Consider the following 144,179-nt stretch of genomic DNA (forward strand, 5'->3'; position numbering starts at 1 on the left):
AACAGTAAGATAGAAATTTCTTTTACGTAATATAACATTCTCTTTTTTTTTTTTCATATCGCAGTTGGTTTCTCAATTATTCCATAGCTTGTAAGTGTGAAGCTCTCACAACTCTTTAATAATTCTTACAAGCTGACAGTTTATATTCAGAATGTTTGGTGTTAGATTTGTGCCTTAGAAGTCAATTGTTGGTTGATACATTATGTACTTACATGGTCTAAACTTGTACTTGTAATCTTTTTATCAATAAAGAGTTTTTTCTTTCTAATCATGTATATATGTCCATGATTTATCCTATAAATTAACAAAGATGATTTTTGTATATTCTTAAAGAGTCAAGAATTTGAGATATATATTAATTAGTGATTAATTTTTAAATACTCTCGATCAATAGATCATCACGGAGAACAGTGATCAATTCATTTGAGATCGGTGTATGGTTCACCTCCCTTATGGGTAGATGAGTCTTGGATCTGTGGTGCAGAGACACTGGGGTGAAGGTGTGGGTGGTTGTTAGAGAATAATTTGCACTGAGCGTGACCAACACGAGAACCACATGGATGTCTACTCACTCATCAATGATTTTCTCAATGTTGCAGTGGTGTGAGTGATCCTTTGACCTGCAGTATCATTGACTATTCGCAGTGAGGCTACTAGATTTGACTGCACGTTCTTTTAGTCCCTAGCCATTTGAATTTTTGCTGTGTATGTTGGCTTCAGTAGGTTCAGGTTTGCTGAGTAGAATACACCTAAATAGAATCTATTGATTTTGGTAGAAAAAGAGAAGTTCTATGTGATTTGCGAGACTGAGTTCAGAAAGTCTTTGGCCAAAATAAGTGTGAATACCGAAAAAGAGTTTTCACGAAATTCATTAATAAACTCGAGTCGAGCCAATTTTGCATATGACTGATGATGGGATCTGATGAATTCTCCATGACTTCCATCAAGTCAGGACTCATGATAGAAGGACTGAATTATATGATAACTGCACATAAGGGTTCGTACTTTCATTCTACTAGGTTGTCACTACATACTGCTAGATGTCACTGATAGATTATGAGACTCATTGGACGTCATCTTGATAATCGATGGTCCTCGAAGGATAGAATTAGAAATGTTCCATTCCATCGAAAAGAGTTTCGATGATATTGTGACAGAGATCACAATATATTTCATTATCAGATAGAATGGAACCTATGAGATCATACATTAAGGGATTTAATCTCAAGTTTGCCAATTGGGCTTATAAAGTTTCAATTGGATTAGGATTTATTGAAATCCTATTTGGTTTATGAAAACCATGCTAGCATACGATTAAACCTAATTCTTCTCGGTACTTCGATTTGATTAAGTTCATAGCCTTGAACCTAACTTAAATCCATTTGAATTTAATTGAGCTCTTAATTGTGAGCCCAAAAAAATTTGATTAAGTCAATTAGTTGGCATAATTATCCTAATATTATCTCTTTTTTATCTCTTGATTATCTCTAAGTGTATATGTGGAATAGATGGAAGATTGGGTGGCGCATCCTTTTCTTTTTAAAAAATTTTGAACGCCAAATCCTTGAGGAGCCCACCCCCTCTTATGTGTCATGGCATGGTGGAGAGAGAGTGGGGTCCACGCCCTATCTCTTTTGGCTAGAGATCCATTTGTGGGGTGCCAACTCCATTTGTGGGGTACCCAGAGTTGGCACCCCAACTACCCGACAAATATTCCATGATGCCTCTTGTACATGCTTTAAGAGATTGATTAATTACTATTTATATTTGATTTTATTTGACATAAATTAGATTGAAAAAGGTAAAAAATTCTTATAAGATAAGGATCTATCTTTTTAAGTTGATTGAATTCCTCATATGTGTCGGGGTAGTGTCTATTTAAAAGGAGGACTTTAGGGTTTCTTAAGTGGTTGAATTTTTTATCAAGAAAAATTCTTTCTTCCTTCTCCATGCCTCCTCTCCTCCCTCTCTTCCTTTCCATGCCCAAAAGATGGGTGCCTCTCTTCCACACGTCTAAAAGCAGTGTTGGTGACTTAAAGATTGTAGATCAAAGAGAAGAAGAAGAAGGCTGCAGATCAAGGAGTTGATCTCGCAGTTAAGATTAAAGATGTTGATCAAAGTTCAAAGATTGAGATTTTTTTTTAAAAAAAAATTTCTATGAGGAGAAAGAAGTTCGAGATCGATCCCGGTAGATAATCGTAGAGGTTGGACATGTGTGCGGCTCAACTTTCTACGAATCCAAGATCATCAAAAGCGATGAATTTCTATCCGCATAAAGGTAATGAGATTTGATCTCATAATTATTTTTAAATTCTAGATTATTGATATGTGTTTTCTCTTGGGCTAGAGTAGGTTTAGATTTGATATCTTACATGTGGGGTTAAAGGGTTTAACCCATTTATTTTTCTGCTGCCTGTTTTCAAAATTTTGAAATCTATATATGCTGCCTTTCCGATTTTCTAACAGTGGTACCAGAGCCACAGATTTTGAAAACATATGTAATATAATTTTTAGATTAGTTTTGAAAGTATTAATAATTTAAAATTAATTTTATACTGATATAAGGTCGTCCTGGTACAAAGTTTATCCTTTATATTGCAAAGATTGTCCTAGCACAAGATTGATCAATTTTGAAAACTGTTTATGAAATAATTAAATCAAATCTTTTAGATTTGAGAATTAGCATATGTGATATGTTTATTTTGAGTTTAGATCTAAAATTAGAATGATTAAAAGTTTACATCAAACTGATATAAGGTTGTTCTGATATAGGGTTTACCCCCTATATTGTAAAGATTGTCCTAGTTTAATATGAATTAATTTTTGAAAAAGTATTTTTAAAATATTTTGATCATTATTTCAGATTTGATTTTATACATATTGGATATGTGTAAATTTAGTTTTAGATCTAAAATTAATATATATGTGATGCATATTTGATTTAGATCTGAAGCTACATATATTTGATATATGAAACTGAATTTAGATTTGAAACAGATTCAGGATCATTAGCCATTAATTGCATGTAATGAAACATAATCTAAAAATTATTTTTAGATCTGAAATTATGTTGTTGTATGTGGGTGTGGATTGAACAAATTAGGTCTAAATGGACAAACTACAATTAGGATCTAATTGATTAGATCAAGCTAGAATTTATTTTCGATTTTGAGCAGTTGATTGAACCTAATCGATGGATGATTAGGATTAGACCAAAGGAGCTCAAAGTCGACTTTAGTTGTAGTTGATCGCATCGATTCACATTTTGATGTGAGTTGATTGACTCAAGATCGAATTTAGTTCAATAGTTTGGATCCGTTTTAATAGGTTAATCTTATCAATTCTAATCGACCAATTTGATATCTAAGGTAAGTATTTGGATGATGGTTATTTAATTGATTCTGTTGTCTGATCTGATTAATTTTGATTGGTGTCTAAAGAAAGCAACGGGGGGACTCCCATGCATCTTAACTTATCTGGCCATTTTAGGAGATTCAGTTTCGTGTTAGGTTACTATTGATGTACTGACCTAATTTAATCAGTTGGATGTCAGATCTGTTGATTTAGAAGAGACCTAAATCCAAATCTCCTAATTAAATATTAAGTCTAAAGGTCTTCCATCATTGTACAGATGCGGATGCCTTTCCGGCGTTGATCGTTCTCGATCGGTTACAGTGATTCGGTTGCATCGGGAAGGTACAATCACTCTATTGACATATGATGTTCCGAGATAGAGATGGGGTTGGATCCAATAATTGTTAGGTGAGGGTCTCAATGACGGCTTTACATCTGCTGGTGAACGATGGGTCTGACTTAACTAAGAAATGTATCAATAACTGTTAGGTGAAGCCACAGGACTTGGAGATCAAGCCCACTGCATCTTGCTTAAAGAAGCAATGGACAAAGTGTTGTCCACTTATCGGTTTGCACTCATCAATAACTGTTAGGTAAGGTATGTGTTGCGTATAAAATACCTCCCAGCCGAAGTTCATGTTAGGAGTGACCACTCGGGGATTCTACCGACGTCCAACCAGCAGGGCGACTTCTCTCCTGCGGCTGAGTCTCCGCAGCATTCCCGAGTTCTGCCGACGGATAAACCCCCACCAGCATCGACCAGATTCTTCACGGCCACAGGTAGACTCCATTCAGACTCCTACGGGAGTCGGACTACGTCCCCAACTTCAACTGCAGAAAGACTCCATCCGGACTCCTACGGGAGCCGGACTTCGTCTCCGACTTCAACTATAGGTAGACTCCGTCCGGACTCCTACGGGAGCCGGACTTCATCCCCAACTTCAACTGCAGGAAGACTCCATCCGGACTCCTACGGAAGCCGGACTTCATCCCCGACCTCAACTGCAGGAAGACTCCGTCCGGACTCCTATGGGAGCCGGACTTCATCCCCAACTTCAACTACAGGTAGACTCCGTCCGGACTCCTACGGGAGCCGGACTTCGCCCCCGACTTCAACTACAGGTAGACTCCATCCGGACTCGTACGGGAGCCGGACTTCGTCCCCGACCTCAACTGCAGGAAAACTCCGTCCGGACTCCTACGGGAGCCGGACTTCGTCCCCGACTTCAACTATAGGTAGACTCCGTCTGGACTCCTACAGGAGCCAGACTTCGTCCCCGACTTCAACTACAGGTAGACTCCATCCGGACTCCTACGGGAGCCGGACTTCGTCTCCGACTTCAACTATAGGTAGACTCCATCCGGACTCCTATGGGAGTCGGACTTCGTCCCCAACTTCAACTGCAGGAAAACTCCGTCCGGACTCCTACGGGAGCCGAACTTCATCTACAGAAAGCCTCTGACTGGACTCCTACAGCAAATGGCCCTCACCTATAGTGCTAACGCTCAAGGCGCCCCAACGGTAGACGGCCCACCAGCAACATCCGAGCTCCTTTCAGATGGATAACCACCTCTCTCCACCGGGTGCTTCAACCAAACTTCAGTCGACGGGCCTAGACTCCCTGACAGGCCACAGTAACGGCCACGACTCTGCTCCACCTCCTACGATGGATTCTGTGCGGCTCCATCATTCCCCGTAATGGGCTCCACACGGTGGGCCGCAGTAATGACCATGATTCTGCTCCACTTCTCGCGACGGATACTGCATGGCTCTATCCCTCCCTGGCGAGTCGCGACAACGGACGCCGCTCCACTCTCCGCAACAGACTCCACGTGGCAAGCTGTGGTGACAGCCATGACTCCGCCCCATTATTCTTCATAATAAATTCCTCCTGGCCCCGGGCGGCCCACGACTAGGCGGTTACAAATGTCGCTATCAATTCGTTGCTCCCTCCGCTTATAAAAAGGAGGGGCCCCAGATATGTGACTCTCTAAGCTCTCATTCTTTACCTAAAAACTCTGCTAAAATTTTCGTTCGAGCACTCCATTCTTGTTGAGGCAGAGAACTGACTTGAGCGTCGGAGGATCTTGCCGGAGCAACCCCAACTCTGGTTTAGACTTCTTTTGCAGGTCCCGATGGCGACCGCGACTCCCTCAACTCCAGCTTCTCCGATGCAGGTGGATTTTTGCACCAACAGGATTGGCGCTAGAGGAAGGACTGTGTCTTCGTAGTACCCTTATTCTTAAAGGAGCGCTCAACGGGACCACCTCCGATCATCTTCTCCGACGTCCTCTCCTTCTTCCCCCGCTAGATCTTCGCCCGATGCCACCCCGCAGAGCATCCACACGGTGATCCACGGCCTCTGCGGCCAGATCTCAGGCTCCGACCTCGCCCCCAGTTTCCCAGCCTCCTCCTCCTCCTTCGGCAACGGCCGCCGACATGGAGCGGTCAGACAATCGGCCTCCGATGGATTTTGCCAACACCATCTCGGAAGAATCCCGACGGGGAGTGACCGGCGTATTGGCCGGACCTCCCAAGCGGTGAAAGATTGAGGAATCCATAACTTTCACTGAAGAAGATGCTTGGGGAGTTCAATTTTCTCATAACGACGCGGTTGTAGTTTCCTTGAATATAGCTAATTACGACGTTCGCCGCATTCTTATCGATAATGAAAGTTCGACCGACATTTTGTTCTACGACGCCTTCTCAAGAATGTCCATCATTGACGGCCATTTGGGGCCGATTAGCTCCCCTCTGGTAGGGTTTACCGACGATGCTGTCCCAGTGGAGGGAGTAATAACTTTGACTGTAGCTGCGGATCGATATCCAAGACAACCCAGAGCTCTGGTGAACTTCCTGGTGGTGAAGGTGCCGTCAGTCTACAACGCGATCCTCGACCGACCTGGCCTCAATGCTCTCTGGGCCGTCATGTCAACCTACCATTTGAAATTAAAATTTCCTACCAACCAGGGGGTCGGAGAAGTCAGGGGAGACCAAGCCCTGGCCAGACACTGCTATAACATAGCCTTGCAAAGAAGTGACCAATCCGACCTCTGTCCAGTTGATGGGCTGGACGTCCGCGATGACCTCGCTGAGGAGAGGGGCAGCCCAATCGAAGATCTGGTTTCGATCCCTTTGAACGACGAAAATGCGGAGCATGTGGTGAAGATCGGCTCTAACCTGGGGGAGGAGGTGCGGACGCATCTCATTGATTTTCTATGAAAGAATGCGGATATTTTTGCTTGGGTTCCAGCAAACATGCCGGGGATTGACACAGAAGTCATGGAACACCGTCTGGCCGTCGATCCAAAGCATTGACCGACGACAGAAAAAATTCGAGGTCACGCACCGGAGAGGCAGAAAGTGATAGCCGAGGAAGTGGACAAACTCCTGAAAGCCGGATTCATTAGAGAAGTCAACTATCCTGACTGGATTTTCAACGTTGTCCTAGTCAAAAAGGCAAACGGCAAGTGGAGGATGTGTATAGACTTCAAAAAGCTGAATAAAGCCTGCCCAAAGGACAGCTACCCTCTGCCCAGAATTGATCAACTGGTGGACGCAACCTCGGGCCATGAGCTTCTCACCTTTATGGACGCATTCTCCGGCTATAACCAAATCAGGATGGCGTCGGAAGACGAAGAAAAGACTGCTTTCATTACTAACCGTGGCCTTTACTGTTACAGGGTCATGCCTTTTGGCCTCAAAAATGCAGGTGCGACCTATCAGCGGCTGGTGAACAAAATCTTTAAGGAGCAGATCGGCCGCAACATGGAGGTCTACGTGGACGACATACTCGTGAAAAGTAAATCTTCCATGAACCACGTCGCCGACCTCGAGGAGACCTTCGACGTCCTCTGGAAATATAAGATGAAGCTGAACCCGACTAAATGTGCTTTCGGAGTGACCTCGGGGAAGTTCCTGGGCTTCATGGTGTCGGAGCGTGAGATTGAAGCCAATCCAGAGAAAATTCGCACCATCCAGGAGATGGCCGCCCCGAAGTCGATAAAAAAAGTTCAACGCCTTACAGGGAGGGTAGCAGCCCTGAATCGCTTCATCGCGAGGTCGGCCGAACGGTGCTTACCCTTCTTCCAAACCCTCAAGTGGCCGAAGGACTTCTGTTGGACCCCTGAGTGCCAACAGGCATTCGAAGAGCTAAGAAGCTACCTTGGCTCACCCCCGTTGTTGGCGAAGCCCGATCCTGGAGAGGAGCTTTTTTGTACCTGGCGGTCTTCTCTATGGCTCTCGCAGCAATCCTTGTTAAGGAAGAGGCGAAAATTCAATGGCCGATCTACTACGTCAGTCGCACGTTGAGAGACGCCGAAACCAGATATACTAAATTAGAGAAACTAACTTACGCCCTGTTGATTGCAGCCCGGAGGCTCCGACCCTACTTTCAAGGGCACGCCGTAATGCTACTCACCGACCAGCCGATCAAGGCTATTCTGCACTGGACAGATGCCTCTGGGAGGATGGCGAAATGGACGATCGAGCTCACCAAATTCGACATCAACTATCGATCCAGACCGACGGTAAAAGCCCAGATATTGGCAGATTTTATAGTGGAGTGCACAATCTCGGAGGAGGCCGAACCAGAACAGGGTGAAATGGACGACCTTGAGCCCCGACCGAACTCCCCTGAAGAAGAAGCTGGCCTCCCTGGTTGCTTTTGGACCCTCTACGTGGATGGGTCTTCCAACATGTCGGACGCAGGCGCGGGCCTGATCTTGATCAGTCCAGAGAGAATCGTCGTGGAGTACGCTCTGTGCTTCGAGTTCTCCGCAACAAACAATGGAGCGGAATATGAAGCTCTGATTGCAGGATTGAAGATCGCCAAAGAATTGGGAGCAGATAGGCTCCAAGTTCACAGCGACTCCCAACTGGTGGTGGGACACGTCAGCGGAAACTACGAAGCACGGGAGGACAGCATGGCTAAGTATCTTGAAAAGGTAAAGGAGCTCATCCCCGCCTTTAGTAGCTTCCACATTAGGCAGATTCCAAGAATGAAAAATACCAGGGCCGATCTTCTCTCCAAGCTGGCTACGCTGGCCCCGGCTGAATTGCCCAAGGATGTTCTCTTTGAAGTTCTGAAATACCCAAGTACGGAAGAATCGCGGCCCGTGATGGAAATTGATCATGAGCCCAGTTGGATCGACCCATTGATGGCATATCTCAGGGATGGAGTTCTCCCTCATGATGCAAAAGAAGCTCAGAAGCTCAGAAATCAAGCCTCCCGGTACATCCTCTATGAGGATAAGCTGTATAAGAGATCATACTCTTTGCCCCTCTTAAAATGTCTCCGACCTTCGAAAGCTGACTATACCTTGTGGGAGGTAGATGAAAGAATCTACGGAAGTCATCTGGGGGCTAGATCCTTATCCCACAATTTACTCCGCCAAGGACACTACTGGCCGGCTATGCATCGTGACTCAATTGAGTACGTCAGAAAGTGCGACCGATGTCAGAGATATGCCAACATCCAGAGACAGCTCGCCACCGAGCTCACACCCTTGAGTGCCCCATGGCCATTTGCGCAATGGGGGATGGATATCCTTGGACCCTTTTCCGTAGCGTCGGGGCAGATAAAATTTCTCCTGGTACCGATTGACTACTTCACCAAGTGGGTCGAAGCCGAACCACTGGCAAAAATCACAGAGGCTAAAGTGCAAGACTTCGTCTGGAAGTTAATCGTTTGCAGGTTCGGTCTGAAAGTTAATCGTTTGCGGGAGCGAGATTCACCGAATTCTGTGAAGACCTAAACATCTCACACAACTTCACATCCGTAGTCCATCCTCAGGCGAACGGTGAAGCTGAGGTGACCAACAGAACTCTGCTGCAAGGGATCAAGACAAGGCTCGAAAAAGCAAAGGAAACTTGGGCAGACGAATTTTATCATGTGTTGTGGGCGTACCGAACTACCCAAAGACTGCCCACGGGGGAGACCCCCTTCGCTCTAGCCTTCGGAACGGAGGCTGTTATCCCAATTGAGCTCAAGCTCCCATCGGCACGGGTCGTGGCATTCAACGAGCATCACAATTCGCAAGGTCTTAAGGCCAACCTCGACTTGCTGGAAGAAAAATGGGAGGTAGCTCAAGTTTGGATGGTGACCTATAGATAGAAAGTCGCCCGCTATTATAATTCCTGGGTCAAGAATAAAGTCTTTAGGGCAGGAGATCTAGTGCTTCGACGAGCTGCCGTCTCACAATCTCAGGATCGAGGGAAGCTCGCCCCAAATTGGGAAGGCCCATACGAGGTCAAAGAAGTGGTCTGGCCCGTAACTTATTACCTCAAGGAGCTCGGAGGAGCAGACCTCCCGCGGCCATGGAGCTCGAAAAACCTACGAATGTATTACCAATAACTTTATTTTAAATAAAAATTTCATATCCATATGTCTTCTCTCTTGGCGCGAGCCTATATCGACAGGATAGTCAAAACAAACCGTGTCGGGAGCAGGGAGAGAACTTCGTCTCGACGAAACTGAAGGCCCGGTTCTCCTTAGACCGGATGGGGAGAGAGGCCCTGCAACGCCCCTATGTGCCCCCATAGCCCTGTTAGGGACAGGAGGAGAACCTCGCCCTAACTTGAGAAAGGTCGAAGGCCCGGTTCTCCTTAGATCGGACGGGGGGAGAGGCCCTACAATGCCCATATGTGCCCCCACAGCCCTGTTAGGGACAGAAGGAGAACCTCGCCCTAACTTGAGCAAGCTCGAAGGCCCGATTCTCCTTAGATCGGATGGGGGGAGAGGCCCTGCAACGCCCGTATGTGCCCCTACAGCCCTGTTAGGGACAGGAGGAGAACCTCGCCCTAACATGAGCAAGGTCGAAGGCCCGATTATACTTAGACCAGATGGGAGGAGAGGCTCCGCAACACCCATATGTGCCCCCATAGCCCTGTTAGCGACAAGAGGAGGACCTCGTCCTAACCTGAGCTGAAACCTATTACGACAGAAATAGGAGAAGAACCTCATCCCGACACCAATTAAGGTCTGGTTATTCAAGATCGGATGGGAAAAAGGGGATCTTCCCAGTGGCCCCTTCGCTCCCACGACCCCACCAAGAGCAGAGGGAAAACCCTAACTCAAAAAAGAAAAAGGAGAAAGGAGAGGGGAGTTAAAAAGGAAAGCGACGGACTGCGTCAGCGACGAATGAAAAACAAACAGCATCAAAGATGCAGGGAACCTCGTCCCAGCAAAGATTGGGGTTCTTATCAAAAACCCTAGCCTTCAAGAAAGCTCTCAACGCAAGCCCGAGATAAGATGACTTCCTCAAGGTAACGAGAAGCTCGGACCTCCGAGCTCGAACTCTGAAAGGGGGCGTCAAACCCGAGCGGCCCCGGGCAAATCTGCGGCCATGGACGAAAGGATGGATCAATGCGACGGCAATCGGGTACCTCCGAACGGCATCGATTTCAAGCAAGGCAAAAGCCGAAAGAAGCTCGACAAGCGATAATTCAACACATGAGTAAAAGAGGTAGCGAAAAATTTCTTTCTCATGTTATTTATTAAATATGCATTACAGAGCCATTAAGGCTGAAGAAGAAGGATGACTAGAATAGCGAGCCGACGCGGCAACTACCAGTGACCTCCGGACAATGTCAAAAAAAAAAAGGAGAAAAAGAAAAAGAAGAAAATGCAACAATAACAATGGTAAATGAAAGAAGTTCGACAGGCAGGCAGTAATTCGACGCAAAGTGCGGACGAAGTTACAAAATCTCCTTCTCATTCTTGATTAACAAAGGTGTACGTTACAAGGCCCTGGGGGCCGAAAAAAAAAAATTGCTACAAGACTCAAAAGGAATGCGTTGGAGACCACTTCAAGCTCCCAACTTCTCCTTCCGGTCCCGTCCTTCTCGGCAGTATTTTTCTATGCGTGTGATAAATTCCTCAGCTCTCGCCCCCCACCTCGTTTCGCTCCATCATCGAAACCCCAGTCCTAGGGAGAAAAGGAGGGGATAGAATTCAAGGGGCAGCGACGGCAACGGCAACGGCGATGACGACCTGCATCAAGAAGAACCGGAGGCACCCCGGAGGCCGCGATGGCGCCGGTGGCATGCACCACCGCCGTGTGCTCCACGACAACCACCGTCCCAGGTACTTCGGCAAGGTCGGTATGCGCTACTTCTACCGTCTTCGTAACAAGTTCTACTGCCCCACTGTCGGTGCTGACCGCTTCTGGTCCCTCGGCCCCGACGACATCAAGAATCCTGCCACAGCTTGTGACGACAGCTCTGCCCCCTTGACCGGTGTCACTCCGTTCAACTACTCCGAAATTCTCGAGCGGAACGCGCTCACCGGTTGTTCCCGTTATTAAATCCCTGTTGTTGAAGAAATTCTCCCTCGAGCCCCCTTTAAGGTGGTGGGAACCCTCAGCGACAGTTCGACAGTCGGAGAATTCGCAGGCTGCTGTTTTCCCCCTCATACTCCTCTTGGTCCGTGGCATCCTCTCGAGGTTGGCCTCCGAGGCAGCGGCCCAGTTGGGAGAACCCCTCGGAGGGACTTGGAAGACCGAAGATGGCGGGATGCCGGCGGAGATGGCGAGGACTGGTGCGAAAAGGGTGCCGAGGGAGTGACTAAACTCTCAGGCAGAAGAAAGGTGTCGACTCTCAGGCGGAGTGAAGCCCCTGGAGGGAAGGAGGGGGGCTTAAATAAGCGATGGGGCCTGGCGCAGTTATGGTGGCAGATATCCCTAGATCAACCGGTGCCCGCCACGTGTCTCACTCGCCGCGGCATAGGGCTGACCGCTGACGGAACCATTATGGTGTGGCGCTTGGGATTACGCTCCAGTGAAAATTCCGAAAGGACCCTTCGGATCATCCTAATTGGAAAAAAGCTCCGGCACGCGCGCAATAAATGCCAAAATATCTGAGGGCAATCGTGCACAGGATTCAAGGGGACAACTTCGGCTGTGAAGATTTCTCTGTACTTTCTTCGTTCGAAACTCGAACTCGAAAGTAGGAGGACTGGTGTTAGGTATAAAATACCTCCTAGCCGAAGTTCGTGTCAGGAGTGACCACTCGGGGATTCTACCGGCGTCCAACCAGCAGGGCAACTTTTCTCCTGCGGCTGAGTCTCCGCAGCATTTTCGAGTTCTACCGATGGATAAACCCCCACCAGCGTCGACCAGATTCTTCACGGCCACAGGTAGACTCCGTCCGGACTCCTACGGGAGCCAGACTTCGTCCCCAACTTCAACTGCAGGAAGACTCCATCCGGACTCCTATGGGAGCCGGACTTCGTCCTCGACTTCAACTACAAGTAGACTCCGTCCGGACTCCTACAGGAGTCGGACTTCATCCCCAACTTCAACAGCAGGAAGACTTCATCTGGACTGCTATGGGAGCCGGACTTCATCCTCAACCTCAACTGCAGGAAGACTCCGTCCGAACTCCTACGGGAGCAGGACTTCGTCCCCGACTTCAACTACAGGTAGACTCCGTCCGGACTCCTACGGGAGCCGGACTTCATCCCCGACTTCAACTACAGGTAGACTCCATCCGGACTCTTATGGGAGCTGGACTTCATCCCCGACCTCAACTGCAGGAAGACTCCATCCGGACTCCTACGGGAGCCAGACTTCATCCTCGACTTCAACTACAGGTAGACTCCGTCCGGACTCCTACGGGAGCCGGACTTCATCTCCGACTTCAACTACAGGTAGACTCCGTCCGGACTCCTATGGGAGCCGGACTTCATCCCCGACTTCAACTACAGGTAGACTCCATCCGGACTCCTATGGGAGTCGGACTTCGTCCCCAATTTCAACTGCAGAAAAACTCCGTCCGGACTCCTACGGGAGCCGGACTTCGTCTACAGAATGCCTCTGACTGGGCTCCTACAGCAAATGGCCCTCGTCTATAGTGCTAACGCTCAAGGCGCCCCAACGGTAGATGACCCGCCAGCAACATTCAAACTCCTTTCAGATGGATAACCACCTCTCTCCACCGGGCGCTTCAACCGAACTTCGGTCGGCAGGCCTAGACTCCCTGACAGGCCACAGTAACAGCCACGACTCTGCTCCACCTCCTGCGATGGATTCTGCGCGGCTCCATCATTCCCCGTAATGGGCTCCATATGGCGGGCCGCAGTAATGGCCATGATTCTGCTCCACTTCCTGCAACGGATACTGCACGGCTCTACCCCTCCCTGGCTAGTCGCGACAACGGACGCCGCTCCACTCTCCGCAACAGACTCCACGTGGTGAGCCATGGTGACAGCCATGACTCCGCCCCATTATTCTTCATAATAAATTCTTCCTGGCCCCGGGTGGCTCACGACTAGGCGGTTACAAACGTCGCTATCAATTCGTTGCTCCCTCCGCTTATAAAAAGGGGGGGCCCCAGATATGTGACTCTCTAAGCTCTCATTTTTTACCTAAAAATTCTGCTAAAATTTTCGTTCGAGCACTCCATTCTTGTTGAGGCAGAGAACTGACTTGAGCATCGGAGGGTCTTGTCGGAGTAACCCCAACTCTGGTTTAGACTTCTTTTGCAGGTTCCGACGGTGACCGCGACTCCCTCAACTCCAGCTTCTCTGACGCAGGTAGATTTTTGCACCAACAGTATGTATAGATTAATAAGACTGTAATACCTACTTGAAATCGATCATGTATAGATTTTTATTTCTCCACCTGAGGAGTGTGGGAGATTCGAAAAGATGGTGGGAGCTTTTGTTTGTTTTTAAAATTCTTAGAATAAATATTTGTATAAGTACAAAATCTAACTAAAAATTATTCTTTCTACAGATAACCATGTCGAGTTCAAACTCCTTAGCCCGAATCTTTGATATAAATAGGTTCACCGGTATCAATTATAAAGATTGACTTCAAAATTTAAGAATTATTCTCAATTCTAAAAAACTCATCCATATCCTCGACCAGGAAGCACCTGCGTTATCTGCTCGCCCATCTGCTGATCAACGAGCTACATTTAAGAAGTGGATGGACGAAGATAATAAGACGAAGTGCTATGTCTTAACATCCATATCCAATGATCTTCTGTAGTAGCATAAAGATATGAAGACTGTTAGGGAGATGCTGGTTCACCTGCAAGAGTTGTATAGTGAATAGAATCGCACAGCTCGCTTTGAGATCTTCAGGAGATTTTTTAGAGCAAAAATGCGTGATGGGCAATCTGTCAATGATCATTGTTTGATAATGATCAAGGACATAGAGGAGCTTCAGAAGCTCAGAATGAACATAGACAAGGAACTGCAAGTGGATCTGATCCTCTAGTCTCTTCCTGATTTATATGGACAGTTCATCATGAACTATCATATGAATAAGTATGAATAAGATTGATGCCACTTTGTCAGAGTTATTGAATATGCTGGTGACTGCAGAGGGCACCTTGAAGAGTTCAAAGGTCACAATTTTGGCTGTCGAGCGGGCTTCCTCCAAAAGGAAGTCTTCTTTCAAGAAGAAAAAAAAGTTCGTAAAGAAGTAGAAGAACAAAGCCAAGCCCAAAAAGTACATTCCGAAGAAGACCGACGAAAAAAAAAATATTTCTATTGCAATATCGAAGGCCACTAGAGAAGAAACTATCTGACGTACCTGGCTACTGTCAAGAGCAGAAAGAAGGATGGGCCTTTTGAAGGTACATCTGAGTTATTCGTTATTGAAACTAATCTAACGATTTCTTCTTCTTTTAGTTGGTTTCTTGATTCTGGTTCAAGTGCCCATTTGTGCACTTCAATGCAGGATCTTGAAGAAGTTAAGGGGCTGAGGAAAGGCGAGATCACTTTTCGGATTGGCAATGGAGTAAGGGTTGCTGGCCGTCGGGATCTACCCTCTGTGAATACCGTTAGGATTTAGTTTGCTTTTGAAAGACTGTTTCTATATACCTGTAGCCAGTAAAAATTTGATTTCTATCTCTGTGCTAGCACAGGATAATTATAATTTTTATTTCAATAAAGACGTGTTCTATTTATTTTGAAAATAAACTTGTGACATGTACTTTCTTGATTGATGGTATTTACCATTTACATACAAATGTAAGTGTAAATATTAATGAACAAATAATGAATGCCATAGGGTCTAAGAGATCTAGAGATAGGATCAGCCAAAAGTATCTGTGGCACCTAAGGTTAGGCCATATTGGAGAAGACAGACTCAACAAATTGGAGAAAGATGATCTTCTTGGACCATTGACTTTTGATTCTTATCCAGTTTGTGAATCATGTTTTCAAAAAAAAATAGCCAAGCTACCCTTTATGGGACAAGAGGAAAGGGCCACTGAGATATTAGTCCTAGTACATACTGACGTGTGTGGTCCATTTGATGTACAAGCCAAGGATGGCAATATCTACTTCATAACTTTTATTGATGATTATTCACGATAAGGGTTGTGTATCTGATGCACCAAAAGTCTAAAGTTTTTGAAAAGTTCATACAATTCAGACATGATCGAAAAATTCATAAAGATTCTTCGATCAAATCAAAGAGAGGAATATCTTAGTAGAGATTTTGGATCTATCTCAAAGATAATGGCATAGTTGATGTATTGCATTTTTATAGTAATTATTATTATTAGTTTTTAATGATTTTGATAAAATTGGTATAATAATTAACTAAATAAATATAAGAACCTGATATGTTTTATGTCAATTGCAGGTAATTGAGCCAGGTCACACCTAATTGGGCTTAACCATGTTTTAAAGGTCAAATTAAGTGAAATTGGTTGAGTCCGATTCAGCAGGGTTTGTCATCCGGAGTCATCAGGTCTTGCATCAAAATCAGAGTCCACCTCAAAGCAGAATAATCAAATCAAGATATCAATGGACCCCACACCTTATCCTTTTTGGCATCATCAGCCAGAAAAGAAATTAGAGATGCAGAAAATAAATCAAGCAGTTAATCTCTCCCATCTAGTCAACCAATCTAAATTCTAGATATTTTGGTATGAGGACCCCTAAAAGGTAAGCTACAGGACTCCAAATTGAGCAAGATTAGATCCTACAGAATTTTGAGAGAAGCAAGAAAGGAACATAATTTACAGAATTGAACTTGGATTCCAAATGAGGTAGCTACAATAGGTTGAAGTTGGTAACAATGTTGGACACAACAAGAAATACCCGATACACCCAGATTCTTCTTAGTGTTTTTTGGCACAAAGATCTGATATGGCAACCAATTTTGAGTGGCAAAGAGCTATCTTGGAAAGAATTAAATGGAAGAAAATCAGAGTCCAAACTAATTCTGCATGAGGAGCAAACTGAGAAAGAATTGAAACTAATTCTTGAAAAACTTGATTTGGGCAGTCGAAACCTTACCTTATTTTGCAGATTTTGTGGACCCAGAAAGGAAGAAATTCTTCTCCTCTAATTAACCATGCCTCCTTTCCTTCTTTTACTATGGAAATCATAATAAAATCAGAAAATTTGGGCAGCATAAGGAGTAGATGGCTGGTGGTTGCTTAAAGCCTATCCAAAGGAGGAGAGATTCTATACTAAATAAAAAGAATGATATATAGAATAAAATCATGAGAAAAATACCACCTTAACCCTAGCCCTAGCCCTATTTAAGGATCCTAAAACACCAGCAGGAAGGGAGGAGAATCATCTTTGAAAGCTAGAAATCAAGCAAGGAGAGTTTGGAGTATCTGGAAGATTTGAAGAGAAGATTCATTCGGCTCTGCAATTCCTTCAGAGTTTTTTCTTTCTCTTGTTTACTTTGAATTTATTTTCTAGAACTCATTGTTAGGATGATTTTAGAGTTTTATTCAAGTAAACTTGAGTTTGATTTTGTTATGATGAAAAGCTAAATTTCTAGCTAGGGTACCTGATGTAGCTTGAATTAAATTTCAATTCCAGAATATTGTATTAATTTTCTTTGTTAATGCAATTGTTTGTTATTTGTGCTTAATGCTTTTAAGTATTATTATCTTTGGTACTTGATTGATTTCGATTTATAATTGGTACTGGGAAGGAAGATTATAAATTGGAGTTAATAACAAACATCATAGGAATAATAATTGGAGCGGGAGCAGAAGATTTGACCTGTGGGATCTTGAAAATAATCACTGTGCTTGTTGAACTAATTGAAATCTATTTTACTATTGGAAGATAGATTATAGGTTTTAATTAGTATATTTAATAAGACTCGGGAGAGATTATTAAATAATTTAAGATTATTTATCCTTGCATTAATAATTAAATTTAGATTATTAATCGGAATAGCTGGAATTGATAATTGGTCCAAGTGAAATCAGATATACCCTAGTGCTTTATCAATCGAATTTTGATTCAGCTTTCATTGAGTTCTTTAGAGTTAATTTTATTTTTCATTATCATTCAGTTTCGATCGTTTAGATATTAGTAAAATCAGCGTTCATTTTTGATAATTAAACTCAGTCCTCGTGGGAACGATCTCTTATTTATCATTATATTACTTGAGCGATTTCGTGCACTTGCGAAATAGGCTATCAATAGTCATATAGTGGACACCTCTAGGGATGCCTCAGCTCAACAGAGTATCTAAAAGGAGGAATCAGACCCTATTAGATATAGTTCGATCCATGATGAGCTTCATAAATCTTTCTAACTTTCTCTGGAGACATGCTTTGCTTTCTACGATTCATCTCTTGAATCGGATTCTCTCTAAATCTGTTTCTACCACATCATATGAATTATGATATGGTAAGAAGCCAACTCTTGGATACCTCAAGATTTATGGATGTCCGGCCCATGTCAAGCGATAGCAGGCGGACAAGTTAGAGGTTAGGCCCTTTAGGACTCGTTTTATAAGATATCCTAAGAAAATCATGGGATACTACTTTTATCTTCCTGAGGATCACAATGTGATTGTGAGCCGCCATGCTGTCTTTTTAGAAAAAGAGTTTATCCAAGATGGAGGTGGTGGGAGGAAGATTGAGCTTGAAAAGAAAATCTCTGAAGAGCATCGAGTCCAAGGACCTGAACTCAATAATGAGCCAGTAGATATGATACCTCCTCCACCTCGTAAATCAAGTAGAGTCTTCCATCCTTCTAAAAGATACTTAGGTATTCTTATAGAGAATTTAGAGGAAGCGTTCCTTGTGGGAGATAGGGATATTATGAATGATCTCAAAATCTACGGTGAGGCAATGTTAGATGTAGACTCCAAGAAATGGATGGATGCGATGAAGTCAGAAATTGACTCCATACATTCCAACCAGGTTTGGTCCTTAGTAGATCCACCTGAAGGTATTATACCTATTGGGTGTAAATGAATTTACAAAAGAAAGATTGGATCAGATAATAAGATAGAGACCTATAAGGCAAGGCTAGTCGCAAAAAGTTATAGTCAACGCGAAGGCATCGACTATCATAAAATTTTTTTGCTCGTAGCCATACTGAAATTCATCCATACTCTGCTTGCCGTAGCAGCATTTCATGATTATGAAATCTGACAGATGGATGTGAAGACTGTCTTTCTAAATGGATATCTTGAGGAAGATATCTATATGGAGCAGCCTCTGGATTTCACATCCAGTGATAGTGATCACATGGTCTACAAGCTGTAAAGATCTATATATGGACTCAAGCAAGCATCTCAGAGTTGGAACACTCGCTTCAATAATGTGATCAAAATGTTTGATTTCATCAAAAATGAGAAAGAGCCGTGTGTGTACAAAAAGGTCAGTAGGAGTGCTGTCAGATTTTTTGTATTGTACGTGGATGATATTTTTCTAATTGAAAATGATATTTTCATATTGATGTTGGTCAAACTATGGTTGTCGAAAGAGTTCGCCATAAAAGACCTAAGAGAAGCTTCCTACATTCTTGGTGTAAAGGTCTATAGAGATGGATCCAAGAGAATGATAGGACTCTCACAGCATATGTACATAGAGGAGGTGTTGAAAAGGTTCAGCATGAAAAACTCTAAGAGGGATCTTTTATCCCTTAGACATGGCATCATCTCTACAAGAAGATGTGTCCTGACACACCTGAGGAGATCCAGCACATGAGTAAGATCTCTTATGCTTTGGCAATAAGGAGTCTCATATATGTCATGTTATGTACATGCCCTAATATAGCACTTGCCGTGAGTGTCATGAGTAGATATTAGACAAATCCAGGTGATAAATACTGAATTGCTGTTAAAAATATTCTTAAGTACTTGAGAAGGACTAAAGATTTGATGTCGATCTTTGGTAGAAAATTGAAGCTGAAAATTGAGGGATATATCGATTCAGACTTTACGGCTGATGTCGATGATAAAAAGTCTACATCATGATGTATTTTCTTGTATAATGATGGTACGGTTAGCTGGAAGAATTTTGAACAGCTGATCATTGCAGATTCGACCATAAAAGTCGAATGCATCGCCGCCTTTGAAGCTGCTAAGAAAGTTTTTTAGCTTAAGAAGTTCGTTGCGGAGCTGGATGTGATGCCATCAGATGCCATTGCACTATACTGCGAAATCAATAACGTCATAGCTCTCACTAAGGAGCTCAGGTCTCACCAGAAGTCCAAATATATAGAACGATGATTTCACATCATACGTAAATACCTCGAGAAGAAGTTCGTTGAGATGCAGAGAGTTGACTCCACGCTGAACGTGACGGATCCGTTGACCAAGCCTCTCAGCCAGCAGAAAATCGAAGCACATCTTGAGAAGATGAGTCTTAGGTACATGGCCAATTGACTTTAGGTCAAGTGGAAATTTGTTAGATTTGTGCCCTAGAAGTCAATTGTTGGCTGATACATTATATACTCACAGGATCTAAACTTGTACTTATAATTTTTTTATCAATAAAGGATTTTTTCTTTTCAATCATGTATATGTGTCCATGATTCGTTCTAAAAATTAATAAAGATGATTTTTGTATATTTTAAAGAGTTAAGAATTTGAGATATACATTAATTAGTGATTAATTTCTAAATGCTCTCCATCAACAGATCGTCATGGAGGACAGTAATCAATCCATTTGAGATTGGTGCACGATTCACCTTCCTTATGAGTAGATGAGTCTTGGGTCTGCTGTGTAGAGACACTAGGGTGAAGGTGCGGATGATTGTTAGAGAACAACTTGCATTGAGCGTGACCAACATGAAAATTATATGGATGTCTATTCACTCGTCAGTAGTTTTTTCGATATTGTGGTGGTGTGAGTGATTCTTTGACCTGCGGTGTCATTGACTATTTGCAGTGAGGCTATTGGATTTGACTGCACGTTCTCTTGATCTTGAGCCATTTGGGTCCTTGCTGTTTATATTAGCTTCAGTAGGTTCAGATTTGCTGTTTTGGAGTAGGATGCACCTAAATGAAATCTATCGACCTTGGTAGAAAAGGAGAAATCCTATGCGATTTACGAGATTGAGTTCAGCAAGTCTTTGGCCAAAGTAAGTGTGAATACTGAAAAAGAGTTTTCACAAGATTCACTAATGAACTTGAGTCGAGTCAATTTTGTATATGACTGACGATGGGATCTGATGAGTTCTCTATGACCTCTGTCAAGTAGAGACTCATGATAGAAGGACTAAATCATATTATAACTACATCTAGAGTTTCATACTTTCATTTTACTGGATTGCTACTACATACTGCTAGGTGTCATTGATGGATTATAAGATCTATTAGGCATCATCTTGATGATCGATAGTCCTGGAAGGGTAGAATTGAAAATATTCCAATCCATCGAAAAGAGTTTCGATGATATTATGATAGAGATCATAATATATCTCACTACCAGATAGAATAAAATCTATGGGGTCACACATTAAGAGATTTAATCTCGAATTTTCCAATTGAACTTATGAAGTTTCAATTGGATTAGGGTTTATTGAAATCCTATTAGATTTATGAGAACCATGCTAGCACACGGTTAAACCTAATTCTTCTCGAAACTTCGATTTGGTCAAGTCCATAGCCTTAAACCTAATCTAAAATCTATTTGGATTTAATTGGGTTCTTAATTGTGAGCCCAAAAAGATTTGATTAAGTCAATTAGTTGGCATAATTATCCTAACATTATCTTTTCTTTATCTCCTGATTATCTCTAAGTGTGCATGTAGAATAGATGGAAGATTGGGTGGTGCATCTTTTTCTTTTTGAAAAATTTTGGACACCAAATCCTTGAGGGGCCCACCCCCTCTTATGTGTCATGGCATCATGGAGAGAGAGTGGGGTCCACGCCCCATTTTTTTTGGCTAGTGATCCATTTGTGGGGCGCCAAGAGTCCAAATCCTTAAGGGGCCCACCCCCGCTTATATGTCATGGTGTGGTGGAGAGAGAGTGAGGTCCACATCCCATTTCTTTTGGCTAGAGATCCATTTATGGTTGGCGCCCCAACTACTTGACAAATATTTCATGATGCCACTTGTATATGCTTTAAGAGGCTGATTAATTACCATTTATATTTAATTTTATTTGGCATAAATCAGATTGAAAAAAGTAAAGGATTCTTATGAGATAAGAATCTATCTTTTTAAGTTGATTGGATTCCTCATATGTGTCAGGACAGTGTCTATTTAAAGGGAGGACTCTAAGATTTCTTAAGTGGTTGAATTTTTTATCAAGAAAAAATCTCTCTTCCTTCTCCATGCCTCCTCTCCTCCCTCTCATCCTTTCCACACCCAAAAGTTGGTGCCTCTCTTTCACACGCCCAAAAGCAGTGCTGGTGACTTGGAGATTGTAGATCGAGGAGAAGAAGAAGAAGGCTGCAGATCAAAAAGTTGATCTCGCAGTTAAGATCAAAGTAGTTGATCAAAGTTCAAAAGCTGAGATTTTTTTTGAAAAAAAAATCTTTTACGAGGAGAAAGAAGTTTGAGGTCGATCTCGGTGGATATCCGTAGAGGCCGGACACGTATGTGGCTCAACCTTCTACAAATTTGAGATCATCAAAAACAGTAAATTTTTACTCGCGCAAAGATAATGAGATCTGATCTCATAATTATTTTTAAATTTTAGATTATTGATATGTGTTTTCTTCTAGACTGGAGTAGGTTTAGATTTAATATCTTGCATGTGGGGTTAAAAGGTTTAATCCGTTTATTTTTCTGCTGTCTGTTTTCAAAGTTTTGAAATCTACACATGCTGCCTACCTGATTTTCTAACATTTGGAAGATGGATTTTTCAAATTTATATTATGATATCCTAGAAGTTATATTTTAAGTCCATATTATGAAATCCATATTATGTTTGAAAGATGGATTTTCTTGCTTGCAAGGATAAGCCAGACTATTGGGACTTCACACAAAATGATATCAGTCAATATCGGTGACAACTTAGAGCAAAAATCTTGAAGGAAGGCCTCAATCAGAATATAAAAGTTCTTAAAAATTAGAATGAAAAAATTAGATATTTGTTATGATATTTTCTGTTCAGTTCTTTGACTTTTGTAATTGGATCATAAATTTCTAATTCAATGGATGTTATCCCTTCAACATTAATAAAAAGAGTAATTATGTGTCATTTTTTTAAACTGAAATGTTGTAACTTTATTTATTTCAATTCGTGTAGTTTTTTGAATATAAGATGTTATGTTCTGTATCTGGATGTCATAAATTTTTGAGTGGATATCATAATATTATATAGGGATATTATAATATCATAAATTTCTGAATGGATGATAGAAAGACTTAAGAGGGATTAATAACTTCTAGTTTAGCTTTGTTTGCAAGGATATCATAATTTTTATGAAAGAATGTTATAATTTTTAAGAAGGAGTGTCATAATACAGTTTTCCTATATATTCATTATCTTTTTTCTTTCATGTTGTATTATGACATTTTGAGAGTCATAATATAGGCAAAAGATGATAGAAAGACCTGGAAGGAGGGGTTAATAACTTCAGTTTAGCACTTTATTCAGAGGCATCCTAATTTTTATGGAGTATCATAATTTTTATAAAAAGATATCATAATATTATTTTTGCATATATTTATTATCTTTTTTTCTCCATGCCATATTATGACATCCTGAGAGTCATAATATATGTAAAGGATTATAGGAAGATCTGGAAGGAGAGGTTAATAACTTTAGTTTAGCATTTTCTGTAAAGGTGACATAATTTTTGTGAATGGATGTCATAATTTCTAAGAAAAAATATCATAATTCTGTTTCTGCATATATTTATCATCTTTTTTTCTCTGTTAGTATTGGATGTCGTAACTTAATTTCTAAAATCGCATGTTAAAATAACGTACCATAATTTTACCACATGTTATAAGTTGATATATTAGTTTAGCTCATATTTTAGAGCAATATTAGAGCTCCTTCAGCACAACATTAGAGCTCCTATCAGCTCATATTTTAGAGCTTCAGCAAAACATGCTCAGCAATATTCAGCATGTTCAACAAGAGTAATATTTGTTGTTTAGTAAGTTCAGTAAAAGTTTTATGGGCAATGTTCCGCATGTTCAGCTTTGTTATATAAATTCAAGTTCTGCACAAATAGACTGAAACATTCAAGTTCAGCTGATATAATGGATAACAACCTTAAATTAAACACTGATAACATCTGAACATTGATAATATTGATAATATCTGATAACATCTGAACACTGATAACACTGTTAACATCGTTAAATTAAACATAACATAGTTTTGAAAGCTGATTAGGAAGGTTATATCATTAATTACAAAACTGATTACAAAATATTCATTACATACATGATTTTCAAAATTATATCTATTCTTCCTTCAGTCAAAAAGAAAAAAACTGCTAGCATTGTCCATGAAACCATCATGCAATCAAATAAAACTTCTCCCTTGTGGTACATTTTGCAAGCTCCTTCTTCAACCTAGCACATTCAGCTTTCATCTTTGTTACTTTCTTTTTTTATGTCAAAAACCTCTATTTTTAAGACATCTACCTCTACTAACAGGCCGATTATCTCTCCTTTCAACTCTGACACATGTTCTTTCAAACATGAATTTTCTCCTCTATATCTTCTAATGATTCCAGATAATCTTTTCATCTCAGCTTTCAAATCTCTTACTTCATCTCTCTTTTCAAAAAGAGCTACTTTGGCTCGACCTTTGATTTTTGAATTGATCCATGTGAAATAACTGCAATAGAACTCATTCTGTAAAGATGAACAGCAATGCATAGAGATTATACTCAAATAATTGACACTATATTTACAACATTGATAAAATTTATCTGATAGTTTCGATAACCTCTGAATCTTCTTACAGGATTGTTATCACTCCATGAGGTCCATATTTTAGTTGAGAGACTATACTTGCATTGTCCTACACCATCACTGCTTCCTATTGAGTCCATGCTCCGATTTGAAGACTCATGCATTGATCTTCCAACATTCCTATAAGCCATCACCTTTAAACGAACTTTGAATCAATGCCTTAATATGACACGATAATAACTTGATCTAAAAATATGAGAATTGGACTTACAACATCCTTTCACAAAATTTATGATACTTCTTTAGAAAATTATGATACCTCGAAACAAAATAAAAAATCATCAATTTTGATCCTCCGTACCAGGACTTTTTCACTTTCCATTGGCTAAAATATGATATCCTGAGTACAATAATATGGCTTTGAGATAACTTGAGCTAAAAATATGAGAAATATGAATACCTCGATATAAAATGAAAAAATAAAAATTTGATCCTCCGTATCAAGAATATTCAATTATCCATTGTTATAAATATGACATCCAGAGAGTAATAATATGGTCAGGAGATAAAAAAAAAATAAAAATATGAGATTTGAACTTATGACACTCCTTCACAAAATTATGATATCTTTTCAAAAATTTATGACACCCTGACACAAAAAAAAAAATTGAAGATTTTCATTCTCCTATTAGAACTTTTCATCATCCGTTGGCTAAAATATAATTTTTAAGATATCATAATGCAGATTTGAAAAACCCATCTTTCAAATATTCTGAATATAAACTACGGCTTGCAAGAATTCTTAAAGAGTTGTGAGGGCTTTACACTTACAAGTTGTGGAATAATTAGAAAACCAACTGCAACATGAAAAAAAAAGAATGTCATATTATGTAAAAAAAAGTTCTATCTTACTGTTATAATAAATCATCATACTTTCTATCATCTGTTAGGATTTGACGTCTCGAGATTCAGCCCATATTGAGCTCACAGCGAGGTTCGCGGTGAAAAACAGAGTCCAACAAGACTAAGATCACCTGAATCGAAGCTCGGATGGAGGAGATACGAATTTTTGAAGTCGGTACGAGATTCGAGGTGGTGGAGGACCGCCGGCAACCGGCGGTGGGCGGCAGCGGCGCGGCCGCAGGCGGCGGCGCGCAGGATGCGCAACTCAGGCCCGCGTGGGATGCGCGACCCACACGGGCGGATGGCCCAGGCGGGCGCGCGGTGATGCGTAGTCGTTGATAGCACCAAAAATAACTCTACTCACTACGTAGGTAGGATGAGTCGAGATCGTATCCTCAGAGACTTTAGGCTAAGTTGAGATTGCAAAATAAAAGAAAGAAGTATTATTTTTGATTTAAAAAATAAATTATCTTAAAATTGATGTAATTAGAAAATAAAGAGCTCGAAAGTTTTGAATTAATTTTGCACTAGTAGAGTTGTATCTCTTTTTTTTTTAATTAAATAGATGTGATTAATCTTAGAAAAAATATCTATCTTTCTTCGGCACGCTCCGTACCTGTAGATCACAGCATATCTCCGAAAAGTACTAGGTAAACAACTCTTCTTTCCTCGGCACGCCCCGTATCCGTAGATCACGGCGCGTCTCCGAAAAGTAAAAGTTGTTCCTAATATTAATCTAACAAGAAAGCATAAATAAAAGCATATGAAAGAGAGCAAATAAAGAACTCATGATGATTTAAATAAAAAGTATAATCTTTATTGCATATAAAGAAATACAAGAAAGTTTAGAACAATGAACCATCTCTGTGTCCTTACAAAATTTTTTCTCCACTCCCGAGACTGCTAGTCTAGCTGCTCATGAAGTAGTCCCTTTCTATTCCTCTATGCAAGGCTCTAGAAGAATTTCTGGGCTCCCCCTCCAATGAAAGTACAAAAGTCTTTTTATAGGTGTTAGGAGGGAGGAGTTTTACATGATTTTTCGATGTGGGACTAAAGAAAATATAAATCTTTCCTCTCAAAATATTTCTAAATATTAATTTTTTTCCTTTAATAAGCATCTGTTCGTCTGCCATCAAAAACTCCCTGCGAACTCGCTCGCCACGCGCCCACACCCGCGCGATGCCGCACCCGTGCCCGCGCTCGCGTCCATGCTGCGTCCGCCCCGCATCCACGCGCTCACGCGCGCACTCGCGCGCCCACTCGCGCACCCAGGAATATTCCACGTGAAACAATTTTTTCGTATTCCAAAAAGAAACTTTTATTTCTTCACAATGACATCTATATCCTTTTGGATTCCTTGCATAGTGTCTTCATTTTTTATAATACCATATGCATCCTTCTTTTATTTTAATTTTATTTTAAGTCCAAATTTCTTCAAACTTGAGTCTTTTTTATCTATGAATCGGACTCTTTGTATCGACGATCATCTTTCCTGTAAAACATAAAAAGAAGCATCAAATTTTTAATAAATAAAATAAATTAAATATAATTTTTTACTTTAAATGACTTAAATTAAGTGTTTATCACACCCCCCAACTTGAATTTTGCTCGTCCTCGAGTAAAATAGATATATCAGCATTGTGTACCGACTCGGTCTTGAATCAAAAATTAGGTTAGGCATCCCAAAAGGTAGATGATACTTGGTCAGACCATTAAAGAGATATTTCATTGGATTATCAATTTGACCCAATTAGTGGCTGAGTATTAACTAAAAAAATTTCAAGAGCTTTTCTTTCACCAACTCCCCACTTTACTCTTTAAATCCTCTAACTTAATGGGAAAGAGGTTTATTATCTTCTTGCAATTTAATCCCCTTAATATTTTTTTTTTTAACATTGCCTACCTTTTTACGTGAACCACAATGCTTACTTAAGCGAAAGGGCCCGATTATTCAGTAGGAAACCAATGTTGTTGTTGTTGTTGTTTTTTTTTTTTAAAGTAAATTTTAAGGAGAATTTTTTTTTGCATACCTCGACCTTTCCATCCAATTTCTCATGAAGCAGATTCTTTATTGAGATCAGTAAGAAGAGGGTTGTAGAATCACTCCTAAAATTTGGTCTAGTCTAAACCCTACCATTCATTGGGTTTTCTTAATAATTTATTCTTCAGTATCTCTAAAACTATCTTGACTATTAATCATTCATTGTTTAGGATGCCTAATTGACTCTTAATCAAAATAAAATTTGGATACACAAAACTAATTATTTTTGACCATACTCGAAGATTTGATTAATTTCCTCCCCCCCCCAACTTAATCTATATTGTCCTCAATGGAGTAGGAAAGCAAAGAAAATAAAAGGAGAGAGTGCACCTGGGATAATTTTGCTTCGGAAGTTGAAGATAGCTTCATTGATTAATAGGCTCTTGTTCTAAATTTCTGCAGCTGTGGTAAAGTAAAAAATATGAAATCGTTGGGTTGCCTCCCAACAAGCACTAAGTTTTACGTCTTCAGCCAGACTGAATTGAGTATTATGGCGGTTTTGGATCCACTAAATCAATAAATTCAATTAATTCTCCATCACTAATTCCATCTATGTAAGGTTTCAATCGCTGACCGTTCACTTTAAAAGTGTTCCCCTGTTTAGGATTTTTGAGTTCTATAGCTCCATGAGGAAATATCTGAGTTACAATGAAAGGTCCGTCCCAACGTGAGCGAAGTTTTTCAGGAAACAGACGCAACCTAGAATTGAAGAGCCAAACTTTTTGATTGGGCTCGAACATTTTTTGTGCAATAAATTTATCGTGGTATGCTTTAGTTCGAGCCTTATAAATTTTGACACTCTCATATGCTTCATTGCGTAGCTCTTCAAGTTCATTTAATTGGAGTCTCCTATTAGAACCTGTATTTTTCATATCAAAGTTAAATTACCGTATGGCCCAAAATGCACGATGTTCCAATTCCATCGGCAAATGACAAGCTTTTCCGAACACAAGTCGATAAGGAGACATTCTTATGGGTGTTTTAAAAGCAGTACGGTAAACCCATAATGCATCGTCTAAGCGAAGAGACCAATCCTATCTATCGGGCCTAACCATCTTTTCTAGGATATGTTTAATCTCCCTATTTGACACCTCTATCTGACCATTAGTTTGGGGGTGATATGGTATGATCACTTTGTGTGAAATATTATATTTTTTCATAAGTGCTTCAAAATATTTATTCGTAAAATGAGTCCCCCCATCACTAATGATCACCCTTGGGAAGCCAAATCGACTAATGATGTTTCGTTGGATAAAACTAATTATAATTTTATTATCATTAGTCCGTGTAGCTATTGCCTCCATCCATTTTGATACGTAATCAACTACCACCAGAATATATTCAAATCCAAATGAGGCTGGAAAAGATCCCATGAAATCAATCCCCCAAACATCGAAGATTTCTACTACTAAAATGGGGGTCAGCAACATCATATCCTTCTTGGATAAATTACTTGTTTGCTGACATCGCAGACAACTTCGGCCAAATTCATGTGCATCCTTGAAAAGCGTTGGCCAATAAAATTCACTCTGCAGTACTTTTGCTGCAGTTTTTCTTCCACTAAAATGTCCCCCACATGCCAAAGAATGGCAAAAAGTGAGAATGCTTTGGAATTCACTCTCGGGGACACAACGACGAATAACTTGATCAGGACAGTATTTGAATAGTTCAGGTTCTTCCCAGAAATAATGTTTAATTTGCAAGAAAAATCGATCCTTTTCTTGTTTTGTCCAGTGAGAAGGTACTTGTCCTGTTGACAAGTAATTGACAATATGGGCAAACCATGGAGGACGGCTAGAGGAGATTGTAAAAAGTTGTTCGTCAGAAAATTTTTCTTTGACCTCATCTATGCCTATCGTGTGTTCAACTAAGATCCTGGAGATGTGATCAGCTACCACATTCTCAGAACCCTTCTTATCTCAGATTTTCAGATCAAATTCTTATAAAAGAAGGATCCATCTGATCAAACGCGGTTTAGTATCTTTCTTTGAGAGGAGATGTTTCAGAGCCGCATGATCAGAGTAAACTAGAACCTTAGACCCTAACAGATATGAGCAAAATTTTTTAAGGGCGAACACTACTGCTAGTAGCTCTTTTTCTGTTGTGGTGTAGTTTAATTGGACATCGGAAAGAGTCTTGCTAGCATAATAGATCACATGTGGCTCCTTATTGATTTTTTGTCCTAAGACGGCACCTATTGCAAAGTCAGAGGCATCACACATAATCTCAAATGGAATGGACCAGTCAGGAGTTTTTATTATGGGTGCTGTTGTCAGGGCTGTTCATAATGTGTTGAACGCTTTCAAACAGTCTTCATCAAAGACAAATGGTGTATCCTTGGCCAACAGATTGCATAAGAGTCTTGAAATCTTGCTAAAGTCTTTAATGAAGCGTCTATAAAATCCGACATGACCTAAGAAGGATCGTATTTGTCAGATCGAAGTAGGGGGTGGTAGTTTTGAAATGACCTCAACTTTGGCTTTATCTACCTCGATCCCTCTTTCAGAAATAATATGTCCTAATACAATTCCTTTCCGCACCATGAAATGGCTCTTTTCCCAACTTAGGACAAGATTTGTCTCCATACACCATTTAAAAACTTTGGAAAGATTATGGAGATAATCCTCAAAAGTGGTTCCAAACACAGAAAAATCATCCATAAAAACTTCAAGACATTTATCCACCATATCCAAAAAAATGGTCAGTATGCACCGTTGAAATGTAGCGGGTGCATTGCAAAGCCCGAACGGTATACGTCGAAAAGTGAAGGTGCCATAGGGGCAGGTGAAGGTAGTCTTTCCTTGGTCATCCGAAAATACAGGTACTTGATTGTACCCTGAATAACCATCAAAAAAATAGTAGAAACTTTGTCCTGCTAATCGTTCTAGGATTTGGTCGATGAAGGGCAATGAAAAATGGTCCTTCCTAGTAACGGCATTCAGTTTTCTATAATCTATGCATACTCGCCATCCAGATGATATGCGAGTGGGACGTAGTTCACCTTCTTCGTTCTCAACCACAGTAATACCAGATTTTTTAGGTACTACTTGAGTGGGACTGACCCATTTACTATCGGATATGGGGTAGATGATTCCAGCATCTAACCACTTTACCATCTCTTTCTTTACTACTTCACGCATGTTTGGGTTCAATCTCCTCTGCATATCTCGATGGGGTTTGGCATGTTCCTCAAAATGAATATGGTACATGCAAATGGAGAGGTCAATTCCTTTTAAATTGACAATAGACCAACCGATAGCCTCTTTGTGTTCCTTCAGAATACCAACCAATTGTGCTTCCTGATTAGGGGTCAAGTCTGATGCAATGATTGCCGGGAGGGTGTCATTGAGTCCTAGAAATACATACTTGAGCGTAGCAGGAAGGGGTTTCAATTCTAACGTAGGTGGTGATTCTAAAGATGGAACTATTAGTGTACTGGCTAATGTGGGCAAAGGCTCATACTTGATTGTCCATGGAGGAGTGATTTTATCGTATGGTGTATCCAACAAGATGTTAACTTCTTTCATATATTCCTCAAAGTCACACACTCCAAAGTGAGCCAAGCAAGTCACACACTCCAAAGTGAGCCAAGCAAGTATCTAAGGGGTCTGGTGCTAGAATTATGGGTGTTGCATCTTCTATAATATCTTCTAGTGTATCTACTTCGAAGCAACTATCCATTGATGGTCCTTGGGAAGCACCAAACATATTCAGTCTTAGTTTCTTATACCCAAACGATACGTCCATGACTCCTGTCCTACAATTAATGCATGCATTTGCCGTAGCTAGGAAGGGTCGTCCTAAGATAATGGGAATTTGTCTGGGATTGCCATTTAATTCCATATCGAGAATCAGAAAATCAACTGGAAAGTAAAACTCATCTACTTTGACCAAGACATCCTCAAGCATTCCACATGGTTCCTTAATTGATCTGTCGGCTAACTGCAGTGTGACTGATGTGGATTTCAGTTCTCCGAATCCAAAAAGTTCATACACCGAACTAGGTAAATGATTCACACTTGCCCCTAAATCCAGAAGAGCTTTTTCAATGTGATACTCTCCTATAACACAGGAAATGATGGGGGCTCCTGGGTCCTTAAGCTTTGGAGGAGTGGCATGCTGGAAGACAGAACTAGCCTGTTCAGTGAGACGTACTTTCTTTGGGATTTGTGATCTAGATTTACGTTTTTGGATGCACAAATCCTTCAAAAATTTGGCATAAGCAGGGACCTGTTTGATTACGTCTAGAAGGAGAAGATTAATTTGGACTTGCTTAAACAATTCCAACATCTCATCGAGTTTTTCTCCCTTCTTATCTGCAGGAATAGGGACTTTCAGGGCATCCGAAAATGGGGCTTTAGGCAAGTAAGGTGATTCCGGTGCAGTTGGTTCCTTTTCTATTTTCAGGTCTTCCTTGTTCTTAGATGATTTGGATCGGTTAGAGGTTTAGGATCGGTCTCATTGGTTTTACTAGTGTGTTCAATGACCTTCCCACTTCTCAGAGTCATGATTGATTTGGCATGTTCAGAAAAAGCTTCTGGGGTATTAGAACTCTCAATCACAAATTTCCCTCTTGGGTTGCTCTTGGATTGGCTAGGTAATTTTTTCCCTTCCCTCCTACTGAATGCAGTCGCTAGTTGATCTATTTGGGTCTCTAGCTTAGCAATGGATTGTGTGTGGGAGTTAAGGGTCTGAGTGTTGACTTCTAATCGTTCTAGTGCTTTCAGAACTTTTTCCTCAAAAGCTGAGCTGTGACCAGTAGTAGACGGTTGAGAAACATTTTGAAATTGATGGTATGGTCCATGCCTATATGTTGGGTCTTGATATTGAGGTCGAGGTGTGGCAGGACCATATGGTCTCCAGGAAAAATTTAGATGGTTTCTCCAACCGGGGTTATAAGTGTTCGAATATGGATCGTTTCCTGATCTGCGAGCTTGTTGGACTTGAGCTTGCTGAATCTGCTCATGCACAAACTCAGAAAATTAAGGTGCGGCTGGGCATTCACTAACAAAATGGTTCGGACTTGCACACAATGCACAAACTTCTTGGATTGGGTTAGGTAGAATCGGGGATTGTCCAGTATTTAGAAGATGATCTAATTTTTGGGATAGTTCATCTACCTTATGATGGATATCTATGGCATTTTCTACTTCATATATTCCACCTCTCTTTGGGTTTAACATGGGTTTTTCTCTAATAGAGACAGACATATGATGTAATAAATTTTCACTTAAAATTTCAAACAGTTGCCATGCCTCATCCTCATTTTTCAGCATGAATGTCCCACCGCATGATGCATCGACCATTTGTCGATGTCTTTCAGAGAGCCCATCATAAAAATATTGGATTAACTACCACTTGGGTACAGCATGGTGGGGATATTTTCTAATAAGCTCCTTTAATCTCTCCCATGTTTCATGAAATATTTCTCCATCTAATTGAAAAAAACTAGTTATGGCTTTTCTTATTTGATTAGTTTTTCCTATGAAAAAATATTTCTTGAGAAACTCTCCTTGCAGCTGGTCCCAGGTTGATATAGTCATAGAATCCAAAGTATGTAGCCAGTATTTGGCTTTGTCCTTAAGTGAGAAAGGGAATAATTTTAACCTAAGAGCATCATCGGAGAAGTTGTGAATTTTGACAGTTGAACATATCTCAAGAAATTCTTCAAGATGTTTATAAGGGTCCTCATTACTAAGTCCATAAAATGAAGGTAACATTTCGATTATACTGGATTTAATTTCATATTGAGTGGCCTCCACAGGGGGCACTTGAATACAAGGAGAGTAGGTATATGTGGAAGGAGTAAAGTACTCCTTCAGTTGCTTGGGTGGATCATTCTCCTGATTTCGGTCTATATTTTTACGTCTGTTGGCTCTAAAGGTTCTTTCTATTTCTGGATCAAAAGGTTGGATTTCTGATCGTAACGATATACGGCCAAGCATACACCTTACAATTATACTTTAGAGCAAACACAGAAAATTTTTCTTTTTATAATATATATATTTTTATAATAAAGTGAGAAAAAAATAAAGAAAATCTAAAGAGAAGAACCTAAGAATCTTAAATCTATGAAAAGGAAGAAATTAGTTAATGTTTAGATGTTAATTGCAATCAACTTAAACAAGCATAGACTCTCTATCCTAAGGTTAACTTAGATCTAGACAGCTCCTAACTTTTAATACCGTCTTTGAGCGCTCCAAGCTCAAGACTGACTAACTGACTCGGCCAGGTAAGCATAAGATGTGGGAGGTTCCCTGCTCGTTGCTTTTCTTAGACACCAACTGAGTTGGTCAGGTCAGTCAACGGAACCAATTGAAAACCACTTTCTTTAACCACTTGCCTTAGACACCGAGCAATTAACCAATCCACACTCGGTTCAACTCTAGAGCTTTCTTATCCTATTGAGCTCGAAATTCCTAGGGCTGACGTCTAGTTGATTTTAGATTAAGATCTAGGTTATGCAAATGCAAGGGAGTGATTTGTGGGCCAAGGAAGGGTGATCAAATCCCCACCTTATCTTAGTTAATGGGTTGCGTCCTTAAAGTTAATTATGGAGATGAGATGCAAAGAAACAAGGTGTCCAATCAAGTTAGAAATTTTTATATTTGGGGTTACGCTATTTTAGTTAAGTGTTATGAAATGTCAGTGGCTTTTTTTTTCAACCGTACCAAGGTCCCCGGCAACGGCGCCAAAATTTGATGCGTAGTCGTTGATAGCACCAAAAATAACTCTACTCACTCCGTAGGTAGGATAAATCGAGATCGTATCCTCAGGGACCTTGGGCTAAGTTGAGATTGCAAAATAAAAGAAAGAAGCATTGTTTTTTATTTAGAAAATAAATTATCTTAAAATTGATGTAATTAGAAATTAAAGAGCTCAGGAGTTTTGAATTAATTTTGCACTAGTAGAGTTGTATCTTTTTTTTTAATTAAATAGATGTGATTAATCTTAGAAAAAATAACTCTTCTTTCCTCGACACGCCCCGTATCCGTAGATCACGGCGCATCTCCGGAAAGTAAAAGTTGTTCCTAATATTAATCTAACAAGAAAGCATAAATAAAAGCATATGAAAGGGAGCAAATAAAGAACTCATGATGATTTAAATAAAAAGCATAATCTTTATTGCATATAAAGAAATACAAGAAAGTTTAGAACAATGAACCATCTCTGTGTCGTTACAAAATTTTTTCTCCACTCCCGAGACTGCTAGCCTAGCTGCTCATGAAGTAGTCCCTTTCTATTCCTCTATGCAAGGCTCTAGAAGAATTTCTGGGCTCCCCCTCCAATGAAAGTACAAAAGTCTTTTTATAGGTGTTAGGAGGGAGGAGTTTTACATGATTTTTCGATGTGGGACTAAAGAAAATTCAAATCTTTCCTCTCAAAATATTTCTAAATATTAATTTTTTTCTTTAATAAGCATCTATTTGTCCGTCATCAAAAACTCCCTGCGAACCCGCTCACCGCGTGCCCACACCCGCGCGATGCCGCACCCGTGCCCGCGCTCGCGCCCACGCCGCGTCCGCCCCGCGTCCACGCGCGCGCACTCTGCGCCCAGGAGTATTCCACGTGAAACAACTTTTTCGTATTCCAAAAAAAAACTTTTGTTTCTTCACAATGACATCTATATCCTTTTGGTTCCTTACATAATATCTTCATTTTCTATAATACCATATGCATCTTTTTTTTATTTTAATTTTATTTTAAGTCCAAATTTCTTCAAACTTGAGTCTTTTTGATCTATGAATCGGACTCTTTGTACCGGCGATCATCTTTCCTGTAAAACATAAAAAGAAGCATCAAATTCTTAATAAATAAAATAAATTAAATATAATTTTTTATTTTAAATGACTTAAATTAAGTGTTTATCACGCGGCCCAGGCGGGCGTGCGGCCCAGGCGGGCGTGCAGCCCAGCCCCGCGCGCGGGCGCGGCCCAAGACCGCGTGGGCGGGCCGGCCCAGGCCCAGCGGTCTGCTGGCCCCTTTGCATCGGTCCACCATTGACCGGACGGTCCACGACTGGGCCTGTGGACCGCGTGGGCATTTTTTACGCGTTTCTCGCGGTCCACGGCACTATTCTGTGGACCGAAGCGCGATCGGAGGGCCCAGGTGGCTCTCGATCTTGATCCGACGGTCTGGGACGTGATTTGGGTTGATTAAAGAGTCCTAATCATGATCTAAGTTGTGATTAAAGTCTATAAAAAGCCCTGTGACGAACAGAGGAAGCTGTGGTTGGTTTTCTCGCACCGTACGAACCCGAGAAGAGAGAGAGAGGCAGAAGCGTTGCTGTGAGAGAAGGAGCAGGGCTCCTGGACAGTGGTCGCCAGGTACTTCAGGGGTTCAGGGGGGTCTTCCAAGAGAGAGAGAGCTTTTGTGAGGAAAACTTCTAGTGAGAGAGAATTGGATGTACAAGGGTTGAGGGTGAGGTCTCCTCTTGTAAAATTTCTTTTTCATAGTGAAGTTTGTATGCCCCGTGGAGGCGAGCCCTTTTGTGGCTGATCCACTTGATTGTTTTCCTTTTGTTTTGTTTCTTCTTTCTTGCTGCTGCATCGCGTGGTACTGAAAAGATCTTGGAAGGTGGTGTCCTGGCCAGACATCCACCCAACATCATCCATGGTCTGAATTATGACTCCCAAAATATCATAATATATCATAGAAGAAAAAAATGATGAATATATATGAAAACAGAATTATGATATTTTTTTTAAAAAAAATATGACATCCATTCACAAAAATTATAACACTCTGAGACTAAATAAAAGAAACCAAAGGTATTAACCCTTCCTACCAATACTTTCTGTCATCCATGGCCTGAATTTACGACATGGAGAAAAAAATATGATGAATATATGCGGAAACAGAAATATGACACCTCTTTATAAAAATTATGACAGTCCTTCAAAAAAATTATGACATCCTCGTACTAAATAAAAAATTAAAGGCATTAACCCTTCCTACTAATACTTCCTATCATCCGTGGCCTGAATTATGACTCCCAAAATATCATAATATGTCACGAAGAAAAAAAGATAATAAATATATATAAAAACAGAATTATGACATTCATTCTTAAAACTTATGATATCCGTTCATAAAAATTATAATATTTCGGTACGAAATAAAAAATCAAAGACATTAATCCCTCCTACCAATACTTCCTATCATCCATGGTCTGAATTATGACTCTCAGAATATCATAATACGCCATAGAGAAAAAAAATATGATAAATATATGTGGAAGTAGAAATATGACACTCCTTCATAAAAATTATGACATCTAGCACCAAAAAAAACTGAAGACATTAACCTCTTCTAAACAAAAAATCGAAATCATTTTGTGAATCGATGTCATAAATTTTATAAAAAATATTATGACATCCCTCTTTAGACATGAATTTCAAAATATTTCATGGATATCATATAATTTTAGAATATGTTAACTTATAGTACCATATTATAATTTAAGATGCTCAAAATAGGCTATTATTGAATAAAAATACTTATCTAAAAATACTCCCTCAATAAATAATATATTTTTTGAAAAATGATAAAATACTCATCGTGAAATCTCTCTCGAGAGGAGGGTCTCCATCTAAAGAATGATGCCATCCACGGAGATGGTCCGATCGAGTTGCTTCGATTGTTCGAACAAAGAAAATGAAAAAAAATATTGGTCGCTAGAGGAGAGGGAGAATAAAGTGATATTTTGAGAGAGAAGATGGAAGAAAAAAAAAAAATTAAATGCTGAAGTGAAAGAAAAATGAAGCGGAGGGAAGATGAAAAAATTTTAATCGAATATTTTTCTCCCTCTTTTTTATTATTTTGAAAAGGCTAGAATTGATGATGCTGTAGAGCATTAGGCTACTGTTCGTGAAAAAGCAAGAGCCATCAATGTGGATCAATGTGAAAAAGCAAGAGCATTGATGATGCTGTAGAATGCACCACATGGGTACTTCGTGGATCAACCAAACAATGTGGTGCATTCTACGTTGGAATTTTTACACCGAGGGTGGTGTACAAAGAATTACTCTTTTGTAGATTACAACTTATGGAGAAGCGAGATCGCCTGGGTTGCAGGCCCAATTCTGGTGGGATAGAGATCTAGGCCCTTAAACGCTTGCTCTCTTCCTCCTCTCTCCCGCAGGCTCTTCCTCTCCCAATCTAGTCGGATCCAGTGGATTATTTCCAAACAAGCCCTTAATGTCTGGAAACTGCTTAGGAAAAAATTGATGGGAACTTGAAGTACTAACTGAATGGAAAATACTACCTTGGGAAGCACCTCTCTGTTAAATCCGGGCATAAGGCTTGATCCACTAAAATTGTAGCTAGTGGTGCATCAAATGTGTTTTAGAATTCTAACAATTATAAGCATGTCACATTATGTAATTTGAACATGTTGCTCGCTTGGAACTGCCTAACATATCTTATTTTCTCTTTTTCAATTGCAAATTATATCTTTTTTGGTAGACAAATTATATCTCTACGAAATTTTTAATTTATCATTCATCTCCCTTTTTTTTTTTTTTTTCGCTAAGCATTTATCTCCTTCAAAAGTTTCAGCAGTGACGTAATGGACCAGATGAATCATTTTTTTGATAACTATGATTTAAGCTTAGAGTAATTCTTTGTGCACCATATTTTGTATAGTAAAAATACACGGTCCCACTTTATTGGGTCACAAAGCTCCAACTTTCTAACACACATTTAACACCTACAGTTTTACTTTTTCATTTAAAATTTTGAATGACGAAAGTACCTTTCCTCTTGTGAAAAAATTATGCCATCCCATAACTATGGTATAACATCTTATGGTCAAATTATGGCTTTTTGTACAACAGTAAATTATAATTTGATCATAAGATGTCATAAGAAAGGGAGGGATATTTTTGTTATTTAAAAATTTTATAAATTTTTAATGATGAAAATTTTTTTTTCTCTTCATGACTTTCAAAGAAAATTATGACTTTTTATTGTACAGGAAGTCATAATTTGACTAGGATGTCATACTATAGTCATGAGATATCATAATTTTTTCACAAGAGGAAAGACATTCAAAATTTCGAACGAAAAAATAAAACTGCAGACATTAAATGTGCATTGAAAAATAGAGGCTATGTGGCCCAATGAGATAGGATGGTGTATTTTAATTGCACTGTATGCAGTGCAGAATTTCTCTTTAAGCTTAAGTCTTGCTGATAGGCCTTCCGGGCCATTTTGGGCTTTAGCTGGCGGGTCAGGCAAAAATCTAGGCCTGGGCTTCTATTCAGGAACTATTCGAAACACCATCCGTTGGGCTGCCTAGCTTCTACTCTCTCTCAGATGTGTTCTTTTCTAAATGAATACTTTATGAAGTCTATTTGAGTGAGACAGGTAGAGTTTTTAAAGGAAAAGTAGGGAAGGAGCCCTGCCTGATCTTATCAAGTAGATGGAATCTTTACAAGGATAGGGAGAAAAGAAAACTAAAAATACAAAATAAACCAACAAAAGACAAGTTAAAGTTAAAAGAGAAGCAGGATGGAGAATATATACGTACGTTTCTTCCCTTTTACATGTTATGTCCATCTTCGCAGCACGTGAGATAAGATTGATGATCTGATTTTGATTGCTGCTACTATTGTTACAGATCTGGTTGTTCCTTTCAGTCCAAATTGACCATGGGATGATGGCTAGAACGAACCATATCCGAAGAGAAGTTGGGGCAGTAAGTGTGAAATGATTAAGTTATCCAGCGTACGAGAGGTAGATACAAATGAAGAAAAATTCAATCTCAACAATTTCTTCAAATGGCGTTCTCATCCTCTACCTGATCTTGTTTACAACCTTTCTCCTTGTTCTCTCTATCAGGATGAAAAGGTAATCAAACTCTCTAATTGCCTTGACACAATAATGCTATGATTTTGATCTCCTTGTCTTTATGGATGGATAACCGGCGTTTACTTTTGAAGAGGATAGCTTGGAAGCTATAGGTGCATTGAATTTTAACTTTGGAGCATTCTTGGAGATTGATGTGATTATTAACGAGACAAGCATTTGCACAAGGCAATTAGCTAGTCGGGATATTTTAAAGAATCTTCCTTCTCCTTTTCTTCTCAATTTTTAATCTTTTATTTTTTTTTTATCTCTTTGTACTTTCATTAATTTAATAAATTGACTAGACCCTGCTCTAAAAATAATAATAATAATAATCATACAAAAACCCCGACTAATAGTCGATCGGTTTTGAAGTACGGACCTTCGAAGGGTCAATCTCACTTGTTAGTAAGTGAAATCAAATCCGTCCTCTCTGTGGCATCAAAAAAGTGCCATGCATTTGATTACTGGCGAAATATGGCAGTGAGTCTTACCAAAAAAAAATATATATCAGTGAGGAATCTTATGCATGTCCTCCAAAGAACCAGAGTGAGGAATCTTATGTTCACACCGGTGGATCTCCTCTGAAAGGCTGAAACCATCAAACATGACAAAAATCTTTTAAGAAACTCACTTCTCGTACCGATAACAAAGTCAAAGCATGGATTATAGTACTACCATGCGGACCAATCTAAGGTTCTGTCCGTTTGCTACTGGATTCAGACAGCTTACCGACCAGAGAGGTCAAAACCACAGCTGAAACTTCCACGTGGCAGAAAATTCATCGAAGAGCGAAAAATATTCACGAATTCTCTGATGGCCTGCGACGGATAGAACCCGCCGCTGCTCCCGAATGTATTCTACAACCAAAACTTACTGGGTCTGGGTCCCGTGCCCATTTGTGCACGTGTGCAGCAGCGAGACGGTCATTACCCTGTTTGATATTTGAAGCCCGATCTTCGATCACCTTCGAAGCCGGCGAAGGGCGGCCACGGGTGTTCCCATGATGACCGGAACGCTCAAGGCCGGGTTTAGAAATACAAACATGTTCTCTGTCCTGTCTTCATCTCCTGCACTCCATGACCAAGAGACGAGACACCAGAGACCAAAATTGTGATATAAGCTCTGGTGATCATCAGCGAAGACGACAGTGATCGGTTGTCGAGGGTGGCGATGGGCTCGTCGATGAGCTCCTGCTGTGGTGCCGAGAAGGTAGACCGAAGGTAAGGGGGTGAACTCAAAGTTTCATTGAATTATTACGGTAAATGGTGGCGGTCTCTCAATTGTGCCCAATTTGTCTGGGATTAGTTTTGTAAGTGGAGCAGCTAATAGTTCATGGAGGATGTTCACCTACAAGGAGCTACATGCTGCCACCCATGGATTCAGCGAGAACAATAAGCTCGGCGAGGGTGGGTTTGGAAGCGTTTATTGGGGAAAGACAGCTGATGGGCTTCAGGTAATTTGTGCCTATCACCTTTGCTCATGGTTGTATGTTATGATGGCTACTAGTATAAATATTATCAGGGTAAACTGATCAAACTGTGTCTTCACGGATGGCGCTACGTGCATGCATGTTTCGTCTATCCGGGCAGGTCTCAGTTTTGGGCCTCAACTTGGTCGAGTCAACAAATTAAATTTTTCAGAAGTTGTTTCAAATTTTGACAATCTTCATTGCAATTTTTAAACAAAAAAAATTAAGAAGATTTTTGGTCCCCATTTTTTGATGAATTTGACCTTGTTTTTGAATTGAGGCTATATAGATTGCTGTGAAGAAGTTGAAAGCCATGAATTCAAAAGCTGAGATGGAATTTGCAGTAGAGGTTGAGGTTCTTGCAAGGGTTCGACATAAGAACCTACTTGGTCTAAGAGGTTATTGTGCTGGAGCGGAGCATAGGCTTATTGTCTATGACTACATGCCCAATCTGAGTCTGTTGTCCCACCTCCACGGCCATCTCAAGAGTGAGGGGCGATTGGACTGGAAAACGAGGATGAATATCATACTCGGATCTGCAGAAGGGCTGGTGTAAGTTTCTCTAATACCTTGCTTGCGCAAAGGTTCATACAATAATTTATCAGTGTTGTTCTTGTCAAAACGCCACTATCTTGCATCATAACTGAAACTAAAAGACAAGTTGTTGAGCGAGACCAATTTTAGGAGAACACAGACAAAAAATTCATTTTTATCACTGTATATTTGTACAGTGAGTTACTGCAGCAAACAATTCGAGTGTCTTACCCACAATCTGCACAAAGATTAATTGAGGTTATAGAATGCGAACCACAATACTTCCCGGCTTTAATTTCATCCTCCTTTGACTTTATAAAACCTCTTAGAGCTCTTGACATGATTTCTGTTTGCATGGATAACCTCAACCACTAAGGATCAAATCGAGTGAGTACTCGGAAACCCAGAGAGTTGGGGTTAGGTTTCAGCATGCAATTCAATAACATATTGTACTTGGCTTAGTTTTAGCGCCGTCCAATCCGATCAAAATTACCTTGGACCGGGTCCTGGTCCAATGTTTTAACCAAGTCAGAATTTGCCTAGGCATTGCACGACAGATCAACAATTCTAGACTCGACCAATAGTTTAAGATAGAATCTTGGTTGAGAAATTATTGAGTGGACCGGGTCTAACATGGACCTTCGTATTGCTATTACACATAAAAAAGGAAGAAAGAGGGAGGAAAATGGAATGATTTCATTCTTGATCTATGGTGGACCTCCACCTAACAATCTCTTTCCGGTCAGCCTAGCTGCTTATAGTGCAGTACAACTTGTATACATATGTGGTCGATATCCCAACAGCAAAATTGATGATATTTAATGGGCCAGCCACTTGATTCATTTCTGCTCAATGTTGTTACAAAAGCCAACAATTAATTCAGCTAATTTTGAAAAAATAAATAAATAAAAATAGAAGATCAAACGAATAAAATTTTGATGCAGCGGCTTTGCAAATTCAGGTATTTGCACCATGAGGTGACACCCCACATCATCCACCGAGACATCAAGGCTAGCAACGTTCTCCTGGACTCCGACTTCGAGCCCCTCGTTGCCGACTTCGGCTTCGCCAAGCTCATTCCCGAGGGGGTGAGCCACATGACCACCAGGGTGAAGGGCACCCTGGGTTACCTCGCCCCGGAGTACGCCATGTGGGGCAAAGTCTCCGAGAGCTGCGACGTCTACAGCTTTGGCATCCTCCTCCTCGAGCTCGTCTCCGGCCGCAAGCCCATCGAGAAGCTCCCTGGCGGCGTCAAGCGCACCATCACCGAATGGGCCGAGCCCCTCATATCCAAGGCCCGCTTCCGGGAACTCGTCGACCCGAGGCTCCTCGGGGACTTCGACGAGGCCCAGCTCCGTCGAGTCATCGAGGCTGCCATCCTCTGCGTCCAGGGGGAGCCCGAGCGGAGGCCCGACATGCGTGAGGTGGTGGCGATCATCCAAGGGAGCGATAGCAGGGTGGCGGCCAAGCGGGAGGGAATGAGGATAGAAAGCATCAGGTACGGAGAAGACTTGATGGCCATGGACCAGAACAGCGATGATGATGTGGATGCTCATGATCACGATCACGATGTCGATGATGATAATATGGCAGGAGGGAAGTTTGGAAATGATAGCAGTGTTTATGGCGTGTTTGGGAAGATGGATGTGCAGAAGATGCATGATCCCTACGCGGGCTATGGGGGTAGGAGGAATATGCTACATGGTTGATGCATGCATAGGTGGTGGGCTAGTGGTGGAATGGACGCATCTTAATTTGGGCAAATTCTCTTCTCGATCTCCTTGTTGGCCTTTTCATACATGGGTGTTGGCCGTTGTTCTAAAATTTAAAGGGTTGAACCGTAATTTTGATGTGGAGCGTAGTTTTAGTGGAGCAGCCTTGTCTCTGTGCTGGTATACGGTGAAGGGGATTAATAAAATGTGACATGTCATAACATGCTTCTTATTTTGTCAAATGGAAGGAAATGCTAGTAATTTCACCGGGGTGCTGTATGATGTTTTTTCTTTTCTATAAAATAGCAGGAGTATTCAGTCAGAAAATAGAATAGCAGCAGTATTGCACTTCTTGATAAAAGAGCTAACATGCAAGGAGCTATACAACGAGAACGAGTATAGTCTTTTCAAAATATTCCAAACTCCTGAAACCTTAGTGAAGGTGGGATTCTCCTTTAGGTCACTTACTAGTCTAATTCCAAAGATTTTACCAGCATAATATATTTCCACTATTGCAAGGTTATTGCATTTAAATTCTAGGCCAGTACATCTGTTGCTTCATATGGTGCTTTTTCTTATTGCACATTGTCCAGTGTCATTCAAAATTATAGGCCCTGTTTGGATGTTGGTTGTTGGTTATCCATTAACGACTGAAACTTCAGGTGAGGCAAAGAAGGCGAGGAGTCACATTTAGGGAGAAGATTCAGATCACTGGGAGCTAAGGGATTCATAATCCCTAAATTTTAAAGATAAGGTAACCATCTTTCTATCAGAATTTGTTATTTTAAAAAACAAAAATAATGTACCCTAAAACTTTCTCCCGTCACACACAAACTGTCTCCTCTTTTTGATTCATTGTCTCAGCTTTTTCACCGGCAGGCCAGGTTATTCATGGATAATTTAATAGGATTGAAACAAAATCAGATATGGATCAGATACTACCATATTAATAACCATATTTATTTTATTTGACGAACATAAATTCAAATATTGATATTATTTGGATGTAAAAATTCATATCCGTATTTATTTTAAACGGACATGGATACAATTCGGATTTTAAAAGTATAGATATAATGATGAATATAACTTACGTAATTAAACATTATGATTAAAAAATTAAAAATATTACTAAATACATGATAAATCAAATTAATAACATGTTTATATAGTTATATATTTTTTAAAAAATTAATAAATATTATATAAAATTATATAGGATTATATGTAAATTCAGATATTCGGATGTGGATATGAATACAGATATTAGTTGGATCCTCGAATTTACATTCATATTTGAATTGATTTAGATATGAAAATAGATGCAGACAGATAATATCCATATTATTTTTATCTCAAAAATTTAAGCCTGGCACGTAAACAAGGTTTCAAAATTTTCATACTACCAAGAGTTGGTAACACTTTAAGAAAACTATATATCCATCCTTATCATCAACTCAAAAATATCTTTTGATAATGTTACATAGTGTCAGCATAACAATGGTTAATCGAGGCTAAACATAATTGCTATCAATTCCTTGGGGCGCATCCATCCCTGCCATGTGGGCCATCATGGGCCACTCGTGTGCTTCCATTTGCTTGATATATTGGGCCTTTTCGATCACCAATCATGTTTATATTTTACAAATTATAAAATAAATGAGAAACAAAATGTTTATTTTTTTTATCCAAAATAAAAATGACACCAAACGACGTCTAAGCATGAAAGAAAAATAAAAAAAAAATATTCACTCCGTTGTTGCACATGCTAACCTAGCAAAATTCATAGGAAGAATTTTAGATTTTGTCGTACATGGCAGCTCCACATACTCATAAGGCATAGGTTATACACAAGCCAATAACAATGTCATCATTATTCCTTTTATTTCTCGTGCAATTTAGAAGAATGGCAAGAGGTGGTCGAGAATATACTGTGAAGCCTGATCTTGGACCCATGTTTAGTTGATCTTGAACCCATGTTTAGTTGAAGTCGGCAAATTTTGTTGACATCATCATAATTTTTTTTAAAAAAAAATTGAATCAAAACAATGGAGCCAAACGGCCGCATTAGGCCGACCTTATTTCCAACAAAAAATCCATGATTTATACCTCTTCTCTCCCTGTGATCAAGCCACCACTGAAGTCAAACCATCTTTCTCTCCCTCCTCCCTCACCTCTGACAATTGCCGGGCTCTGCACTGCCCAAAATCCTTCCTTTTTTTTCCCATATACCCTATTTTTAACCCTTGGCCTAAGGTTGATTGGCCTCCTTTGCCATTAGGAATCGACATAGCCAGCCGCCCAACCACCGCTGGCCACCCCTACTACACACTCACCGAACGCCATCCCTCTTCCCCTTCTCTCCATCCTTCTTAAATGCTATGGGACCCGATTTTTGTCAGAGGAGAGTTGAGGAGAGGAGAGGAAGACAGAAAAGAAGAGAGAGAGAGAGGAAGAAAGAGCGGAAAGGAGAGAGAGAGAGGAAAAGAAAAGAGAAGAAGGAAAAAAAATTAAAATAGAGAGGGAGAGGAAAAGAGAAAGTGAGGAAAAAATAGAGAGAAAGAAAATCAAAAGAAACAAAAAAAAAAAAAAAAAAAGTGGAATATGATCTCAGCTCCTTAAATGGAATCCATAATTTAATTAAGTTCGAACTGAGGCCCCTACTGATCAATCTAATCTATTTAGATTAGGACATTGATTAAATCTAAATCAAGTAGATCCAGTCCAAAAATTTTATTGGCCTAGATCGAGCATTTTTCTCTTTCTATATTGATCAAGTTAAACCAAATAGACCGACCTTGATTGAATCCAAATCGAGTCTTTCTTCCCTTATTATCTTTGTTAATTAACCTAGATCGAGACTAATTAGCCTAATTTTTCTTTGATTCTTGAATTAGATCAAATCCAGGATTTTGTTTTAGATTGAGAGAAGTACGGAATTAAGGATCAGGTTGTAAGTTAAAAGCTATGACTTTTAGATCTGACTGACAGTAAATTTTATTTATCTTTAAAATTTTATTTAATATATTTTTATATTTTTAATTTAAAAATTATATAAAAATATATTATTTAGAAAATTAAAAGTTTGAAAAAGTACGTATCTCATGCATAAAATGAAATTCAAAAAGTTATGGATCAATCATATTAATATTCTGGCATGATTATAAAATTTTTAAATAAAATAATTTCTTTATGCTGCATGATATACACTTGCATGAACTTTTGACTAAAAATTATTTTATTATTTTTAATAATAAAACATAAAAATATATTAAAACATATTATGAAAATAAGCACGTTGGTCTTATAGAAATTATGAAAAAAACTCTTTAGTTAGACTATGATTTGGATATATCCAACAGAACTGATCATTGGCCATATGATTAGAAACCAGTTTCTCCTGGACCTACCCAGTCAGGACTAATTGCTAGCAAAGTTAGTCATTTTGGATCTAACTAGTCAGGATTGATCGTTGGTACATGCTGATGTATCGCATATTTATTTTTAGATTTAATCTTTTTACCCTATCACAAGGTTAATCATAGTCGTATGAATCAGAGCTAGCTAGTGGGGTTGATCATTGATACATGCTGATAAATCACGTATTTTGTATTGTAGGGTTAATCTCTTCTGAACTTTATTATCAGATTGATTGTGGTTGTAGCCACCAAAGACAGAGAAGGGATTTTATGTTTTATTATTATATATGGTATATTTTGAAAAAATAATTCATATTATCATGTGTATCAAATTTTATTAAAATTATAATATTTAGTAAAAAATTTAATTTATACTTGATTTTTTCGAGATATTACTAATTTATTGAGTCTGTAAAGTTTTTTTTTTTTTTTTTTAGATCTAGAAAAATATGTGAGACTTGGAACTAAGCAATGAGAAAATAAGATCATAGAGGATATTTGTTTAGTTCTATTTTTGAATAAATAATTTAAATTTTATGTTAATCATTCTTATTAGCATTGGTGAACTTTTTTTTTTTTGAATCAATAATAAATTAGAAATTTATTTTTATTTTCACTGTCGAAGATTGGATTAATATACATTTATATGAATGAGAAGATGAGGGATTAAATTCTAGAGACATGGGCCGTTTGTCGTATGGCTGACCCGGCCCACGAGACAGATTTCGGAGGTATTGTCCACAAATAGGTTATTGGTGATGCGACTATGGACAGCTCCTCATTTGCATCTCCTTAGCAGACATTTAGCTAGATGAATGCTTGTCCTACACCAAACCAGACCAATTGGGGGTTGTATCCTTTAGACGAAAGAATGTTTGGCCATCTTGTACGATATCAACCGTTAGATCGTACAATAACCACCTCCAGAGCTGTGCATCTTAAGGGAACACAGAGGTTTAGTGCTGTGGAAGTGCGATCCAACGGTTGATGTCACGAAAGAGAGGTAAATCATTCTTTCGCATGAAAGATACAACCACCCGACGGAGGAGACGATCCCATGAATAAATAGCCCGACAAACCGCGACCTTCATTTGATCAATCCTCTTTAAATCTTTCCCACAATTTTTAGAAAATTCACGCCCAATTCCCCTCTCTTCTGTAACCCACTGTGATCACAGAAGAGAAGATTTCGAGTTTTCTAGCCGCATCCTTGCCCCACCTTGGCTTTGCCTTTGTTGAGTTGTGAACCTTTCAGTGATGATTTAGGGTTTCAGGATTCCCCCATGGGAGTCCGAGAAAAACCCCTCCTTGAATTGATCTCCGTCTCCTCTCATCTCTAGCGGCAAATTCCTCCCTTTCTCCTCTTTAATGTGAGCTCGGGGCAGTCAACGGCATGGAGGGCGTCGACGAATCGGAGCGGAAGCAGCCGCTGGTCCCTTGCTCTTCGAAGGAAAAGAAGGTATGACCCGAATACATTTCGTGCACTTCTTCTGATGGGTTACGACTAATCTTACAAGACTTCAAGGTAGTTGTGTCGGTTTCGGATGGATTTATGCTATCGATTAGCTTGTGTTGTTTTTTGAGAAAGGTTTAACTTGTGTTATCGGACCAAAGCTAGTAATTTGGTGGTTTGATTCCAGTTCTCGATCGATGGATTGCTTATAATTTGTCTCAATTCTATACTGTGGCTTTCATATGGAGACAATTGTTTTGTTGTCCGGTGCGTCAAACATAGAAGCAATTCTTTTATTTGTTGCATTGATATCATCTGTCCTTGTGAGTTTGACTCGGTGTACGTTAACTGCTATGTTTTGAGTTTTATGAATTTTCCTTTTAATTAGAGAATATAAAATGATGTTGTAAAGGTTTTGGAGCAGTCCTGAATGTTGTTGAAGGAAAAGAAGGATGTGTTTGGAGGATGCGGTTACCCGTTATTGTTCTCAAATCCATGTCTTCCATATGGCGCATGCATTTTATTGCCATGGGAAGCGTATAAAGATAGGATTTACATCCAAAAAACCAAGTTAACAGACATGTTGTCTCTTTCTAAAAACTTGATCAAGCCTAAACACCCAAAGTTATCTGTTGGATTGATTAAGGGAATGACGAAAGTATGCCCCCATTGGAGTCATATCCTGAACTTGAACATTACTTTACGATCTTCTCCTTTAAAAAAAGGTTAGGATGGAACTTTGGGCCTGCAACATGTAATGTTGGCTAGTAAATGGCAGGGCTGTCGAGGAACATTTTATTGGTAGTAGAATTGCAATATCTGGTGGTTTCAAAGGTCCTCACAAGGCATTGCTCGATTGGAAGATCTGATCAGAGGACTGTCGGGGAAACATAAAATGCAGTGAAGTAGCAAGATTTGTTTGCTCTCCTTGATTAGAAAAGCAAGGTAAATGGTTAGCTATCAATTTAATTGGCACCTCCTGAATTCTTACTGGCACTTTTATCTTTTATTCTAACAATGTTTTTTTTTTTTTTAAATTTCTTATGGATGTCATCATTTTACTTTATTGACTTTGATACATTTCTGCCATGTTTGACTCTTTTACTTTATTGAAATTGCTCTGTGTGCCATGGTTTTTCTGGTAACAATCTGTATGCCATGTGGGATTGTACATTTGACAATCTATTTTTCAATATAATTGCTCTTGCATATTCTAGTATCGGTCTTGTTGTGTAGTGCCCACTCCCAAGGCAAAGGATAGTATAAGCTAGCTTATCACTTGAACAGCGAACTGCTTATTTAATTTGTGCTAGTATTGATAATACAAGCTAGCTTATCGCTTGAAGACTGAACTGCTTGTTTAATTTGTGGTAGTGTTGATAGTACAAGCTAGCTTATCACTTGAAGACTGAACTGGTCGTTTAGTTTGTGCTAGTATTACCGTTTCATTCGAACTTAAATAAGATTGGAGAAACATTTTTTTTATCAAATAATCAAACAGTGCTTCTATCAAACATCAAATCAGACATCGAAGTCTTGTTTCTCTATTTTACAAAACTTAATCTTTCAATAATACCAAACATGGATGTCTAGAACTTGGATGTTTGGTTTATCCTGCTACTCTAGTTTCAATATCTGTATTTGTGCTTATTTCTTCTTTTTTTTTTAATGCATTATGTGTTCTTACAAAGAATCAACCATGTCTGCTTATTATCAGTTGTCAGGATGTTTGGGATGATTATCTGTTTTTTTTTTTTTGGGTTGCAATCGACTTCAGCTCAAGCCAATGAAAATATTGTGCTAGAATTGATGCAGTTTAACATTGGAAATTTAATGGTTCAACTGCTTTACTGAAAGAGATTTTCAAGAACGAATTTGTTAAGGCCTAATTTCTATGCCTAATTGTCTCATACACTTTATTGTGAAGGGCAAACAAACATTCAAGGTTCCAATCAGGATTGGTGATCGTGCAACTAGTGATGTAATTGTCAGGCTAAGGACTGATGAAGGGCGTGATAATTGGTTCTACTGTCATTCACAGATTCTCATAGAGAAGAGCAAGTATTTTGCTGATCGCCTTTCTGAGGACTGGCCAACATGCCAGATCCTTGATTCTCGAAATTGTGTTGAAGTATACTGCCGAGAAGTGGAGTTCAACTTTCATGTCAGTGCCCTCCGGCTCTTCTACGTAACAGAGCCACACACTTGGCATGGTGTAAGGAACACACTCGGCATCCTCCAGGTTGCTGACCACCTGGGCTGTCACCAGATGGCTCGTGATTGTATTGACTACTTGGAAGCTGTACCCTGGGAGGAGGCTGAGGAAGAGGAGATATTGAGGACCATCCCTCATCTGGGTTCACAATATGAGCAGATCCTTGCACGCCTTCAGCCTGTCGACCCAACAGCAGTGCTTGGGATTTTCATCTCAGCCATCCGTTTTGCTACATCATCACCCCCTCCATCTATGCGAGAGCTAAAGTCTTCCGCTCAAGACCAGCTTGAGTATATGCTCACTGAGGATGATGATGTCCCTATTCTGGCCTTCGACAATGAGATAATGAAATTCGAAGTCAAAACTTGTGTGAGGGATCTTTTAAACAGATTCAATCACCTGATAGAATCTTTCTTGAGCACATCTCTAGACATGAACAGGATACAGGACCTGCAATCCCTTCTGTCTGACATCTCATGGATTTGTCAGATTTTAAGTAAGATGGAAATGATGAAGGAGCTGATTCATTATTGGGTGGATGCATCTGTCAACATAGTAAAATCTGTTGAGCAAGCGAACGCAAATGATGACATGCTGGACGCTAGATTGAAAGTGGTTGAAGTGGCCTCCAAGGTTTTGGAGGCAGCAGGGTTCGGGAATGTCATACTTCCACCTGCAAAGAGGCTTCATGTGGTGAAGGTTTGGCTTCCATTTGTGCAGAGAACAAGACCTTTGGTGGGGCAAGTTCATCCTGATGACGAGGAGGTGTCATCGGTTAGGATAGACAGTGAAATCTGGCAGAATTTGGAATCAGCGTTTGTTTCAATTGTGCTTACCTTGCCATCACAGGACCAAGCGGAGATCCTGGCAGAATGGCTGAGGTCCGAACATGTCCGATACCCAGACCTGACAGAGGCATTTGAAGTCTGGTGTTATAGGTCTAAGATTGCCAAGAGGAGGCTCGCATCATTAGGTGGTCTTGGCACCATGACTTAACCCTCAGGTTCCTCCATTATTATCCTTTTTTTTTGGTAAGTCCTCCATTATAATATCATACACTTCGTTGTGAAGTTATACCTTCACAGATGAGCTGGACGAGATGTCATGTACATGTGCTCCTTAATATTGTTCATATAAATTTTCCAGTTTATATTAAATTGATTCTCCTGTCAGGATTCCTCAGATAATTAAAATTTCCTTTTCATTCTGTATGTTTCAGTAATGTATTAATTATTCATTGTATTTGTTGTATTGCTATTAAAAAATTGAGCACCTTAAGGATGTTTTAAGTGGTTGGAGGCGGGCATCTATTCTACAATGCCAACCAGTTATGCTGTCATCTTTTCATGTGAGGGAATTTGTTGACATGTCTTCTTCATCCTTTTTTTTTTAGCCCCTTCGTCCACCCCCACCTTTTCCATGCGTATTTGAAACAGGCAATTCATGATTACTAAGATTTGTATAAGTATTTGTTTGTTAATTATAGGATATGTTTGGTCGGGAGGAGATGGATTTTGAAATGAAAATGTGAATAAGTGGCTCTAATTTTGGCCGTTTGGTTGGAGGGAGTAATATTCTCATTCCGATTTCGGGAGAAATGTCCAATTCTTTAAAATTTAATCTCTATTCTTTTTAAATATTTAAATCTCATTTCGATATGGGTCATGAACCAAACATATAGGAGGATATGATTTTCATTTCAATCTATTCTAATTCTAATTCCAATTTTGCTTTAGGTTGCAGAGTAAATATACCTTTAGTTTAATAAACCTTATAAATCATGCATTTTTTTAATGTAATTCTAAATTATGCAACTTATTCAGACTAAGAGCAAAACGGAAACAAAAATATCCGGGGCAAAAGACCAAATTAAAGCACTTCCAAGTCTTGCACGTAATACATATGTTTTCTAGTGAACAAGAAGGTTACGATCAAAGAAATGTCGGAGTGCTTCCCAGATTGTCATGATGCACGTATCTTTATTTTTCGCTCAAAGAAGTCAATTCGGAGCATGTCATTGGACCTTTATCAGCACTGGGTCTACTTCCATCACGTAAAGTTCGATAGGAATAACGAAATCCTAGTAAATGGAGTAGTCATCTCATCATTACCTCTCGAAACTTATTATTGGGCCTAGTCAAATAAAATTTGATATTGACCGACAAGTAGAAGGATATCTTTCCTGAAATCCTTCTATTCCGTTTCTTTTTGCATCCCTCTTGCCACCTTAGTGATATAAATTTATAAAATACCAAAGCCTCTCATTCTGTCTGGAGGTGGAATCCCTACAGTTAAAAGGCTAATCAGTGATTTATGAACCTCGCCATCACCTCCTTGTCCACATGCTTTGGCTTCAACAACAAGATAAGATCAATCTCTGAGTCTTTGCTTCCACAACAAACCACTCACCAACCGATCCATTATACTGTGGAGGCCGAAAACAGGAATGAGAAGGCCATCACTCCCTCCATCTATTAATCAGACAATTCATATCCTCTTCCCTCCCCTCCTATTCTGTAATGCTTCTTAAGCAAGGCAATTTGAATGACAGCAAAGTGTGGTCTCCACTACCCACCTCTTCCCATCTCCATCCATGCGATTCTCTATTCTACATATTTCATACTCCACCGCGACATCATGTCCCTCCTTCGGTCTTAGGAAAGCAACAGGTCTAATCCTCTGCCTCTCAGATGGATTCCACAGAGGAGCGTGCTCTTTCCAGCAAAATACTTGTTGGTATCTCACTTGACGCACGAGCTAGCAGTGAGCTTCTTTCGTGGGCAGTTGGAAATGCAGCTCATCCAAATGACACCATTGTTGCCTTGCATGTTCTCGGTTGGTGTAAATTGATATATTCTGTGAACTCTAAAACTTATGTTGGTGTTTAGATGCTATATATTTTTCTGAGAGAAGTATTCTAGATGCTATGTATCTATTAAATTTTCTAACAATTAGAATGCTTATTCGATAATTAGAACACTACTTCTAATGCCGATTCTAACTTCGGTTTGTAACAGTTGGGAAAGGAGAGAAGAAAATTAACTCTGATATGACTAGATTGCGCCAAGCAAAGGCCTTTGTGATTTCCATGCTTGGAGAGTTCACTGAGATCTGTGAAACTAAGCAGGTGAGCTGTGACAAAATTTTTCTATCCATTAGGTTATGCAGTGGAATCTGGTGAAAATGTTGTAAAATGTTTTGTTTTTTAGGTGAAGTTGGAGGCGAAGGTCAGGAGCAGCTCGAGCATTGGAAGGGGTCTTACTGCTGAGGCAGCTTTGATCGATGCCAACTTTCTTCTCGTTGGCGGTTCAAGGAATTCATCCCAAAGGTGAGGCTACTGCTACCTGAATCTAGAGTAGGTTACATATATTCTTTTTTTTTTTTTTTTTTGTTCTAGCTTTCTCTTTGCATTGGTTTCTCAGTTTATTATGATGTTTCTTTTACATTCACTTTAATTATGCATTAGAAATTCTTATGAAATCACAAAGTATTGCCTCAAGTATGCTCCCGAAGGCTGCTCGGTTATCGCTGTTGGAAAACAAGGTCTGCCTCAAAATGACACTTATTTGGATTCTCTAACATGTGAAGGTAAGAGCATTCTAATGATCTAAATCAAGCCTCAAGTTTTTCATATTAGACTTAACGAAAAGTTTGGTCAATCTACCACAGAAAACCAATCTTTGAGCTCGAGGTGGAACAGCAAAAACCTCCATGTGGGTAAGGCTCTATCCCCTCTGCAAAAGCTTTTTGGGTCAAATTCCAAGATAGAGAAGAGGAATTCATCCCGTCAAAGTATCTGTGAGAAAAGCTCACCTAGAGCTGTTCTAGATGGACCTGAGGGAGAGAACGCTGCTCCAGAGGAATGCTTTAGTCCTTCTAGCAATGAGACTAGCAGTCGCAGCCGCACCGGCATTTGGAGGCGCCTTTCTATTGCCAAGCTATTCTTTCGCTCAACAGAGCACTTGGCTGGAAAGGAGACCGATGGGTGTTCGACCTATACTGAAGACCAGAAGCCTTCTTGGAGATGCTTTAGCTATGAAGAGATTTCTCGTGCTACAAATAACTTCCACCCTGGTAAGAGGATCACCAACTTTTTGACAGCATACATAATTTATTTTTCTATTGTTCTGCATTACATTCTTTTCCAGGCTTTTTTACTTCCTCTGCAACGATTAACAGTGTTTTTTCTTAAAGAAATAATTATCCAGCTTCCTCACCTTTAATCTCAAAGAGAGAGAGAGAGAGAGAGATCCACCTCCATATTTCGATACGTTAAACTATGTTAATACCATCCTGCTATGCTCAAATTTCATATATTTTTGCACCGATTTGAATGTACATCTCTTCCGGTCTCCTACTGAATATTTTGGATAACTCATGTAGTGTTCTTCATATTTAGCTATTAATTTTTTGGATATCAGAAAATATGGTTGGTAGAGGAGGATATGCAGAAGTATTTAAAGGAAAACTCTATAACGGCCAAGCTGTAGCAGTGAAGCGATTGGCTAAAGGCAACACCTGTGAGCAAAAAGAGAAAGAATTCCTTGCAGAACTAGGCATAATTGGGCATGTATGCCATCCAAACACAGCCTTCCTGATAGGCTGCTGCATCGAGAATGGACTTCATCTGATATTTGATTTCTCTCCTAATGGAAGCTTGGCATCAGCTTTGCATGGTGAGGATTGACCCATTTTCCCTTTCCCTTGCTCTTCAAAGTCAAGGTACATGTAGATTTTGTAATATGCTTTCAGGTAAAAATGGCGAGTTTCTCGAGTGGCCAGTGAGATATAAGATAGCCATAGGGACTGCTAGAGGGCTGCACTACCTTCACAAATGCTGCAGAAGGAGAATTATTCACCGTGATATCAAGGCCTCCAATGTTCTCCTTGGGCCAGAATTTGAACCCCAGGTGAAGGTTTGAGTTCAGTCTGATTTAGAATTAGCAGGGTAGCTATGTGTATATGTATTTCTTGGCTTGATTGGTTTTTTTCTTCTTACAGATTTCAGATTTTGGACTGGCAAAATGGCTTCCAAAACAATGGACTCATCACTGTGTCATCCCAATAGAGGGCACTTTTGGGTAAATAATTGCTAGCCTTTACATTGAACAAGTTCATGAAATACAGAATGGGAAAGCCCTGATAGTCTAGCTCTAATGACATTGAAACATCCAAGACAGCTCTTTCAAACAAACGTCAAACAATGCGCTGTGACATCACTAAATCTTTATCTAAAGCCTTCCCTAAATCCATGAAACAATGAGCTCAAGTAATGTAATAAAGACCAGTAATAAAGATCTATAGAACATTCCCAATGAAGCATGCTTCTGAGCAGGTATTTGGCACCGGAGTACTTCATGCATGGGATTGTTGATGAGAAGACTGATGTTTTTGCCTTTGGGGTTCTGTTATTGGAGATTGTTACCGGCAGGAGGCCTGTGGATTCATCAAAGCAAAGCCTACTCCTCTGGGTAAATGAGCTAAAAAAAAAAAAAAAGAACACATCCAGTCTTGAGTCAACCGCTTGCTCTCTTGCTGACAAAATTTAACTTTGTCCAGGCCAAGCCACTTATAGACACTGGGAGAGTAGATGAACTTGCTGACCCAAAGCTCGAAGGTAAATATGACCTGGACCAGTTGCAGAAATTGGTGCTCACTGCTTCCTACTGCGTGAGACAGACATCTATCTGGCGTCCATCCATGAGTGAGGTAAATCACATGTTTGTCAAAAATTCCTATTTGGAAAACAAAGCCCAAAAGAAGTGTATTAATGTCTTCTTTCCTTTTTTTGTTCTTGATATGAAGTCGTGATAAAATCTAATAGGGCTTACCATTCAATTAGAATATAAACAACCCGGTTCCACATTATAGGGACTGATTTTTTTTTTTTTTTTAACGATGAGAAAATAAGCCCGTGTCAAGTGTAATATGAAATTATTTTCGACAAGAATTTACTTGTTTCATCATTGTAGAAGTTTAGATTCCTTAACTAATACACATTAATGCTGAAGCTACAAGTTCAGCAGAAATTTATGTGAAAACCTGAAATATTAGATTATTTGAGTTGATGTTGTCTGTCTAGAATAAACAGAATAACTGCTTAACATTTTTATATTAAACACTAACCAAGGGGCCTTAGACTGGTTTATTCCTCGAAATACATTCTTTAAGACTTGCAATACACAGAAGGTATAAAAAATCTTCTTCTTCACAGATGAAGATTGTTTTTAAATTTGAATATAAAGAACTTGGTTTGATTCTTGCATTCAGGTATTACAGCTCCTAACGGACTGCGACGACTCGAAAGTAGCAGAAAGCTGGAGGATGCCTGAAAGCCAGATTGATGAGATGGATGATTGGAGTTTGGGTACAGACTTCTGTTATCCCTACTAGCCGTCTCTTCCAGAAAATATTGGTAGGTTTAAAGTTCGTTTTTGCTTTTTGCACCGGTTTAGAATATGGTTGACTTATAACTGTGAGAACGATGATGAAGTTATTTGATCTTTGTAATTTATTGCGATACGCATGGATGTCAAAGTTTTAATTTCTCTCTGTTTCAATGCCATGTTATATGATTTTGCGATAAAAAAAGTTTCCATCTGCCGCCCTGGTTGAATTAAGATATCAGCCCGAAGAGAATTGCAGATACGTGTCACATTTTGGAGGTGGCTAAATATATGATTGATATCAGGTAAGTGAAACTGTGCGAGGAATAAATTTGGTACGACCAAAGAAGCAATCGCCATTATTAAGTACAAATCGCAAAGCCAAATGGACCAAACTTAGAGTTGACGAAGATGCTCCAACTTCTGAAGCTTGATCTGACATAGATAGAATATTCATCTTTATTTTATCTAATGAATGTAAATATAAATATAAATATTAATTAGATGAAAAAATTTACATCTATACTCATTTTAAATGTATACAGATATAAATTGGATATTGAAAATCTTAATATAAATACGTCTATAAGTTGGATAATTAAATTTGATGATTATAGAATCAAAAATAGTATTAAGTAGATGATAAATCAACTTAATAACATATTAATATGGTCATATATTTTTTTTTAAAAATTAATGAGTGATATATAAAATTAAATAGGATTATAAGTAAAATTGAATATTCAGATACGGATTGGATAGTTGTTTATCCATATATACATATATCCATTTTTCTCTAATGGATATAGATATGAATATTAATCAAATGTTCAAATTTCTATCCATATACGAGTAGACTTAGATACAAATATGAATCCGAACAAATATCATCCGATCCACTTCCACTCTTACTTCAAAATCTACATTGTAGATGTCTATCTAATTTTTCTTTTCAATTGTTGGATATTTTATTTTTCAATTCTCATGATTATATATATACTAGAATGGTTTAATAAATTTTTATTTATAAAAATTAAAAAAAATACTCCACCTCTTGAAATGTTAAAAGTTAATTTTGATGATCCTGTAAATTTAAATTTTATTATTAAAGATTGTTGCGGCTATCTTCTTATTGCGGGTGGTAAGTGCTTCTTGTGTTGCTCGATTTTTTTTACCGACTCATAATTGAAATTTTTATACGTAATATTTTTTTTAAATTTATTTGGATGATTGAATCCAAAATTTTATAAAATTTATGATCTAATCATCAAAAATATTAAATTATAAATTAAAATAAATCTATATCTATAATTATTTAAAATTATTTTTATGTGGAATGGCCCAGAAGAAAAAAAAAAATTCTGAGATCATTTTTTTTCTTTTTCTCAGCTATAAGATTGGATAGATTTTTTTCTCTCAATAAAATTCAAACTAATTTATATAAAATAATTTTATATAATTATAATTATAGACTTAATATATAATTTAATATTTTTATGTTCATCACTGAATCTTACGAAAGTTTGGATCCAACTTTTCAAACACGTCCTTAGATTTGTGTTGATCCTTCAATATATCGTAGACGAAGCAGACAGCACCATGTACGGACATGAATCCTAAAGCACCACTTGTCACGTCCATGTCCACCTCCATCCACCCCTCACTCCTGAGCTCAGAGAGCAGAGAAGAAAACCAACCACCAATAGCCTTCCAGAATGACATCTCGCAAGCCAAAAAAGACTACCAGCATTAAGTCCAAAAAAAGGGTAAAAAGGTAGAGAGGAAAAGGAAAAAGGCCGTCACTACCCCGAATAAGCCACTCTCTCCTCCAAACCGAGGACACTTAATTTTTCTCGCCATTCAAAAAAAAGGCCTTTAAAAACGCAATAATAATATACATCAAAGAGCGAGACAAGAAGACAAGGAGAGAGTTCATAAAAGCCAAAAACAACAATAAATCTCACAACAGAGCTCCAGGCTCCGGCCCGGAATCGCGGAGATCAGAAGGACGGCACGACGCCGTAACCATGGTCCACCATGAACGCCGCCGCTGCCGCGGCGGAGTAGATACGGTCGACCTCCGCTTCGATCTCCGTTCGCTTGGCGAACCGCCCCTTGATCCTTGGCCGCGTCTCAGCGTAGGCCTTCCGCGACGCGTACCGGATCGTCTTCTCGAACCGCCGGTTCTTTCGCTTCTCTCGGTACCTCATCACCCGCGCCTCCCGGTCCATCTGTGCCGCCGGATTCCCCGCCCTACCCCCGCTGCCGTACGGGTTCGTCACGTCCGCCATCGCGCCGCCGCCGCCGCCGTATCTACCATCCGGCACCACCCCTACCTCCGACGAGGACACCTGCTCAGATTCCAAGAATTTGAGAAACAGGCAAGAGATCGCGAATTAATTCTAAAATTATCTTGGTCACGGTTTTTTTATGAGGGTTCTTACGCTGTGGCTCAGGGAATGGGCCGTGTAGGAACTGTAGGAGGGCTTGGATTGGGTGAAATCGAGATCCAGGCCGCCATCAGGCGCGAGGAGGGGCGGAGGTGGCGGGCCGCCGACGGTCTTGGCCTGGACGGGGACGACGCTGTCGGTCTGGTGGAATCGGGCGTCCATGGAGGAGGCGTAGTCCAGATCCAGGTACGGATCCACATCTGAGAAGAAGTAGTCCGCCGTTTTCAGCTCCGGCGCCTCCAACATCCCCCCTTTGGGGTTAGGGTTCGGGGGAGTAGGACTTGGTAGGAGCCACGACGCGGCCTCCGCTTCCTCCGCCTCGTTCTCCTCCTCGTCGCAGTCGTCGACGCCCTTGAAGAGGAACCCCTCGCCGCCGCCGGCGGACTTGAGGGCGGTGGCGACGGGTTCGAGGAAGGGGACGACGGGGACGCGCTCGTGGCGGCGGGCGAGGGGGTTGGCGGAGTGGATGTCGGCGTCGCAGGTGACGCAGAGCGCGGCGGCGTCTGCCTTGCATGTGACACTGGCCGGCGCCTGCTCGCAGACCTCGCACATCCACACCCGCTCGTGCCGCGACGCCAGCTTGTTCGCCCCGTGCACGCGCGAGTCGCACGTGCCGCAAAGGTACGCCGAGTCCGCCCGGCAGAACAGCAGCGCCGGCGACCCCTTGCACGAGTCGCACCTCCTCGCCGCAAACCCCCAAAACCCTCCCTTCGCTCGTTCCATCTCGCTTGCCATCTCTCTCTCTCTAGTCCTCTTCCTTGCTTCACTGGTACCCTCCCTCTCTCTCTCTGTGTGTGCCTCTTCCAATTTAGTTTTCTTTTCTGCTGAGGTGGGGGTGTTCTGTTGGGGAGAGCTTCTATCTTCTTGTGGTGGGCGGAGGGGTTGGTGACAAGCCTCAGGGGACGCGTGGAGAGCTGGTGGCCATGTAAAATGATTTGAAGTATTATTTTAGGGAAATGGCGGACCTCTGCTATCGTAGCTGCCTTAGGTCTGTGCCGAGGTGGGACCATGGGGAGATAGGGTGGGGCCTCTGGCATAGAAAATTAGTATTCTTAACATGTCACCGTCCCACGATGGCGGGACCCGGCTTCTTACCAGTGTCGCTCCCTCGCGGCCGGTGATGTGATCGCGTCCCCGTTCTCCTTGGTCGTTAAATCCCAATGAAGCTGTTATCCCACAACGACGTGGAGAACTTTTACCGGATATTCCGCTTAAAATGACTTCGGAAGGAGCGTAGAGTAAGACCGGGGTTAATAGCGGTAGAATAACTATGCCATTTGGCAAGTTATTACATGCATATATAAAAGAAACTTCTTTTTTAAAAAATTAGTTTTGAACCTGTGTGCTGGTTCTAAATCATATCATTATATATTTTTTAAAATTAATTATTTTTTAAATTAATAAATTAATATGTTAAAATAATATCCATCTAAAATTTTTGATATCAATCCATATTATCGATTATATATACAAATAAATTTTAATTATAAAAATATAATAATATCATATTTTTAATCACATCATTTAATTCATATATATGAACTTCAATTCAATTATTTAATATTATAATATTTTTTATTTTTATTTAATTTAATAATATTTTATAAATTTTTTTAGATCCACATGACATCATATATGATAAATTGATGCTTATGTGGATAATTTAACTTACTAATATATTTTCTTTTGGTTTCTACTTTATATATATATATAGACATATATAGATAGGCATACATACATATATAGACATACATCTACATATACGTAGATATACATACATCTATATATATATATATATATATATATATATATATATATTAGATTGTTAGTCCATAATCCAATATATGCTCTTATTACTAAACTAAGTGTAAAGCCTCTTGAAACGGCTGTTTCATTTTAACTGCCGTTGTTTTATATCTGACAGTAACCGGGTGTGGAGGATTAATCACGAGGGTAGTTACCTCCTGTCCCTTCTGGTGCCGATGGATGACCTTATCGGTCAGAATGTCGCAATTGCCCCTCCCTCCCTGGTGTTGCAAGTGTAAGCAGCTTTAGAAGGGATCTTATCAGCTTTAAGCTTTCCCGTGTTGCGAAGGAGAACCTTGACGTCGATCGCTTGGACCTTTGTGGCTCGCCGACTCGTAAAATTACGGCCCACGCCCCACGGAAGGCTACAGGCACTTGTCCTTAGTGATGTGACGCGATGAAGGGCAATACCGTACTTTCGATAATCTCATGACGACTGGGCTGCCGTCATCATATGAGCTCGTTATCGTGAAGCACTGAACGGCTTAGACTTCGGCCATCGATAACCACGTGTCATGGATCATAGGGAAATTCGCGTTTATCGGACACGCGTCGGGTGAGGAAAAGTTAATTGGATAGAACGATACTATGAAATCCGTAGCCATCGTGCTTCCTGGTAGGTGCAAAAAGCCGGAAGCAGGAAAGGCGAGAGGCAGAGGCGAACATGTGAGGTGGGACCCGGTGGGTTTTCATGATTCGGGGTGGGAAAAGGAACGGCACGGGAGTGGGATTCGCGGTGTGGACCATCCAATAAATATTACGGACATCCCACGATCCCTCTAGATTTCCTGCTTTCCAAACGAGTTTTCTCCTTATCGGTGGGCTTTTGCGTATTAGGATTACCGATCTGCTACAACCTTCTCTTCACTTACTCTAGGGAAAGACCGCCAGAGTGGTCATCAGACCTTGGATCGTGATCTGATGGCTCTGAGCGGCTGGACTCCCAGCAAGTGGCTGGGATGGTGGCCCGCCAAGGGTCACGTAGCTCCCGCTGGTTGGTGTTGCTTCGCTTGGAGAGATGATTTTGTGGACACAGATCTCACACGCATTAGAAAGATAACGGCCGACTTGTAAGTTTCCGGTTGCTCCGGCAGCCATGCTGAGGAACGATGGGGCATACACACAAGCTGCGTGACATTTTAAGCCACAACTATTGCTCTAGCACTCCCCTTTCAGTATGGTTATTTTTCTTTTTTCAATGCCTTCCCAAACTCTATCAACAAAATAACTCCTCGCAGCGTCTGTATGAAAATAATAGAGGTTAGAGTCAACATGCCCATATCCGAATCAAAATATTATTTTAGAATTTGCACCTGGATCTAAATCTAGATTGAAAGGACTGATCAAACTTTTAATAGATGCATTGATATTTGGATCCCATATTGAATCATAAAGAACTTGTTTCTTTTCTCTTTTGGATAAAGATCAAAGATTCTTTTAATCATCTAATCATATATCTATAGATATGACATATATATAAGTAGAGAGAGTTTATATATAAAAAGATTCAAATTCATTTCTTTCCAATGAGGTAGAAATTAGATTGGATACTAGTAAATTCATATCTATATTTATTTTATTTGATGATATAAATATAAATATAGATATTAATTAGATGTAATAGTTTATTTATATATTTATTTTAAATGGATATGAATATGAATTAGATATTGAAAGTGCATATATAAACATGATATAAGTTGGATAATTAAATTAAATGATTATAATACCAAAAAAATTACTATATGAAAAATAAATCAAGTTAATATTATTTTAATATGATTATTTATTTTTTAAAAAAAATTATATGTAATATATAAAATTAAATAAAATTTAAAATAGAATTGGACATGAGATTTAGGTCAGATGGTTATCTATCTATATTGATATCTATATATAATATAAATATTAATCGAATATTTAAATTTTTATTTAATAGATTCGGATGTTAAAATAGATTTAGATTGATGTTATAAGGTATACTCTCACGTTTAGTTTTCAAAACTAGTAGGTGATGGGATGCTATTTTCTTAAGAACTTTTGTACGGAATATAAAAGAGGTTATTTTTTTATAGCTTTTCCGTCTTTGCTGTATTTTAACTTTCTCTTTTACAGTATCTTTTTATATAAATTAAATTATGTGTTCGAGTTTAACCATGCGCTTGATGCTTCTCTTAATTTTATATTATTACTACTATCATTTGTTATCTGGTTCTGACGGTGATGCCAGATTTACCGTGCGTTTTTTTTATCCCTTCAATGGGTTTAGGCGTGTGTTTGAGGCGTGGTAGGCCGCGCAAATAACGAAAATGCCCTGGAACGAAATGAAAATTTGGGGACGGTGAGTCGGTGATTGGTGGAGCTTTCGACTTTCAATTGCAGAACATCCAAAAAGGCAAGTTGGGTTGGCTTTTGGCCACGTCACTGTCAGACGCAATAAAAGCCGAAAGAGGAAGACGACGGGCGACCTTTCGTGGGATCTCTGGATCCCCATCATGCCCTCAATCACACCTCCAATTTACGACCCCACGCTGCCTTGCCACGCGGAACCCCATCCAATACAGAGCCAATTATAGGAAACGTCGGTGCTGTTCCCATCTACGGTCGCCACGTTTCATCTTGGTTGCTCCAAGATGGGAAGGACCACTTTTGCGATCTTGGCGGTTTTGACAGAGAAGTCATAGCCGAAGCCCCATGTAGATGCCGACATGCAACTAACTTTTGAAATATATGTCAGACGTATCTAGCTGAAGTTTAGGTATTAGAGTGATTAACAATTAAAAAGAAAGATATATGCTTGTCTGTAAATAGTAATATACACCGTAGATGATGAAGTTAGATAGGAGTTCTCACATCTTTGAGGTATGCAAGAAATTTTCATATTTGAGTATCAAAGATTTTCCAATACAAAGCATTGATAATTTTGCCTTTGACGAAGAGGCTGCAGTGCGCGGCTAGGCCTATAAGATTATAGGGTTGGAATAGGACAGGGCCACAGGCCTACTTGGGCCGGATCTAAAATTTTTTCAAGCCTCGAAGTGGGTTCAAACTTGAAGTTTCTTTCTAGATCCTGCCCTTGAACCCTAGTGGATCTGACTTGAATATGCCTGTTTAGGTTGAAAGGTTGTGCCTAACTCGAATTGGCCTGATTAATTAAAAATTGTTGGCTTGGTTGATCCAAAATACTCAAGTTCAACTCAAAAGGTCCATGGCATCTCAATAATGAATCTGGGTTAGGCACAAGTTGGGTTTGGGCTCATGATTTAAGTTGGCCTTGTTGCACCAAGCATCGAACTGAGCCTAGCTTGAAATTTATTTGGACTCTATTTTAGACTCAAGCCTAATTCAGATGGTCATGAGATTGGCCAAAGCTTAAACTGAAGCTGGTTTGGCCTGATGAGTCCTAGACCAGTAGGCGTACTCCAGTCCTAACTATGTCGGTACAAACTAAGGATATGAGGGTAATAAAGTTAGGGTTAACTTTTATTCCATCCAAGGTCATCTAGCTTTTGAAAAGAAAATAATATATAGACAAAGAATTTGCTGATTTGGTTGTGTTACGGTCCATTTTTTATTGCACCCATCATCAGTGAAGAGTATCTGCAAAATAAAGTTCACACTGATCGGAGTTACATTCGACGAAGATTCTTCGATGCTTAAATCAATGAGAATTGGTTGAACAGAAAGTAAAAATGAGAAGTGGCAGAGTATCCGTCCAGAAATGTCCTACCCACGCTGTTCGTTTATCTTTTTTTTTATAAATAATCTGCTAGTAATCATTTGTAACGTTTAGACACGTGAATCCTACTTATTCCAGCATTATGTGATCGTAGAATAAGCGGTTAAGGTTCTTTGATGATCGTGGTACATGACCGTTATGTGCTTTCTGTGCTGGCGGTTTCAGATATATCGATTTTATGTCAATAGTCTGAATGCGTCGACTGTATGTCAGTGATTGTAAAAATCCGAATGACCATCGGTCGGTGACTCTGATATACCGACTGGCCATCGGTTATGAAGTCGGTTGAGTCACTATAGTTGAATGATATTTGTCAGAAAAATTGGTTGAGAATTGCTGACTGTCCGTCGACTTACTGATTGATAGTTAGTGGTCTGTGCCTATTAGGCCGATTGAAAGTCGGATAATGTATTGTAATTGAACCAAAACTCATCTTGCAATATAGCTTTGATGGTCCATTGCCCCAACTGATAGATAGTCGATTGACCGACTATGAATCGAAGAAGCAGATTGAATTACCCCAACAGTTGCCCTCCACTCTCAAGTTCAAGGTGGCCTGACATGTGGATTGACATGTGGCTTGATACGTTGGACGAAGAGAGTTGTCAAGTGTTATCTTGAGCCCTGATTCAGTGGGAAGCATTAATGAATCCTTCGAAAGTCGAAAGATCTCTAGTTGTTTTATCTTTTCGATGATCAGACGGTCAGACAATTTGATTGATTCGATTCTAACTTATCGATTGCCACCACGCATCCAGTTGTTATTGGCTCTTAACTACTCATACGAATAGAGATGACATGGCATGATTTGACGGTTGGTGCATCGAACCATCCAATCAATGATCGGTTTTGATGTAACTACGTGTCAAAGTTTGTGATAATCTTGATTTGAACAAATTCATCTCTACTATTGACGGATCCTATATATATAATGTCATTTTTATTTGGATTTTTCGTTTCTTTACTTGTTATTCTCTCCTGCAATTGAGGACTTTATTTTGGGTGTTAAGAGCTTCAAGGTTCTAGGAGTCTTCCTTTGTATTTTTGTGATCTCTAGATCATCCTTTAGTTTCAGATTAGATTTCTCCTTCTTTTCTTCCTCTTCTAATCTTCTTTGATTTTTTTCTCTACCATTTTCAATGGTTAGTAGGAGTAGGAAGGATAGAGAGAAGGTTGGAGTAGATGAGGCCCCTCGGGATAGTCGATCAGGTGATCTGGTTGATGATTCTTCTTTGGGTCTGAACATGAAAGTTTCTTCCTTATCTGGATCCAATGTCGATCGGCTCCGGAAACAATATCGTATTCCGGAGCAATTTCAGCTCTTTGCATCTGGTTCGGTCGGTCGAGTGAGTTCTCCTCCGGATCAGGTGGCGATTTATGTGGAGGATCTTCGGGCTGGTCTTCATTTTTCGATTCTGGAGTTTGTCCAAAATCTTCTTGATTATTACTGTCTTTGTTCTGCTTAGTTAACTCCGAATTTTATTCGATTGATCATCAGTTTTGCTTTATTGTGTCACATGATTCCGACCAACCCTCGGTCTTCTCTTTTTCGTACTTTTTTCATTCTTCGTTCCCATCCAAAAGCTAAAGACTGGTGGTTCTTCAATCCGAGGAAGGATTTATCTTTTATTTCTGATCTTCCTTCATCCATCCACGGGTGGAAAAATTATTTTTTTTTGTTTCTTCTTCTTCGTCCTAGGGCTTTCCTTCGTCCTGGAGATATCCAAAAATAAGTCCTAATGAACATAGTCAGATCGAAATTATTGATCGGGAGGACTTTTTCTAACTGAAGGATGTAGAAGTCTCTGCACAATGAGAGCTACTGATGGAGCAAGCTCTCTAGATGCCAGACTTAATCCGGTGACTTTCTTAGGTATAGCTTAGTCAATCCTTCACTTTACTTTTCATTTATCTTTGAACTTTGTAACGGAGTCGTTTTGCCTTTTGATTGCAGCTATGCGACCAGCAGTGTGAGTTTCAATGGCTGATATTCGACAATATGCCGCTACAAAAAGAGCAACAACTAGTCCAGACCATCTCGAGTGGCGAAGAAGAGTCGGGTCAATGCGGAGTCAGCATCAATGAGGGAGACCGACATTCCATCGGTAGTCATTTTCGAAGTCGAGCCTGTCATTGTACTTTCTGCTTTGATAGTGCTTCCAACAATCGATGCACCGCCTGTCAGAGGGAATCGACCAGAGATAGTGAGGTCGTGGCCATCATGTTGGTACCGGCCAAGACCACGCCAACCATGATTTCGTTGGCGGAGGGTCTGGTAGAGTCTGCTGCTGTGCCTGAACCAGAACCGTCCACTGTTGTGCCGACGATACCTCGGATACCTTCAACTGGGCCGATGCTGTCTCGGGCACCATCAACACCCGACTAGATGGCGGCTTCGAGTGAGTGACCACCAACCGGAGAGCGGGGAAAAGCATCGGCCATTTTCACTGAAGACGAATCGTCGATAGACTTCACTACACTTTTCAATGTCCGAATTTCTACGGGTGAGTCAACTTTGGCCAATCCGAAATTGGCCAAGTGACTCATCGAAGCTGCACTTCTTCCGACTGTCAGGGAGAACAAGAAAGATCGGACTATGTGCGAAATATTTTTATCCTTCTATCCGATGATGCTCAGCGTAAGTTGATGATGCTTTTCTTCTTTCTCTTCTCCTCTCTTATTTTCTTTTTTTTGATTTAATTTATTTTTTTTTTCTTTTCAGCTAGCATATGATATGCAGGCATTGGAAAGTGAGTTTCAAAAAATCATCGACTTTCGCCGAATGTGGATGGAGAAAGTCACGGCTGCGAACATCGAGAAAGCTACGACCACTGAACAACTTTGAGTGACAGCCGAGCGAGAGGCAAATTATCAAGAGAAGAACTCTCTAATGAAGGCCAAACTGGAGTCGACAAGAGCTAAGTTGGAATCGGTGAGAGGCGAATTGTAGTCAGCTCGTACCGAGCTGAAATCTACATAGTAGACTATCAAATCTCAAGAGTTCTGAATAAAAAAGAAGCATGAAATCAGTCGGCTCTGAAAAGATCGTGATAGTTGCGCTAAAGAGTTAGAGGAAGAAAGAAAAAAGTATCGGGCCACCAAATCAAGATTGGCACTGGCCGATATAGAGTCGGCCTCCACTAAGGAGGAAGCACAGTCGGCCAAAGATGCTCTGAGTCGGGCATGGGAGCAGGCCGTCGAGGATTACAAAGAATCGCAAGACTTCAAAAATGAAATCTTCGAGGGCGGCTACACTTCTTCTTATATTGGCTATGAAGATGGTAGGGATGCGGTCAGAAAGTTGTACTCAAATTTGGATCTGAGCAGCATCACCGCCCCTGGTTCGGAAGAGAAAACTATCGAGGAAATAGTGCTGACTGAAGAAGTTACACCGACTGTACCAGAGTCTGCTCCCATTGTTGAAAAAGCCGTACCAAAATTGGCTGCTATCGAAGGTCATAAGACTGATGCTGCGACGACTGTCGACACAACTGAGGAAGAGGCCGACTGGTGACCAGTATAAAAAATTCTTTCTTTCTTGTAATCGGACAATAGTTCAACTGTTGGGTGGATGTCTGGCTAGGACACCACCTCCCAAGATCCTTTCAGTACCACGCGATGCAGCAGGAAGAAAGAAGAAACAAAACAAAAGAAAAAATAATCAAAATACGTGGATCAGCCACAAAAGGGCTCGCCTCTACGGGGCATGCAAACCCTCAACCTCAATCACTATGAAAAAGAAATTTTACAAGAGGAGACCTCACCCTCAACCCTTGTACACCCAATTCTCTCTCACCTGAAGTTCCCCTCACAAAAGCTCTCTCTCTCTTGGAGACCCCCCTGAACCCCTGAAGAGCCTGGCGACCGCTGTCCAGGAGCCTCCTGCTCCTTCTCTCTCAGCGCTCTCACCTCTTTCTCTTCAATCGGGTTCGTACGGACTTCGTACGGTGAGAAACCCGAACCACACCACTATTTGTTCGTCATAGGCCCTTTTAAAGGCTTAAACGTGGTTTAAAACCTAATTAGATTAGGTTTAGGTCTCCTAAACAAGCCAAATCAACCTCCTGAACCGTCGGATCATCACCGTAATCTTTTTGGGCCGTCCGATCGCGATCGGTCCACGAAATAGTATCGTAGACCGCGTGAAACGCATGAGAAACGCCCATGCGGTCCACAGGCCCCGCCGTGGACCGCCCGGTCCATGGTGGACCGGGGCAGAGGGGCCGCGGGTCTGGGTCGCGCATCCCATGCGGGCCTGGGTTGTCCGTCCCGCACGGGCCTGGGTCGCGCGTCCCGCACGGGCCTGGGTCGCGCGTCCCGCGCACCGCCGCCTGCGGCCGCGCCGCTGCCGCCCGCCGTCGATCGCCAGCGGTCCTCCGCCACCTCGATTCTCGTGCCGACTTCAAAAGCTCGTATCTCCTCCGTCCGAGCTCCGTTTCAGGTGATCTTGGTCTCGTTGGACTCCATTTTTCACCGCGAATCTCGCTGTAGGCTCAATGTGGACTGAATCTCGAGGCGTTAAATCTTAACATCAACTTACTTTTTATAATCAGATTTTGGGTCCAATTTTATAATTCTTTGCTCATGAATGAAAAGAATAGTTTTTTAAGTATTGAAAATTTTCTAAGTGTTGAACTCCTTGTATGTTGCTTTTCATTGTAGATGACTTGCTGTTAATGCAGTCGAATGTTAATCGAATTGTCGATTATCAATCGATGTGTCGAATATCAATCGATAGTCATAGCAGAATAATTTGCCTGCTAGTCGAATATCAGCTGACTTAGCTTTTAGGCATAAATTTTTTTAAGTATTTGATAGACGATGGCAAGCCAAATATCTTTCGATCGAACGAAGTCGAGTCGGTATATTTGATTTAGTCGGGGTCAAATCGGCTTATTCTTTCGCTCAACCATGATTGAGTCGGCATGTTATTCCACTTAGTCATAGCTGAGTCGATATATATAATTGTCCGACCGAAATCGGTATGTAGATTCGACCGACCAAAGTTAGCGTGTAGATCCTCTTGAGACTTATCTCAATCTGGAGATCAATATTTTTCTACTTTGGCCCTTCGGGACTTGAGCCAAAGCTCGTATTTATCGTCGAAGTATATAGTCGTCGGATGTAGATCCCTTAATAAAATAAGAGTTAGCTGAATAATTGAATACATTTGTAGATTGTCAGCATTCTATATCTGAAGGACAGTTGTTCTATTATAGAGGAATATTGTCGTACATTGCGCCACTCAATCGAAATATTGTCGTAGGTCGTTTCGTTATAGAGAAACTATTGTCGTCTGGGAAGAGCTTTTTAAATCATAGATTACGATTGATTTGTCGTTTGAAAAAACTTTTCGAATTGTAGATTACGATCGTCTGCCCCTCAAAGTCTCATCGCTTAGTCATTTTATAGTCTTTTAATTTGATGATCTAGCTCCTGGAGCTTCTGCTCATAGTTGTCCACGTGCTAGAAATCCTCTTGGAAAGAGCACCCAGGAGTAAAATTTTTCTTGGATGAGGGAAAAAAGCACATCATCATTTCCCCTCATCAGCTTTGTGGGGGGAAAATAGGTGGCTATCAGTGCATTGAGAGTGAAAGGATTGAGTGATATGGCCCATCTCACCGATGAAATTGTTGTTGAGGTTGCGTCACCATTTGATTGTTGGCTATATTTACTGCTGCTATTGTTGGAGGCTGTGCATTGCCTCCGTCAGCTCTTTCATTTGCTGCATTAAAGCAGTGAGTTGGACGTCCGTAGTGATAACGAGACGCGAAGAACTGGACTCTGCCATTGAAGGTGGAGGGAGGTCTCCCGGACGGAAAGATTGTCTGGCGAATCCAGTAGAGTTATTTTGAACTCTTGTTTTTGCTATTGTTAGATTCGTTTTCTCCCCTCTACCTGGCACGTTAATCTGTTGCCACTAATTTCCTGTTGCACCCGTCGCTGGTGAAGAGTATCTGCAAAATAAAGTCCACACTGACCGAAGTTGTGTCCGACGAAGACCCTCAGATGCTTAAATCAGTGAGAAGTAGTCGAATAAAAAGTAAAAAATGAAAAGTGGCAGAGTATCTGCCCAAATATGTCCTACCTATGCTGTTCATTTACCTCTCTTTTATAAATAATTCGCTAGTAACCATTTGTAACGGTTCGACACGTGGATCCCGCTTATTCCGGTATTATGTGATTTTGGAATGGACGGTTAAGACCGTCTGATGATCGTGGTACATGACCGTTATGTGCTTTTTGCGCTAGCGATTTCTGATATATCGACTTTATGTCAATAGTCTGAATGCGTCAACTGTATATCAATGATTGTAGAAATCCGAATGGCCATTGGTCGGTGATTCTGATATATCGACTGGTCATCGGTTATAAAGTTAGTTGAGTCGCTATAGTTGAATGATATTTATTAGAAAAGTTGGTTGAGATTACCCCAACAGGTTGCAATACTACAAGTATTATGCAAGATCCAATATTTTGGCCTTTAGAAAAAATGTAGCTGTTTGATAAAGAGTAAAAGTGACATTGGTTAAACTGTACCCTTACTAATTGCAAACATAAACTTGAAACAAAGTATTAGGCATGATATATTAACTCAGCAAAGTAGAGCCGGACGTAAGAAATACAAGATTTTACATTCAAAATAGCTTGTGAGGAACCATTTCAACTGGTTTGCATGCTGAACTTGGGACCTCTCACTGTTCATTTTTATGATGTAGGAAATTCGAAGTATGACAATGATTTCTTACCCGGAACAGATGTAGGGCATGGTTATGTGGTTGAAGAACTGACTGCTAGTAGTATGGCAGTGTTTCCGGCCCTCTCATGGAGTCATTTGGTGACCATATGAAAGGTCCTGTTTTCAATTTGCTTCACTCTAATAATTGAAAACGCATGCGCATTCACGTCCGGGAATGCCCATCTGTGTCTTCTGAAACAAAACATCTCGTTGGAGTCATTTGGTGACCATATGAAAGGTCGTGTTTTCAATTTGCTCCACTCTAATGATTGAAAACACATGCGCATTCACGTGCAGGGATGCCAATCTGTGACTTCTGAAACAAAACATCTCTGAGCTCTGTGCATTCTCTCCTCTTTTACCATGTAGGAGAGGTAGGTTTTTTGTTTGGGGTGGAGAGAGGCATGTTTTGTACCAGTTTTAAAGGGGCAGGAGAGGTCTCGCTCTGTAAGAAAGGAGGATGATAACAGCCAAAAAGGCGTGCCAGTATCGCAGATGACGTCGCCTGCACAGGACCTCTCTCACACAAACATTCTTGGCTACACGTTATCAATTTACATTTTTTTTTTTATAATTTGTATAATTTGTTAAAATATATTCCTATATGGGAGCAGCAACAATGTCCTAATCTTGGGAGTTGCAATAGTTATCTTTATCTTCCGCCTTTTTTCTTTAATTTTTTTCCCCTTTTTCACCCTTTCTTGAATTTGTTTGGAGCAATGGTTATAATAGTGTGCCGAACAATGTTTTTAAGATCCAGTTGGATCGATCAGGTCGACCTGTCCGACTTGTGGCCTGTAGGTTTTGGTTACAAATTATATTTGCTCTCTTTCTCAAAAATTAGAGAATTTAAGAGGTTTGTTTATTGAGTTCTAATACACATTTTTTTTATTAATTCGCCGTAGAATATATTACTACTGCTGGTTCAAGATGATAACAGTGCCTGCTCGTATGCGAGGAACTGGGTCAATTCGGGCTCGGTGAGCCTGCTGATTACACCTTGCAGGTTTGCTGGATGCCCCTCCCTTTTTGATGTGGTGAAGATTAATTTCGATGGCCAAGTGCAAGGTGAAAAAGCAGCTGTCGGTTTCATTTTTCGTAAAAATGTCAGTCAAGTGATACTTTGATGCTTCAAAAACTTTTGCTTCTTACTCCGTTCCATCGGCAGAATCTAGAGCAGCTAATGAATGATTGGTAACGGCTACCGACCGGCTTGATTTCAGCAGGATAAGATTATGAAAGGGCCACTGTGATCCATTGTATTATGCCTATACCTGGTCACGACATTTGATCCAATCATCTGCTCCAATACATTTGACCAATTAAATCTACCTTACAGCAATTTCAGGCTCGTCATGTCTATGAGGAGGTGAATATACCCGTAGATTGGCTTTGTCCTCCTCCTCTCTTCTTGCTAACGGTTCCGGGGGATATGATTGTGGTTGAGACATCGTTTTCCCACAGTACTCAGGAAAAAGAAAATAAAAAAAAAAGTCTCATTCCCATGATATAAATATTGTATATAATAAAATTAACTGTATTTTTTTTTTCCATTTTCACATTTTATTTTTTTTACTTTTCACTATTTTTATTATTTATTTCATTTATTTATTCATGTTATGCGCGTGCTTGACCCGGGGTCGCCAGTGTTCCAGACGCGTCGACATGCCAGCTGGGTTATAGCGAACGGGTTGGAGACAACTGACATGAACGCAGTGTCACTAAATGTTAAGATCATCAGAGACAAACTTTGGATTTGCATCAGGCAAATGGTGCAGCTAGACGAAAATTACAGACATCGAGTATTGTACATTAGAATCTGGGAGAAGATCACATTGGAAGATAACAAGCAGCAGAGATGCCCACAAGGGACGCATTAAAACTGATGTCATATGCAATAAGATGCTGAAATTTGAAAATCATGCGCCCCCCAACCACACCCCCCCCGACCCCACCGAAAGAAAGAAAGGAAAAAAAAAAAAGAGGAGTTCCTGCAAATTCAACAGGCTTTTACCATTAAGGTGTCTCGCCATCTTGGGTTAGGCATCGTCATCTCTCTCTTGTCGAAGCTCATGCTTGTCAATAGATCCCTTATTCTATTCTTCTCATTGGAAAAGCACGTGATAATCTAAATTATACTGCCGTCTCCTACATTTTTTTTTTTCCTGATAAAACTGGATTGTTTATACAATTTTAATATGAATATATTCAAAAAGATCAATATATATATATATATATATATATATATATATATATATATATATATATATATATATATATATATATATATATATATATATATATATATATATATATATATATATATATATATCCCTAAAGGCTAAGGTTTCCTGTATCAGTCTACACAGCCCCTCCGACGTGCTCTATCATATAAAAGATCATCTAGTTAGCAATACTGTTGGCTCCACTATAGCGGGATCCCCCTCAATCACTAACCTCTCCGCTTCTAGCCTCAACCTGGCAAAAGTAATGCTTGCCCAAGCTATTTGCAACTCAGCTTTCGGAATCATGCTACCATTAGGTGACATCCGTACCCCCTACTGCGATTGATGCTGTCATTGAAGTTGACCTTGAGATAACTTGGAGGTGGAAGCTCCCATGTAATGAACACCAATCAGGTCGCTGTCGGAGAGTTTTAAATGTCCCAAGTGGCCTGAGTCGAACCAGTCGATAGCCAACACTAGGGGTGTAAATGGATTGGATTAGATTATACCTAATAAATCCAACTCCAATCCGAAATATTTTGGATTTGAAAACTTGGCTCCAAAACCAAACCAAATACTCTACTAGTCTAATCTAATCCAGTCCGAAAAGTTTGGATTGGATTGGACTGAATTTTTAGATTTTTACATACGTTAGACTGCAATTTGAATCATAATTCAAAAGCAAGTTATATGAATTCGAAACATATACTACTTATAGGTACTTTATAATATCGTCCTACATCTAACAATTAATATTATAATAGCAATAGATAAGAAATAAAAAATATAAATTTTAATACCAAGGATCTCAACAAATCGTGCTATAATAGCATCATGTCGAAAACATAAATTCTAAATTTAAGAAAAACTACATCACCAAAATATAATAAATTCCATAACATTAAAAAAAATTAAATTTGAAAAAAAAAACACACACACATATATATGTGTGTGTGTACATACATACATACATGTATGTATGTATATATATCTTGCTTCATGGTAGCCGCCCGCAGAGTCCTGGATAAAGCATCATCATAGAATATAAAAAGGTAAGAAAAAAGAAACAACCTTGGCAGAGACCAACTGTAGATGGAAAGTAGTCCTTTTAGGGGTACCATTGATCAGAATTTCAAAAAAAGATGACCTAACATAGCCCATGATCCATGTGATCCACTACCCATAAAATCTGAAGCTCTTCAGTGTATATACAAGAAACTGCCAGCTGATGCAGTCATAAGCTCTTCTATGTCGAGCTTGATGGCTATGAGACAGCAGTGAGTCGGATTCATCTGTAAGTTATGCATGAACTCTTATGCTACCATCAAATTGTCAGAAATGTTACGATCTCTGACAAAGATATCCTACTTTAGACTGAATAGCCTGGGGAGAATTAGCTTTCTCTATCCAATCATAATCTTCGCATAGGCCTTATACAACGTAGTATAGAGACTGATGGGTCTAAAGTGGATAGGCTCCAAAGCATCTTTTCTTTTTGGAAGAAGGATAATGAAGGTTCTCTTCTAGGCTTCCAGCATAGATTCAGATGCGAAAAACTATTGCACAACCTCCACCACCTCGCTTCGAATGATCATCCAATATTATCTAAAAAAGAGGAATGGAAACCCATCAGGTCTAGGAGCTTTGTCCTCTACCATAGCATAAAAGGATCTATGGACCTCATCCGCCATCATTGGATTAACCAACATCTCATTATCCTACATTAAAACCCAGTCAATGGGAGAAGAAATAACAAAAAGCTCACCTCTACCAAGGCACTCGATCCACCTCATCCAAAAGAACTGGAGGACCTCCTATCTGATGCCCTCCTCGCCCTCCAACCAGTGTCTCCTATCATCCCTCAGCATCCAAATCCAGTTCCTCTAGCTCCTGATAATAGACGATTGGTTGGATTCTTAATACTTCTATTGCTCCATCCCTGTAGGGGTAGAGAATCCGTTGCTGTCTCAGCTGTGCTACCAAAGCTCTGAAAAAGTCAGAATAGGAGAGCAGGAAGAACTTGATGTTTCTATCACATTCTCTAATCTATTGGATCCTATATTTCTTTTTCCAGAACACCTCCTGTTGACTCAAAAGGGGGTGGTGTATGATGAGTCTCCTTCGCAACTCCATGAGGTCAGCCTCAGTCAATCCCCCATCCTAGTCTTCCTTCCTCTGAAGCTCAATAATGATAGCCTCAGTATCATCCAGCCTTCAAAAGATGTCATTGACCACCTCTCAATTCCACTGATGAAATTTGCATCTTGTCAGCTCCAATCTTCGGGTGATGCAGTATATTGCATCACCCTATACTGGAGGCCACCATACCTCTTGCACAATATCCCAGGAATGGGGTTAGAATAGTCGAAACTTCTCAAATCAAAATGGACTCTGATACGAGAGATGCAAGTCCATAATATCAATACCAGGCAATGATCCGATGAATCCTAGAGAAATGACGGATTTGATAACTCGCGAACATCTAGATCTAGATGGCTATGCCAAAGGCTCTACCAATACGCTCCCAGACTCTCGCACTATCCTAATAGTTATTGCATCAAGTAAATTTAGGGCTAGAGAAGCCTAAGTCTACCAGGCCATTCATCCGAATGAAATCACAGAACTCTCTTGTCTTAATGCTATCAATGAAAGACCTGCCTCCCTTCTTCTCTTGGGAGATATCAATTTGAAGTCCCCTACCATCAATGAAGGAATATCCTGCTCAATCAGTCTTGTCACCTCACTCCAAAACACATGCCTCTCCCAATAATCTGTGCTTGCATAAATACTAGATAAAAGCTAAAAGGGATTATTATTCTCAGAGAGCATAATGATCACATGCTGGTCACAATTATGGAAGACATCCACATTAACCCCTCCTCCCCATTCCTCCAGGGCACGATGATACCCCCAAACAACCCACGAGACTTGATTGCATAGATCCCCCAGATTCTCGAGAATCTCCGCCTGGTTCGGGTGAGGTTGCTACCAGACAAGCGGGTTTCAAGTAGTATACGAAGATCAAGACTACGAAGATACATAAGTCTCCTAAACATCAACATGGAGGATTATCTGACCTCTCGGGTGTTTCACATTAGCACCTTCATGGAAATCAATCAATCATGAGATGCCGAGTTCTTGCTCCCCTATCACAATCATCGAAGTCTGCATCCAACTCTTTCACAGAACAAGCATTAAAACCCAGCCTGTCTTTCTCCAAGGTGGCCTTCAATTTGGCCACAACAAGCTCCTCGCCTAGTTTCAGTTGACACCCCGGCCCATCACCCACCATGCCCTCACCCTTAGGCTTCTTCCTCAGCTAACCACCCCAGCCGAGGGTTCCTCCTTGGAAGGTTCCCTCCCACCAACCTCCACCCAAGAGGATGCTCATTGGGCCCCAGAGTCATCGTCGGCAACACCATTGGCACCACCCGTTGGTGGTGGGAACAAGGTCGGCTGCGGGTCCAAAGCAGCAAAGGTTGAACCTTCCGATAGTCATTGGAGATAGCGCCCATCGCTAGTTCACCTCCCTCCGATGGCAGCCAATCACTGCCCTTCTCCTCCCCCTCTGATCTCGTTGCACACCGACTGCACCCCGATGCCATCGCCGCATCCTTGCCCTCCACAATCAATGCGGTCCTCGATTTGAGCCCATATGCCACACAGTCCAGGTCGTTGACTAGCCCAAACACCCCCAAGTCTAGATCACGCTCAGGCCCAACATCCCCCTTGGCCTTATGGGCTTTTGTTGGGATTCTAGCCCATTTAAGTTTGGAGGAGCCTGCTTCACTCATCACAGCATCGCATGGGCTTGGGCCCCCCTTTTAGCTCAAGCCAACCCCCTCCTTTGATGGGTCGAGGTCCATAAGGGCTGAAAAAGCCAACCCAACCCCTAGTTTCAACTCGATTAAGCCCACTCACCCGAGTTCTGACCTAGTCAACCTTTTGTGCCACATTAGTTGGCTTCTGCCACCCGTCCAAGTCAGGTGATGATTCAATGGAACCTGACATCTCCTTCGACGAACTCGGTTAGGAGGACAAATTAAGGCCTAATGACTCGACCTCCTTCCTCGACTTCGATCTGGCTCTGGGGGCCCATGACTATCGGATCCAGGCAGTGACGATCTAAGGACCCAACTACAGTCGATCGTCAGTCGCCGAAGCAATGATGTCGGCATCCACAGCTTGGACCTCTGGTTCCTTTTCGATCATAGGCTCAACCCTCGACCTCCAGCCCATCACATCAACGTCCATGAAATTGATAGACTGTAGAGGGTAGTCGCTACCATCCGAGCTCGACTTCGTTTGGGCAAACAGATAGCCATCCATGTGCCCCAACCGACCGCAAAGATATCAAACAACCAAGATATTTTCGTAAATGAAGGTTTGCCAAAAAATCCCTTTTTGCCCTCTAATCAAAATTCTATGCTTCAATGGCTCCACGACATCCATGGTGACTTGCACTCAAACATAACCAATCTTTCGAAGCTGAGGCTTAAGCCATCGGTGGCAAACGATTCTCTCACTTCGATGCGATGCCCAAAATCCTTGATTCCCTCTAGTATTCAATCGACAACTCCGATAGTCGGAGCCACACCACCATACGGCTAATAACCCTAGCCCCATGACCTAAGATTCCATCACTAACACTAACAGCTGGCCAACAATGAATCAGGGTCCATAAGAGAGGACAGCCTTACAGTCTGCTGCAGACCAGAAGTAAAGGAGATGGTAGTTCCATACCAATGCAAATACCTCCAGATCATATTCTAGCTTCCTTTTCTCCTTCACCTCCTTCGCCACCCACCCGAGAGGCACTTGCTGGCCTAAGCTCCAGACGATGACAGCAACAACCATTCCTTCTCCAAAGCCTCCATCTCCTCCTCCAAAAATTCCAAGACCTTGGTGAAGATTGAAACCTCTCCACCTCCTTAGAGATCTTGTGAGATGTCTAAGTTGGCTGCTGCAGACCGTCCTGCTTCACCTTTGACCAGGACCGGTTCTCTTTGTCGAAATCGGTAGATGGCTGGCCTCCTTCACCACCACTCGCATTCCTGCCTTCCACCACCAGCCACCAGCCGCCTGTGAGTCGTTTGATAGAATGCCACAAAGATAGTATGAAGATTGAACCACAACCACACAAGCGATCTTGAGAGAGCAATAACTCTGACATCCAGTTCAGCAGCATGTCCACAATGCACAGGGTGCCTGATACGAAGAGGGAAAACCGCAACCCCAAAAAAAAAAAAAAATCACATGCAAGCATATCGGGTGACATAAAGTTCCACTTAAAATTCATCACCATGATGCCCATTTTGGGATGATTGGGCATTTTACTATTCCTCATACCACGTCTCTGCCATGCCAAAACCTCAATGTATTATCAAACCCTTCTAAAATGGCAAAAATAAATGACGCGTACCTGATGAGGTTCTCTCATCCACGCGAATGTTTGGATACACTAACTAAGATACGGAATCACCATCAGTTGTCTAAGCGATAGATAAGTAGAACATTAATAATGTGTGATCAATGGCAATCCTGTAAAAAATTTTATACCCTCAAACATTATTTGCTCCAATTCTACTGCTGCTGAAAGTTCCTAGCGTCCAAATGACATATATTCCAACTCAACCAACATTTTACAAGCAAACATGTGTGAGAAAAAAACACTGGTTATAAGACATCTCAGCAAGATTTACCATCGTGGCATGAAAAAACCAAGATCATCTTCTTGCGTCCTTTCACAAGATTTATAGCTCTGTGTCCAGCTCCACTTTTAGGTCTGAGAGAAATGTACACCCTTGTACCACAAATTAACCTCCGGACTTGAGAGTGTTACTGAGCCTGCATCAATGAGCATTTCTTCTCGCTAAGCATCAGCATGCCATGAAATTTCCATCTTGTTTCTAAATCAACTTTCACTAGAGCATCCCTATGTGAAAAAAAATTAACTATATCTAGGTAATACCCTGGATAAATAAGCTTTACAGAATGCTTGAAGAGTTCAACAATCAAATCATCAGATGGGATAAAGATCTATGGCTTGCACACTTGGAAATCCAAACAGATTGATGAGGTGGAAGAAGAATGATGACTCAAAATTAAATGCTATATGGAGTTTGTTGAGTTTAATGATCTACGGAATAAATACCAATTCATGTAACTTGCCTAGCTTTTCACCACAAGCTGCAAGACATGAATATCAACCATACAACTATGTTACTGCACTTGATGTATTCTACTTTGCCATCTGCATAATATTCTTCTGCACTAATTTCTTCACCCTCTACACGAAAACAAATGAAGTTCAAAACCACCGCACTGGAAGAGTTTCTTCTGGGAGGGTAGTTTTGCAGTCAGCATATAGTTAAGGACTGAGTGGAAGCCAGATAAAAGATGACGGATATGAAAATCCAAGTATTCCATGATAAGGTTTCATAAGATTACAACAGCTAAATCAGATAAGGTTACAAGCCAACTATGCCTTAGAGTTTCTTGTTGGACCATGTTAGCCACCATTAAATTGTCATAAAGGTTGCACATGCTCAGCAGAAAGCATGGCCAATATCATTGAATAGAACTAGTCAGGCTCTTCTTTGAAAGTTCACTATACGAGTTTTGCGCCTTTCAATTTCTTTCAAGAATCTATGGCACTTAGTTTCTCTTTACTAGTAATGTGCACTTTGATTTCTTCAAAGAAATTACAGCACTTTCTAGAACAGGAAACAAATTACCAGATCACAGAGAGGCACAAGCTTAAGTGAATAAACATTATCATCTCTTCATTTTCACTTCATTAATTAGACGAAAACTGAAATGGTCAATTAAGCTTACCAATCTAAGCCCTCAAATAGCCCTTCTCCTTTTATAGCTGAAGTTTTAAAGATGGACCACTGACGGTTTTTTATCTTATGAAGTTCCAAGGCTTCAGTTATTGCAGCATCATCAAGTGCACCTGGTAGATCCTGAACAGCAAGACAAATAACTATACCACTGAGACAGATCAAGATGCTTTAAGATTTTCTACAAGTGAATGACACGCAACATGGGCAAACCAAATAGTTATTTAATCTGATTAAATAAGGTAACCTATGACCTCAGCAATAAGGTAGGCCATGACCAAATAGCTCGAAGACCTTGAGGCATTCTATACTTATTATCCACAATAAATAGGCCATGGTTAAAAAATATATAGAATAATAGCAATCTTGAAGGAATCATATTCTAAGGTATGAACATGGAAAGCAAAGAAAGCAAAACATCAAGTATGTCAAAAGGTGTAAAAGCTTGCCAGAGCAAGAGCAGAGCATACTGCGTTCACGAGAGACAGCAAGATGAAATATTCACTCAGATACTGAAGGGACATCCATTCAGGCAAGCAATAGAAAAAATAGAGGAAAAAGGAAAATTGGAGCAGATAAGCTGTCACCAAAAAACAACTGCTTATAAAGGATGCACAAAACAGAAAGTATAGATCTCAGAAAAAAGACGGTCATCATGATGCTGACAAGATGTTTACATTGATTTCCTACCAACATTTCAGCTGTTGGCTGAAACCTATCTGTTTTGGCTGAAACTAAAACAAAACTAACACCTGATATTGAATTTCAGTCAATTTCAGTAGTTTGGGTCAGTCTGAGCGCAAAATTGGTCAATTTCAGTGGTTTCAGCTGAAACATGCCCCAACCAGCCATAGATACTTTTGTCAGTTTTATTTAATGTTTACAATGATATCGTAGTCATTTCTTTATTTATTTTAAGCACATAGGCTGTAAGTATCAATTTAATGGTTTTTCTTGCTCTTTCTTTAGCTAGAAGAGGGAGATAATAAAGTTAAACCTTCATAGGCAAAGAATTTTTTGGAAAACACTTGCTGCAATACTTTGTAGTGTGAACAACCAGACACAGGACATTCTACAAATGCATGCAATTTACTAAATAGTGAAACTCAGAAATATAAGAAAAATGCACAAACACACTATATCTGTGAGTTGACAATGAATTTTGGAATTGAAGCTTAAAAAGTAACCAACATACACATACATATACACTTATATCGCATGACTAGATACCCATTAATTAATTTTACACATGCAATATTAACTTCAGCCTTAAATTATCGATACAACTGCAATAAAGAACCAATTTAACACAAAAAATACTCTAAATTGTTGTATAATAATTTTCTTGGTTTCATTCATTTTTCTCTTGTTTGAAAATCTTCTAGATCCTTTTTTCCACCAGAACTTCAAACTTGGAGTGAGACTCTGAAAATCATCATAACTACCCATATAAAAACTTCACAAACTTAGATAAAACTGATACCAAAATTAAGTTTTCAAACCCTAGTACCAACGAGACTTGAGCAAATCTAGCTCGGCCCGCCTGGCCCAGCTTAACTTGTGCCCCAGCTTGGCCTGGTTTTTTAGGCCCAATGGAACATTAGGCTGGGATTGGGATTGGTTTTCTTAACCCAGCTTCATCCATCCTGATATACATATACAATACCAAGTTTATATTTTATACCGTATATTCATACTATGAATCAAAACTTATATATTATATTATTAGATATTTTCTTTTTAAAGAATGATTTTTGAGTTAAAACATACAAGTAAAAGCTGATGGGAGAACCCCATGGCCTAAACCTTCCTCATCTTCTCTAGCTGCAGCCACCATCCCATTCCGTATCTCCTTTGACAACAGCAGCACCTCAACCACCGGTGGTTTTTAGTGTGCTTTCTTCCCTCCCCCTTCCCTCATTCCCTCCACCCCTCCTCCCTATCTCTGGTCGTCAAAGTTAAGCCACCTCAACCATCTCCTCAACCTCATTTTCCTCCCTCTCTCTCTCTCGCGTGCGCGCACGTGCACGCGTGCTCTCTCATATCCCCAGCCCCCCTCCATCTCTCATTCCCTCACAGTTCAGCACCTTATCCATGATTCCTGCCTCTCTTCACCCCCCCCCCCCCCCATCCCCCTCTCCCTGGATCATCACGGCCGGCATGCCTTAGATGGTAGGCTCATGCCATGTCAAGTTAGGATACACCGTCCTAAACAGCGGTTCAGGCTCGGGCTAAAACAATGAGGCCAAGGATGGGCTAGGCCAGGCTCAGGCTGGGACCTGGAGCCTTCATATCTTGCCCAAGCCCAGCTTGGACACGATGCAGCAGAGGATGTGCAAGTCTAGCACAACCACAGGACTGTGTTACAGCTATGTCTAAGGCAGCACCATGCGAAACAAATATTAACCAAGAAAGCTTAAATAATAGAAGGAACTATCATGAAGCCCATGGGGCATAATTCCATATATTAGGATGACCGTGTTGAAGGAAGCACACTAAGTGCCATTTTTCAGCATATAATTCCTAAAGGTTAGCAAAAAGAAGAGAGGAAAAAACATATGAACATCCAAACAAAAAGGACTAGTCTGGAAATACAATAAGATAGCATGCTAATACTGTTTGCAGTTATGAAGCATCATCACTTCCCTCTCCTAAGTCTCTCACTCTTTCTGCTTTTTGTCAAGATGTTTCTTGTCACATTAGCAAGCCAACATACACAACATATCAACAAATTATGCATCGTATAGTTGGGAAGGAAATAGCTTATAACAAATAGAAAACCCTTAATGCTAGAGCTTCAAGAGTTGTACTTTATTTCTGACCCTACATTTGATGGAAAAAGGCTCAAAAAACAATGACGAATTATGATGATTGATAGGTAAATGTCAGGATAGAATATTTTCATCTTTTGTTTATTTCCGTATATAAGTTTTTGAGGCAGTTGCATTATGGAAATATTTATCATGGTGCATAAGTTTTACTTATTTATCTGAAAGTAGCTTTTCACAAAATCACGCAAGCATATACCAAGATACCTGTATGGCAACATGAATCATCTGCTAATTTGCCACAAACTGAGGATGCTATTCACCCTCAGAATAACCAAAGAAAATTTCAACATTTTGGTATGCACACTGCATATATTACTGATAAAGTGCCAAATAATCCATCAGCACAAGCTTCTGAGACCTTGTCACAGCTTCCATGCTTTTTTAAGGGTCTCTTTTTTAAAATCTGCAAAAAGTCAAGCCTTCTGCCATATAAGCACACATCTATTAAACAATATTTTCATACAAACCAAGGGTTGAAAAACCAATTATATGGCAGTACGATATATCCCCTGCTTAGGAGAATCGAGGGCATATCAAGACCATACCATTGACATAATTAGACTTATTAATAAAACATGAATAGATATGGAGGACCACTGCAATACATACTGTACTGAGTTGTGACCAGTATGCCCCATTACTGCAGTATTTCAAACCCTAAGGCAAACCAAAAAAACATATTCCAACATATCCTGTACAGACACAAACAGAAGGCTCTACAAATGTACTTATTTCTACTGATATTATGTCATACTTTTCTTGCAAATTTCACCCTGCAATACATCCCCCACAACACTTGACTCAATATGGAGTCTCAATATGAGCTAGTGGTCTAACCATACTCATACCTTACTATTATCTCATAATGATTAGCTTCAACTCTTGCAGCCAAAGGCAATAATGGCATAACAATATCTAAGGCCTAAGCATTACCATACTTCATTCATCTTGCCTTATTGCTATATCAGAAATCCTTTCCATTTATTTCTTCAATACTTTGTCAAATAAATAAAGGTCAAAAAGTGGCCATACAATAGCTTCTGTGAATATAAATCCTAGGTAGTCTAATTTTTAATTAGCCATCTATCATCTTTGCTTTTCTTTAGTCCATCTACTTGTCATAATGATTCTTATCTGATTAATTTTTTGAACCATATGCAGATGAAGCACATCATAAAGCCCCTTCAAGTAAACTAGTTAAGAAAATTAGAACCTTGCTTGCAAGAACCTACTTTGACTGTCATACCAACCAAGGTCTCATGTTTTGACAGGAAGTGGGGCATCCAAGCTGTCTCGTCATGTTCCTATAAGAAAAACAAGACCAGGATGGGGTCTGAAACCAATCATGCAGGGAGAGAAGAAGAAAGAGGAAAGAAAGGAAGATGAAGAAAGGGAAAATGTGAAAAGAAAGACAAAAATTGAAAGAAACAAAGGAAGCGAGAGAAGAAGAGGAAAGGATGGAGGAAAAAAAGAAAGGAAAGAGAAAGGAAAAAAAAAGAAAAAAGAAAGGAAGAGATAAGAAAAAAGAAAAAAATAAAGGAAAGAAAGATAGAAGAACAAAAAGAAAAATAGGATAGAAGGAAAAAAAGAAAGAAAGGAAAAAAGCAAAAGAGAGAGACAGAGGATGTCTACACGGATGCATGACCGGGACCACTGCCAGGATGGGACAAGACAGTGAGGCATGCCATTTCATGGAGATATGGGAACACCTCCATCCCATGATATTTAAAACCTCGATACCAACTTCACAAATTGGTTTCCTCTCTCAAAATTCTAAAGAAAAAATGACAAAGGTACAAGTTGGGTTGACTTTTAACCTAGGCAAGACATAGTTGCAACAATTTAAATGACTGTAATATGATGGGAAGGGTATACATGCAAGCATCAAACTTTTGGAAGGGCCATATATGCACTTTCTACTTTTTGAAGGGTAAATATACAAATAAAAGAATTTTGAGGGATATATATGCCCAACTTCTATAAATAAGATAGATGCCGGTGCAACTTCTTCCATGGCTTAAAATAGTGCACTACTTACCAAAGATTTCTTTAACAGACCAAAATATAAAACAAATGAATCAATTAAAAGAAATGCTAAAAGAATAGTTCACATATGCATGCACAACAAAAAGAAAGAAAATAGAGGAACTTAAGAGGCTAAATTGAATGGTATTCACCTGCTTGTTTGCATATACGAGGACAACTGCACCTTTTAGCTCTTCCTCCTGGCAAAGAAAAGGAAGCAATTATTTCAAGCCATTTTAGTTGCTGGAAGAACAGAATATGCAATTGTTTCGATCATCTTCTGTAGAGGTGTGTATTAACCTCATTGTTGGCAATATCATGGTCTATGAAAACTGTTAAAGTCACTATTGAATCTTGATCGATGTCAACCTAAACTTAGGATATCAAAAGACTTGGCTACTAAACTAACAAGTGAATGGAAACCAAAAAAAAAAATGACAGCAACAATAGTTGAATGAAAAGGGATTAAATGAGTCCTAGATGTAACCTTTAAAACAGCAAGGGGGAAATACACAAAATAAATACCACAGAAATATGTCAAGCCTATTATTATCGGTTGTGTCTCCTTTATTTTATCTTTTTTGAGGGGAATCATTTTTACTTCATCTAATTTGTCAAATAGCCACCATGATAAGATTTTGTAGGCATCAAGATTGGTATGGTTGTAATACCTTGAAGGCAAAGTTATTAACATAAAAATAAGAAAATAGAGGGATCTTTGCCGTTGCAAGTCTCCAGAAAACAACATTAACATAATAATACATGCAATATTATGATATCACGGTGCAACAATATAATCAGTAAATGACTGCTAACACTTAAACAATCATTTGAAATTCAATGAAGAATTTTATGCACATGCACAATAAAAAAGCATGTTCTTGCAAAATCTCTTTGATCTTATGTTCTCACTGCAGGTAAACTATCAGAGCCTATTACTTATGCTGTCTTAACCATAAGAGCAGTACAGGATGTAGCCCAGTTTAATTAACAAAGTAAAAGGAGGTGATGTATTGAAAAAATTGTACATAGACTGATGCTTAAGGCATTGCTGTCCACATATAGTTTATGATACAAAAGTATATAATTTTACAAAGAGACATGCCATTTAACTGTGATTACGGGTTAAGAGCCACCTCACTTTGTGTAAAATAACCGATATTACAATAACACTGAAAATAAATTAGCTCGGTAAGCCAATGGTATTAACAGGTCTTGGCAGCATCTTTAGCCTGTTGCAATCTAAGATACTAACACTGCAGTAACACCAATTAATATTTTCTGATGGATGCCCCTCTGTCGCATTTAAATTACTTTTGCCCATTTCAGCAGCATCCTTTACCATTGTCTAGTGACAATTCCAATATTGGTGCCTAAAAGCAAGACCATGTTTCCATTTGAGCTCAAGGAAACAAAAATGGTATGAGAACTTTTGTTGCCTCTCATATTATAATACACACAACTTACAAAGTGAGCCAAAAATTTTAAGCTCCTCCCATCCATGTAGCAAGACATCCATGGACACCCATGGCATGGATCATAATATGCAGCTCACGGTTGTCAAATGGCCTAGCCAAACCCAGGCATGGACTTAGCTTATTGACCAGGTGGTCAAAAGTCTAGTTCAAGTGCAGCTATCAGCAGTAGACTTTGTTCCAGTCTAGTACAAGCCACTAAATAATTCATGATTAAAGTACATTCTCATAATTTCATACTACTTCAATAAAATAACATTTTAGCATGCTTCAATGAATGTAAAAATTTAAAAAATAAGAAATTTACTTTGTAAAATTTAAACTGAACTTATGAGTAAAATATAAGTAATGATATCATTGTTTCTTTGGTTCAAGTGGTAGAGATTGCTGGGCTTCCTCATTTGTTCATCATATTGGAGGCTGGAGCTCAAGTCAAAGCTTTTGATTAGGGGCCTTTTCTGCCCACTCATACATGCATAAGGTTTTTTCTTTTAACAATCTGGTTTTTCTGAGATCAAGTTTGATGTACCTTAGTCCTTTGTAACCATCCTATGTCATTTATAAAGACATTACAAGAAATAATTTATGTAGATATCATTAAAAAAGAAATACATGCAAGAAAATATTATCAAAGAATAATCAAAACAGATGAACACAGAAATAAGCACTCATGAAGTAACATTCTTCATAGCATTCTCCATTCTTAGAATAGTATTGCTGAAAGAATATATAATCAAACAAATGACGAAATAATCTTCAGTATGCTGCACCTCTAGGATAGCATGAAATTCGTCCTTAGCTGTCACCAGTCTATCAGTGTCACTTGAATCAACAACATATATAATGGCTTGAGTGTTTGGAAAGTAGCATCTCCAATAGGGCCTGTATGTGTTCAAGTGCACGCACGAACACCACACATGAACATGCACACACATAAAAAAGGAAAGAGTAAAGGGAGTTATTTATGGGATCTTTCAATGGCTCATTTTGCAAGCATACAAGCGTATGCTTATTAAAATTATACAATATAAACAATAATAGACAAAAATTTCCTTCATAAAACAATAACTTGACCTTTATAAGTATACTAAAATTCTTGCCACTCATGCAAATATTTCACCAGCCTCCCCTTCCTATCCAACAGTTTAAAGCACCCCTCCTCACCCAGGTTGCAGCTCGCCTATGATGTAAAAAATACAAATCATGTTGAACGAAATTTTCACTTGTCACATAGTGGTGACACATGCAGTTATTCAATCATACTTGCAATTAACTCCCAAAACTGCCATTTTTTACCTTTATCATCATCTCATTTACTCTTCATCTTAAGCTAATAGCCTTCCAAACCTTTCAACATCTTGACTCATGCAAACAGAGCTGCTTCTAAGTATTCCACACATATAACACATCAAATTAGACTCTACACATTCATGTCCACTTTATCCAATTAGTAAAAGGTATACTGTAAAGCCAAGAGGCTGCCCTATCCTATAACTCATTTTTTCAGTAAAGGCTCCTATATAAGTACCCTCAACATGGTCAAATCTGCGATTGAATATGCTTTTGTTTCTTGTTGCTCATCCAATTCTCTATTTAGCATATCATAAGCATTTTCTATATCAATACAAAAAACTTAGAAGTCTGCTTTTTAACTAGATATGCTGAATTTAGCACATTGAAGCCATTGACAAAATCCACAAGAGGATGGACTAAGTCAACTCAAGGATTGAATAGCTGTAAATAAGAAGTTGGAACTACCAGCTTTATCTGCCATAACAACAATCATGAATTATTGATCTGCAATCAAATCCTCCATACCAACAAAAGACCAAATATTGACAAGCTCCCATTCATTTGAATCACATGATTTTGCTCTCTGGTACAACATCGATATTCATCTATAATGGCTTACAAGTGTTCTGTGGCTACATTTTCAACAACACATTTTGTGTTTTAAAGGTGGTCACAATATGTGGGCAGATAGGGCTGCCAATCAGGTAAAAAGCAGATGTTTAGGCAGACCAGGGGAAATTGTATAAAAAGTTAAAGTAAATTCCACAGATATATCTAAAAGAAGTTTAGTATCAGAAGATGCACCGGAAAAACATAAAAATATGGTAAAGAATCATTTTTAAATTTATTCATGGGCCTATTTTAGAGAGATGTGACATGTTAACTAGTAAAATAACAGATATTCGCCAAACATAATGCAACAATACTAATCCTTCAAAAGAATGATGAACCATTCAAGAGAGCTAATTAATCAAGCAATTTTGCAAGATGACAAAATAGTGGATGCAAAGTTTCAGATAAAACATAAATAAATAAAAAGATAGTGATACTTAAAATAAGGATGGTCGGGTACCAATGAGAAAAATGAGGGTGTCATAAACTCGTAATCTTTTCATTCAACACCAACAAATACATATATTATTCCAAGTCCAACTGTATTATCCAAATCTGACCCCCTAGACTACCTAGGCCTGGGCATACCATTTAGGTACCTACTTGGTGGTCAGCACACATATACAAGCCACCTAATGGTTTGGAAGGTGGGCTCCAAGAAGGACACCATGAGCACCAGCAAGGTGGTAATTTTTATGTGAATTACACGTTAGGGATCTTCTACCAACTCCAACTATCATAGCCCAGATAACACCCTCTACATAACCTCCATTATAAACAAGTCCTTTCATCAAAAAAAAAATTGACACCTGTGATACCTGGACACTCACGTCTGGCTCCAAAAACCCATTTCAAATACATATTCGAGTTAGATGCATACCAAACACTTGAATATTTATGAAGTTCAATAATCGTCACTTTGAAAGATTGACGAAGAATTGAACTCCCTCTATTATCATGTTAGAAGTGAGTTGTTTTTTTTAAAAAAAACTTTTTAGTGATTGACCAAGGATATAGATATTGAAATAACTTTGAAAAATATCATTTTTCTTATATTATTAAGTCAATTGGGAAGTTTGAAAGAGAAACAAGTACATTGAAAGATCTTAATAAATAACACCTTCTTAACAATTATTTTTTATATTTAAATAAAAAATTAAAGAATAAATATATTTAATTTGGTTAAAATTATAATTTATCCTATGTATCCCCATATTTCTTTTCATTTTTTCTTCATGTCACACTTGGTTACGCATCCAAATCCGATTATTGCATCCATGTCCATAAAACACTTGACGCAACATGTGCACAATAGATTTTTGAGCAAACAATAACATTATTATCGCACACAACACTGAAAATCAAGCCAACATAAGATAATGCTTCAATATGATGATGTCCATCAAACCATTGATGGACCTAACATTCTTTTTGGTCATTGATAACAGCGCCACATGATGCTATGAATGAAGAAGAAAAACTCTCCATTGATTTCTTATAAAGGGGTATCATATATGTATTTTATATTTTATATTCTTTACAAGGATCTCTATTATGGCTTCATTTGGTTTGGGAATAAGAAAAATGGAGATAGTAAAAGTTATGACTATTAAAACAGTTATGCCATGAGTTATGCCAATTTTTGTTTGGTTACATTTTTTAATAGTAAAAAATACCTTTTCGGAATAACTTTCAAAAGATTACTTTTTTACACATGAAAAAAGAAAAAAAACTAGGCTTAAAGGTGCTTTATGCCAAGAAATAGCTGATGACAAACCCCCTTGGAATAATTAAGCCTGTCATAAGCAAGTTTGACCAGCAATATGTGCCCCTTGATTATGCCTCATTAACAAATGTTGTTTGGCAGTCATGAAGCAAATCCCATGCCTTATGCCTACTTTATGCCTGAACCAGACACAGCCTATGAGAAAAATCTCATTAAAGGAGATGCAACTCTGTCATGCATCCTGTTCTCACCAAGCACAAATAGCTGTCACATATTCCATTGTGCCTTTTAGGATTCAACATCAAAATGTTCCACACAGACCATGTTGTTTGTTGATGTTAATCATAATATCTTTTAATTAACACGAACTTACCAAGTTACATAATTCATTAGTATACAAACTCCTGTAGTTGTTGACTCAAAAAACATGAAGAATAACCTTTGTATCGCCTAAGGTAACAATCTTACTGAGAATTGTCATTGTGATGTGCTGAAACAAGCACCTGTCTATCCCTTTATCAATCAAAATGGTGACAATTCCTTCAATGGATCCATTCCTTGCATACCAAACTTTCTTACAGCTACAACAGAAATGGAATAAGGAAACTATGTTAAGCAAAACTATGGGAATTCTCACAAGCAAAGTTTATTATACTGGTACTGAATCCCAGACCGGTTGGCCGGTGGTACAATTTGATATATGCCTCTGTGCCATTCCATACCGGACCCGAACCGACACCAAGAGAGGGCAAAGAGAGAACAAGAAAGGATGAGAGAGAGTGGGGAAGGAGAGAAGGGGAGAGGGAGGGAGAGAGAGAGAGAGGGCCTCCAGAGATCATCAGAGGGTACCTGAGCTCGCTGCACACTGTGGAAGGCCCCTGTTTATGGCTCCGATATGGTAGAAGGCGCCTGCACACTATGCATAGCAAACTCGACTGCCCTCCATAGGCCCCCTCTCTCATTCTCCTTCTCCTTCCCTCTCCTCCCTCTCTCTCTCTTCCTCTCTTTCCTTCTCCCTCTCCCTCTCCTCAACGGTATCTCGTTTCGAATGACAAAACCATGTCGGTCAGTTGTTAGTATAGTTCGATACACCCCCAAACTGTGTGGTTCGGCGAACCATACTGGCAAGTATAAAACCTCAAAAGTGGTGGTGACATGATTTGAATTTGAACGGAGCAAAAATTATGGGCACTTTTATTTATTACTGCATGCCAAAGTTGCTTCTCCACAGACACAAATAAAGTGGACTGAACAAAAACACAGCTGCATCACTTAACTACTCAAGTGTTTCTGGTCGAGCTTTGTATATGTCTCACAACTATCTAAACACTTCTGATACAATCTTCTGCACAGACAGAACTATCTAAACACTTGAAATACAATGTCAGACTGACATCCAACCTTTTTCATGAAAAGGTTCATCATGAGGTAGGATCTTATAACCAAACAACCAAGAATTTGTTCCCCCCCACAACCCCCCCCCAACCCCACACAAAAAAAAAAAGGGAGAAAAAAAAAAGCACACATACACCCAACTCATAACCAGAGCTTCTACAAATACCAACCGCAGGAGAAATGTTGACTTAGCTAATGAATCAAACACCATCAAAATGGTTAAGCAATTTCTTCCCCATAGTTGTTGATAAGAAGTATAGCCACAATTATATAGATTTCCAAGACCATGCTATTTTCCTTTGAGCCAATCCTCTCTAAACTATCAAAGTGATCTCACTAATATGTGAATCTGCAGGCTTTCATTAGTTGACAATCAACTCACAGGGCACTCATAAATTCACAATGACAATGACTTTGGGAAATCAGCCATGAAATTTTTCTCATGTTTCTTCAGCTCTGAACATATGACTAAATTTATTTTTACAAAGCCCTCTTTCTGTAACAGCCTAATAGGATAGGATGTTTTTGCCATTTTTTCTCAGGCATACCAAAAATCTTTCCATTCCAAACAATTAAGCATCAGTGCCCTCAGAATATTTCACATACAAATTTGGTAGGGTTGTAGTGAAACTAAATGAAAACATGCTTCTATCTTTATGGAGGAATGCTCCCAAGTTTAAAATTGTTTTCTCGTATATACAAACTGACATGTAGCACCACCAATGGCAGTCCCAAGGCCCAAGTGAAAAAAGGGAGAGGGTCGATATTAGGCTGCAACCAATCATGAAAAGCATGTAGAGTGATGAAATGTATCTAGATTCAGCTTTTGTGAATGTTAGGGTGGAGACAATGAAAGCTTGACATAAGCTCGGAAATGACCCTAAATAGGAATGCTTGGCGAATGAGGATCACAAAGACAACCTAGAATAGTTGGGATAAGGCTTCACTGTGATGGTAATTACCAACTAACATGTCATGCATGAATTTTATTGAAGGACTTTTTTACGATCTCATAATGACAGACCCCTTAACAAACTAGTCAGCAAACACACAAGAATGACCATGATTCTGCTAACAGTAAGGAGTAAAAACATAGCATGTTAATAGAAAGGAAAAAGAGTAGACATGATAAAACATCATTATTTAAAGACTTGAGTATGCTGGATAATGAAATACCTGATACTTGTCTGCCCACCTGTTTCAATGAACCATACAGTTCACATCAAAAATAGCATTTAGTAAAGTAACAATTAAAGTAAATGAATCATCACAAGCAATAATCCTTTTTGAGAATGAAATCCTAATAAATTTTAACAGTTTCAAGCTACATGCAAGGCCATAAAACCACAATTGAAAACATAGAAATTTATTGTATCTAATCAATTAACACACAACACTTATCGCAATACTGGTACAGCATAGGCTTCTCTAAGGTAGAACTAGTATCAGTACATATTGCAGCATATATCTACACCCAAAAACCTCCAGCATAGGCAATCCATGGGCTAATAGATATGACTTTTTACACAGACAGGACCAGCCAAAATAGATATTAATTTTTAATATAAATGACCCTGATCAGTTATATATATGTGTGGATTTTTCAATATATAGGCTAACAGATATGACTTTTTGCATAGACAGGACCAGAATAAACATGATCTGTTCACATAAATGCTTATAATTGCTTCTAGATATACACATAAATTTCTGAATTATTCAATGTCATGGAGATATAGGTGGAATTCATTAAGATTCAAATTATAATTTCAAAAGAACTAGGCCTGCTTAATAATTAATTCAATGATCTGATCTTATCTCCTTGAAATCATTTCAGAATTGATAATATGAAAATTATGGATGCTCAGCTCAATCTACTGGCTGGTGAAATTCTTCTTAAAATACCGATATAATTATTTTCTTAGAAAAATGATGGTTGATGGTGAAAATTCAAAAAGCGTCTCTTGCAGCTTTACTCATTTGCTTTGCACTGATCAATGTTTGCATAAGTTGAAAACATATAATACCTTTAGTAAGAAGATATTTTAACAGATGCATGGTGTGAGTTATTATGGCACACTTTTCTTGTAAATGTTGGTTTATTATTATTTTCCATGCATCCAAAACTTTCTCCTCATACTATGTTGTATAAAGCCACCAAAATAGCATTCATCTTCTCCAACTCAACATAAATAACTTTAGATATCAATGATGGAACATGTTACTTTTAATTTTTATGGTCCGCTTTGATCATCATGGAGTCACGTCTACAATGACACCTTTGTTTAATTGCCATGATAACCTTGTTGGCTTACTTCTTTGACACTGTTAACCATCTATGGCATTGTTAAACCAACTACGCAACTGAGATTTGAGGAATCTCTACTCTATCCTTTGTGGTGACCTAATATCGCGATCAAACATCCAAAATTTCAGATCCCAATAGCTTGCTATGCCATTAAGCAAACAAAAAAAGACAAAGAACAATAGAATAAAAGCAATCAGCATTGTGATAGCATGATTAAGCTCAAGAGAATCAAACAATACTGTTTGTACTTTAATTTTACCAAAGTCATTATTGAAAAGACTCGTCACTAACAAATAAGCATTACAAAATCATGATTGAGCTTCTAAACCATGTAAATCAGTGCCAGATTCTTCATAAAACAGCCGACAGTTTCACCCCGATCAGATCATTAACAATGGGGCAAAACTAGAACAAGCTAAAAAGGGCAAATCGACGTACCTAGATCCCAAACTTGGAGCTTAATATTGTTGTATTGCACCGTTTCCACATTGAATCCGATCGCTAAATGTGACCAAAACGAAAAGAAAATCGAGCGATTAGCAAAGCAGAAATTTCAAGAATCAAAGGGGGAGAGAGAGGGGGGACGGGAGGGACAAGACGCACTTGGGATCGTGGAAACTACTTCCCCCATCTGCAGCCGATCTGAAACCAAGAAAACGAAATAGATATAGTCCCAGAGATCCAAAATGAAGAACGAATTCAGGAAAGAAAAAGGAGGGCAAGAAAGATACAGAGGATGGTGGTTTTCCCGGCATTGTCAAGGCCAAGAACGAGGATCCGAGCCTCCCGGTTGCCAAAGAGGGAAGAGAGCATCCGGGTGAAGAGGATGCCCATGGCGGCTGCGGATCGATGTATCCGAGGGCTCGAATTCCCCTAGAGCCAATCCAGATCAGCGGCGCAGAACTCCATCCCCAGCGATCAAGAAGGGTTGGAGAGATCTACGAATAGGCAGACCCCAATTCCCTGCGATCAAGAAGGGTTGGAGAGAGATCTACAAGTAGAATAGGATCCGCTTGCTTGCCTGGCTCGCAGTTTTCTCTTCTTCGAACCGGTTGGTTGGAGTCTCGGAGTCTCGGGACCGATGGGGGAATGTCCAGGGGAACTTGAGCTAGGAAAGAGAGACTCCGTTGGCGATTTATGGGACCCACCGAAAGAATGAAGGGGGATAGGCGGCTAGCCAGCCGGCGAGGTCAATATAAAAGGGACGAGCTATTTTTTTTAACCATATTTCCTCTAAAAGAAAAAACAAAAATCAAATCGCTGTGGAACACATTCTGCCAATAAAGTCCGTCAATTCTCTAATTTAAAAAATTACAAAACAAAAAATATCATATGATCGAATAAAATCCATCTATCTACGTTCAAGATGCTTGATTCGTAATTAAAATTAAAATTAAAATCAAAATCAAAATGATCTAATCCCAAAAATATTTGCTTCATGACCAAAATTAGAATCAAAATAAAAATTTGAATTTTTGAGAAGAGTGGAGATTGAGTTTTAGATAGATTGGACCATTCATATTTCACTCTAGAATCAAAATCGAAATGGGACTCTTTTCAATCAAATAATTTGAATGGGAGTCACACATTTTCATTCCAATTTCGAACCTCCACTCCCCCAACCAAGCACCCCCATCATCTCTTCTTTCTCGTTAAGCTCTTTTCTTCGTTCTTAAATCTTTTTCTTTCACAAATCTTCTCTATCATGATGTAAAAATTTGGGCTTGGTCCGCTTGACCGACCAATACTTGACCCATTTGGGCTGGCTGCATGTGTTTTGCATATAACTAGCAACTCTAGGAGTCTTCTTTCTCAACAATTATGAGATAAAGCTAGAGCCTTAGAGTCATCGAAATCCGGAGTTTTATAAATAAGACCCTCTCCCCTCTATGGCCCTCTATTGGCGATCATTACGCCTCATCTCTCTTTTCTCTCTTTGAATTCACGGCATCCCATTATTGTATCCACTGAAAATTGGAGCAGGAGACACCATCAGTAGTGAGGTAAAACCTCGGCCTTCCTCTCCTTTATTCCCTCGTCTCTTCATGATTTTAAACCACCCACCTCTAACATTGATTTTGCTAGCAATCAACTGAGAAAAAAAATTCCTATTCCACCCCTATTTTTCCACTTTTCTCCTTTTTCCAACCATTAGTGCCGGCGCCTCTTGACAACAAACCCCTGGTCAATTCTCCTAGCCTCGCTATAACCCTCCACGATGGAGCTGTGGCCATTGATGATCATCCAATGACCAAAAAATGGAGAAAACCTCTAATTCTTATGTTTTTTTATGCTTTTTCTCTTGATTTTTCAGTGGCTAATCACTCCCACTAGTTATCCACCACCTTCGGCCATGGATCATACTCTTTGGTACGATCTCTAGCGATCCCGACCTCTTCTTCCTCTTTTAGGACAGGTGAAGCCTTCTCTCTCTTCTTTCTCTTCTCTCTCTTATTTCTCTCTCTAAACTAGCCCAAGGATCTCAATTCAAAGTTCTATCTCTTTTTGCTATGAATCAAAGTTGGCTCTAATAAAGAGGCCCTATATTGCCATGGTACTCGGGTGGCATATTGACCTATTATCCCAAACCTTGCTATGTACCTTTAGAATTTGATTACCATTGATTTTTATTGAATCATCTAAATTATAATTGATCTTGACTGGTTGAGTTCATCATATTAGAAGTCAGGTGCTACCATTTGGTCTGTCTTGTCTTTCATTTTGATTTGGATATGAAGCCATATATCCTATAGTACTCCAAATTGGATCATTTTGTCCAATTTATTCTCAGTTCTTTTGGTTTTGAAGTTATTGATGATGGATTTTAATGGCTTTGAATCAGTTTGGATGATTCACATAGTTAAACTTTGAAGGTTCTACAATAAAAGAGATAGGTGATCATGATATTTCTTACTAATTTATGAAGTACCAATTGTATCCAATGCTTAAAAATTTATAAAACATAAAAAGAATATCTAATATTGATGATTCAATATTTTTCTTAAATTAAGACTCAAGCATATGATATTATGCAAATAATGTATTATCACAAAAATTATAGTTTTATCGATATTTTAATATGAATAGCTTGTTTATAAACTATAAACTCCATATTTATGATATTTGTATTTTTATGATAAAAAATTAATTGCATGATTATGTTATTAGTAATAATTTATGGACTATGAAATCTATAAAATTTATTTAATGTCTTTGAACTTGTTTATTTATTTATCATATTTAAATATATATTTTAAGAAAATATGATTTAAGAAATATGACTATAGGTTCTTAGAAAGCTATGTATAACCCTTCTAATTGGTATAATAGTTGGCATAAAGTCTTCTCCAGTGGGTTATAGTAGGTTGACATATGACCTATATCACTAGGTTGTAGTAGCTGGCATACGACCTTTGACAATGGGTCTTAGTAGCTTGGCATACGACTCTCGCCAATGGATTATAATAATTGGTATAGACTCTCTCCAGTAAGTTATAGTAGCTTAACATACATCCTTCTTTAGCAGATTATAGCAGCTTAACATATGACCCCATGAGTGGGTTATATTAGGTGGCATGATATCGATTAAGATACTATTATGGGTACAAGATGACCTTAGCATTTAGTTTGAGAGAATTATATTAATTATAATATGATAAAATAATGAAAGATTTATAACCTTTTTTATGAAATTTGCATTATTTATATGTATGAAAAAAATATGACTGATTTATGACTTATTTTATGATATTATTATATTTTTGAATATGCTATTTTGCAATGATAGCTATTTTTTTAAATGATGCATTAATTTATATTAAAACTTATGCTTGATCCAGTAAGATGGTGTGAGGTTATATGTTGAGTTATAAAGCTCATATTTCTTTTTATTTTTTTTTATAGAGGACTAAGATCACAATGAATGAAGAATAGTTTAGGCTTCAAATTAGCTAACAAGCTTGATAATCTTATAGCAAAATTTTAGTTGGATATGAATTTATAGTTGATGACTTTATGAATTTTGAAATTTTAAATTTGGAATTAGTCATTCTGAACCAGCATTTATTTAATTATTTAATGGATGATTAATTTAGATCTTTTTATTTTTATATGATATTATGATTGTTGACTTCATATTATTATGGGTTGTACCCTTTAATAGCATGGTCATATTATGTACCGGATTTAGGGCATAATATGTGAAGGCATCTAGAACATGATATTCTCTAATATATAGTATATAACTAAGTGATCATACTTAGCAAAATACTCATCCAACATTCGAATACATATCTTTAGGTAAATTGATATAGTTTTTAGAATAAGATGTTTACTAGTGTACACTATATGATCAGATGATATATACCAACAAAATAGTCATCTAGCATCTTTATATATATATTTTGGTAGTTTATCAATGCACACTACATAATCAAATAATACGCACCTAGCAAAATAATCATCTAGCATTCTAATATACACCTCTAAGTAAATTAATATATAATTTTTTGGAATATAATATTTACTACTAGAAGTGTATGACTAGATGATACATACTCATAGGTTCTCTAATATATATTGTAAGTTTATTTGATACAAATCCAATAGTAACCCAACACATACCTCTAAACAATATCATCTATATTTTTTAAAACATAGAATTCACCAATATATAGTATATAGTCAGGTGTCATATCTAGAAAAATAGTCATCGAGCGTCCCAATATTTATCTTCAAGTAAATCAATATATAATTTTTAGAACATCATATTTATTAGTACGCACTATATATAGCCAAATGTATTTTACATGGTAAGATAAATAGAATCAATTATCTAGTATAAAATATATTGTTCGCTATTTTCTAATTTTTTTCTTGAATATTTGTTCAAACAATAAACTCTTTTTTTGACCATGAATTAAAACCCTAAACTTTTAAATAAAAAGGCAATGAACAATTTTTAGTACTAAATAAAAGACAAACAAAAATGCCATTTTTGCTCGACATGGAGGATGGAGACAACAACAAGAATCCCATGCTTGTCAGATGCATTTATATAAGGAGTTTTGGATATGAAAAAATGTAAAAAAAATTATCTTACTAGTTATCAAATGGCATTCTTCTATCATAAACTATAACTATCATATACACAGTATTTAGATATTATCGAGATATCTTCATCATGATGCTATGCACCATATATGACACTCATTTTAAGCTAAGATGATTCTGATAAAAAACATTTGCCCTCTAATTAATTATAGGTTGATAACTATTAGTTGATTTTTTGCTAAAAAAGAAATCTTGTTTTGGCACGAATAGTTCTCTACCATCACCATCTCCCAGCACTCCTCCAAAACCACTCCATGCCTCCCCCATGACCCTCTCCCTCTATCCTACCCCCCGCCTCTCCATCTCCTATGCCATTATCACCTTCACCCCCTCCTCCTCCCTTGAAGCCGATTATGACATTTTCAACTTTACTATAGCTCCACCACCCTCTCTGGGCCTATCTTATGAAGACCCAGTTTGAGCTCCATAACTATCACATCGTGGGCATGAATATCATGGAAATGGCCCACCATGATAAGGAGTTTGATGCCATCATCTAGAAGGTTGAGTTCGACCTCGACCTCCTCCTCTCCATCCCTCGACCATTTTACCATTCTCTTTCTCTAAGATAGCACCCACCACCCAGTTTGTCACCGTCCCTCTCAACATCCGCTCTTATTTCGACCCTACTGACTACTTTGTCACTGACACTTAGATTAACAAGACCTTTCAAGCAGATTGGATATTCTACAAGGCCCACCTCATATAGTCTAGTAAGCTTGAGAAGTATACTAAAATCCTCTCTTTCGATGAGATCCTATATAATCTTGATACAAAATACATTTACATATACACCAATAAGACTATCTACAGTGTCGAGTTCAAGAATTACCTGACACTGATCAATGAAGATTCAATCTTGATTGTCGACATGTCATCCAACTTCTATTCTAAGCTCATCAATATCTACAACTTTGCTGTGATCTATACTAACATACAGAAGAACATCAACCCATTGAGAGTCACCATCATCATCATGCATCGAGATCTCATAAGCGACGCCCAACCCTTCTCGATGTTCTTTGGCTTTTAGGAAGGGCAAGCCGTTTGTTTATCACATGATGATTATGTGATAACAGCTCCTAATAGAGATAGAAAGATGAGGTATATTCTAACAAAAATAAATATCATGATATTTAATTTGAAAAGTAAAAAAATTAGGATCAAAATATCTCTCTTCCAAATTTAAAGAAGTATCACTGTAATTTGTCTTTTATAACAAGTTACGATTATTTGGCAAAAAATATCATACACTTAAGTATTAAAAAAGTTGAAGCAATTAGACTGCTCATACATAAGTTTAATCACACATAATATTATCGAGGTTGAAAATTTATGCTACATGGATATTTGAAGATTATCTGACATGAATTTGCACTATAGCTTTATAATTATTTTCTATATATTATAAATTATTGATAGTAATGAAAAAATATTCATTACAACGGTGATACGATGTTAGTACCGTAACGAATCAATCAAAAAATAAAAATGAATGAAATATAAAAAAATAATATAAGATATTATCTATAAAAATCGATAAAATATTTTTTATATTTTAATTATTTTTAATTTTTAATTAATTTATTACAGCAGCAACATGACATCACCATTGTAATGAATATTTTCTTAATTATCGGAGCTTACCTTGCCAATTTAGAATCGATTTCATAAATCACGTCGTGTGCAAATTTGCATTATACGGTAAAAGAAATTCGCTCGCCCTTATCAAAAAAAGACGGTAAAACTAGAAACTGGCTCCTTCTTTTCCTGTTTTGACCCACCCTAATCGTCTGGCCCTGCCCTTTCCCTTTCTTCCACCTCCGGTCCTCCCTCGCCTCCTTCCAAGAACCCTCCGCCATCCCCATCAATCTCCAAACTCCCACGACCCCCTCGCCCTTCGATCCCTTCTATATGACTTCTTCCCGGCCTTCTCCTTGGTCGTCATGACGCTATGAGACCCGGTCCACTCCCCATGGCGCGGCCGAGCCAGAACGGCCAACACATCCCCAAATCCACCCACACCCACACCCGCCGCCGCCCCGACCTCACCCTTCCCCTCCCGCAGCGCGATCTCAGGTCCCTTGCCGTCCCCCTTCCCCTCCCTCCTCCCTCCGCCCCCTCCTCCTTCTCCGTCCCCGGCGGCCCCAAGCCTCCCACAGCCACCTCCGCTTCCGCCCAGACCCCGGCGCTCTCCGACCTCGAGCGCGTCCGACGCATCGGCAGCGGCAGCGGTGGCACCGTCTGGATGGTCCGCCACCGGCCCACCGACCGGATCTACGCCCTCAAGGTGATCTGCGGCAACCATGAGGACGCCGTCCGCCGCCAGATCTGGCGCGAGATCGAGATCCTTCGGACCGCCGACAACCCCTACGTGGTCCAGTGCCATGGGTTCTACGACCGGGCCGGCGAGATCGAGATCCTCCTCGAGTACATGGACGGCGGCTCCCTCGACGGCCGCCGCATCGCCTCCGAGCCCGTCCTTGCCGACATCGCCCGCCAGGTCCTCTCCGGCCTCGCCTACCTCCACCGCAGCCGGATCGTCCACCGCGACATCAAGCCCTCCAATCTCCTCATCAACGCCTCGCGCCAGGTTAAGATCGCCGACTTCGGGGTCGGCCGGATCCTGCCTCGGACTATGGACCCGTGCAACTCCTCGGTGGGGACGATCGCCTACATGAGCCCCGAGCGGATCAACACCGATCTCAACGAGGGGGTCTACAACGCTTACTCCGGCGATATCTGGAGCTTTGGCCTCAGTATGCTCGAGTTCTATCTGGGCCGGTTCCCGTTCGGGGAGCGCCTCGGGCGGCAGGCCGGCGACTGGGCCAGTCTCATGTGCGCCATCTGCTACTCCAAGCCGCCGGAGGCGCCGCCCACCGCCTCGCCGGAGTTCCGGAGCTTCATCGCCTGCTGCCTCCAGATGGAGCCCCAACGCCGGCTCTCCGCCGCCGAGCTCCTCCGCCACCCCTTCATCACACGGACTCAGGCCCCCGCCGCGATCACCGTCTCCGCCGTATAATTTCAAATCACTGACTTAAACTCGTTGGCTTTTTTTTTTTTTCCTTCTTTCTCACTCATGGAAAAATCCCTTTACAGTGCGGAGTGCGGACAAGGAAAGATGGAGGGTGGGCAGTGGAAAGTGCTTTTCTTGGAAACAAATCTCCTCCTTAATTATTTTCCGAGGTTTTCTACATGGGAACCGAGATCAAAATGCGACGGTGGTGGTAGCACAGAGCTTTAGCGTGAGAGGAGCAGATGTAAGTGGTAATGTAGGTATAATGAAATGGCTCATGTTGTAACTTCTTATCTGTTGTTATATGGAAAATTGAAACAGATTCATTGTACCAAAAAGAAAGTTGCTTTCTTAAACCAGTTAAACCATGGGTGTACGCAAAAATTTTTTTTTTTTTTGGTAAAGAAAAAGCATAGCTATATCAGCAAGCGGTCGGGACTAAAATTGAGTCTCTCTGTGTGTGTTAAATCAGAAAAGTCAAAGAATTTCAGAGGGATCGAGATTTTTAAGATTTCAGACATTTTTTTCAGGCTGATATATCGAAATCTTGTTAATATAATCTTTTTTCACATCTGTCTTTGTTAAGATAAGTTGATCTCTAGATCCATCTTGGCATCCTGCACCTACCAAGTTTACCAAGGTATCAATGTTTAGAAACCTTGAACCTGAGACCTGGAACAAAAAGATCTTGGACATTCACAACTGATCTTGTGGATTACAATGATTTGATATCAATTTTCATAGGATATATTCAACAAAAACAAATATGTAAGCGTGGCTGACTATATTTGTTTTTTTGTTTATGAATTTTAAACAAACTTGATGGATGGATGGCTGTGATGTCGGAGTGATACTTTATCTGTGATGTAGTGTCAAGGTTTAATATTCTAATTGGTGGGCTTGTGTTGCAGTTTAATTAGTAATTCATTTACTTTAATTCTGTCCTTATAGAGATTGGTGCAAGATCTAAAAAGCAGTGAGTTTACCAGCTGTTAAACAATCATAAAATTGGGAAATAGAAAAAATATAACATCAAATGAAGGAAATAACGAAGTTGAAAGTATTTTCTTTGAAGCATTTGGACAGAGTTGGTGAGAAGTGGAGAATGCATTTATGCAACCCATAGTGGCAGGTAGGATTAGGATTGAAGTATGTGTCAACACACCTTGGCATGTTCCATGCATGTCATTGTTCAAAAAACACCCTTTCACAACGACATACAAAGACTTTCACACTACAATATGCAACGAAGAAAAGGAAATAGAAATTCTTGGCAACATATACTCGCGCGAGTAAATATAAAAGACATGGTTTCTAGTGCTGATTTTGATATGCAAGCTATCGTAAATGTATTTGTGCGTAATGATACTTGCCATATATGGATGTATGATGAAATATTTAATTTTATTTTGGTGAAGGGTAGATGAGTAGCCGCATAGCAGTGCATCTTAAGATGGTGCTTGGATATTTAAATTTTATTTTTAAAATAAAAATATAAATTTTGAGAGAATAGTTATTTATTTTTGTTATTTTAAATTTTTATTTGATTGAAAATCTGATATTTCATCTTTATTTCAATGCAATTAATGTAGTGTTATTTTATATGATCTAAATGATGCTCATTTAAAATCTAAAATTATCAATTTTATGATCCATCATGAAATTGATATTTTAGAATTAGAAAAAATTGATCGAAATTGTTAAAACAGGATGGCTCATCATCATTTTTGCATCTATTTGGGGAACTAAGATGGGATAAATATTTAGTTTCATATAAAATTATTCAACCAAATACTACTTAAACGGGAAATCGTGGGCTCTTGTTACCAAGGGAATATTTGATAGCAAATCTGTTTTGCCAACCGGAGATCCGAGTCTTCCGAAAACGAAAACACTTAATTTGATTCCCACCCTGCATTGCCCAATTTAGGGAGGCAACAGAGTACGATCCTCGAAGTTGGGACTATTCACATGCATCCATTCACTCACCTACCATAAAACGGAGCCGCGAACGCAAGATTGTGAGCTGGAACTGTCGAGGGCCCGACGGCAAGTTACTTTAAGAAAAAGAATTAACAAGAAGTCAACAGAATATATTCAATAAGCGTATCATTGCATATAAAGCTCTAATGTGGTTGTTTTGTTTATTGATTGCTTCATTCCATTCCATGGCCCTACTTCAAGCTAGATTATTTGACTTTGTAGGGAAGTTTCCAAATGTCAAGCACAACGTCCTTTTCTCCAGTATTTACCCCTGGGAAAAGTACATCTTAACTTAATCCTTTTTGCATATGCCATCGTTGAGAAAGGATATAATACCATCATGTAGCTAATAAGTTAGGGGGCAAATAGCACTGACCATGGGCTGCCCCTAGTCGTCAATCTGGCCCTGCTCTAAATTTTGAATATGTGTGGCTTAGATTTGACTTATTGATATCCACCATCTATAGAAGCATCTTCCTTGCATTGAGCTCTTGTAAAAATCTTATTTGACTAAAGGAGATGTCCAAGTCTCGCAGACCAAAAGTCCGGACCATGACGTCTTGGCGTTTGAATTTTCTCCCTTATGTTTCTTTTTTTCATTTCTAATTTCCACGGTATGTTCGACAATCTTCATTTCTCTATCTCAATTATAGAGTCAGTATCAAATTAAAGCAAGTCTTCTATATCCATGCTCCAATCCCTAAAGGGCTATAATAAATTTTCTGCAACCAATTATTTTTCATCTATGTTGCATTCAATCCCACATGAATGCAAGAGAAAAGCACAAAGGGTGCCTATAGTTTTTTTGAAACTCTAAGCTATAGTTTTTCCACATTTGGTTTGATAAATTATATCACCTTGATGGATTATATTTATTTCTACTTTGGGATATCGTGGGGAGTAAAGAAAGTCATATGAGTAGATAAAGCTTGTTTCTAGATTCGATTTATGCGAGCACTTATGGGGTTAACTACTTACACGGTGTCCATGCTTTCAATCCAGAGAATCCCATTTCTCATAAAGTTTATTCAATTACCACTTGGTCAAAGGCAAGGCCCCCTGGCCATTCAGTGGTTTTACTGCTATCACATCCTACCCGGAACTTTGTATATAAGAGCAATTGTAACTATAGAAAAAAAAAAAATCACTCGAGAAGTCACCCAACCGTCTTCCATCATTAACCTTGCTTCACTATGTGGCAGGATTGACGAGTTCAAAAAGTAAAATTAGAATATAACACACCAGCTGAGCCTTTTTTTTTTTTTTTTTTTTTTTTTTTTTGAGTTATTAAAACATTATCGTGGATATAAAACATGCAAATTAAAATTAGTAGAACTCATGGCTTGCCCATGTTTGCCTATGTTTGGAGAGCTAGAATGTTGGATTGCTCACTGAAACAAGCTTTAATCCATGCTACTTCTTCCTGATTTCTGAGAAAAACCTATTTTATTAAAATTATAATTTTTGAAATAATTCCAGCAGGACTTGAACAAAAGCTAATGGCAGCTTTGATCAACACTTCAAAGCTGGCATGACTTGAATTTGAACTAAACTTGAGCTACCGTATATCTTGGCATAAGATTGTTTTCCTACATTATACACTCATGACACATATCTGGGTAATATACAGATAATGCAATAAAAACAGAGATGTTGTTCCAGTCCATGACCAATGAGCAATTCTTTCCCTTCAAAACAAAAGAAAAAGTGTGAAGACATTTGATTGATAAGATAACTAACTTCCAAGGGGATTCGTGAAAACCTTTTCCACGAGTCTGGTTCCCTGAAGCTCCTCCTATCCCTGTGGTTCCACACTTCCATTTGACTTTTCTCACATTCCATCTTGGCGCTTCAAGTTTTGTATTTATTATTATTGCCAAACTTTCGGTCAACCCCTGACTCTTCTCATCTCCTAACCTGTCCTTTTCGGAGCAGAAAACCTCCGCGTCATCGTGATCCTGGTAAGACCGTCACAGCTCTCGTCTTGATATATATATATTTTTTCTTTTTTCTGTTTCCGGTTTGTGTTTAACACCTCTCTCCTCCAATTTCTCCGATCATCCCTCACAGTGATTCCTTGTCTTCCTCCCTTCCCTCTCGTCTATTCATCACCTCATCATCTCTCTTTTGTTCTGGCTCTATCTCAACCATCAGTTAGCCAGACTAGGCACAAGCATACCATCTTTCTACCACAACGTATGATCAATCTTTATTTTAGAAGCATGATATGCATCCTCACTGTTCGAAGAAATGGCTAAAATGTGTTTGTTTGTCATTGCTATCCTGTATTCATGCAAAAATTTTAGACTTTATTTGTCAATAACTGATGCCGCTTTGGATCCTTGCTAGTATTCGGATTCAATGATAATATTCTTAAAATAGGACATTGTCTTATGCCATCAGTTAACTTGATCCTTTTCTTCATACTTCGAGGTACTAAAGTGGCGTGCTTGAAATTTACTAGTCTTTTCCTCCCCTTTCTTATATTCTCTTTTATCCTGGATACCGCCATAATAATTCCACCCAACTTTCACATGACGTTTTACAGTAACTAATTATGTGACAGCGACTTGCCAGTGCAAGTTGTTTTTAGTAGGTGCATGTCACGTTACTCATTTTATCTGTATTCCTTTGGTGTGCTTTCTAATATTAGTAGGTGCATGTTGTTTTACTTTCCTCATATTCTTCTTCTTTCTATGGTACATTCTGAACTTCTATTAATGTTGCACGATTATTTGATATCTTGGTGACGTTATGGAGTCTCAACAGTTTGACATGGATATACTAAATGATATATTTGAAGTGACTCTTGAAATGGAAAAGATTGAGAACAACTCATCTAAGAGTAAGATATTGAGGGGCTTTCTGATGGCTACTCTATTTTATGAACCGAACGTGGACTAGGTCTCCCTTTGAATCTGCCATGAATGGTTCGATGTAGATGTTCTGACAACAGAAAATGCTTGAGAAGCTACTGAGCTTATCCTGCAGTTCAGAGTATCATAGATTATCAACTGATTTGATTGATAAGCAAACCTGTGTTGCCCATACCAGAAGAACTGTTGAAGATTAGGCAGGTATATTTATATTAAGACATTTTGAAAGTGGAGCTGCTAAAAGAGCATCTTCTACCGCTAGCATTCCTATAATAAATGCCGCGGATGGTCCTGGACAGCACCAAACTCAGGTGTAAATAGAGGTCACCTAGTTGTTCTGTATTGAGGATAATTTTAGTAAATGTAGGTTGTTGTATTGCACTTTTCGTGCCTACTTGTCTTTGTAGATTATTGGAAAAAAAAAAAAAGCTTATGCAGAAATACATAACTTTGTTATGCATTTAAGAAATTTTGTTGCAGTAAACTCTTAAGTGCAATGCACATATACGAAGAAAATCAAAATGGTCACTAGGTTTCGTGTTCATAACTATAACTTGTATCATTTAAGCACTTGTGGGCACAAAGTTGGCCAGTGGATGAACATTAAACCACCTATTCTTGTACTTGAGCAATAATCTAAAATTCATGTAATAGATGCAGCATAAATATTTTATATCCAAAAGAGTTTATTAGTGTGTATTAGCTACTAGAAGCATTATATATTGTTGCTATAATGGTTATAAGATATACAGAAAGAATTGGTGGGGGTGTTAAAGCAATCTATGGCTGTTATTTATGCTTGTGGTTATTTATTATTTCCCCTATGTTATCAGCTAAAACCTAGCTGCTTCATTTTAATCTTTCTTTCCATAATCCAATATCCTCAATTGTCACATCTCTGAGCGATGGCCATGGCATGAAAATACATGATATTCCTAAGTCCTTTTTAGATACATAACACCCTCGATTGTTGCCTCCATCATGGACACTCATGCGTCCATCTCCAAAAATCCATATCAGATACATATCAAACTCAGATATGCATGAAACACATTGATACTTACCAAAATTATCCAACAATGAATGTAACCTGCAATTTTTGATTTTAGAAGTGTATTTAGTTTTTAGAGATTGGTCAGTGATTTAAGTATTCATCTAACTTTGGCAAATATTATTTTTTCTTATATCTTTAGTTAATTGAGAAGTTTGGATAAGAATGGAAGAACTTAATAAATATTAGCTTCCAACATTTTCTTTTGTAAAATATCTAAAGTTATACCTATGTATAATTTAGCTAAATTTATAGTCTATCCTACATATCCCCATATATCCTTCTGTTTTGTTTTTTGTTGTTTTTTTTGCATGGTTGGACTTGCCCATTAATAGGTATTTTAAGGGGAAAAAAGATAGAGCTGTGTATCTTTGGTGTTGATGTGTTTGGATGTATTGGCACAATAAAGCATGATAGCTGTATTTTCCTGAACCATATCCAGTACAGATGCATCATGTATATGTTACTGCATGGATGATTGCATGGGATGTTCCTCCATAAAGAATTGAAGGTGGGTTAAAGTGAGAAGAGATCAGTAATGAAGACAGTAAATTGGTGGCGACCAGAGTGACTTTGAGTGCATAATCCCAAAAAAACTCAGGATTAGTTAAATCCCCTATGAGGAGGAACCAACAGTCCCTATTTTCGTAGGATTATGTGCTCCATTAGTTTTCTGGTTGTGATACTTCTTCCTCTTCTGGTGCTTTTCTCTTCTCCAAATGGAATCTGCAGTGACATTATCCACAGGATAAAGTATATGATCATCCAAACAAGCCCTAACTCTTGAACACTGCTTTCAAAGATTCAAGGACAAAACTTGTATGATTTGGGGTTGATCTTCGGAGTTTTGCTCACATCATGTATGGAATCTATTGCTACATATCATGAAAGATGGGAACCAATCCAACTTATGAAAAGTTTGGTCATATCATAAATAGATTCTTAGACGAAGTCTTCTCCTGTTGAGATCTCGAACTGTTTCTGTTAAGAAGTTGAGAGAATTAGCTTGTAATCAGCTTCTATTGTTATCTTTGTTATCCTTGAACAGAATATGAACCATATTCTATTTTGTACATCATGTATTTAAAGAGATAGAATACAACAAAAAGATAAGAACTTTCACATAAAATTTACATGGTATCAGAGCCCCACCATGGTGGGTATCTCCACCTTTAGTCCATCTTGATCCTGCAACTAAAGGCGAAGTTCTTCTCCAGCATTTCACCATTCTCTCAAATTTTGTTGTCCAATCTTGGGCAATGTTCTAGAGCAATGAAGCACCCCAGATTCGGCACTCGGCAAGTTGCAGTCTTGTCGTGCACCAAGAGCGTGCTTAGTCCGACATCTCTCCCCGTCTTGCACAAACAACGCCTGCATATCTAGATCTCAATTTTGCAACAAGCACAGCTGTTATATATTGCTCCAAAATTATAAAGAGATCAAGGATTTTCTGCAAAACGATTTTAAATATATACTCTTTCCTTGTTTATCTCCTGTGACAGTTTAGAATTCTTATTCGGGTGAACCTCTATTTCGAGGAGTTTGTTTTTTTTTTAAAAGGAGGCCGCGGCATCCTTCTTTGGAGTGTGCGAGTGCGCGGTGGTGGTTCCTGGTATTCTTGTGCGGGCTGGTGTTCTCCCGCTGGTGTTCTTGTGCGGGCTGGTGTTCTCCCGCTGGTGTTCTTCCTGGCCTTCTCTCGCTGGTGTTCTGTTGGTGTTCTACCTGTTTTCTTCCTTCTCGATTTCACGGATGCCCTGTGCTGATGACCGAACGCTTCTTCGGTTGGTAAGGAGGTATTCATCTTGATTTTTTGTCGAGGATTGAGAAAGATATCTTCACCTCAGGTATTATCTTACCTTGATCTATTGCCGAGGCTGAGATTGGTATATCCGATTGGATCTTTGTTGCCTTCTTTTCGATACTCTGTTGCCTTCTTGTTGGCTTCGGTTAAGGGTATTTTATACCTCATATTGTACCTATTTTTCAGGACGGATTTATAGTGGATTGCTCCTCCTCCCCGTGGATGTAGGTCTCTTGTGCCGAACCACGTAAATCTTGATTTCTTTGTCTTTGTTTATTTATGCCTGCAATGTGTTTGGTGAATTGTCTCAAAGAGATTAGACTTTAGATCAAAAGCCTAGGTCGATCCAATCCGATGCGCGTGATCTCAACAACAGCTTTGTCTCCGATGTGAGGGGGCGAGCATGCAGTCTCACTGGCTAAATCTGCTTGTTCAAGTCTTTTCAACATGGCAACAAACACCGTTGCCAATAATAACAATGTAGACAATTATCCCACCTGGAAACATGCCATGGTGAATGCACTTCGAGCCAAAAACAAATATAGTTTTGTTGATGGTATGTTAGAGGCATCGGCGGCAAGTGATACAGAATACTTGTCATGGCAAAAATGCAACTCCATGGTCATCTCTCGGCTCTTCAACTCACTTTCTTTGGATCTGCATGAAAGTGTCGCCTATGCTGATATCACCCGTGAAATGTGGGTGGATTTGGAGGAACGCTTTTCGCAAGGTAATGCACCTTGTGTGCATTAATTGAAGCATGATCTCGCCATTACTCACCAAGGCAATATGATGGTGGTGGCATATTACACTAAAATGAAGGGATTATGGGATGAATTTACTACCTATTCTACTATTCCCAATTGCACATATGGAGCCGCGAAGGAATTTGTTACCGAATGTGAGAAAAGAAAAAGTTCAATTTCTCATGGGCCTCGGTGACAACTTTGGAGTTATTCACTCACAAATTTTGAGCACAGATCCTTTACCAACTCTTGCTAAAGTGTATGCTCTTGTTTCTTGGGAAGAGAAGCAACAATCTCTCACATCCTTTGACCGTTTGCCATAAATTCCAAATTTATCTCTTTTGATTTCTAATAATTCAAATATATGTTGTGACACATGTCATTGTGCTAAGCAAACCCGTCATGTGTTCCCTCTAAGCATAAATAAATCTCAGTTTGCCTTTGACTTAATACATTATGATGTTTGGGGGCCATATTAGACTCCTTCCAATACCAGTGCATTATATTTTTTTACCCTTGTGGACGATTGTACTCTTGCCACTTGGATTTATCTTATGAAGCATAAATCAGAGACTTATCATTTTCTTATTTATTTCTATGCAATGGTCAAAACATAGTTTGATCGTGTGATCAAGGAAGTTAGGAGCGACAATGGGAGTGAGTTCACCGCACAATCTATGAAGTTTTTTTTTAATCAGTATGGGATTTTACATCAAACTTCTTGTGTTCATACTCCACAACAGAATGGCGTGGTCAAACGAAAGCATCGCCATCTCCTCAAGGTGGCTCGATCTCTTCATTTTCAAGCCGGACTACAAATCTGGTTTTGGGGTGAGTGCATTCTTACTGCTTTCCTTTTGATTAGCTATATGCCTACACTGTTACAAGGTAAAACCCCTTATGAAGCTTTGTTCTCCAAACCACCTTCATACTCTCATTTAAAAGTTTTCGAATGACTTTGTTATGCCAAGAATACCTCTAAAAACCATAACAAGTTTAGTCCACGTTCTTCCCCTTGTGTATTTGTTGGTTATCCTCAAGGTCAAAAAGGCTATAAAGTTTATGATCTTATCGCCAAATATTTTTGTATCTTGTGATGTAGTCTTTTACGAAGACAACTTTCTATTTCTCACTACTGCATGATTGTGACAATAGTATTTCTATTCTCTTTCCATGCATGGATGACACTCTACCCATTGCGACCATGCCTCATCGTCTAGCTGAAATTCTACTTCCTACTTCACCAGCACCACCAAATCAACCTCCTCTTGAAGTCTCATTTCCTGCTCCAACAGTGCCAGAATGCCGATCTCAAAGGGGTCATCGCCCACCTCGAGACTTTCAAGATTTTGACTGCCAGTTGCCTGAATCAATAAAGCCTATTTCAGGCTCGTCCCCTTCTTCCTCCTCAAGTACTGCTCACCCTCTTTCCACCATTATATCTTATAATCATTTTGCTCTCTCACATCGTGTCCTTTTGGCGGCCATCACTAGTCATGATGAGCCCTAGACCTATTCTTAGGCATCTAAGGATCCTCGGTGGTGCCACGCTATGGCTCAGGAGATATTGGCTCTTGAGAATAATGATTCATGGACTCTTGAGCCTCTTCCTCCAGGAAAGAAACCCGTGAGTTGCAAATGGATTTATAAAATCAAGTACAGGGCTGATGGCACCATTGAGCGCTACAAAGCTCGCTTGGTGGCCAAAGGTTATACACAAATTGAAGGCTCGAACCATACCAAAACCTTCTCCTTTGTTGCTAAGATCACCACAGTCCGTCGTTGTTTGATTGCTATTGCTGCCATTAAACATTAGGAACTCTACCAATTAGATGTTCACAATGCTTTTCTTCATGGTGATTTTTACGAAGAGGTGTATATGCATCCACCACCTGGGTACACAAAACCTGACGACAATAGATTTTGCCATCTTCACAAATCTCTGTATGGTTTAAAGCAAGCATCGTACTAATGGTTTCACAAACTCTCTAGTGCTTTATTGGACTTTGGATTTTGACAATCTAAGGTGGATTCTTCATTATTCACGTCTTATTCTAGAGGGTCTTTCAATGCAGTTCTAGTTTATGTTGATGACTTGATCGTCGCTGGTAATAGCACCTCCCATTGCCAAGCTGTCAAGGATTCCTATATACCCGCTTTCACATTAAAGACCTTGGCCTTCTCAAATGCTTCCTCGACATCGAAGTTGCTCAGTCCCCTAGCGGCATTTTCTTATGTCAATGTAAATACATGTTGGATATTCTATCTGAGTCGGGTTTGCTGGGTGCCAAACCCGCTCCTTTTCCTATGGAACCAACTTCGATTGTCAACCGACTCTGGTCCACCGGTTCCTAATCTAAGCCAGTACCGACGTCTTGTAGGGCGTCTCATCTATCTCACCATCATACGTCCGAACATAACGTACAATGTTCATATCCTTAGCCAATTTATGCTAGATCCTTGTCAAGCTCATTTAGATGTCACTATGCATGTCTTGCACTATTTGAAAGCCTCTCTCAGACAAGGAATCTTTCTCTCATCTACCAGTACCTTATCTTTACAAGCATACTGTGACTTTGATTGGGCTAGTTGCCCCATGACCCGCCACTCCATTACCAGATATTTTATCATTCTTGGTCACTCTCCTCTCTATTGGAAGACTAAAAAGCAATCTGTAGTTTCCTGCTCTTCTGCCGAAGCTGAATATCGATCCATGGAACAGCAACTTGTGAGTTACTTTGGCTTCATGCCTTACTTAAAGATCTCACGATCATTCATCGTCAGTCCATTACTCTATTTGGTGATAATCAAGCGGCCATTCACATTGCTGCATATCCCGTCTTCCATGAACGCACCAAACACATTTAAGTAGATTGCCATTTCATCCATGATCATCTCGTGGCTAAGGATATCTCAACTGCTCACGTCTCAACTACTCTACAGCTTGCTGATATCTTCACCAAAGCATTGGATCATGACCATTTTCTTCTTCTTTTATGCAAGTTGAGCATTCGTGATCTGTATGCTCCAACTTGAGGGGGTGCCTTGGATGAAGTCTTCTCCCGCTGAGATCTCGAACTATTTCTGTTAAGAAGTTGAGAGAATCAGCTTGTAATCAGCTTATATGGTTATCTTTATTATTCTTGAACAGAATATGAACCATATTCTGTTTTATACATCATGTATTTGAAGAGAGAGAATACAACAAAAAGACAAGAACTTTCACATAAAATTTACATAGATGACATGATCAAACATGTTCTTCTTGTAAATTGATACCATGAAGAGCCATCACTGACATGTCTTTTCAACCATATTGGGATATAATTTTTGTTTGCATTTAGTTGCTGTGAAGGCTGACACCACTAGCATCAAATATTCTCCAAATTCTCCATCAAAGTTCACTTATCTTCTCCTTTTTCCCCCTTTTCTAGCCTATGTACACAAAACCAAGCTTATTTCTTAAGCCACTCTTCTGAAGAGAACCTTATTATATTGAAATCATCAATCAACATGCAGACTGTGATCTCAAGACCTTTTGCATTTAAACTCCTAAATTTTTTTATTTTAGGATCCAACATGGTTCAAATCTTTACAATTTGTTGTGACCATGTAAGCTTCACTCATAAACTGGGGCAGCCAGATGAAAAATCTGTGGATAAAGCAGCTATTAATGGTCAGTGCTGTCAGCATCCCTCGTAGATGATCGTCCATTCACTTCTCACTGCGAACCAGTATTATTTGATCAAATGGGTTTGCCAGCAGAGGCTGCTTGAGGGGTATTCCCCATCCCACATGGCCACACCATAATAAGCCTCCTAAGAATCATGCCTTACCTCGTTATATGTTGAAATTTTCATGTCTCATTACTCTTTTTCAATGCTTGTTTCTCCTTGCTTTCCGGTGCTCATTTTCCCGATGTCTAGGCCAATGTATATCCCAAGATGGTCTTGTTGATAGCTGTTTCATTATCTTTTTGCAAGCTTATCTACTTATGGTTGCTTTTAAATGTATAATATCATAGGTGTGGTTTATTTTGATCTCTTCATCTAGCCCCTTTTGTGCCATCTTTCTCAGCTTGTCTTCTAATAGGACCTTATCATAATTGTTAGACTTCACTATGCCAGACTAGTTATATTTGTCTACATGCTTATGGTTGCTTTTACATTTGTATTGCCAAAGAAGGGGTTATTTAGTTTCGGCACTCTTAAGGTAGTCCATCTTTTAATTGCCTTCCTCCTACTCAAGTCATCATCCAATAGGACCTTAGATTAAGTGTTCCTCTTCATAATGGCGAGTGACATCTTTGCCAGAGAATAGAAATAAGAATTGGTCAGCTTTGGGGGGACATGGTCTTTCACCTAAGGTTTTAAATCCGATGGGATAGAATTGTTCCGATTTTCCTATGGAACGGAACGTACCACTGTGTCCTGTTCTATCCTGACATTTAGTACGAGGAATATCCCAAGACATCCTGATCGGGACATCGGGATGTTGGCGGGATGGTCCTCTTTCGATACAGAAGATGGTACCCCATCCTAATGTCTCACGGGATGTCCTGCTAGGATCTGAATCCTGGCTCTCACCAATATGTTGCTTCATATTTTGTCCTTATAATCAGCATACATTCAATCTGTAAATGCATCTATAGCTATTGCTAGAAACTTACGTTCATCCCTGGATATTGGTTTCTCATCCTTATTTGTCCAGACTCTATTGCATGTGTGCACAGTCAAAAGAGAAACAGGCAGAAGTTACACCTGGCTTGGTTAGAGATCTTGCTAATGGGAGGACCGTTAGATCACTGGCTTATCTAATTTCCCAGCACCAAACATAAAGATGTACTTTGTCTCACCCATTGTTATAAAGATGAAGGTATAAATTTCTTCATTAGTGCTGACGAGTACTTCTAAACAGAAGTTTTACCTCCTATTTTGAGTATCTGTCGTTCCTTTTTCATGGGCCTCCTTTGCATTGTTATTAATGGTGAAGACAATGTTGTGCTGAGTCTCAATAATCGTCATCGTCAGGGTGGTATAAAAGACTAGTTGGCATATATGGGTGTTGAATGGGAAGAAAGCACTGATCTATTGGAACTGCCTTCAAAATGCAATGTTGTTTATTGGACATGTATTCAACGAGAGAGATTTGGTGAGATGATAGACCTATATGAAGCTGCTCGCGGGAAGTACATAGTGGATGGATATCAGATATGCTGCCAAAGCATGCTATTATCATGCTCTTTCAAGGCTTGATTTGGTAAATTTGTGCAATTTTGTGTGACTTTCTTGTCTTTTTTGTTGACATTCTATTATGCAATCACTATTGATCCTACTTCCAGGTCTCAACTACATACCGTCATGTGTTTACTGGTTAAATATTTTCTTTGATGTGACCATGCAATAAATTTCTCAATACGTGAACCCGTTGATTTTGTCTAAAGAAATGAGACTTTTTGCAGATAACAGTGAATGTGGATGGTGACTTAAAAGCTGCATATTTTAGACAAACCTGGAATGGCCTCTATATTCAGATGGCTTTACTGAAGCTTCTACTTCTTGGCTGATGATGGCATTGTAGCTGATTAATCACGAAGAGAAAACCCTGTTTCTTCCATTTTGAAAAAAAAGAAAAAAGGTTTTCTCATGTGTGATCATTCTACTGATGGTGTTCCACTTCCAATTTTTCCAGTTTCTACCGTCGTTGGTGGATAATATTTTTGCCAAACGGCTGCTTGCAGGTATGATCATGATATAAGCTGTGTAGCCCTGCTTAGTCCCAAATGTTGCAAAGTCTCCTGTTAGGCTGGTTGACGATGTCTTGGAAGGCTGCATCTTTCCACCTTCGGTATTCTTGACCCAGATAACCTTTGAGAATACCAGGAATTCATCTAATTAGTCTTATGTAAAATAAGGCCATAAGGCCATGTTTTGGATGTTTCGATTTTAAAATCATGAGCTCAACCGTTCATTTTTTGAAAAGCCAAATTCCTTTAATTTTAATTTTATTCTTATTTTTTTTAACCCAATGGTGGTTGATTGTTAAAAATAGAGCACTCAGAAATGAAAAAAGAACTAGAAATTTTTGAAGTTCATTAGGACTTTTCGGATTTCCTTATGCAACTTAGTATTAAAAAAAAAAAAAAAAAGCATGACTTGTAATTTCAAAATCATGACTTTAATTTCATTTTGCATTCAAAAACCAGCTATTACTTACTCCCAAAAAAAAAAAAAAAAAACCCCGGATATTACGAAGTATGACATTATTTTAAAAATCAAATAAAGTCATGATTTAACACGTTCAGACTTGTCCAATGCCACGTTGAAACCTATTCCCCCCTGAATTGCACCAATTCCCTCCTACCATGTTGGACGGGGAATGTAGTGGCAAATACAGCATGATTTTTGTCACCAATACTATCATAACAAATCTTCCTGCCACCACTTCCCTATCTTTTCTAGCCCCTCGAGCAGCAGTACCATTTGCCTCCCAACGAACAGTCGATCCAATGGGATAATGGCTCAAACTCTGCTGGCTAAACAGCTTTCCTTTGTAGAAAGATGATTAAAAGCTCTATTTAATCCATGCTTTTAGATGATGTATTTGGGCTGCCGTCACCAAGGGATTGCTCCACACTGATCCTTCCAGGCCCAAACTTTGTCAAATCTGTGGCCAGGCCTGTAAGGGTTTGCCAGCTTCATCTTGCATTACAAACCTGTACAGTTTTTTTCTTCTAGTCTTCTATATAATTGTTGGTTTCCGGCTTCAACAAGCCAGAATCAGGCAAATTCCATATCATGAATCTATTTGCTCGAGTCAGTTCTTTTCTTATTACGATTTATATCCAAGATATTTCTCCTCGTGGAAGAATTTCAGCAAAAACAAGAGCTTTCTTCTCTGTTTCCTTCGCATCTTTTCAACTGAAGAGACTAATGCAAATCTTCTCCGCCGACACCTGCTAATGAGCCTGCAACCATGGAGCGCTTCTTAAATTCAGTTTAAGCCGTGCAAAATAGTCCCCTTTCAAATGCTCCTGCAATCATGTGACATCTACATCTTTGATTTATTGCTTTCTTATACAGATTATTTCTATTACTAAGCATATTATCTATTCGCAAGCAATTGGGAAATCTTGATAGCATTTTCCTACGTGATGCTGCATCGTCAATTTTTATACGGATTATGGACAACATGGATGTTTAACAAAAAATCAACATCATGCGATAAGGCACAAACCGTGGTTCAATTGAAATAAGATGGCTACATTGAAGGCATATTAGTTATCTTCATGACCTCAATAAGAGATGATTAGGTTTAAATCGGCTTTGTATGCCTGAGTTCGACCAACTTGACTTGAACTTGATGCCGCCTATCGTGAACTTGTGCTCGACTGACTTCAAATTCATCATTTGTTTCGTATTGTGGACCAGTTGAGAAATCAACAGATTAAGGTCAAGTTCGTATTGGATTATTTTATGGCTGGAAGATCAACATTGTTGTTTATTAATTTAATTTTACTAAAACAACACCCAGTTTCTCGATGAATCATTGACCAACTACCTGGCAGCCTGCCATTTCGTTCTAAACTTTTCCCTTGAGGAAGACTTGCATCCTTGTTGCTCTCTCATGTAGATGTTTTTGTTACTTTTTTACTTGCTTTGTCATTGACTCCTTTGGTCAAGGCTTTATTTACGAACGAAGCATGTGAAGCTCTATCTATTTGTTTGTGTCGAACATTGATCTCAAGATGGAGTGCGTGTTGGTTACGAAATTACCAAATCAGTCTTTGTCGCTCGATGGAGTTTTTTGCGTGTAACGCACACGTTGAGGCATTTTCTTTTTCCATTAAAATAGACCACGGACGAGAAATAGAGCCCTGGTGGGTAAGCTAGCGCTGGTACAGCCATCAAATATCCACGAATATTTCACGTGGACCAACGAAAGAATTGAATGCTATACGTTGGATCGGACATCACTAAAGAGAAAAAAAGGAAAAAAACAAAGTTTGTGTATTGTGTTGAGTATATTTAAAGTTTATTTCTGGGAGGACAATTCCATGTAAACTTCTAAAAAATCTATTTGGAATAGTAATACAAGTCTATATTGATTTAGGACACTGAACTAAGCTGCTTATTGGAGAAAGAGTAATTAGAGTCGAACTCAGCATACTTTTATATATATATCTCTTATAATTTAAAAAAAAGAGAGAATAATTCAGGATTCTAGACATCAGGTGTGTTGAAGTTTAGAATTTGTGAGATAATTTTATATTTCATATTTTTTTTTATTTTATTTTGATAGAGTTTTTGTATTATCTCTGTGAATATAGATCAATAGGTTAAATCATATAAATTTTATGTGCTCCTATTTTTTTCTTGTTCTTTTTTTTTTGGTTTCGTTTTTTCTTCTTGCGTTGCAGCATATTGATTAGCCATCCCTATTCATTGCTGGGTCTCAAACGGAGAAGTTCCATGTCAGACCCCATAGTTTGACAAGGCGATCACGGCTTTAGATCCCTACCTCCCAAATCCCCAAATTCACTCTTTTGTACTCTCTGAGTCAGCTTCCAATTTATTCCGGCTACACTGCTACCCCGGTCCTGTCCCAACACTTGCGCTTCATATCACAACGCAGGACCAAAGTTTTATGGGCTAAATCTGGAATTGTATCTCCTGCTTAAAACTTATTCCTTCTGATTCCCGGTAACGTATATGTAATCAAGAAAATAACAGAGAATGGTTAATTGAAGACGGTAGCCTCCCATAACTGTACCTCTCCTCATGGTTCGAGGAGGTGCCCCTTTTGGCTCCCGCATTGTCTCTCGAGCTTTCACATAGGTACCAAGTATCTCAGGTTAGTTTGGCTAAGAAGGCACATTTTAGTGCATTCAAAACATAACCTGATGGTACATCAAGGGGGACAAAAGGCATAATTCGTGTGGTTCAGAAAACATATATCAGAGTTTGACACAGTTTAATTTGGACCAAGCCTGGTCCTTGATAAGCAACTCACAAGGAATCATAATCATAGTGGGCTACTGAACTTTAATTGAACTAACCCGCGAAGATAAATTATTTATTCAATTAGGTATCGGGAAAATAAATATAGGGTTTTGATTTAATTTTTCTAGCTAAGAACAGTATGGGTTGGACTTCCAAATTTAACCCTTGCGTCTACATGGAAATTGGGACCGAATCACCGAAGTCAATAGACTCTAGGTCAATTTATAACACCACACGTACAAGTAAAGCTCATTTTCTTAGAGCAAGAGCTATGAGTTAATTATGATAGACATGATTTATTTATAACTAATACCTGCATTTAAATAATCAACAAATAAAAGCTTGCGGCTAGAGGTGTAATCGAGTCGAGCCGAATTAAGTAGCTGAAAGCTCGAGTTCGACTCGACTCAAAATATTCGAATTCGAAACTTGACTCGAGATCGATCGAGCCTTAATACCTCAAATTCGAATTCGATTTGATGAAAAATTGATAAAATTCGAGATCAACTCGACTCAAATATCAATCGAGCCATACTCGAGCTCGAAATTGAAATTTAGCCTACTGACAATATATATATATTAATATATATATATATTATAAATAAAAATATTATATATATATATATATATATATATATATATATATATATATATATATATATTTACATACTCGAATAGGCTTGTAAGCTTTCGAGCTGAGTATCCTGCTACTCGAATTCGACTGAAAAAGCTGTTCGGGCTCGACTCGACCACTCAAGCTTGGCTCGAACTCTTTGAGTTGAGTCGAACTCAGACTCGAGTTGAATTCGAGTAGCTCACGAGCAGCTCGATTCGTTTGCAGTCCTACTTGCGGCTATGAACTCTAATTTTAGAGTTGGGCTTAAAAGGTGCGCCCATAAAAGTTTCAGATCCGACGGTGCTCTGTCGTGGCCTCATCTAGGCCTACCTCGAAGACCGAAGCTGTATGGACCTAGTCCGAGTTCGAAAATGGGCCCACTTCTTCCCTACTTGTTCTCCTCTCTTTGTCCACTCTCTCCATTCTCTCCTCTCTTTCCCCTATTCCTCCTCATTCTTATCTAATCTGAGCACTATGAGAACCTATTGCACGTTTGGTTGCGACTAGAATCGATCGGAATCAAAATAAATTGGCATGAAAATTAGAATGACCATATCTACCGATATGTTTGGTTAGTGATCAAAATCAAAATTGAAATAAAATTTGAATATTAAAAAAGTAGAAATCAGATTTTGACAGACTGGGATATTTCCATCCCCTAGAAATTAGAATGAAAATGAGATTTTATTCAACAAAATAGATGGAATAGAGTTACTCATTTTCATTCTCATTCTATAATCGAATCCTCTCTAACTAGACATGTCTCTAATGTTATCTAGCCACTTTTGGCTCAGAAATCTTTTTATATTACTAATTGCATCAAAGCTCTATCTAAAATTCTAGAAGCACAAAAATAGTTCAAAATCATCAGATTTCCTCTATGACTCGTTTGATTCATAGGAAGTGAAGAGAGAAAAGATAATTCTTGAGAAGTAGAGAGGTGACTTCTTAGTTGGTTGGAATTTTAAGAGAGAATATAATGAAAAAATCTCTTCTTATGAAAAGATATTTCTCACATTTCATAGGAAGTGAAAACCTATGGGAGAGATAGGTCTTGGAACTTTTCACGAGATAGAAATTGATGATATTTTTTTTTTTAAAATGCTATTTTAAGATCCATAACTAAGATTTTGTAAAATATCAATAGATAGTTAGGATAAAATACTAAATATAATATTAATATTATCTTAATATTTATATAAATATAATATAATATTTATATTAAAATTAATATTATAATATTTATTATATTATAATATTTATACTAATATAATATTTTTATTAATATTAATATAGTATTTATATTAATATAATATAATATAAATATAATATTAATATATATTAGTACTATTTTAATATAATAATTTATTATGATATAATATTATATTATAATATATTAATATTAATATTAATATAATAATATTATTATATAAAGTTTAAGAGTAAAAATGTATAGTCTTGTATCTATTAAAAAAATAATAGATATTTTACATAATTTTTTTAAAAAAATAGATACTCAACTAAATATAAATTATTCTATATTAAGTCATTTTTCTATAATCAATCAGGCATCTCAAAATTTTATTCTCAAAAAATAATTTTTAAAAAAATAATTTTTTTTTAAATTTTTTTTCACGAATAAAATGAGCTCAGGCCAGACGTTAGCAGGACCCACCTCCCTCACGTGGTCTATTTAATTGGTTTTCTTCGCGAGGCGCTGAAAAGAACGGAAAGCAGCGATACCTTCCATTCAAATCACGTTCCGATTCCCATTCAACTACCTCTCTCCTCCTCCATTCTTTCCGCTCTTCTTCTCTCTCCTTCCTTTTGTGAATGAGCGTACCAACCAATTCATATTATTTGATATTGAGCGCGTTAAACACGAACCGAGCATTTCTTTTCTCCCCGCAAGATATAATTGCGAAGAAGTACTATTTCATTTGATCTCACAGGAGAAGAGAAGCCCTATAATATATTCTAGAGGGACTAATATATGGTACATAAACTAGAGGGACTAATATATTCTAGAGGGACTATTTCATTTAATCCAAGGAGGACCGTTTTCTCATTGCCATTCTTCCATGTTGCAGTGTGGCCGAGAGCAATGGGCTATGCGACGAGCATTGGGAAATACCACCTTGGCCGGACCATTGGGGAGGGGACCTTCGCAAAGGTCAAACTGGCAGTGAACACCGAGACAAATAAGAACGTCGCCATTAAGATCATTGATAAGAAGATGGTGCTGCAGAACAAGCTAATGCATCAGGTTACTGGGATTTGTTCGTCTTCTTGTGACACCAAATGCATCCCTATTTTCCGTTCTTTCTATATAGTATACTACCCATTATAAACTAGGAAATGCTTTAAAAGAGATTGAAATGACGCTTGGAAATGCTTTAAAAGAGATTGAATGACACTTGGACATCAGGTCAAGAGGGAGATCAGCACGATGAAGCTTCTGCATCACCCTAACATAGTAAAGATATACGAGGTCAGCTTTCATAAGAAGAGAAAATGGTTTAGGCATCTTAGTTTTGCGTTTTAAATTTTTTAATGGTCTTCAATTAGAGCTTCTGATACAGGTAATTGCAACAAAGACAAAGATTTATCTTGTAATGGAGTATGTCTCTGGAGGACAGCTTTCTGATAAGTTGGTAGGTTTTTGCTTATATGAAGTTTGGGCTTTGGTTTGATTTTGATTGGGCTAATATCATGCCTTCTATTTCTTCTTGGCAGTTCTATCTTAAAAGGTTGGAGGAGAGAGAGGCAAGGAAGTACTTTCAGCAGTTAATTGATTTAGTGGATTACTGCCATGGCAGAGGTGTCTACCATAGGGATCTGAAGGTTAGAATCTAACTTATGAACTGGTAACATCTTACCACATTTGAGATTCCCTTTTTTTTTGTGTTGTGTTTTTTTGGAGATTGGGTTATTTGACATTGGATTCTTGCCAATGTCACCGTAAACAGCCAGAGAACCTGCTAGTAGATCGTAGGGGCAATCTGAAGGTATCTGATTTTGGACTCAATGTGGTGGGAAAGGTGAGGACAGATCCCTGGTTTCCAATAGACCAAATTAGGTGAACTTAATCTATGCAATACTCTGGAGCTAGATGCCTTTAGATTTTGTTCTGATGATTTTCTTCATGTTGGATACATGGATGCATTCAGCCAGGAGACATGCTATCAACTGCCTGCGGATCGCCGAGTTATGTGGCTCCTGAGATATGGAATAACATATTCGAATTTAAAATGCCGATAAATAGATGGAAAGTTTGATTTTGTTTAGTGCGTACATGGCATGTTGATGGAATAACTACTGACAGAACAATGGAGATGTGTCGCTAAAACTTATCTCGAGGTGCTTAGGGCAATTAAACTAGTCTGTTATTATGATTTTTGAACAAATTTTCTTGGAATAGGTGTTTGATTATCTTATAGAAGCTTTATTTGGTAGGTCAAAGGAACTGGAAATTAGAACCTTCATGTTCATTATACTTGTTTGACTTTATTGTTTAATGCGAATTAGATTCTAGATCATATACCTTGTAATATATATGATACTTCCAGTCAAAGGCTGAAAGTTAAAGCTCTTAGAGAGTTCTCAGTTCTCGAGCAAATTAGAGTTCTAGTTCGTATAGACTTGAAATAGGAAGTTTGGACTTCTGTTGGCCCTAGCGTTTTCACACAAGATGAAGGGCGTCCAATTTAGAGTTTCATATATATGGTGGATCCAAGATTCAATATTGCAGTGGATCATTTAGACAGTGCAACCATGCACAGATCCAGACTGTTTGGCACCAAAATTTGATGACCCATCACTGTGTGGCCATCTAACAGCATGTAGCTTATTTTGTTGAATGATTAATAACCTAATTTGGGTTTTTATGAAAGTGAAGATTCTAGTTTCCTCAAGATGTGGAGTCTAATAATAGTTAGCTTGGAAATGCGTTTGAATAGGAAGTGAAGATTTCTTTTTTGTTTTTTGCTTTTTGTTCGGGAAAGTTAAATCTACTAGCATTGGACTGTTTGGAACAAGTCTTGCATTTTTCTTGTCCTAGTTTCTTTCAAGTAGTTTCGTGTCAATCATAGACTCTAAAGCCTATTCCTTTCAAAACTTGATGCATGATCATCATCATCATTATCTCCCTGTGCACCTTTCTTTGTAATCGCAAAAACAAAGAAGCACAATTTTTGGCTCAGTTTTCAAATTAAATAACTATGAAGAAGCAACGTTAAGAGTCAAAATGATCAAGATAGATTATTTCCTGAACAAGTTCAATCCAAATATCTGAAAATGTTATTTTAAAAAATATTTATGTAATATTTCTCTCTTAAAACTATTCGGCCCCTGCCTCTTGAATCAGTGGAATAAGTACTACGGAGATGTTTTTCAATTTTTCTTGATCTTCCTAAAATTCTCTTTATACTTGAGCTTTATTTAAATGCACTGAAAAAGTGTTTGTTTTCTGGTTTTGGTATCTGTATGATAGGAGGGTAGGGGTGGTGTCCTTCTGGCTGGATGAAGTTTTTATGTTTAGTGAAATGGTGGTGATGTACTCCATCACCTTTCTACAAAAGACCAAGCCTAAATGAAGTTTAAGAAGTGGTCTAATTCAAATATATTTGGAGCCAGAAGGAGTTAGGGAGATATTCTCAATTGATGGCACATATTGCATGATTAACAGGTGATCATCCACAAGCATTATGAGGGAGCAGCTGCCGATGTATGGTCTTGTGGAGTGATTCTTTTTGAATTACTTGCTGGTTACCTACCTTTCGAAGATCACAACCTGGTCAACTTGTATAGAAAGGTATATTTTCAAGCAAGATGTTACCGGTCTTAGTTAAAACACTAGAAAAATGTAATCTTATTGCTCATTCTTGTGTCTGAAAGATATCTAGAGGAGAGTACACAATTCCAGAATGGTTCACTGCCCCCCAAAGAAAGCTAATATCCAGGATACCGGACCCATTGCCAACAAAGGTACGATCCTGAAACCCTTCTTCATATACTTTACTAAGAAAACTTAGATTTAGTTCTTCAGTGCAACAAGATATGTGCGCCTAGTTAAGAAAGAAGCTTACATTCTTTCTCACGATAGCGGGCCACAATAGCAGAGATTCTTGAAGATGAGTGGTTTCGGGTGGATTACGAGCCTTCCACCGGAAATCAAAAAGATGAGACCCTGAATTCAGGTGATATCAGCAATGCAGTCAACACTGAAGTTGTAGGGACTCCATCTGCTCCGGTTGTTTTCCTTCCCTCTTATTTTTTTGCCTAATTGGCATATGAATTGCTGATTCAAATCTTGAAACGTTTACAGGAAAGAACAAATCAGACACTGAAAGGAAAGCCCCAGAGATTTATCAATGCTTTCCAGCTCATAGCAATGAACAATGATGACCTTGATCTGTCTGGCCTTTTCCATGAGCAGGTAATTCAACACTCCAAATCCAATCGTTAATTTATATTGTTCCTCCAACAGCAAACTATAATACTCGTAAAATATGCAACAGAAGACAAAGCTTGGTTCTAAGCATTCAATAGATGAAACACTGGAAAAAATCGAGGTTGCTGCGAAAGATGTAAGCCTCTCTGTAGAAAGGATGAACAATTCCAAGGTACAATCTTCTCGGGGGTTCCTTCGACTGGAGCTGTATAGGCTGCAATTCTCGTTGAACTTGAATATGTATTCTGTTTTATATCTCAGGTGAAACTTCACTGCAACCAAATCTTAACTAGAAATAGGTCTCATTTTACTCTATCAGCGGAGGTAAAATCATGATACTTCAAAATGTACTGCACTCCTGTCTTGTTTGATTAGTCTTACTGATGAAAAGCTGGAACATTCAGGTGTTTGAGGTGACCCCAGTTCATTGTGTTGTAGAAATTTCGAAGTCTGCAGGCGATTTAAGAGCATACGGAGAGGTATTTCATGTCTATTTACCTGTAGTTGATCTATATCCTGGTAAAGTGATTCTTATTTATCTGAATCTGATCACCAGTTCTATAAAAGCTTATCGAGTCTGCTCGGGGAGAACTCTGCTGGAAGTTCATCAGAACTGAAGGCAGCGGAGGTTGAGAAAAAGGATGGCAAGGAGTAGATTGTGAGTCTAAAATTACATTTCTGATGTCTAGAATAAATACTTTGCTTTACCGACCTCCGACTTTCTCAACCATGCAGTTTGAATCAATGAAGCAACAGACCACAATCTCCTGTCCCATGTTCCATGTAAAGTTGATTGAGAACTTAATACCTGTATGACGACAGCATTCCATCAAGCACAATAACAGAGCCATGGTTGAGCAAATATTTTTTTTTGGTGTTGGGGTGGGGGGTGGTCCATTGTAATGGATAATGATGACTCTTGTGGGGGAATTTTTGGCTACCTTCATCAGTAGTTTTGATACTTTGTTGTAAACATTTGATAACGTAAAATCCACGGACTAAGTTGTCCATGCAGCCTTTTATATTTTGGGTACCTGATCACTGTCTGAGTTTGGTTTTGACTTTTGGAATTGGGATACTGTTTGAGTTCAAGTCGCCCGATTGAAAATGATATGAGATGGGGATAGTATCGTAGGACGGTGTTCAAATTATTTTTGGTGCATGGATATCACTTGCATGACTAAAACTAGAAGCAGAACATGAAGTCCATGGAGGCAAGCTAACAATATCATAATTAACTGGTGCACAACATTTTATCAAAAAAAAAAAAACAAAAAACAAAAAAGAAAAAGGGAAAACGTAAGGTATAGATGGATGGAAATCGTTTCAAGTCCATATTCTGATTTGAGCACGCAACATCGATATTTTCTGAGAACATTATGCAGTGAGGATGTTGCTTTAGGAACATGAGCACGAGCATTCTAGTTGGATTAGCAGGGTGGAGTCGTCAGGTGGTAACAGTTCATTTTTGTAGTCTTCAGAGTTCTCAAGGAAAAGCTTGTCACAATCTAAAATATTATCTAAACAAAATAGTAATAGTAGGTGTAATTTGACTTCTTCGACTATATTTTAAGTGCTCCTAATCTATATTTTCGATGTGGGATCAAGCATATGTCCACACATCCTCAAATACTTTTATGTTTAAGTCCCAGCATCCTTATCTAAATCTATGCAAATCTACTTACAAATATCTAAAATCAATCAGAAATATCATGATTAGTCTGTGATGATGTGATCAACGCAGATCACCTGATATTATCAATTTTGATGAGCTGACGGCCACTGGTTATGCAATTGTCTGCCACCGTGACCACTGCACCACCAAGATGAGACGATGGTCCTCCTCGTCTATAGCTGCGTCTACAAGCTGGCCTACGCAATGCCCGGCTGGCAAGACCCCCATCAGCCCATTCTGATGGTGTCGTACGCCATAGCACCCATGGGCGCTTCTATGCTGTCGGCTACCGTATGATGGAGGAGACTAGATATTTGTGCCTTGATTTTCTGCACAGAATTCTTCCATTGCCACTCGACAGGGGTAATTCTTACATGCATATCACGGCTTTGGCCACCTTTTGTCCTAAGATGGTAAGTTTCCAACCCCATCTATTATGAAGAACAGTGAAGGATAATGGCAAAAAGGTCCGGATTGTATCTGTGAAAGAATGATTAATCTTCTTCTGCAAATCGTACCTCACATACATCTTAGAGCACTCTGAACTCTTTCATTTAGGGTTAAAATCAGATCACATACGGATCAGATACTAATATTGTTAGAAAATACGTCTCAAGATTCGGTTTACATTGAGCTCACAGCGAGGTCCAACATGAAAAATGGAGTCCAACGAGCCCAAGAACAACCCAAACGGAGTTCAAACGAAGGAGATACGTGCGAAAGAGAGCGGCACAGTGCACGAAGCGGCGGCGGCCGACGGTGGGTCGGCGGGGATTGGCAGAGTGCTGTCGGGCCTGGCGGAGATGCGCGCACATGCAGGCACGCGCGGCCCAGCACCCGAGTGGGCCCAGCATAGGCGTGCACTGCCCAGCGCGCAGGCGGGCCCAGCACAGGCGCGCGTGGGCTGGCATAGCGCGCACGGGGCACCCATGCCCAGCGCTCGTGGACCGCAGGGCGCTGGCGGTCCATGGGTCCGGCATGGACCAAACACGCAATCCACGCATGGTTTAGATAGATTTTTATACGATCCGACGGCCCAAATCGTAGCTGGTTGCAATCAGATGGCTAAGGATGATTCCGAGTTTGATCAGGCATGATCAAAGACTGCTTTGCGCGGTCGGATGGCTTTGGTGCGAGCCGGTCACGATTGGATGGCCACAGATGATTATAGATTTGATTGGGACTCTATTTCCTACTAAAACAATGTTTTTATGATTCTGGAGCCTATATAGCTCCGATTGATGAACCGTTTGTTGTGTTGGAAAGCTGGTGATGTTCTGAAGGTGCAGAAAGACTTCAATAAAGGTTTCAAAGAGCTTTTATGAGGATTTTGGATTTTTTTGTGAGAGACTCTTGTACAAGAGTTGAGTGGTGAGTTTCTTTTGTATTGATTTTATTTTATTCTTTCATAGTGAAGCTTGCACATCCCGTGCAGGTAGGCTTGAGGTCGATCCATGTATTTATATTCTATTTCTTATTTTATTTCTTTTTTCTTCCTGCTGCACCTTATGGTACTGAATCATGGTGGCGCAATAATTGGTATCAGAGTAAGGTGGTGCCAGAGCGTAGGTTACAGTGGTGGTGATCGAGATAGAAGATAGAGAATACCAAGTCATCAGTTAGTCAAAAAATCTCCTCCTGAAGTTTGGCTTCCCGCTCTGCTGCCGACTTAAGTTGTTCAAGTGCAGCCGCTTTCTCAGCATCGGTGGCTGCTACCTTATTCTTCCACGCACTACGGATGTCGGTGAATTTTATGTAGCTAGCCTCCAGGTCAGATATATCATGGATCAACTGCAGACAGAGGATAAGTCAGGTTAAAAAAAAAATTACCAAAGAGACTTACCCCGATGATTGTCGGATAAAAGGATGAAAACATCTCTACCATCGATCGTTTCCTCCAGCATTCTCGATCAGCCGGAAGAAGAGTCGTCATGGCACAGTCACTTGGCCAGTACAGAATTAATCAGGATCGATTCATCGACGGGCACTTGGAGATCGAAGTGCACCATATGGCCCTCCAATACTGCATCATCTGCCGATGCCATCGGAGCTTTCTCCCGATCTGTTGTTGGCAGCCCCATGTTTGAAAGTGAGGAGAAGCTTGAGCTTGACTGCGAGGAGCAACTGGCGCAGCTGCTGATTGTTCAGGCTCTCTTGCCTCAGCCCAAACCTCCTAAGATGGTGGGGCTATCGATGTTGTTCGATAGTCCCATCATCGCCCTTTCCTCAGATGATGCAGCAGGGAGCACTGTTGGAGCTGATAGTGTCAAGATTGGTTCAAAAATCGATGTCGATGGGACATCGAGTTCCATGATCGACGTTGAAACGTCGACTGGAGCTAGTGCTTGATACCTCTTCGATGGTCGTGAAAGCTCGACCTCAGATGCTGCCCTTTTCTTGACAGCATGCTGATGAATATCGATATTCGACACTCGCACCCTTTGCTGCATGGCTACAATTATAACGGAGGTCAGTACAATTCAGCAAGTAAAAGAAAAGTCAGAAATAACCGACCAACTATACTATACCTTGATAAGGAACCGAACTAAGGCCAGCATCATAAAGGGTCTATTCGGTTACAAGCTCTTTCTGTTTCGGGACTGATATGTCTTTCAGTCAGTGAAAGTCCTCCTGATCGTCGGCCTCTACTCGGCTGTTGTCGTTGGGATCGATTTGTGGATCACTCCAACGAGAAGAAAAAATCCAAAGAAGAGAAGAAGAAGCAAAGAAAAACTGATTCTTCGATCTATGAATGGACGATGGAAGATCGGTAATAAAAGAAAGACCTTTTCGAGGGTTAAAGAACCACCACCCTCGAATTTTTAGATGAGGTCGGAGGATGAAGAAAGCCCAAAAAAGAGAAGGACGGGGCATGGTCGGCAACATTCGACACAATAAAGCAAAGCTAATTATCAACCGAACCGAATTCGGTGCCAGCTGAGCCGGGTAAAGTCCGTAATAATTCAAAATATTTTAGATAAATTTTAAAATAAAAAATCGAAGATCCACCCGAAGATCATCGACGTAGAAGGTCATTTGACCTGAAGGTGGGTTATTCACCCGACTACTGACCCCAAGGGCAAAAAGTTAAAACTGCTTTGGGATACAAAACTACTCTCGGAGCCGTTTCACGTTCGATTTCGAAAGTGAAGAGGCCTCCACATTCATACTCGACTGGGATTCATCAGTCAGATTCTCCAACTGATCTTTTCAAGAAAGAGAAGCCCTAGCCATGAGAACGACTTTGAAGGAGACAGAGACTTTAGAGGAAAGGACTCAAAAAAAAAGATGAAGTTGACCTGAAAGTCGGGAACGATAATCTTGGGCGTTGAGGCAACAATCCGACAGACTCCTAGCATCAAAAATAGTAAAAAGTAAAAATTTGACTGAGAGTGACCCTTTATATAAGATCCTTTAACGATCGAGATGAAGGCGGTCAAATCGAAGATCTATCAGATGACGACACGTGGCAACATCTGGATCAATCATTGATCGGATGGTTCGACGCATTTATCCCAGATTGAGCCACATCACCCCTATCCGCGTGAACAATTTCGACCCAATAATATTCGAATACGTAGAACAAATCTACTTATCAGAATCATATCATCCGACGTCGAATCGACTTTCCAAAATGATGTCTTACACTGACAACTGATTCCAAATCGTCTGATCAGTGTGATAGATAACTGTACCTACCAACATAACAAAATAGCCGATCATTCGTATCTCGAAGAAAATGACATCAAAATCAAGGCTCGATGTGACAGAACTCTCTTCGTCCAACGTGATAAATCACGTGACAGTTCACACGTCGAATCACTTTGGACTTGAGAGTGGGAGGCAATTGTTGGGGTAAACCGACCGACTCCGACTTTGATCTCCATGACTCTAACGATACATCGATCGAATAGACAGCTCCGATTCTTCATTGACTGATCGAACAAATTACGTCGATCTACTGTCAGCTAACCAATTAAGATCGATCGACTGACTAATATTCGACTAGCGACTATCAATCAACGATAGATGACTTGACCGTCGGTATAACAGAACTAATAGTCGACGGTCGTTCACAGATTTTACCAAAATATGGTCGGCCAGTCAACTCAGATATACCATAACCATCACGAACGGTTACCAGCCACATATCACGATGCGATCAGTGAGAATTAATGATTCACTATGCGATTATGGTCTGATGATTTTGCACTATAAAATATGGGATCACGTCCGACAGTTATGAAAATCTCATCTATAAAATGGAGTAAGAGAAACAGGACTGGTAAGCCATCTCTGGGCCAAAACTCTGCTACTGCTTACATTCAACTCTTGTTCATCGACTTTCTTATCTGATTTAGGCATTGGAAGGTCTCCGTCGGACACAAATCCGGTCTGTATGGATGTTGTTTTGTAGGTGTTCATTTTCGATGACAGACGATGGGGAGTTAGCCGCAACACCATCCTTGTTTATTGCTTCGGGCTCCCTGTGTCTCTACATTCCAAATTTAAATATGCTTAGATCCTGCACCAACAAGATCTCCTGCCCCTTAGAAGAGTGGGATCTTCTACTCACTAAAAAGTGAGGTCTTCGGCTAGTGAATTTTGACTTCTACCTTCGTAGGTGTACTCTGACCTACTCCAATCCGATCTTCTGTCAACGGAATTCGACTTTTACTTTCGTGGGCATACTCTGACCTACTCTGATCTGATCTTCGATCAATGGGTTTCGACTTCCATCTTCATGGGCGTACTTCGGCCTACGTCGATCCGATCTTCGATCAATGGATTTTAGCTTTCATCTTCATGGGCGTACTCTTGCCTATTTCGATCTGGTCTTCTTCTACCCCACTGAAGAGTGGGGTCTTCTATTCCCATACTGAAGAGCAGGATCTTCAGCTTTCCCCACTGAAAAGTGGAGGCTTCGTCAACCCCTTACTGAAACTTGATGGTATCTTTGCTCCATCGAGGTCCATCTTCAATCTGTCACTAAAAAATGAGATTGGGACTCAGCGGCATCTTTGCTCTATCAAAATTTGATGGCATCTTTGCTCCATCAAAGCCCATCTTCGATCTCTCACTGAAAAAGCGAAGTTGGGACTTGACGGCATCTTTGCTCTATCAAAATTTGATGATATTTTTGCTCCATCGAGGCCCATCTTCGATCTCTTACTGAAAAGTGAGGTTGGGACTCGACGGCATCTTTACTCTATCGAAACTCGACAGTATCTTTACTCTATCGAGGCCCGTCTTCAACCCCTCACTAAAAAGCAAGGTTGAGACTTGACGGCATCTTTACTCTATCGAAACTCGAAGACATCTTTGCTCCATCGAGGCCCGTCTTCAACACCTCATTAAAAAGTGAGGTTGGAACTCAACGATACCTTTGCTCTACTGAAACTCGATGGCATCTTTGCCCCAGCGAGGCCTGTCTTCAATCCCTCATTGAAAAGCGAGGTTGGGACTCGACGGCATCTTTGCTCTACCGAAACTCGACAGCATCCTTACTCCATCGAGGCCCATCTTCAATCCCTTACTAAAAAGTGAGGTCTTCAGCCAGCGGGTTGCGGCTTCTGCCGTTGTAGGCATACTTTAGCCTACTTTGACCCAACTGGCATAAATGGGCTATTGAAAGAGCCTCTCCTTGGGGCCACAAATGGCCATTGATTTTTAAAGCCGAGCAGAGGCTGCTGCATCTTCTTCATATTTGTCCAATCTTAAGGTTGACTTCTGTTCGATATGTGTGTGTGTAGGGAGCATGACCACTAATGGGTCGCCTCGATGCGGTAGCACGGTGCATGCATGGAGGGGGAGCTTGCGGACTTCCATTTCTTTTCTTCTTTCTCTCATCATCATTCCTCTCTCTTCATTTCTTCTTTCTTTCTTCTCTACTGTCACTGGCGACAGGATGAGGCTAGAGAGAAAGGACAAAGCCCATTTTTCTCTCTTTTTTTTTTTGTCTGATATGCTCTTTCTTCTTCCCACTTCTTTTTTCTGTGTCTTATCCTGCCACCCATAGCACCAGGGGAAGAGGCATTAATGCCCCTGTTAGGTTCGATTGACCTTAGAAAAAATGCCAAAGCATACACGTGATGAAAAGCATTGCCGCTCATAGGGATCGTGCACGGGTGACTTTGGCCGAGGCCAAGGTCGAGCGCGCAGGAGGCTTTCCTTCTTTCCTTCGGATAGGCCTGGATCTAACTTCGGATCAATCCGAACCTAACTTTGGATCGGCCTGATTTGGCTTTAGATCAGATTGATCTGATTCTGGACTTTGGATCAGCTTGGATTTTGATTTCAACTTTGGCCTTTGTTGGGGTAAACCAATCGACCCCCCGACTTTGGTCACCACAACTCTGACGGTACACCGACTGAACATGGGGTTTTGACTCTTCATTGACCGACTGAGCAAATCGCACCGACTTACGATCGCTTGACCGACTAATATTCGACTAGTACCGATCAACAGTAGATGACTTGAACCATCGGCATAACTGAACTACTAGTCGATGGTCACTCATAGATCCTACCGACATATGATCGGTTAATCTGCTCAACATACCATAACCAGTCTGGACGGTTATTGACTACGTGTCACGGCTATTCAGAAAAATTAACAACTCACTAACTCTACATTTATGGCCCGATAATTCAGCATCATAAAAAGCGAGACCACGTGCTCAACGGTTATATCAGAATTATTTATAAAAGGGGGATAAGAAAATAGGATGGATAAGATATTTTTGAGCCAGAGCTCTGTTACTTTGAACTTTCAAATCTATTGTTCACTAATTTTTTCTTTGACTTAAGCATCGAAGAGTCCCCACCAGACATAACTTCGGTCTGTGAGGATGCTGTTTTGAGGTGCTCATCATCGATGACAGATGACAGAGAGATGACAGGGAGTTGGCTGCAACAGATTGGTGTGCCAGAAAGAAAAAAGATCACACTCACCATGGCAAAAATCAGAGCCCAGCATTCGACGGCAACTGGATCAATGAGGCACTCTTCTCGTCGGAAAGAGATTCCTCCCCCGTCTTCGAAAGCAGAGCCCAGTTCCTCACGTCCTGTGGTCACCACGGACATTCAAATCACTGCACTTGTGCAGTAGAAGAATATTTTGATGGAATCAGTCAAAAATCTCCAACAGCAGCAAACCCAGCAGTAGCAGCCGCCAACAGAATAATCGATGGTACAGTCGGTGCCGTCCAGACACAGCTGCCATCATCCATGGCGATCACCTTCTCCTTCTCCAGAGCGACCATCTCGGCTCTTCCATCAAGACGAACAACGATATTCTCGATACTCTCATCGTGCCACCCATCACTCACGGCGTCCCCCCTCTCCTTCCCATTTCAACAGCATTTGGAAGGAGAAACGACCGCGAATGCCTTCTACTTCTCCTTCAAGCTCATCGAGAGGTTCCACCCCCAGAGTTTTTCAGCAATGATAATTCGATGACTATGAATGTAAGTTTTAAAAAATCAACCGCCGACTCGCTCAGCTCCAAGTGGAAGGTCGGAAATCTTCCAATGACTACAACTTCCACACCGTCCAATCTTTTTCTCAGCACATCTTGGACGAGCCGATTCCATCTCGATTCAAGATGCCGCAAGTGGAGCCATACGATGGCTCCACAGGTCTAATCGATCATCTTGAGTGCTACAAAGCTCTCACGATGATTCAGGGGGCAACCGATGCCCTCTTATGCATTAGCTTTCCGGCAACCCTTCGAAAAGCTACTCAAGCCTGGTACTCCGAACTTCAGTCGAAAAGCATATATTCCTTCGAGCAGCTCGAATATTTCTTTATGGCTCACTTCAGTACTAGCCGAAGGCGACCACAAACTTCTGACAGTCTCTTCTCAATCAAGCAGGGAGAGACTGAGACATTAAGAGATTTTATGGCTCATTTTAATGTGGCTGCACTTAAGGTCAAAGACCTCAATGAAGACATGGCTATATCAGCCATGAAAAGAGATTTGAGAAGATTTTGATTCACATATTCTTTGGACAAAACTCTCCTCTGGACTTATTCTGAACTTCTGGAGCGTGCATACAAGTATATACGCACAGATGAAGGAGCTTATGACCGATGCCAGATAGAAGATAAGGGTCAGAAGAAGAAGAAATAGAAGAAAGGAGAAGCTCCGACCGAATCAAGTCAACCACCTTCCAATAAGCGAGCTTCACCTCGATGATGGAGTCTAAGATCGAGTTACGGTAGATATGACTTCTATACTCTTCTTTCTGCTCCTCGTGCGCAGATTTTTATGGAGATCAAAGGAGTAGAATATCTATGACATCCTTTATCGATGAAACCACCATCGAGGAGCCGTAATCGAAAGAAATACTGTCGGTTTCATCATGATTACGATCATGATATCGAACAATGTATTCAACTCAGAGACGAGATAAAGGCCCTAATTCGATGAGACTACGTCAGGAAGTATCGGAGAGATCCGTCGACTCAACCTCCTATCGATCGATGACCTCAGTCACAAACAGAGAAAGCTATAAATAATCAGCCAACTGCAGGGGTGATCAATATGATCTCCGGACGATCGAACTGGGGGGCAACTTCTGAAAATGAGTCGGTAAAAAGATGATGACTCAATAATGTAATAACTTTTTCGAAAGAGGATGCTTGAGAAATTCAAACTCTCCATGATGATGCTGTTATTGTTTCAGTAATAATAGCTAATTATGATGTAAAAAAAATCTTTGTAGATAATAAAAGTTCAACTAATATTCTCTTTTACTCGATTTTCTTCTGAATACGACTACCGACTGATTGACTTAGAAGAGTCTCGATGCCATTGGTCGGCTTCACAAGAGATGCTGTCATGGTAGAAGAAGAAATCTCTATCCCCTTAACTGCTGGAACTGAACCACAACAGAGCACTGTCTCCATAACATTCACGGTAGTTCGAGTTTCTTCGGCTAATAACGTCATACTCGGACGGTCTGGACTTAATGCTCTGAAAGTAGTGATTTCGACATACCATCTACTAGTCTAATTTCGGACGAAAAATGAAGTCGGAGAGATGTGTGGAGATAAACAGCTTGCCTGACACTGCTTCTTTGTCTCCATCCCAAATAATAAACCTGAAGACTCTCTACCTGTCGATAAATTGGACCAAAGAGAGAATCAGGAGAGGGGTGAACCAGCTGAACAACTGGTCTCTATCCTATTAAAAGAAGAGGATCCCGAGAAAATGATTCAAATTGAATCGCAACTGTCTGATCCAGAGCGACAGTAGTTAGTAAATTCACTCAGAGCAAACGTCGATATTTTTATTTGATCAGCCACCGATATGTCCAAAATTTTTTCAGAAGTAATAACTCACCGACTTAACGTCAACCCGAATGTCAAGTCGGTGAGATAGAAAAAACAGTCTTTTACCCCTGAAAGATAGAAGGTCATTGATGAAGAAGTCGACAAGCTTCTCACAGCGGATTTCATCAGAGAAGCCACATATCTCGATTGGCTCGTCAATATAGTAATGGTAAGAAAGATTAATGAAAAGTAAAAAATTTGCATCGATTATATAGATTTGAAAGAGACCTATCTGAAGGATAGTTTTTCATTGTCGAGGATTGATCAATTGGTTGATGCGACTTCAGACCATCGATTTCTGAGTTTCATGGATGCCTTCGCTGAGTATAATCAAATTTAGATGGCACCAGAAGATGAGGAGCATACAGCCTTCGTAACTGACTAAGGCATATATTGCTACAAAGTAATGCCTTTTAGTTTGAAAAATATCGAAGCTACTTACCAATGGCTCATTAATAAGATCTTCAAAGTACAGATCGGATAAAATATAAAAATATATGTGGATGATATGCTAGTAAAGAGTCTCCAAACTGCAGACCATGTTCGGAACTTGGAGAAAGCCTTTACCACACTACAATGATATCAGATGAAGTTGAACCCAACTAAATGTGCGTTTGGGGTAACCTCCAAAAAATTTTTTGGATTTCTTATCTTACAATGAGAAATCGAAACTAATCCCGAAAAGATAAAGGCCATCATCGACATGAAGCATCCGAACTCAAAGAAAGAGATACGGTAACTCAACGGAAGGATCACCGCACTTAGCCGATTCATTTCTAGGTCGGTCGAGAGATATTTGTCATTCTTTAAAATCTTACGGTAGATGAAGGATTTCTCATGATCGGATGAACATCGATAATCCTTCGAAGAGCTAAAAAAGTATCTTGCTTCTCCACCTTTGCTTACAAAACTGAAGGTCGGAGAGATGCTATATCTCTATTTGGCGACTTCCACAGAAGCAGTTAGTTCGGTACTTATCCAGAAGGATAAAAATTGAATTCATCGACCAATGTACTATACTAGTAAAGTACTTCATAATGTCGAACTACGATACTTAAGAGCAGAGAAAATGATCTATGCTCTAATCATATCGGTACAATGACTTTATCCGTACTTCCAAGCACATCCGATTGTAGTCTTGACAGATCAGCCGCTGAAGGCGATCTTACATCGACCTGATACGTCAGGTCGGATGGCAAAGTAGGCAATAAAGCTTGATAAATTCGACATACAATATCGCCCACGATCATCCATGAAGGCACAAGTTTTAGTTGACTTTATCGCCGAATGTGCAATACCCGACAATAAATCAGTGGATATAGATAACAACACAATAAGGTAGGCTACGACTCTCGAACCCGATCAAAAGTTGGTATGGGTGCTGCACATCGATGGAGCATCTAATGCGCAAGACAGTGGAGCCAGACTCATCCTCACAAATTTTGAGGGGGTAATCACTGAATACATCCTTCGGTTCAACTTCAAAGCCTCAAATAATCAAACCAAATATGAAGCACTCTTAGCTGGTTTGAAGATGGCTAAAGAATTTGAAATCGATAATCTGAAAGTCTTTACCGACTCACAATTGATCGCTGGATAGGTTAAAAGTGAATTTGAAGCCCGAGGCCCCATTATGTTGAAGTATCTTCAAAAGGTGAAAGATTTTATATCAACTTTAAAATATTTCACGATCTTTCACATTCTGAGAATCAAAAATGCTCGGGCTGATATACTCTCCTGACTGGCTACTACTACTTTCAACTTGCTGGGTCGGACATTCGTTGAATGTCTTGAATAGTTGAGTATCGATGAAGTTGAGGAGGTGTTACAGCTCACTATTGAACCAAGCTGGATGAATCCGATCGTCCGATACTTAATCGATGGAATTCTCTCTGAGGATTCTTCAGAAGTCAAACAACTCCGATGGACAGCCTCTCAATATGTAATAATGAATGGTCATCTCTACAAAAGGTCGTTCTCTCTTTTCTTACTAAAATATTTGGGGCCAACAGACGTCGACTACGCACTTAGAGAAGTGCATGAAAAAATTTATGAAAATCACTTGGGAGGCAAGTCTTTAGCTTATAAAGTCCTACGATAAAGGTACTATTGGCCCACCATGAAGAAAGATACGGCTGAACTTATCCGAAGGTGTAAATCATATCAGAAATACGTAAATATACAACATCAACTGGCTAGTCAACTGACATCGATTATAGCACCGTGGCCCTTCGTACAACGAAGAATTGACATACTTAGTCCTTTTCCCCCGACATCTGACTAGAGAAAGTTCATAGGGATCGCCATTGACTATTTCACCAAATAGGTAGAAGCTGAACCTCTGGCATAAATCACTGAAGTAAGATAGAAGACTTCATTAAAAAATTTATCATCTACAGATTCGATTTACCGCACACCATCATCACTGACAATGGTCGACAATTTGATAATCAAAATTTCAGAAAGTTCTGTGCGAAATATCATATTACACACAAACTCACATCAGTCGGCCATTCACAATCAAATAGAGAGGTGGAGGTAACCAACCGAACAATCCTGCACGGGCTCAAAATCTGACTGAATGAAGTCAAAGGCCTCTGGATGGAAGAGCTATATCTGATCTTATAGGCATACCGAATAACTCCTTGCATACCGACTGGAGAATCTTCCTTTAATTTAGTTTATAGGACGGAAGCAATGATCCCACTTGAAATCAGATTGCCATCAACAAGGGTGGAACAATACAGTGAGCCAAGCAATTTCGAAGGTCGGAGAGTCGATTTAGATCTTCTTCCAGAACTCTAATAGCAAGCTCAAGTTTGGATGGCAGCATATCGACAAAGGATAGTCCGGTATTATAATGTAAGAGTCAAGTCGAAGGTCTTTCGATCATGAGATTTGTTCCTAAGAAAAGCAAAAATCTCAAAACCCTTGGATCAAGGAAAGCTGTCTCTGAATTGAGAAAGACCTTACAGAATATCCAAAACAATTAGACCGGGTGCATATCGGCTAGAAACTCTGAAGGGTCGGCAATTCTCCGAATATGGAATGCCGACAATCTAAAGGTGTATTACCAATGAAGTTACTCTTGTATACATTATTTGGAATACAATATAATTTCAGAATCACAAGCCTTGGTCAATTTCTATCAACTATCAACTATATGTCAGCTTTTACTATAAAGGCCAAAGAATCAACTGTCTCAATGTTAACTATATCATACCAACTGCAGTTTTTCACTGTAAAAACTGACATCAAGTATACGGGCTTTCACTGCAAAAGCCATAGTACTGATTATATTTTGATACTCAAGGTCAGCTTTCCACTATAAAAGCTGATCATAGTCGAAAGACTAATATACTGACTTAAATCCTAACTAAGCAAAAATATCAATACGATCAAGGTCGGATTAAAATTATACTGACTTGACTATAGTCGGTCGAAGAATATTTGGCTTGCCACCGATTATCAGATAATTTGACGTATAAATCCGATCAAGAGTCGGGTATGGGATTTTGACTTACCATCGTTATCCTAATTCCTATTAAGTACGTCAAAATTATGCGACTAACGGATGATTCTACAAGTCCTATTGAACATTCGATTCATCGATTAATGTTCGGAAGGTGCTTTACATTGCAGACATTGCAAATTTAATATTGCAAATAAGCAAAGCAAAGTTCGAATTTAGAAGAAAAATTCTTTCTATTCATTATCAAAAAAGAACAACAAAATTGGATCAAAGTCTGATTACAGAGATTTGATTACAAAAAGAAAAAAGAAAAATACACCAATCAAGATTCGTCGCCATCCCTACCCCTTTGCTCTGGTGTAGAGTCAAAGATTAGAACAACTTCAGGCTCGATCAGTGTTCTACCTTGAGTCGGTGCAGCTCCTTCTTCGACAGCCCCGTCTTCCGACCTCGGAGGGACGATGCTGCTTAAATTGAGGTTCAGGTATAATTTTTCGACCACATCTCGATCATCTTCATACCCAACACAGTACGAGATGAAGGCACTTTTGAGGATCTCCTCCTTGAATTCTTCCGAACCCCTAAAATCTTCAATTGTCCGACTCAATGCCTCCCTCGACGACTCCGCTTCCGCCTTCGCCAAATCAGCATCGGCTCATGTGGAAGACGACTCCTCTTCAACCAGTAACAGCCTTTTCAGGTTGGACCAATGTCGTTGACGTTCGACTTCGAGTTCTGCGATGCATCCATCTCGCTCCCGTTGAAGCCGATGGATCGAATATTTCTTGCTCTTAACCTATGATTTAAGAGCCAAAATATTCTTGCAAGCTGACTTAAGTTCGGCTCCAAAAGATGCTAGGTCGTCAATTAATCAGGAAACCTCCTCCTGAAGCTTAGCTTTCCGTTTGGCCACCGACCTAAGTTGTTCGAGAGCAGCCGCCTTCTCGACATCAGCAGCTGCCACCTTATTTATCCACAACCGATGAAAGTCATCAAACTTCATGTAGCCGGCTTCTAAATCAAACATGTCGTGAATCAACTGCAGACAGAAGATAAATCGGTTAAAAAAGAAAAAACTTACCTCGAGGATCATCGGGTAAACGAATGAGAACATCTCTGCCACCGTTCGATTCCTCCGCTTCTCCCGATCAACCGAAAGAAGAGCGACTTGGCACAGTCGCTTGGCTAATGTCGGATTGGCCAAGACTGACTCATCACCAGGCACTTAAATGTCGAAGTGAATCGTGTGGCCCTCCGATGCTGCATCTTCCGTCGAAGTCACTGGAGCTTTCCCCCGATCCCTTATCGGTGGCCCCACGTTCAAAAGTGCAGGGAAGGTTGAACTCGGCTACGCACTGGTTGAAGGAGCAACTGGCGCAGCTGCAGGTTGTTCGGGTCCTCCTGCCTCTACCCGAACCTCCTCAGTTGATGGAACTACCGATGTTGCTTCAGTAGTTTCCCTCACCATCCTTTCAGACGATACGACAGGAAGTGCTATCGGAGCCAACAGTGCCAGGACCGGCTCAAGAACTGACGCAGATGGTGCATCGGGTTCCTCAGTCGGAACAATGGCTGGTGCTGGCATCGAAGGGACAGCTTGAGACTGTGTCGAAGCAGCAGCTTGATTCCTTTTTGGTGGCCGAGAAGGCCCAGCCTCAGATGCTACCCTCTTCCTGGCAGCATGTTGATGAATATCAATATTTGACACTCGCACACTCGACTGCATGGCTGCAATTACAACAAAAGTTAGTACGACTCAAGAGGCAAAAGAAGAATAAAGTAAGAAATGATCGACTATACTATACCTAGATGGGTGATCGAACTAAGGCCGGCATCATAAAGAGCCTGTTTGGTCACAAGCTCCTTCTGTGACAGGACCCTCATGTCCTTCAACCGATGAAAGTCCTCCCGATCGCCGACCTCTACTTGGCTATTATCGTTGGGACCGGTTCTTGGATCGCCCCAATGAGAAGGAAAACCCCAAGGGAGCGAAGAAGAAGCAAAAAAGAATCGGTTCTTCCATCCATGAATGGACGATGGAAGATCGATAATAAAAAAAATATATTTTCGAGGGTTGAAGAACCACCACCCTCGGATCTTTGGATGGGGTCGGAGGACAAAAAAAGCACGAAAAAGGGCAGGACGAGGTTTAATCGGCAACAACCGATACAACAAAGCAAAACTGATTATCAGTCAGACCGAGTTCAGTGCTACCTGAGTGAGGCAAAGACCATAATAATCCAAAATATTTTGGACAAACTCCGAAATCGAAAATCGAAGATTCGTCCGAAGATCTTTGACATAAAAAGCCACCTGGCCCAAAGGAGAGGTGTTCACCCAACCGTCGGCTCCAGGGGCGAAGAGTTGATATTGCTCTGGGATACAATACTATTCCCAGAGCCGCTCGACATTCGGCTTCGAAAGTGAAAAAGTCTCCACCTCCGGACCTGACTGGGATTCGTCCGTCGGATTCTCCGACTGACCATCCCGAGAAAGAGAGGTTCTAGCCATAAGAAGTGAAGACTAGGGAAGAAAGAATTTAAGGAAAGACAAACTTGACTGAAAAAGATGGGAATAACAAAGTCCTCAGATGCTAGGGCGATCTTCTGGCAGAGTCTCAGCACCAGAAAGGATGAAATTAAAAGTAAAAGTTTGGTTGGGAGTGACCCTATATATATAGGATCCCTCAACGGTCGAGATGAAGGCGATTAAATCGAAGACTTACCAGATGACGACACGTGGCAATATCTGGGCCAACCATTGATCGGATGGTTCGATGCACTTGCTCTAGATTGAGCCACATCACCCTTATCCGTGTGAACAGTTTCAATCCAATAACATTCGAATACGTGGCAAAAATCTGCTTGTTAGAATTATACCGTCCGGTGCCGAATTAGCTTCCTGAAATGACGTTTGATACTGACATCTGATACTGAATCATCCAATTAATATGGCTGTTTAAAGATGATTTTGTACCCGCCAAAACGACAAAGCAACCGATCATCCATACTCCAAAAAAAGTGGCTGCAAAATCGAAATTCGATATAACAAGAAATAACTCCCTCCGTCCAACGTGATAAACTATGTAGCAATATGTGCGTTGGTTTACCTTGGACTTGGGAGTGAAGGACAACTATTGGGGTAAACCAATCGACCCCCTGACTTTGGTCACCACAATTCCAACGGTACATCGATTGAATATACGGTTCTGACTCTTCATTGACCGACTGAGCAAATCATACCAACTTACGGTTGGTTGACCGACTAATATTCGATTAGTGCCGATCAACAGTGGACGATTTGAACCATCGGCATAACTGAACTACTAGCCGACGGTCACTCATAGATCCTACCGACATATGGTCGGTTAATCTGCTCAACATATCATAACCGTTCTGGATAGTTATTGACTACATGTCACGGCTATTCAGGAGAATTAACAACTCACTAACTCCATATTTATGGTCCGATAATTCAGCATCATAAAAAGTGAGACCACGTGCTCGACGGTTACATCAGAATTATCTATAAAAAGGGGTAAGTGAACAGGACGAGTAAGATATGTTTTAGCCGGAGTTCTGCTACTTTCAACTTCTAAATCTACTGTTCATCAATTTTCTCTCTGACTTAAGCATCGAAGAGTTTTCGTCGGACACAACTTCAATCTGTGAGGATGCTATTTTGTAGGTATTCATTACCGACGATAGACGACAGAGAAACGATAGAAAATTGGTCGCAACAGTTTTAATTTTAATTTCAATCTCAATTTTAATTTGAATGTTCGTAAATCTGTAATTTTTTTAAAAATAATAAAAAAAATATTTAAAAAAATTATATTAAATTTTATTATTATTATTATTATTATTATTATTATTATTATTATTATTATTATTATTATTTTCAATCCAAATTGAATGCTATTCATTTACCGCATCCAATCGGAAGTGTTCAGGGGTGCCTAATGCATAATGTACTTGTGGGCTTCGGTCATAATCGGATACCCGAAGATGGGCAGCATTCGGCCACTGAGAGTTTAGTCAAGATGGACCCCAATCCCATTGCTCCATTAATGCTTTCCTCCTCCATTAATGCCTCCCTGTGGCTGCCTTCTGATACGAAGCTCTGGCAATAGTGGGTGGGATGCATAGATAATTAGGATGTGATGAAA

At 39.6% G+C, this 144,179-nt stretch overlaps 7 protein-coding genes, 1 non-coding gene and 1 pseudogene across 11 annotated transcripts; 7 read left to right on the forward strand and 2 right to left on the reverse strand.

Annotated features, from left to right (window-relative positions):
- Nucleotides 1-32,725: 32,725 nt before the first annotated feature.
- Nucleotides 32,726-32,831, forward strand: LOC140855113 (small nucleolar RNA R71). Its single transcript, XR_012138144.1, has one exon. It is a non-coding gene; the product is annotated as a small nucleolar RNA R71 (small nucleolar RNA).
- Nucleotides 32,832-40,140: 7,309 nt separating this feature from the next.
- Nucleotides 40,141-43,193, forward strand: LOC105039400 (PTI1-like tyrosine-protein kinase At3g15890). Its single transcript, XM_019848276.3, has 4 exons — nucleotides 40,141-40,433; nucleotides 40,519-40,666; nucleotides 40,971-41,233; nucleotides 42,177-43,193. Exons 1-4 carry the CDS (start codon nucleotides 40,384-40,386, stop codon nucleotides 42,922-42,924), a joined length of 1,209 nt encoding a protein of 402 aa, XP_019703835.1. The 5' UTR covers nucleotides 40,141-40,383; the 3' UTR covers nucleotides 42,925-43,193.
- Nucleotides 43,194-47,179: 3,986 nt separating this feature from the next.
- On the forward strand, nucleotides 47,180-51,221 carry LOC105039243 (BTB/POZ domain-containing protein At3g05675). Its single transcript, XM_010915320.4, has 2 exons — nucleotides 47,180-47,805; nucleotides 49,727-51,221. The coding sequence occupies exons 1-2, from the start codon at nucleotides 47,740-47,742 to the stop codon at nucleotides 51,008-51,010; spliced, it is 1,350 nt and encodes a 449-aa protein (XP_010913622.1). The 5' UTR covers nucleotides 47,180-47,739; the 3' UTR covers nucleotides 51,011-51,221.
- Nucleotides 51,222-52,327: 1,106 nt separating this feature from the next.
- On the forward strand, nucleotides 52,328-56,579 carry LOC105039244 (probable receptor-like serine/threonine-protein kinase At5g57670). 2 transcript variants are annotated; one of them, XM_010915322.4, is made up of 12 exons: nucleotides 52,329-52,849; nucleotides 53,032-53,141; nucleotides 53,224-53,342; nucleotides 53,481-53,602; nucleotides 53,684-53,731; nucleotides 53,843-54,088; nucleotides 54,436-54,690; nucleotides 54,767-54,924; nucleotides 55,016-55,095; nucleotides 55,350-55,485; nucleotides 55,574-55,723; nucleotides 56,285-56,579. In XM_010915322.4, exons 1-12 carry the CDS (start codon nucleotides 52,705-52,707, stop codon nucleotides 56,405-56,407), a joined length of 1,692 nt encoding a protein of 563 aa, XP_010913624.1. In that variant the 5' UTR covers nucleotides 52,329-52,704; the 3' UTR covers nucleotides 56,408-56,579. The 2 variants fall into 2 exon arrangements, with proteins under 2 accessions (XP_010913623.1, XP_010913624.1); XM_010915321.4 differs by having other exon boundaries at nucleotides 52,328-52,849; nucleotides 53,684-54,088.
- A 1,695-nt stretch (nucleotides 56,580-58,274) lies between these two features.
- On the reverse strand, nucleotides 58,275-59,713 carry LOC105039245 (zinc finger protein CONSTANS-LIKE 3). The gene is made up of 2 exons (XM_010915324.4): nucleotides 58,845-59,713; nucleotides 58,275-58,751 (listed from the first exon to the last, which is right to left on the reverse strand). The coding sequence occupies exons 1-2, from the start codon at nucleotides 59,583-59,585 to the stop codon at nucleotides 58,401-58,403; spliced, it is 1,092 nt and encodes a 363-aa protein (XP_010913626.1). The 5' UTR covers nucleotides 59,586-59,713; the 3' UTR covers nucleotides 58,275-58,400.
- A 19,171-nt stretch (nucleotides 59,714-78,884) lies between these two features.
- LOC105039247 (ADP-ribosylation factor 1) lies at nucleotides 78,885-95,020 on the reverse strand. 3 transcript variants are annotated; one of them, XM_029262764.2, is made up of 9 exons: nucleotides 94,602-95,020; nucleotides 94,474-94,512; nucleotides 94,309-94,371; nucleotides 92,739-92,757; nucleotides 87,307-87,418; nucleotides 85,214-85,261; nucleotides 84,269-84,340; nucleotides 80,198-80,328; nucleotides 78,885-79,207 (listed from the first exon to the last, which is right to left on the reverse strand). In XM_029262764.2, exons 1-9 carry the CDS (start codon nucleotides 94,702-94,704, stop codon nucleotides 79,177-79,179), a joined length of 618 nt encoding a protein of 205 aa, XP_029118597.1. In that variant the 5' UTR covers nucleotides 94,705-95,020; the 3' UTR covers nucleotides 78,885-79,176. The 3 variants fall into 3 exon arrangements, with proteins under 3 accessions (XP_029118597.1, XP_010913628.1, XP_029118598.1); XM_010915326.4 differs by lacking the exon at nucleotides 84,269-84,340 and having other exon boundaries at nucleotides 94,602-95,013; XM_029262765.2 differs by lacking the exons at nucleotides 80,198-80,328; nucleotides 84,269-84,340 and having other exon boundaries at nucleotides 94,602-95,019.
- A 5,741-nt stretch (nucleotides 95,021-100,761) lies between these two features.
- LOC105039248 (mitogen-activated protein kinase kinase 5) lies at nucleotides 100,762-102,363 on the forward strand. Its single transcript, XM_010915328.4, has 2 exons — nucleotides 100,762-101,998; nucleotides 102,082-102,363. The coding sequence occupies exons 1-2, from the start codon at nucleotides 100,937-100,939 to the stop codon at nucleotides 102,154-102,156; spliced, it is 1,137 nt and encodes a 378-aa protein (XP_010913630.1). The 5' UTR covers nucleotides 100,762-100,936; the 3' UTR covers nucleotides 102,157-102,363.
- A 9,644-nt stretch (nucleotides 102,364-112,007) lies between these two features.
- LOC105039401 (aspartate carbamoyltransferase, chloroplastic-like) lies at nucleotides 112,008-116,595 on the forward strand (annotated as a pseudogene).
- A 5,258-nt stretch (nucleotides 116,596-121,853) lies between these two features.
- LOC105039249 (CBL-interacting serine/threonine-protein kinase 21-like) lies at nucleotides 121,854-126,536 on the forward strand. Its single transcript, XM_073250871.1, has 16 exons — nucleotides 121,854-122,069; nucleotides 122,164-122,339; nucleotides 122,502-122,564; nucleotides 122,656-122,727; nucleotides 122,810-122,917; nucleotides 123,043-123,114; nucleotides 123,244-123,295; nucleotides 124,759-124,886; nucleotides 124,970-125,059; nucleotides 125,178-125,303; nucleotides 125,400-125,510; nucleotides 125,593-125,697; nucleotides 125,787-125,849; nucleotides 125,930-126,004; nucleotides 126,082-126,183; nucleotides 126,261-126,536. Exons 2-15 carry the CDS (start codon nucleotides 122,178-122,180, stop codon nucleotides 126,178-126,180), a joined length of 1,326 nt encoding a protein of 441 aa, XP_073106972.1. The 5' UTR covers nucleotides 121,854-122,069; nucleotides 122,164-122,177; the 3' UTR covers nucleotides 126,181-126,183; nucleotides 126,261-126,536.
- The last annotated feature ends 17,643 nt before the right edge of the window (nucleotides 126,537-144,179 follow it).

Source organism: Elaeis guineensis, chromosome 1 (genome assembly GCF_000442705.2).
Source record: "Elaeis guineensis isolate ETL-2024a chromosome 1, EG11, whole genome shotgun sequence".
In the NCBI taxonomy this organism is placed as follows: Eukaryota; Viridiplantae; Streptophyta; class Magnoliopsida; order Arecales; family Arecaceae; genus Elaeis; species Elaeis guineensis.

What these genes read in the sequence shown, in the direction of transcription:
- LOC105039400 (XM_019848276.3), top strand. Translation starts at nt 40,384, where the DNA reads ATGGGCTCGTCGATGAGCTCCTGCTGTGGTGCCGAGAAGGTAGACCGA. An exon ending in GCCGAGAAGGTAGACCGAAG is followed by an intron (nt 40,434 to 40,518) that starts GTAAGGGGGTGA and finishes GTCTGGGATTAG; the next exon opens with TTTTGTAAGTGGAGCAGCTA. An exon ending in AGACAGCTGATGGGCTTCAG is followed by an intron (nt 40,667 to 40,970) that starts GTAATTTGTGCC and finishes GAGGCTATATAG; the next exon opens with ATTGCTGTGAAGAAGTTGAA.
- LOC105039243 (XM_010915320.4), top strand. Translation starts at nt 47,740, where the DNA reads ATGGAGGGCGTCGACGAATCGGAGCGGAAGCAGCCGCTGGTCCCTTGC. An exon ending in GCTCTTCGAAGGAAAAGAAG is followed by an intron (nt 47,806 to 49,726) that starts GTATGACCCGAA and finishes TTTATTGTGAAG; the next exon opens with GGCAAACAAACATTCAAGGT.
- LOC105039244 (XM_010915321.4), top strand. Translation starts at nt 52,705, where the DNA reads ATGGATTCCACAGAGGAGCGTGCTCTTTCCAGCAAAATACTTGTTGGT. An exon ending in CTTGGCATCAGCTTTGCATG is followed by an intron (nt 54,691 to 54,766) that starts GTGAGGATTGAC and finishes ATATGCTTTCAG; the next exon opens with GTAAAAATGGCGAGTTTCTC. An exon ending in CCAATAGAGGGCACTTTTGG is followed by an intron (nt 55,096 to 55,349) that starts GTAAATAATTGC and finishes GCTTCTGAGCAG; the next exon opens with GTATTTGGCACCGGAGTACT.
- LOC105039245 (XM_010915324.4), bottom strand. Translation starts at nt 59,585, where the DNA reads ATGGCAAGCGAGATGGAACGAGCGAAGGGAGGGTTTTGGGGGTTTGCG. An exon ending in CCCATTCCCTGAGCCACAGC is followed by an intron (nt 58,752 to 58,844) that starts GTAAGAACCCTC and finishes GAATCTGAGCAG; the next exon opens with GTGTCCTCGTCGGAGGTAGG.
- LOC105039247 (XM_029262764.2), bottom strand. Translation starts at nt 94,704, where the DNA reads ATGGGCATCCTCTTCACCCGGATGCTCTCTTCCCTCTTTGGCAACCGG. An exon ending in AATTTCATGCTATCCTAGAG is followed by an intron (nt 85,262 to 87,306) that starts GTGCAGCATACT and finishes TTTCTTTGCCAG; the next exon opens with GAGGAAGAGCTAAAAGGTGC. An exon ending in TGGTTGGTATGACAGTCAAA is followed by an intron (nt 80,329 to 84,268) that starts GTAGGTTCTTGC and finishes CTTGCTGTTCAG; the next exon opens with GATCTACCAGGTGCACTTGA.
- LOC105039248 (XM_010915328.4), top strand. Translation starts at nt 100,937, where the DNA reads ATGAGACCCGGTCCACTCCCCATGGCGCGGCCGAGCCAGAACGGCCAA. An exon ending in CCGCGATCACCGTCTCCGCC is followed by an intron (nt 101,999 to 102,081) that starts GTATAATTTCAA and finishes ATCCCTTTACAG; the next exon opens with TGCGGAGTGCGGACAAGGAA.
- LOC105039249 (XM_073250871.1), top strand. Translation starts at nt 122,178, where the DNA reads ATGGGCTATGCGACGAGCATTGGGAAATACCACCTTGGCCGGACCATT. An exon ending in ACATAGTAAAGATATACGAG is followed by an intron (nt 122,565 to 122,655) that starts GTCAGCTTTCAT and finishes CTTCTGATACAG; the next exon opens with GTAATTGCAACAAAGACAAA. An exon ending in CTGGCCTTTTCCATGAGCAG is followed by an intron (nt 125,511 to 125,592) that starts GTAATTCAACAC and finishes AATATGCAACAG; the next exon opens with AAGACAAAGCTTGGTTCTAA.